The sequence below is a fragment of the Hemicordylus capensis genome, chromosome 14 (genome assembly GCF_027244095.1).
Source record: "Hemicordylus capensis ecotype Gifberg chromosome 14, rHemCap1.1.pri, whole genome shotgun sequence".
NCBI classification, from domain to species: Eukaryota; Metazoa; Chordata; class Lepidosauria; order Squamata; family Cordylidae; genus Hemicordylus; species Hemicordylus capensis.
This window is the reverse complement of record NC_069670.1, coordinates 4,440,815-4,579,628: the sequence shown is the minus strand read 5'-3', so window position 1 is coordinate 4,579,628 and position 138,814 is coordinate 4,440,815. Positions and strand designations below refer to the sequence as shown.

Below are 138,814 nucleotides of genomic sequence, written 5' to 3'. Positions count from 1 at the left end.
GCATGGTTTATTATATAATACCCCCAGCCCCATCATTCATCCTTAATTCGGGTGCTCCCCCCCCCCCGAATAACCCCACTCCGTCTGCCTGAGTGCCCTGTCTTTCTTCATGCCCCCACACGCCCCCGGAGCCAACCCCACCTCCCATCTGTGGGTCTCTGAATCCCTGATGTGCCTGGGGGTGGCACGGGGGGGTCTCTTAGAGGCAGTCCAGACCGATCTGGCCTGTAGGACTCTGAATTCCCAATGTGGGGTCCAATCTCCTCTCTGGGATGTCCCCAAATTAATTACCTGGGGGGGCGCCCCCCCCAAACCCAGCAGCTCCTGCAAATGTCCGGGATCGTGTTTATCTGTTGCAAAATGTTGTATTACCGGGGGGGGGAGATATGGGGCATTTCCCCCAAATGAGTTGTTCCTGTCCCCTAAAACGCACAGATCCCACCCACTCATCCCGGCTGCCCTGCTTTCCAGGGTCTTTTCTTAATGTATATGTCGGGCACAACGCTGGCATATACAACCCCCAACAATGCAACTTCACTCGACTGTTTCTAGACTGTGGGTGATTCACAGAGCACCCAAAGGACCCTGTTAGACATTTCCCAGCAGCGTCAGCACCCAGCGCCGCCCCCCCTCCCCCCACAAAAGGCACCCTACTAGATTATCTAAATTATTTTTTATTTATTGTTAAATGTATATACTTTTCATTAAAAACAATCCCAAGGCGGAATTAGGAAGAACTGACCCTCTCCCTCAAAACCCAGGACATTTACTCCTCTTCCTCCACTCCCCAAGTTTCCTGCTTCACATTTCCCTAAACCTCTGTCACTCCCCCTTGCAAGTTCTCTCTAAACATGCCCCATACCTTAAGGCGTGAATGCCCCACCTTCATACCCCCTGCCCCACAAATGCGGCCTCTTGGACACCCCAGCGTAGCGGGATTCACCCCCTCTTTCCGCTTTGGCCTTATTCCTTCCGGCCCAGATGCCACAGAAGGAGAGCTGGCCTTGTGGTAGTAAGCATGACTTGTCCCTTTTGCTAAGCAGGGTCCACCCTGGTTTGCATTTGGATGGGAGACTAGATGTGTGAGCACTGGAAGATCTTCCCCTCAGGGGATGGAGCCGCTCTGGGAAGAGCAGAAGGTTCCAAGTTCCCTCCCTGGCAGCATCGCCAAGATAGGGCTGAGAGAGATTCCTGTCTGCAGCCTTGGAGAAGCCGCTGCCAGTCTGTGAAGACAATACTGAGCTAGATAGACCAAGGGTCTGACTCAGTATATGGCAGCTTCCTATGTTCATATGAGGAGAGCTGGAAGTCACCCCTGGAAACCCTGCCCTTTAATCCTGGGGATTTTTATTTTATTTTATTTTATTTTATTTTATTTTATTTTATTAATTGGTATACCGCTCACGACCGAAGCCTCTAGGCAGCTTACAGCACAAAACAAACCAAGAATAAAACAAAACCAAGAATTCAACAGTTAAAACCTATACAAATCAGATTCAAAAGCTCCATAAAAACACACCAACTCACTAAAAAGCTTGGCTGAAGAGATGTGAAGGTGCAGTTTGTCCTCACAACAACCCTGTGAGGTAGGTTAGGCTGAGAGAGATGTGATTGGCCCAGAGCCACTCCGTGAGTTTCATGGCTGAATGGAGATTTGAACTCGGGTCTCCCCGGTCCTCATCCAATACTCTTAACCACTGCACCACTCTGATCTCTGATGTGTCTTTCGTTGTTTCCTCAAAGCCAAACATTAGACCCAATGAAAAGGGGAAAGCACTCTGCATGTGCTCAGAGGCACTCTCTTCTTTATAATTCCACAGCCCTCCCACAGGCCCTTATGTATCCATGCTTCTTGAATCAGACACTGGGATCCTTAGATTTGGGGACATACAAATCTGCTTGCCAGCTTTCTTCCCCAACATGCCCGGTTTTTATGTTCTTATTTGCCATGCCGACATCGCTTTTAAACATGCAGAATGCTTATTGATTGTACTAAGCCCCATCCCTAAAAACGCAGCCCGCCACAACCTCCGCCTGGGAATAAATGTATATTCTCCCAATTCCAGTGGTTTATGTAGCATTCTCAGGGGTGAATGCTGTGGGTTCGAGGGGGCTTTGGCATGCAAGGCCTGATGCTGACGTATCAGAAGCCAAAATGTCAACCTTGCACACTCAAAATGTTGCCTTGGAATGTATGTTTGGAGATGTGTGAAATAAATTTCGACCCAGCTAGAACTCCAGGACTTTCTTGACCTCAACTAGATCTAATCCTTAGAGAGGAGAGCTGGTCTTGTGATAACAAGCATGACTTGTCCCCTTTGCTAAGCAGGGTCTTCCCTGGTTTGCATTTGGATGGGAGACCACCTGTGTGAGCACCGCAAGATCTTCCCCTTAGGGGATGGAGCCGCTCTGGGAAGAGCATCTAGGTCCAAGTTCTCTCCCTGGCAGCATCTCCAAGATAGGGCTGAGAGAGACTCCTGCCTGCAACCTTGGAGAAGCTGCTGCCAGTCTGTGAAGACAATCCTTAGCTTGATAGACCAATGGTCAGATTCAGTATATGGCCGCTTCCTATGTATTATTTGAGTGGTGCAGGCAGGAGCTAGATGTGGGAAGGTTTTGGGGGAGGCCTGACTCAGACCAGGGACTTCTTAACCACTTATCCAGCACTGGCATTGTGGAGGAAAAGGGGGTCTTGGGTAATATGTTACAGTGTGGTAGTTCTTAGCCTGCTGTTGACTTTGGCGTCCTGAAGTCTGTTGCTGCTAGGAACATAGGAAGCTGCTTTCGACTGAGTCAGGCTATTGGTCCATCTAGCTCAGTATTGTCCGCACAGGCTGGCAGCGGCTTCTCCAACGTTGCAGGCAGGAGTCTCTCCCAGCCCTATCTTGGAGATGCTGCCAGGGAGGGAACTTGGAACCTTCTGCTCTTCCCAGAGTGGCTCCATCCCCAAAGCGGAATCTCTCCCACTGCTCACACATGTCGTCTCCCATTCCAATGCAAACCGGGGTGTACCCTGCTTAGCAAAGGGGACAAGTCATGCTGGCGACCACCAGACCAGACTCCAAGGGTGACAGCGTTTGGGGTTCTGCGGCACCCTAACGATGTCTCGCATTTCTGGCCCGTCGATGTGCCGCGAGCCGATGATCAGTTTGTGGGGCTGACCGAGGGTTGCTCAACTGGGCCCCTCCAGCTCTCTTTGGACTACAACGCCCATAATCCCCCGCCACCGCCGTCAGGAGCCAGGGAGTCTGGGAACTGTAGGCCAGCATCTGCAGGAGGGCCGAGGTTGAGCCACCTGTCACTTCAGGTGGAGTGGGCGCCTCGCATAGCTGCCTGAACCTGGGCCTTATCCTGTTTGATCCTGGGGCATATGAAGGAATCGTTCAGCCCAGCCAAGCCTTACTTGCGCCAGTGAGCAACTGGTTCCCCACATGTCGCGAGATGGGGCAGGAGAGCTGGTAATCTGGTAATCCGACACACACGAGAGCTGGTAATCCGACACGCACGGGATGCCGTGTTGGATTACCGTGTCGGAGAGGAGAGCTGGTCTTGTGGCAGCAAGCATGACTTGTCCCCTTAGCTAAGCAGGGTCTGCCCAGGTTTGCATTTGAATGGGAGACTATGTGTGTGAGCACTGGAAGAGATTCCGCTTTAGGGGATGGAGCCGCTCTGGGAAGAGCAGAAGGTTCCCAGTTCCCTCCCTGGCAGCATCTCCAAGATCGGGCTGAGAGAGAGTCCTGCCTGCAACCTTGGAGAAGCCGCTGCCAGTCTGGGTTGACAAGACTGAGCTAGATGGACCAAGTGGTCTGACTCAGTATATGGCAGCTTCCTATGACTGAGGCATAGTTGAAGAATTTAGGTGAGCCATGGCAGCCTCCTCCAGTATGAGACACCAGGATGAAGAGGCGAGTGTTGCCATGGTAACAGGGAGGCATTAAATATCTGAAATGCTGCCGTAGTAACAAGGCCGAGGTGGTTTAGGGTTATCGCTATGGAGACTTTGGGGCTTTTAAGGGTCAGGACCATCGCCTTAGCAACCGGGAGATGCTCGAGGTGTTTGCTGTAGAGATCCTAGGAGGCAAGAGCATCACCGTGGCGACGACAGAAACCAGAGAGATCAGGGGGTGTCACCGTGACAACTGCTGGGAAGCCATCCAGCAGGCGTTGCTATGCCAATACCTGAATGGGATGCAAAACGTTTTTGTGATGCCAAGGAGCCTCTGAGCATGTGCAGAGTGCCTTTCCCTCGCCACTCTGATCTGCCACAACTGTATCGCTAGAGAGGGGTGTGTGCCTCAGGATCTGTGATCAGAAGCACCCACTGCCTGGAGCTTTTCCAGGCAGCAGGTTTTCTGCAAGGCTTTCCTGCAAGTTTGAAGTGGCCCCCCAAAAAACCCGACTCGAGAAGTGGATTTTTAAAACTCCGGATACAATTCGGGCGATGCTCTTAACACGTGACGAAAAACCCGAATCGTGTGTGAAGTGCTCCCTGATAGCTCGGGCAGGGACTTTGGGGTAAACCCTGCCGATCTGGTGTCTTTGCAGGATGGTGCTGGAAGGCAGTCCTGAAGTAGTGACCGCCCAGTCTCTAGATCTCCGGCGGGCCTGCCCCAAAGATGGCCGCATCTACCCTTCTCCGGGGGACAGTCTCCTGTTGACCAAGGAACCGGTGAAGTATGGGGAGCTGATCGTGCTCGGGTAAGTGCAATGGCTTCTCTCTGCCCACACCCGTCTGGATGCAGGGAACTTGAAGCAATGGCAAAGAAGGCAGGGAAGGGGAGACCTGAGCATGTGCAGAGTGTTTCAAGCACCAGCATGCACCTCCGAGTTGTGTGGGCTTTCGGGGCTGAACCCTGCCCCACCCAGCCCCTCTTTTTTTGAGATTCCCCAAGGTGAATCTGCACAATTGGCGATGCCTTGAGCCACACGCGGCTAACTGACTCAGTGGCCCGTCAGGGAACAGCACGCCTCCTCCTTTGCCGCCCAGCTGCTTGGGGCGAGGCAGCCACATTTTGAACAACGGGGGCGAGTGTCGCGGACCTGGCAGGCTGCCACCATTCATGGTTGGGGCGGGCTGTGTTGGCGGGGTGTCGTTCCAGACCTAAAATCCAGACATGATGTTGTGCCGAGGTCCAGATGTCTCTACACTCAGACATGTTTTTGTGCGAACGACCCTGCCTGTGTTCCTTTTACAAGCGGGATAGGAAGAGATAGGTTTGCTGCTGTACCTGCAGTCCACAGCACACTTGAATAACTGTACCTGCATACAGATTGTATGTTGAACATAAGGAGGTCATTAACACAGTCATGTAGGAGGGAAACCTGGGTAGCTTTTTCTCCCACCTTGCTTCCACACAGCCACTTCTACCCTAGTTTCCCTCCTACCTCGCTTCCACACAAACACTTCTACCCAGGTTTCCCTCCTACCTCGCTTCCACACAAACACTTCTACCCAGGTTTCCCTCCTACCTCGCTTCCACACAATCACTTCTACCCAGGTTTCCCTCCTACCTTGCTTCTGCACAATCACTTCTACCCAGGTTTCCCTCCTACCTTGCTTCCGCACAATCACTTCTACCCAGGTTTCCCTCCTACCCCGCTTCCACACAATCACTTCTACCCAGGTTTCCCTCCTACCTTGCTCCCACCCATTCACTTCTACCCAGGTTTCCCTCCTACCTTGCTTCTGCACAATCACTTCTACCCAGGTTTCCCTCCTACCTTGCTTCTGCACAATCACTTCTACCCAGGTTTCCCTCCTACCCCGCTTCCACACAATCACTTCTACCCAGGTTTCCCTCCTACCTTGCTCCCACCCAATCACTTCTACCCAGGTTTCCCTCCTACCTTGCTTCTGCACAATCACTTCTACCCAGGTTTCCCTCCTACCTTGCTTCTGCACAATCACTTCTACCCAGGTTTCCCTCCTACCCCGCTTCCACACAATCACTTCTACCCGAGTTTCCCTCCTACCTTGCTCCCACCCAATCACTTCTATCAAGGTTTCCCTCCTACCTTGCTTCTGCACAATCACTTCTACCCGAGTTTCCCTCCTACCTTGCTCCCACCCAATCACTTCTATCAAGGTTTCCCTCCTACCTTGCTTCTGCACAATCACTTCTACCCAGGTTTCCCTCCTACCTTGCTTCTGCACAATCACTTCTACCCAGGTTTCCCTCCTACCTTGCTTCTGCACAATCACTTCTACCCAGGTTTCCCTCCTACCCCGCTTCCACACAATCACTTCTACCCAAGTTTCCCTCCTACCTTGCTCCCACCCAATCACTTCTATCAAGGTTTCCCTCCTACCTTGCTTCTGCACAATCACTTCTACCCAGGTTTCCCTCCTACCTTGCTTCTGCACAATCACTTCTACCCAGGTTTCCCTCCTACCTTGCTTCTGCACAATCACTTCTACCCAGCTTTCCCGCCTACCCTGCTTCCACACAATCACTTCTACCCTGGTTCCCCTCCTACCTCGCTTCCTCACAACCGAAAATTGAGGCCACCCACTGCTCCCAAACTCGGGTAGTGTTCTGATTGTGTGAACAACCTCTTTTATGTTCAACACTCAAACGTCGCCCTTGCCGTCTTGACCATTTGCTAAGTTCTGAATGGCGCTGTGTTATGCCGATCCAATACCAACATGCCATCTCGGTCTCTCCCGACACAGGTACAATGGCTCCTTGCCCAACGGCGACAAAGGGCGACGCCGTAGCCGCCTGGCCCTGTTCAAGAGGCCCAAAGCCAACGGGGTCAAGCCAGATGTCATCCACCATATCTCGACACCTCTGGTCTCCAAGGTGAGCAGCTCCCAGGCGGAAACGGCTCTTCTTGGCCGACCAGGATGGCCCCTGTGTCCATCACACCAGGCTGGGATCTGCTGGATTCAGATAGGGAACCGCTTTTTATTGTCACAGTGGAGCTAGTGATGGCCACGGAATAGGCCGCTTTGGCATCTCTCTTTCTCCCTTCCGGCCCCAGCCTGCCCACTTCTCTCTTCTCACTCCTGCCATGGCTTTAACGGAGAGCCTTTGTTTAATCTGAGTCGCACGTGCTGGTCGTAAGTCTGGTTTTGCTGAGCAGGCGGGTCACTCACCCGGCTGGGGTCCCTGGCGAATGACCAGGCTGTGTGGTTCCACCTGGACGTTTTTCACACCTGCTTTTCATTCGCATCTCCTCTGGAATGGAGGTGTGCGTTCACGTATCGGCCAAATGGACCCCGAAGTCCCTGCAAGCTATCAGGAACATCGGAAGCTGCCATATACTGAGTCAGACCCTTGGTCTATCTAGCTCAGGATTGTCTTCACAGACTGGTAGTGGCTTCTCCAAGGTTGCAGGCAGGAATCTCTCTCAGCTCGATCTTGGAGATGCTGCCAGGGAGGGAACTGGGAACCTTCTGCTCTTCCCAGAGTGGCTCCATCCCCTAAGGGGAATATCTTACAGTGCTCACACATCAAGTCTCCCATTCATATGCACCCAGGGCAGACCCTGCTTAGCTAAGGGGACAAGTCATGCTTGCTACCACAAGACCAGCTCTCCTCAGGTAGGGATGTGTGAGCCAGCTCAACCTCGAACCGGCTCGGTTCGAGGACTCCACCTCGAACCGAACTGGGCCCGGCTTGAGGTCAAGCCGAAACCTGCCCCAGGCCGGCTTGGGCCCTGTTCAGAGATGCCAGACATGTTAGAATTTGGTTAAAAAAAAAAAAAAAAAAGTCTTGAACCGAACTGGGCAAACCTGTTTTGTGCACATCCCTACTATCAGGGAGCATTTCACACACAATTTGGGTTTTTCATTGCACATTAGAGTGTAGCCCGATTTGTATCCATTTTTAAAAATCCACTTTTTGCGCCGGGTTTTTGGGGGCAACCTTGAACTCGCATTTAAGCCTCCCAGAAAATCCACGGTAAAGCCTGCTGTCTGGGAAAGCTCTTGGCAAATGACCAGCCTGTCTGGCTTCAGTCAAAGCAAGGGCGAGGGGAGGAGAGAGTGAAAGAGAGATGCCTGCCCCCACCACCTCCCCTACGAGTCCCAGCAGCACGGGTTCAGCCCAGGAAAATAGGAAGTAATCATAAAGAAGCATTCCTGAGTATATGCAAAGTGCCTTTCCCTTTTGAGGAAGGCTCCCTCGGCAATCTGTGCTAACGTGCTGTTTTGGGAGCAGCCTTTCGAGGCCAGAGGGTGTCCTTTCCCAGGCAGATTCAAACTCCAGTGCTTTTTTTCAAGAGAGAGCAATGACTGATCTGAGAGATGGTAGTTACTTTGGGCTCCTTAATAGCCCAATTGACTGCTCTGATGGTGGTTAGTGTCTCCGGGAAGTTTTTACACCTGGCTTTTAGCTCGCCTCGCCTCCGGAATGGAGGAGATATCGGCCAGATTTATTTTTTACATATCGGCCAGATTGACCCTGAAGTCCCTGCAAGCTATCGGATAATTCACACAGGATTCGGGTTTTTCATTGTGTATTAGAGCATAGGCCGGTTTATATCGAGGGTAAAAAAAAAATCCATTTTTTTGCATCTTTTTTGGGAGGGCAACTTCAGCCTCGCAGAAAACCCATGGTAAAACCTGCTGTCTGTGAAAGCTCCTGGCGGGGTGGTTTCAGGATGAGAAGAAATCCGGAAGAATCTGGCCCTTCTCCTCTCCCATCAGGCCTTGCTCTGATGTGTACCAGAGCAGGGGGATATAGATCTGCAGCAGAATTGGGCCTTTCCAAGACAGCAGGCTTTACTATGGGATTAGGGGAGGGGTGTGTGAAATACTGCAAGTTATGGGGCATGGCGGAGATTTCAAATTTGCCCCCAAACCCGACACAAAAAGTGGATTTTTTTGCACCCTAGACACAAATTGGGCTGAGCTCCGATGAGCAATGAAAAACCCGAATCGTGTATAGGGTGATGCCCGATAGCTCGGACTTCAACGTAAATCGGGACTATGTGTGAAAGCACAGCTGCCCTTCCAAAGCAACATTGCAGGTGGCAGGGCTTGTGTTACACTAGGGTTGCCATGTCCCCCAGAATTTAGGGTCGCTCCTGGATTTTGGTTGCTAAATTCCACCTGGCTGCTAAATGCCACCCGGATTGACACGGATTTCAAATGCGCCACTTGGATTTCCTGGATTTTACTCTGGATCCGATCACATGGGAGGGCAGAGAAGGCAGGGAAAGTAAACAAATCTGTCAGATAAAGAAAGAAAACCACGGGGCTCTGTGGTCACCAGGAGCTGACACTGACTCGAGGGCACAATCTTTCCTTTCTTTCCAACAACAGCTGAAGAGCTGAAGTTGTTCAGTCTTGGTATATACAAACAAGACAAAATGTTGCATCCGCCACAACGCTGATCCCCTTTCAGGATGCTAAAAGCTCTTCGGGGGACTGGCAGGCCAATTCTCTTTCGACAGTGCTGTGTTCCTTTTTCTATCTATCTATCTATCTATCTATCTATCTATCTATCTATCTATCTATCTATCTATCTTACAACTACAACTACAAATATTTATATACCACTTTTCAACCAAAGTTTCCAAAGCGGTTTACATAGAGAAATAAATAAAATAAAATGGTTCCCCTGTCCCCAAAGGGCTTGCAATCTAAAAAGAAGCATACGATAGTCACCAGCAACAGCCACTGGAGGGATGCTGTGCTGGGGACGGATAGGGCCAGTTGCTCTCCCCCTGATAAAAGGTGCCTCTTTGCCCATATATCTTGTCTGAGCTTAGTTTCGCTTAGCTTCTTTCTATACCCCCTGATATAGACATCTCTAGGCAGTGTACAACGTTAAACCAGAACAAATGTAAAACCAACATAAAACAGCTAAAATTCATAAAGCAGATAAGAACAACCTCAGTAAATAAAAACAATGCAATTTAAATTTCAGTTAAAAGCCTGGGGAAACAGGAACGTCTTGAGGGTCATGCTAAAAGCAAGCGGAGAAAGAGATGCTCTTATTTCAACAGGGAGCGCGTTCCAAAGGCCTTGAGCAGCCACAACAACAAATATTTATATACCGCTCTTCAACCAAAGTTTCCAAAGCAACTTACGTAGAGAAATAACAAAGAGAGAAATAACAAACAAATAAGATGGATCCTTGTCCCCGAAGGGCTCACAGTCTGAAAAAAGAAACTGTAAGATAGACACCAGCATCAGGCACTGGAGGTCCTGTGCTGGGGGTGGAAAGGGCCAGTTACTCTCCCCCTGCAAAATAAAGAGCATCACCATGTTACAAAGGTGCCTCTTTGCCCAATTAGCAGGGCCAAGAGAAGGCCCGGCCCTGTGTTGCCACCAAATGAGCCAGTGTGGCAACTGTAACCGGACCTCTCCAGATGATCTTAATAGGCGACAGGGTTCATGACGGAGAAGGCGCTCTTTTAAGTGATTGATTGATTGATTAAATGCCCTCAAGTCAGTATTTAATACTGACTCTTAGTGACCACATAGATAGATTCTCTGCAGGATGATCGGTCTTCCAGTTGGCCTTGAAGGTCTCTCAGTGGTGCATTCATGGCTGTCGTCATCGAGTCCATCCACCTGGCTGCTGGTGGTCCTCTTCTTCTCTTTCCTTCCACTTTCCCCAGCATGATGGACTTCTCAGGGGAGCTGGGTCTTCGCATCATGTGTCCCAAGTAGGATAGTTTGAGCCTGGACATTTGGGCCTCGAGTGGAAATTCTGGATGGATTTGTTCGATGATCCATTGGTTTGCTTGCTGTCCATGGTCTCCTCAAAAGTCTTCTCCAGCACCCAAGTTCAAAAGCGTCAATGCTTTTTCTGTCTGGCTTCCTCCAAGTCCAGCTCTCTTAAGTAACTTGGGCTTTATAGGCAATAGCCAGCGCTTTATATTCCGTTCGCTCGTTCACTCTGTTGGCTCTTTTCCTCTCCCCCAACAGGCGCTGAGTAACAGGGGCCAGCACAGCATCTCCTACACACTTTCCCGAAGCCACTCGGTGATCGTGGAGTACACGCACGACAGCGAAACCGACATGTTCCAGGTACCCACCAAACCTGCAGCCAGGACTGTGGTTGCCATATTTTTTTCCTGGCAGGGCTCCTTGGCCTTGAACTGAAATTCAGCAGTTGAAGGGTGTGACGAAACAGTTGTTACTCTGTGCTTTTACCCTCAGTAGAGAGATTGCGCTGATCCCAATCTAGGAGCACGCCGCTCCTGCGAGGTAGGCTGCCACCAGTTGAAGACGGATCTAAAGCCCACTGACCAGGCTTAGACTCAGCTTCAAGAAGGAGAGCTGGTCTTGTGGTAGCAAGCATGACTTGTCCCCTTTGCTAAGCAGGGTTTGCCCTGGTTGCATTTGAATGGGAGACTTGATGTGTGAGCACTGTAAGGTATTCCTCTTAGGGGATGGGGCCACTCTGGGAAGAGCATCTAGGTTCCCAGTTCCCTCCCTGGCAGCATCTCCAAGATAGGCCTGAGAGAGACTCCTGCCTGCAACCTTGGAGAAGCTGCTGCCAGTCTGGGAAGACAATACTGAGCTAGATAGACCAATGGTCTGACTCAGTATATGGCAGCTTCCTCTGTCCTTCACGGACCAGTACCCAACACCTTGTGGACCGACACCGGCCTGCGGACCAGCGGTTGAGAAACCCTCCTTTGGAGGAAGCCGTGACACACTGGTCAAACCGGTTTCAAACGGGCTTCAGTGTAGAGTGCAGTTGTCCCTGCATAGATTCCATCTAGATGAAATCGGGGCAAATCTGGGGTGGGGAGCGAAGTAATCTGGGTGAGATGCTTAAAATCCCCCGGAATTCCAGGGGGATGGCCACTCTACTTGCCTTTGAGATCAGGGCTTAGGGCGCGCATACGCGTGAAAGATGGGTGCGGATGCGCGCGAAGGACTTTGTCCCCCGGCCCCCACCAAGGTCCCTTCATCTGTGGGTGGCTTCACATGTAACATGGCAAATTCAGAGTCAGTCCTAGGTGATGGTTGACCTGAGCGTCTGCCCTCCAGCCCTGGCCAAGTAGTGTTGAGGCCTGGCTTTCACTCGAGCCGCACAGCCTGCTCATGCCCGAGGTCTAAGGACCATCCCCCACGCATAACCAGCGAATTATTATTATTATTATTATTATTATTATTATTATTAATTACATTTATATCCCGCTCTTCCTCCAAGGAGCTCAAAGCGGTGTACTACATACTTAAGTTTCTCCTCACAACAACCCTGTGAGGTAGGTTAGGCTGAGAGAGAAGTGAGTGGCCCAGAGACACCCAGCAAGTCTCATGGCTGGATGGGGATTGGAACCCGGGTCTCCCCGGTCCTAGTCCAGCACTCTAACCACTACACCACGCTGGCCCACCACCACCACTGGCCCACCACTGGCCCACACTGGTTTGGTGGGTCCAGTGGCAGAGAGTTCCCAGCCTGCTATGGGGGCAAAAAAGCTCTCAACACTTTAGAGGTGGAAAGAGGCTGCCATTAATTTGGAAATTCAGTCTGAATTTTGGGGAGGGACTACAATGTTGTCTCCACATTGTCCCAATGTTGTTCCCAGCCACCATATTATCGACGACATTTGGGGTCCCAGGTTTGACAAGCCCTGCATTCAGGGTTCTCTTTTGACAAAAGAAAACGGGATTTCCCGGAGAGTGAGAGATGAATGGAAAAGAACGGACGGATTCCGGAATCGGAGAAACGCCAGCCCGCCTCTGACGGTTTCCTGCCCCATCTCCTCTCTTCCCAGATCGGCCGCTCCACCGAGAGTATGATTGACTTTGTGGTGACGGACACGGCTCCCGGAGCGAACCCAGGCATCGACGGCCAGTCCGCCCAGAGCACCATCTCCCGCTTTGCCTGCCGCGTCATCTGTGAGCGCAACCCCCCGTACACGGCGCGGATTTACGCCGCCGGCTTTGACGCCTCTCGCAACATTTTCCTTGGAGTGAGTGAGTCACCAGAGCGACCGTGTGTGTGTGTGTCTTGGGACGAGTCAGCGCGTGTGTGACCGGCTGGCGGGGACGGGACCGCCGCTTCCAAGCAGCTGCGGGACCAGCGGAAAGTGGGAGGAGAGTCGGTCCGGTGGTAGCCAGCAGGACTTGTCCCCTTAGCTAAGCAGGGTCTGACCTGGTTTGCATTTGGATGGAAGACTCCATGTATGAGCACTGTAAGATATAAGATGGAGCCGCTCTGGGAAGAGCAGAAGGTCCCAAGTTCCCTCCCTGACAGCATCTCCAAGATCGGGCTGAGAGAGATTCCTGCCTGCAACCTTGGAGAAGCTGCTGCCAGTCTCTGCAGACAATATTGAGCTAGAGAGACCAAGGGTCTGACTCAGTATATGGCAGCTTCCTATGTTCCTATGTAAGTGTCTAGGTCCATTTTCTCCAGTATGGAGATGAGGTAGTGCAGAATGGTCCCTTTCTGTTTGGTCCACTGCCTTGAGTTGCCATGAGGCAACACCGACTCGACAGCACACTTGACCTTGACCTCTGGACAGGAAGTCGAAGCGACTGTCGAGTCAGTGTTGACTCGTGGCAACCACAGAGCCCTGTGGTTGCCTTTGGTAGAATACAGGAGGGGTTGACCATTGCCTCCTCCCGCGCAGTATGAGATCATGCCTTTCAGCATCTTCCTGTATCGCTGCTGCCCGATAGAGGTGTTTCCATACCAGCAGGGATTCGAACCGGCAGTCTCTGGCTTGCTAGTCAAGTCATTTCCCCGCAGCGCCATTAAGTCCAGAGCAGTGTTCCCTCTAAGGTGTGTGCATGTGTGTCCCCTCACAGATATATTTTTTTTAGTCCGCTCAGTTAGTTTTAGCTCAGGTTGAATCAGGAAGGCCCCACTCTGAATGCCAGTGTTCACACACTGCCTTGATACTGCTGCCCAGAACAAAACTCATTCTGCACACAGATGAAAAAAATTAGAAAGTACACTGGTCCAGAGGTACACCTAGGTAATTTTGGAGCCCGTGTGGGCAGGCAGAGGAAGCCCGGTCGCACCTGGCCCAGCCACACCTGGCCCTCGGCACCCCCTGCCACAGGAGATCGGGCAGGTGGAGCAGGCCCAGCCGGCAGGAGCAGGGAACATTGAAAATATACAGTCCCTTGCGCATGGTCTGAAGTTGTCCAGTGCAGGAAGGATTGTACTACGTGCTTTTCTGCACATTTGGAATTGCACATCTTTACCACCACCGCAGTACACCCACCCACAGCTGTTTCTATTTTCTCTCTCTCTTTGCATGTGGAATTCTCTGCCACAAGATGTGGCGACAGCCAACACCCTGGTTGGCTTTAAGAGGGGTTTGGAGAACTTCATGGAGGGAGAGGTCTATCAATGGCTACTAGTCGGAGGGCTTTAGGCTACCTCCAGTCTCAAAGGCAGGAGGCTTCTGAATACCACTTGCTGGGGAGTAACAGCAGGAGAGAGGGCATGCTTTCAACTCCTGCCTGTGGCTTCCAGCGGCATCTGGTGGGCCACTGTGGGAAACAGGATGCTGGACTAGATGGGCATTCTTGGGCCTGATCCAGCAGGGCTCTTCTCACATTCTTATGACTAGAAGTACGTGTAGGGTAGTTTCATAATATTTTAACATTGAAATATTGTTTAAAATTTTTTAAATTGTTGTAATGTTTTAAACTTTTTGTTTTTCTTTTAACGAATGTTTTACTATCTGTTTTTATTTTGTTATAAACCGCCCAGAGACGTACGTTTTGGGCTGTATAAAAATATGTTACATACATACATACATACATACATACATACATACATACATACATAATAAATACTCTCAGGAAACTGAGGGCCAAGAAACTTAGGACCGACAAAAGGAAGTAATTTTCCATTCACTGCAGAATCAACCTCTGGAATTCTCTGCCACAAGACGTGGAGACAGCCGACAGCCTGGATGGCTTGAAGAGGGGTTTCAATCAATTCATGGAGGGTGGGTCTATCGGTGGCTACTAGTCAAGTGGCTATGGGCCACCTCCAGCCTCAGAGGCACGATGCCTCTCAATACCAGCTGCAAGGGAGCAACAGCAGGAGAGAGGGCATGCCTTCATCTCTTGCCGATGGGCTTCCCAGAGGCATCTGGTGGGCCACTGTGTGGAACCGGATGCTGGACTCGATAGATGGATCTTGGGCTGTTCTGATGTTCTTATGGAGGCAGCTGTCCTCGAAGGGCAGAGGGCAACCCTTGCCCGCCGATGCCCCCTGCCCAAGCCGTGCTGTGATGCCCGTTTCTCATTTCATTGGCAGGAGAGGGCGGCCAAGTGGCGCACTCCGGACGGCCTGATGGACGGGCTGACGACCAACGGGGTGCTGGTGATGCACCCCAACGGCGGCTTCAGTGAGGACTCCACCCCGGGGGTGTGGCGGGAGATCTCCGTCTGCGGGAACGTCTATGCCCTACGTAACAGTCGCTCCGCACAGCAGCGAGGAAAGCTGGTAAGGGGGCAGAGGGCAGCCAGGGAGGGCCCCCGTGTGGGTCAAAGGGAGTTTGCCCCCCCCAGTTCCTTCCGCTGCAGAAATCTGCATTGCATTCCAGAATACAAAATCCATCTTTGGACTCTGGATTATTTGGGGGCCCAGCTGAAATCCTTGGCCAACTTCAACAGATCTGCCTACCTTTGCCCCCCTCAGAACCGAGCTTTTCAAAGATGTTTCTCTCCTGCGGTGCTCATGACCAAATAACTTTATTTTTATTATTATTATTATTATTTATTTTTACATTTCTGTACTGCCTTTCGTTAAAAGAAAACCCCAAGGTGGTTTACAAAAATTAAAACATACAATCATAAAAACATAGTTGGGGAGAAATGCGTCTTTTTAAATGAATCGTAAATCATTTAATAATGTCTGCCCCTGCTAACTGGGCAAAGAGGCACCTTTTTAACGTGGTGATTCTCTTTATGGAGCAGGGGGAGAGCAACTGGCCCTATCCGTCCCCAGAATAGGATCTCTCCAGTGACTGTTGCTGGTGTCTGTCTTATGTTTCTTTTTAGATTGCGAGCCCTTTGGGGACAGGGACCCATTTTGTTTATCTTATTTATTTGTTATTTCTCTGTGTAATACCGCCCTGAGCCATTTTTGGAAGGGCGGTATAGAAATTGAATTATTTTTTATTATTATTATTATTATTATTATTATTATTATTATTATTATTATTAACTAAAATAATCTGCAAGGGAGGCATGGCCCAGTGGCTGAAAGGTCATGTCATCTTTGGGGTGTGCGTTTATTATTTCTCTGTGTCGATGGCCCCGAGCCATTTTTGGGAGGGCGGTATAGAAATTGAATGAATGAATGAATATTAATTTGTTTATTTATTTATTTAACATTTCTGTGCCGCTCATCCCCCAGAGTGGTGTACATGATTCTGTTTCTCCTCGCCACAGCCCTGTGAGGTAGGTCAGGCTGAGGAGAGACGTGACAGTCCCAGAGTCACCCAGTCCGTTTCACGGCCGAATGGGGATTTGGTCTCCCCGGCCCTCGTCCAACGCTCCAACCACTACACCCCACTGCCTCGGAAGAAGTGGTTCAGTTGGGAGAAATGGAGCGAAGCTTTCGGCCGCCCGCCCCTGCACGTCCCAGGTTGGGCGTGCCGCTGCCTGGCCCAGCTCTGCCCTAAGCGAGCCGAGCAGCCATAAAGAGCCCAAGCTGGGATGCTGCTAGCCAGCCCTCCGCACGGTTTATGTCGGCAATATGGCCGCGGAGTAGGTTCGGCCTCTTCTTCTGACCGACCCCAGGGCCGGTGCCCGACTATTTTGTGCCCTCGGCGGACACATTGACACTCTACACTCAGCGCCCCTCTGAGGTCGGCGCCCTAGGCAGCTGCCTCCTTGGCCTAATGGTACCACCGGCCCCGACTGACCCCCCCCCCGTCCTTCCCGCCCCCCTACAGGTGGAGTCGGAGTCCAACGTGCTCCAGGACGGCTCCCTGATCGACCTGTGCGGCGCCACCCTGCTCTGGCGGACTTCGGAGGGCCTCCTGCGCACCCCGACCCTGCAGCAGCTGGAGACCCTCCGCCAGGAGATCAACGCCGCCCGGCCGCAGTGCCCGGTGGGCTTCAGCACGCTGGCCTTCCCCAGCCTGGTGCCGCGGGGCGTGGTGGAGAAGAAGCAGCCCTGGGTCTACGTCAACTGCGGCCACGTCCACGGCTTCCACAACTGGGGCTTCCGCAAGGAGAAGGGGGGCCTGGAGCGGGAGTGCCCCATGTGCCGGCGCTCGGGGCCCTACGTGCCCCTCTGGCTGGGCTGCGAGGCGGGCCTCTACCTAGATGCCGGGCGCCCCACCCACGCCTTCTGCCCCTGCGGCCACGTCTGCTCTGCCAAGACTGTGCAGTACTGGGCCCAGATCCCTCTGCCCCACGGCACCCACGCCTTCCACGCGGCCTGCCCCTTCTGCGGCACCTGGCTGACCGGCCAGCAGGGGTTTGTCCGTCTCATCTTCCAGGGGCCTCTCGACTGAGCTGGGGCGGGGTGGGCGGGTGGAGGCCGGGGCGGGGCGGGGCAGGAGATGAACAATAAACCGCAACATCGGAGAACAGTTTCGCCCGTCGGAGGGCTGTGTCTGTGTGTGTGTGTTTGTGTGTCCGTGCGCGTGCGCCGAGATAGACCGAAAACGTCCTTGGCTGTGACCGGCGGGGGGAACCCTCCTCTTTGGGGTGTTGTGGATGCTGTAATACGACAACATCTGGGGCTTTTTAGTTTGGAAAAGAGGCAACGACGGGCCGGGCTGGTGCCAGACTATTTTGTGTGCCCTAGGCTAAGTACTTGCACACCCCCCCCCCAAATTTCAACTTCATTTTTCAGAAACAGATGTTCTGTAGACAAAAAATGAAAAGCACCAAACTTGAAAGGGCTACGTTTATTTTAAATTGCAAGAATAGGTCATACATCCATTTTTTATTATCTTTCTCAGATCCAAAAGAAAATATTTTGGCACACAACTCGTTTTGATTGATTTGATACACTCTGTGCCCCTAAACATAGGAAACTGCCATATACTGAGTCAGACCATTGGTCTGTCTAGCTCAGTATTGTCTTCACAGACTGGCAGCGGCTTCTCCAAGGTTGCAGGCAGGAGTCTCTCTCCGCCCTGTCTTGGAGATGCTGCCAGGGAGGGAACTGGGAACCTAGATGCTCTTCCCAGAGTGGCCCCATCCCCTAAGGGGAATATCTTCCAGTGCTTACACATCAAGTCTCCCATTCAAATGCAAACCAGGGTGGACCCTGCTTAGCTAAGGGGACAAGTCATACTGGCTACCACAAGACTAACTCTCACGGTGGCTCGTGATAACGGAAAGGTGCGTGTTTTCATGTCACCACCACCGACATTTTCTCCAAATGTTGGAACTGAACATAATTTGGTGGTGTCATAGCAATTCTGTTGCATGCAGACAGTGCCAGATTGTAACCCATGTTCCCTGTAATGGAGATTCCCAGATGCTGTTGACTACAACTCCCATCATCCCCTGCTGCAATGGAGTTTGCCTGGGGTTAATGGGAGCTGGACGAATACATGAATTTTATTTATTTACTTATTTATTCATTTATTTATTTGACATATTTTTATACCGCCCAAAACTTACGTCTCCGGGCGGTTTACCAAGATTAAAAAGTGAAACAATTTAAAAAAAAACACCAGAAAATTTAAAAGCAAGAAATTTAAAAACACAGTTTAAAATCTTAAAACAATATTCTAAAAATGTCACTAAAACAATCAAAACAAGATCAGTTAAAAGTTAAAAGCTAAATATTTATATACCGCTTTTCAACAAAAAGGTTCCCAAAGCAGTTTACATGGATATCCATCCATAAATAGGGAAAATGGCTCCCTGCCCCCAAAGGGCTCACAATCTAAAAAAGAAACATAAGACCAATTCCAGCAAGAGCCACTGGAAGGATGCTGTGTTGCTGGGGACGGAGAGGGCCAATTGCTCAATAAAGAGAATCACCACTTTTTAAAGGTGCCTCTTTGCTCCGTCAGCACGGGACAAGAACACTCAACATCTGGGAATCCCTGTTAGAGCGAACTCTGATCCTGAGCTATGTTTAGGGTGCCCCCTCAGCTGGTACTGGGCACCATTGGGGCTTACTGGGCTTGACTGCTGGCCTACATAGGATCCCGTATCCAAAGAGGGTCACCATTTTATTTTGCTCCTTCTGGGCCTTCGTATTCAGCAGGTGCAACTTTCTCGCCATGAAAATGGAATCACTTCCATGGGCCGGGCTGCTGGGCAACACGTTGTTCTAGTAAGAATGAATCGGTCTACTCATTCGGTCCGAATCGGTCTACTCATTCGGTCCGAATCGGTCTACTTATTCGGTCCGAATCGGCTCGGCGGTTCACGAGTGAGGCCACTTTCACCTCAAAGGTCTATGCATCCGCCATCTTGCATTGGGCAGATGATGTCACCACAAGCTATGTGTTGGAGGTGTCCCTATGTATCCCTACGGGTGTACCAAATTTGGTCTGAATGCACCACAAATGTTCAGGTGTCTGCCATCTTGCATCAGGGTGGGTGACATCCCTACAAACTATGCCCTTGAGCTGTCCCTAGGTGACTCTACAGCTGTAGCAAATTTGGTTCGAATCGGTCAGGCGGTCCACAAGTTAGCCCGCATTGCTGCCTCAAACATTGATGCATCCGCCATCTTGAATCGAAGTGGATGACATCATCACAAACCACGCCATTGAGGTGTCCCGACCGCCGTAGCAAATTTGGTTCAAATTGGTCCAGGCATTGTAAAATCGATAGCGTGGGACGGATACACGGACGGACACACACACAGAATGCCCGGTGATCTAAGCTTACTGGGAAGTAGGCTAAAAAAAGTGATAAAACTCTACACTTCTGGTTCTCCTTTAGCTGGTGGCCCTGTAGGAAAAGGTAACTTGGGCATGGAAGACCAGCAGAAATTCCAAGAGAGTGGAGTCCTCCGTTGCTGTTCTAATCAATTTGTTTACAAGCACATTGGGGCACAGGAGCAAGCACACAGGTCGGTGAGGTTATCCAGTCCTATGCCAGCCACCTTTTTGGAACAAACCACTACTTTCAGTCCTCACGCTATCCATTTTACCAGCCCAAACAAGCTCGATTCAGACATGATGCTGTATACATGTACAGATGTCCGTACACTGGTGCGTTTGTGTGAACAACTGTAACGGGTGTTCATTTTAAAAATGAACCTGGATCCAGGCCCTTGGTACAGATAGGAAATGCACTTCTGGACCCGTGTTCAACATAACATGTGAATGACTGCACCTGCATACATGATACACTCAATGTATGAGTGTTGAACATAATGTGTGAATGGGTCAGTCGTTTGAGCCACCCTGCTTTGCAGGTTTGGGGAGCAGCCAATATTCATTTATTTATACATTTTTATACAGGAGACCTGGTCTTGTGGTCACAAGCACGACTTGTCCCCTTTGCTAAGCAGGGTCCACCCTGGTTTGCATATGAATGGGAGACGACATGTGTGAGCCTGTGAGATATTCCCCACAGCTGCAAAGGCTTTTGCTTGGGGGATTCTGGGAGTTGTAGTCAACCACATCTGGGGATCAGCGGGGACACTGATCAGAAGAACTGACAGCTGTAGGATCAAATTCCAAAGCCTTGGGGTGGCCAGGGAATTTATTTATGCATTTATTTATTTTTACATTTATATCCCGCTCATGGTTATTTTTATCCTCACAACAACCCTGTGAGGTAGGCTAGGCTGAGAGATAAATGACTGGCCCAGAGTCACCCAGTCAGTTTCATGGCTGAATGGGGATTCGAACTCGGGTCTGAGTCCAACACCCTAACCACTAGGCTATGGAATCCCAGTTGGGTGCAATAATAATATATATATATATTTAAAGCCAAGACCAGCCACTTCAGCGATCAAATCGGAGGCGCAGCAGTCTGCAAAAAAGGAAAAGAAACTCACCGAGAGAGAGAGAGACTCAGGGAAAGAACCAAGGGGCGGGCTTCGGTGTCCCGGCAACGCGGACGTCAGTCTCCCCAAGGAGAGCACGGGATTGGCTGAAGGAAGCATGGGGGCGTGTCTGTCTGGATGAAGCTCTGAATGGGGGAGAAGGGGGCGTGGCAGGAAGTCGCCCGTGAGCGCGAGAGAGCAAGGAGCAGGTGAGGAGGGGCGGGCTGGTTGGCTGGGCAAGGGGAGGGCAAGGTGGGGCAGGCGGTGATTGGGGGCTGGCTGGCCCCGCTTCAGGGATGGGGCGCGTGCCTTGCAGGCTGGGGAGGTCAGCCTTTGGGGAGGGCCAGCAGGAGAGGCTGCATGGCATGCCCCCCCCACCCATGTGATCCAGTTTCCCTTCGCCATAAGACCGGAGTTGCAGTGCACCAGAATCCCTTCCCTAACGGAGGGGCGGCTGCCATTGGCCTGGGCTGTGCCTGTGTCTGTCTGTGTATAGGAACAGAGGGAGCGGCCGCATACTGAGTCAGACCCTTGGTCCAGCTAGCTCAGGATTGCCAACCCAGACTGGCAGCGGCTCCTCCAAAGTAGCAGGCAGGCGTCTCTCTCTCTCAACCCTATCTTGCAGGTGCTGCCAGGGAGGGGACCTGGAACCTTCTACATGCAAGCATCCGGGTGCTCTTCCCAGAGCGGCCCCGTCTCCTAAGGGGAATATGCTACAGTCAGGGGCGGAGCTAAGGGTGAGGGGTCCTGTGTTCATCCCTCTCTCTGGCAGCCCCCCAGAGTGAGGGAGATAATGAAGAAAATAGAGAGAGATGGAGCTGGAGGGCCCTCAGGAGCTGGGGGCCCATGTCCGTTGAACCCTTTCACTCAATGCACCCTGGCTACAGTGCTGCTCACACATACTCTCCCATTCCAATGGAAACCAGGGCAGACCCTGCTTAGCAAAGGGGACCATCTGCTAACCCCTGCTAACTGGGCAAAGAGCCACCGTTGAATGTCTTTATTGAGCAGGAGGAGAGCAACTGGCCCTCTCCACCCCCAGCACAGCATCCCTCCAGTGACTGTTGCTGGTGTCGATCTGATGTTTCTTTTAGATTGTGAGCCCTTTGGGGACAGGGAGCCATCTTATTTATTTATTATTTCTCTGTGTAAATCGCCCTGAGCCATTTTTGGAAGGGTGGTATAGAAATTGAATTAATAATAATAATAATAATAATAATAATAATAATAATCATCTGTCTCCCATGATCCCTCCCTGGCTTGAAGGTACTCTAGAGCAGAGATGCTCAGCGTTGGGTCCCTAGATGTTATTGGACTTCAACTCCCATAATCCCCAGCCCCAGTGGCCTTTGGTTGGGGATTATGGGAGTTGGAGTCAAATAACATCTGGGGACCCGACATTGAGAATCCCTGCTCGAGAGGGCTTCTCGTCCACCTCGCACCCCTCTGCTTTCTCGGGGCTTGACCCCTGCGAGAGCAACTTCAGGCTCAAGGTTTTGCATGGGGATCGGGGAAGAGAGGAGGGAACAGGGCCTGCAGGCAGCCCGTGGAGATGGAGACCTGGTTTCCATTCCTGTTTTCACAGCACAGCATGGCCGGCTTCCTGCCACCCCCAGGCTTTGGGGCAAAGAGGAAGGGTGGTGTGGTGTGGCAGACTCTCAGGCGTGTTTACCTGCCTATTCTTGGGGGGCAGGGAGGCAGAGAGAGAGAGAGGAAGTGAAAGAGCCAGCGTGGTGTAGTGGTTAGAGTGCTGGACTAGGACCGGGGAGACCCGAGTTCAAATCCCCATTCAGCCATGATACTAGCTGGGTGACTCTGGGCCAGTCACTACTCTCTCAGCCTAGCCTACTTCACAGGGTTGTTGTGAAAGAGAAACTCAAGTATGTAGTCCACCGCTCTGGGCTCCTTGGAGGAAGAGCGGGATATAAATATAATAATAATAATAACAATAATAAAAAGTACCTTGGCCTGGTGCATCCTTTTTCTGCCCCTGGGAATGCCGTGCGGGCTGGACCTTGCCAAGTTTCTTGAAATGCAACCCTTGGGGGCTGGAACTCAAGAGCAGGACTTGACGGGGCAGTGGGACGAGCTTGGTGGGGGCGCCTCTTAAGCAGTGGTCCGTCTAACAGGGATTCCTCAACGTTGTGGACTACAACTCCCAGAATTCCCGGGTGCCATGGCTTTTGCCTGGGGATTCTGGGAAAGAATCCCCTGGGATTCCCTGTTAGATGGAACACTGCTCTTAAGTACTGCGGATGGTCTGTGGTGAGTCAGGGAACAGCCAGGATTGAACCCGTTATGTGGGTAAGAATGAGCAGGAGGGAAGTAGGAAAAGCCTTGGCCCAGAGGAGGAGAGCTGGTCTTGTGGCAGCAAGCATGACTTGTCCCCTTAGCTAAGCAGGGTCCGCCCTGGTGGCGTATGGAAGGGAGACTAGAAGTGTGAGCACTGGAAGATCTTCCCCTTAAGGGATGGAGCCGCTCTGGGGAGAGCATCTAGGTTTCATTGTGGTCGCACGGTAGCCTCTGTTGTTAGTACATAGGAAGCTGCCATATACTGAGTCAGACCCTTGGTCCATCTGGCTTAGTATTGTCTACCTGGACTGGCAGCGACTTCTCCAAGGTTACAGGCTGGAGTCTCTCTCAGCCCTATCTTGGAGATGCTGCCAAGGAGGGAACATGGGACCTTCTGCATGCAAACCGGCAGATGCTCTTCCCTGATCGGCCCCATCCCCTCAGGGGAATATCTTGCAGTGTTCACACATGTAGTTTCCCATTCAAATGCAGACCAGGGCAGACCCTGCTTAGCAAAGGGGACTATTTGCGCTTACTACCACAAGACCTGCTCTCCTCCCATTAGACCAGCTCTCCAGTACCTTTAGGGTTTTTTTTAATTAAGCGCCAATCTAACATTCTACAGTTTTGCACAGAAGGGTTAGTGACCAGTGTCCATTTCTTCCCAGTTTGGCGCGATGGTGGATTCCCAGTATGTCCTGCCCAATGACATTGGGATCGCGACTCTGGACTGCACCGAAGCCTTCAAGCTGCTGTCGCCGGAAGAGCGGCTCTACGCCCACTACCTCTCACGGGCCTGCTGGTACGGGGGGCTCGTGGTGCTTCTTCAGACCTCCCCCGAGGCACCCGCAATCTACACGCTGCTTTCCCGTATCTTCCGGGCCCAGGACCCCACCCAGTTATGGGAGCTGGCACACTCGCTGGGCCTCTCCGATGAGGAATATCAGGTATCGGGAAAACTGTGTGTGTCTCTTGGCCCAGGGTGCCAGCATTTAATAATAATAAACAAATAAATAATATTAATTAATTAATTATTATTAATAATTAGGGATGAAGAAATGTTGGCTGAGTTGATCAACCAGACAAAATATTTTGCCTGTCAAGCTATGTTGGAGAATTTCTCATCAGGACATTTTTCACTCGTCAGGCATCATTTTTCACTCGCCACTGACTAGTAGACTAGTGCATTTCTGCAGCCCTAATAATAATAATGCAGGAGACCCATGTTCATTGCAGACCTAACATCCGTGGTCTCGTGTATCCATGGTTGGGTAATTGGCCACCGTCCTCGTTATATGTAGAGGAAAACAGCCCCCCAAAGGGATAATTTCTGTGTATCTGCGGGTTGGGAGTGGGCAGAAATGACCCCTGAGGTCATTTCTGCCTGCCATTTTGTGTAAGGGAGCCGTTTTCTGGCTCGTTTCTGTTAAAAAAGGGAAAAAAACAAATTTTTTTTTTTGCTGGAAAAACTGCAAATTGCAGCATTTGGGGGGCACTGCTGGACAGCTGGGGGCAGACTGATCATGGTAAGGCACTTTCCCCTGCAATATTAGGGCAACTTAACCAGTTTGGGGCACTTTTTAGAAACCTCAGGGAACCTATCCCCTGCGATCCCCGAGACACAATTACTCAATATTTGCGGTTTCCCTGCAAATACTGCAGTTATCATCATCACCACCACCACCGTCACTTAAAAACAACTTTCTCGGCTAGCCGCCCCACAACAAATTGTTCTCATTGGAGGGGTACAGCCGACGGTTGTGGCGAAGGGTCTGGCCGCCCCGACCCCCTGTCCGCGCCTTCAGTACGGCGCTTGTCTCTTGCAGGCCTTCCTGGTTTACTCTGCCGCCATCTACGCCAACATGGGCAACTACAAATCCTTCGGCGACACCAAATTTGTGCCCAACCTCCCCAAGGTGAGTCCGGCGTGGAAGGGGCCGGATACCCGGCGCGGAATGGGGTCGTCGGCTTGTCGGTTGGAGGCCCCTCCACCCCACTTTTAATGGCATGTTGACGACTCTTTGGCCCTTCTTCCCCCCCAGGAGAAACTGAAGCAGCTCGTGTGGGGCAGCCAGGCCTTTGTGGCCCACCCGAAAGAGATGGAAGCCCTGTGGGACAGCTGTGGCGAGCGCATGTTCTCTCTAGAGTCCACCCAGAAGCATTTGGGACTCCGGGGCGAGGTATCTCCCCGTTGTCGCCCGTCCGCACCGAGAACCCGATTCGGGGAGAAGGAGTGAATTGCGGGCAGGGGGCTTGACTGCTGGCCCGAGGCCGGGCCCACCGTCGGGTACCTCTGAGCGTTCTCTCTCTCTCTCTCTCTCTCTCTCTCTCTCTCTCTCTTTTTTCTAGGGTGTCTCCACGTACTTCTCTGCAAACTGCTCCATGGAAGACGCCAAGCTGGCTCAAGACTTTCTGGACTCTGAGGTGCCCCAGCAAACCCCCTACTCTGGGGCGGCCTGTGTAAAAGACATGCCGGCGTGGCGGGACTGGGGCTCCAGAGGGGTTTGGAGGCTCGACGGGGTCGGCCGTGAAGGGCGGGGAATCTCTGCGCCTCTGGATCTTTATATCAGGCCTGCACAACTTTGGCCCTCCCCTAGCTGCTTTTGGACTACAACTCCCATAATCCCCAGCCACAGTGGCCAATCTCTAGGATTATGGGAGCTGTAGGCCAACATCTGCAGGAGGGCCGAAGTTGAGCAGGCCTGATTTATATATTACTTTTTTTAACAAAACCTCTCAAGGTGGTTTCAACAGAAAACAGAACAATACGTAAATAAAATGGCTCCGTGCGTCCCCAAAGGGCTCGCAGCTGGAAAAGAACCGCAAGGGAGACGCCAGTGGCCACCACTGGAGGGGTGTTGTGCTGAGGCTGAATAGGACCAGTTGCTCCCCACACGCTTCTGAGGCTTTTCCGACAACAGGTTTTACTGCGAGTTCGGGGCATAACCGATACTCCGACGCAAAAAGAGGCTTAAAAAAAAACAAAAAACCTCGGACATAAACCAGGCTAGGTTCCGATCAGTGTTCTCTAATTTTTAAATATATGTGTGCGGACTGAATTTTGTTCTGGGCAGCAGTATTAAGGCAGTGTGTGCGTACATGCATTCAGAGTGGGGGCCTTCCTGATTTAACCCAAGCAGGATCAAAAAATTAACTGAGCGGACATCAAAAGGCGTGTGACTGCGTGCATACACGCCCGCCTTAGAGGGAACGCTGGCTCCGATACGGAGGGGGAAACCCGAATCGTGTGTGAAGCGCTCTCTGAAATATCGCACGGGCTGCAGGGTAAATCCGGCCGATATGTGAACGCACATCCACCCTCCCAACGTATAGTTGCGATAAAGTCAACCCCTGAAAAAGCTCCTGCTAAATGGAAGAGAATTGCCACTTTAAAAAGATTCCCTTCTGCTCACTTAGCAGGGCTCCTACGAGGAGCCTGTTGGAGCTGGTGCTTCCGCTTAACTAGAGGTGTTTGCATCGACTTGGACCTTGCTCTTGCAGCCAAGTCTGTGGGGAAAACCTGTTGAAGCTATTCTGTGGGAGGCCCTCTGCCCATGCTCAGGAGCATTTTTCCTTATGGCAACATCTTCCACGATTCCTGTAAAAAGGTGTTCGCATCGACCTGGACCTTGCTCTTGCAGCCAAGTCTGTGGGGAAAACCCGTTGAGGCTATTCTGTGGGAGGCCCTCTGCCCATGCTCAGGAGCATTTTTCCTTATGGCAACATCTTCCACGGCTCCTGTAAAAACAAGTGTGATGTGTGGCTCGTGGATTCGGACTGGGGAGACCCAAGTTTTGAGTTCTTGCTTGGCCGTGAAACGCACTGGGCTTCCTTGGGTTCGCCTCCTCAGGCCACTTGAATATTTAGAAATGTGTGAACTCAATATACTCCCAGTATACAAATACGATACGACAAATATTTATGTACCACTTTTCAACTAATGTTCCCAATGCGGTTTACGCAGAGAAACATAAATAAATAGGGCTCCCCTGTCCCCAAAGGGCTCACAATCTTAAAAAAAGAAAAGAAACGTAAGATAGACACCAGCAACAGCCACTGGAGGGCTGCTGTGCTGGGGACGGATAGGGCCAGTTGCTCTCCCCCGCTCAAGAGAACCTCCACTTTAAACAGGTGCCTCTTTTCTCAGTTAGCTGTGGGTGTATAGCCTGCCTCAGAAAGCTGCTGTGAGGGTCCAGGAGCATTTCCAGACCGCTGGCATTACTGTGAGGCTTTTCTGCAAGTTTGAATTTGCCCCCTGCAAATGAGCCCCCAAAAGTGGATTTATTTTTTTTAACCCTGAAGATCAATCCAGCTACGTTCTAATTTGCAATTAAAATCCTGTATCAGGGAATGCTCCCCAATCGCTCGCAGGAACTTTTGGGGTAAATGTGGCCCATATGTGAGCACGCACCCTCCCTTCTGGAAGAGAAGCAAGCTAAAAGCCCCACCTGGAAATGTTCCAGGTGTATGGAAGATTTTGAGTGGGAGAGTGGGGAGGGAGATGGGGTGGCGTGCTTTTTTGGAAACGAGTGGGGAGAAATCCTCTCGCCCCCCTTAACGGCTGTCCTTCAATCTCTCTCCAGAACATCAGCGCTTACAATACGAGGCTTTTCAAGACGGAAGTGGACGGCGAAGCGGTCTACGAGGTGCGCCTGGCATCGGTGCTTTCGGATGGTGAGAGGCTTTTTGGGAACAGTTCGGATGCTGCCACCTCCTCCATGGCCCACCCTCTCGCCCCCTCACCCCACGCCAGAGGGACATGTCCTCGGCATGACCCCCATAGAGTCAAAGAAGTGATCATGTTACTTAGATGATATATTCCTAAGTGGATGAAGTGCCAGGAGCATTCAAAATACATTCTACTGTATAAATTTATTATATTGGGGGAGGCATGCATTGTAACTCAGTGGTTAGACTGTCAGCTTTGCACGCACCAGGTCCCAGGTTAAATCCCTGGCTGTATCTCCAAGTAGGGCTAGAAAGCAGCTTCCTGGATTCTAGGGGATTGCGAGCCGACTCGAGGTCGAGCCGACTCGAGGTCAAGCCGACTCGAGGTCAAGCTGGCTCGCCCTCGAATCGGACTGGCTTCAGAGCTCGCCCTCGAGCTGGACCGGGCCTGAACTGGTTTGACCTCGAGCCGGACCGGGCCCTAGTATGCACAGAACCAGACCAGACTTGGTTTGGTTCGAGTCCGGTTCTACTCGAACCGAGTCAGGTTTTCCGGTTTTGTGCATATTCCTTTTATTACTAAGTTTTATTTTTATTTATTTGACATTTTATATCCTGCTCTTCCTCCAAGGAGCCCAGAGCGATGCACTATGTACTTAAGTTTCTCCTCACAACAACCCTGTGAAGTAGGTTAGGCTGAGAGAGAAATGACTGGCCCAGGGTCTCCCAGCAAGTCTCGTGGCTGGTGTCGTGGTTATTAAAGTGTTGGACTAGGACCAGGAAGGTCCCGAGTTCAAATCTCGGTTCAGCCATGAAGCATGACTCTGGACCAAGCATTTATCTTACAGACTAACCCAACCCACATGGTGCCAAATGCAGTTTCAGGACGCGAGAAGGCTGGAGAAGGGGCCATATATCTGTGCCAGAGCCATGCAGAAGGTCCCAGGTTCAATCCCAGGCAACATCTCCAGCTAAGGCCGGGAAAGGTTCCTGCATGAAACATTGGAGAGCTGCGCCCAGTCAGTGTAGACAGTCCAGATTTAGGATGGACCAAGGGTCTGACTCTGTATGGAGCAGCTTCATACACTCTCCTGATAGCAGCCTCCACAAGCATGCCACCCCTTGGGGTGGGGGCCTTCTGCTGCTCTTGGCTGATCCTCTCCACCTTCACTCTCCCTGTTTGCCTCTTTTCTGCACAGATGTCGAGCTGGACGCTGAGATGTCAGCCAAGATGAAGTGTTTTGAGTTCCGCGGATGCAAGTTCACGGTGACACGAGGCGATTACTGCTTGCTTCTGAAGAGGGTGGTGGATAACTTGCAGAAGGCCAAGGTGAGGGCAGGGAGGTTAGGGCACCGTCCCTGGGTGCTCTTGGTGTGGCTGCCCATCACCTAAACCAGGCCTGCTCAACTTAGGCCCCCCCAGCTGTTTTTGGACTACAACTCCCATAAGCCCCAGCCACAGGGGCCAATAGCCAGGGATTATGGGAGTTGTAGGCCAACATCTGCAGGAGGGCCGAAGTTGAGCAGGCCTGACCTAAACCAACCCTGCTCTCTGCACCAAGGAACCCACATGGAAGTTCTTTGGGCAAGATCTTGAACGACATGAGACTCCATGGCCTCCATGAATCCACCCCTGCTAGATCAGGCCCAAGGCAGAGAACTCCAAAGATCAATTCTGTGCTGGGTTAAAAAAAAGCTGGCCTTGTGGTAGCAAGCATAACTTGTCCCCTTAGCTAAGCAGGGTCTGCCTTGGTTGCAAATGAATGGGAGACTACCTGCATGAGCACTGTAGGATATTCCCTTTTGGGGATGGAGCCTCTTTGGGAAGAGCAGAAGGTTCCAAGTCCCCTCCCTGGCAGCATCTCCAAGATACGGCTGAGAGAGATTCCTGCCTCTAACCTTGGAGAAGCTGCTGCCAGTCTGTGGAGACAATTCTGAGCTAGATAGACCAAGGGTCTGGCTCAGTATATGGCAGCTTCCTATGTTCAGGGTGGGCGAGCTGGTTTTGTGGTAGCGTTCATTAATTCTCCCCTTTGCTAAGCGGGGTCCACCCTGGTTTGCATTTGGATGGGAGACTCCATGTGTGAACACTGTAAGATAATCCCCTTAGGGGATGGGACCGTTCTGAAAAGAACACCTTCATGCTTGCATGCAGAAGGTTCTGAGTTCCCTCCCTGGCAGCATCTCCAGATAGGGCTGAGAGAGACCATAGAGAAGCTGCTGCCAGCCTGTGCAGACGATACTGAGCTAGATGGACCGAGGGTCTGACTCAGTATATGGCAGCTTCCTCTGTTCCTTGGAGTTGAGGTTATGGGGGGGGGAACCGTAGAGGTTCGGTGGAGGGATGATGGCCTGACCCTCTGGTTCCCCCCGCCAGCAACACGCAGCCAACGCCACGCAGGCAGAAATGCTGAAGCACTACATCGCCAGCTTCACGCAGGGCTCCATCAAGGCCCACAAGGAGGGCTCCCGCTGCTGGATTCGCGACAAGGGACCCATCGTGGAGAGGTGAGCCTTGGGGGTCGGGTTGGCATCTGCGGGACAAACTATGACTCCAGATCTGTGGCTCCCAACCAGGGTTGGAACTACCACTCCCAACACCCCCAGCTTATGGCTGGGGGATGCTGGGAGTTGTAGTTCAGCAACATCTGGGGGAACCACTGCTCCAGAGTGAGAGCGTGGGGCCCCCCAAATCCGCGTTAGTTTGTCCTGGGTGGTGTGGTCACCACATCACCGGGCGCGAGCGTGCCCTCTGCTTTAGAGACGGAGGGGGCAGTGGGGAAAGAAATATGTGGGGTGGGGATATGTTAAGTTTTGTCTTGGAATGTTTCTGCTAATGCAGATGGGCATAAATAGACCTGTTTCCTGTTCTTACATTCTTGTGAGTTCAGTGGCTGTGCCCTCAAGAACCCACGTCTTAAAACATACTGCGTGTGTCACAGTGTGTGCGTGGAGGCCTGCTCAGCTTAGGCCCTCCGGCAGCTCTATGGCCTACAACTCCCACAATCCCTGGCTATTGTGGCTGGGGATTATGGGAGTTGTAGTCCAGAAACAGCTGCGGGGGCCAAAGTTGAGCAGGCCTGCTGTATGGGGGTGATGCTTAAATTGCAGAGAGGGCGCACCTCCAAAGGCCTGTAGGTTCAGGCTCCAAAATTACCTAGGTGCACCTCTGGTCCTGGTCCTTCCTGAGTATTGTAGATAACTTTTTATTTAAAACTAGGCACAGAGTATCTACGCTTCTAGTTTACCCCACCCTTGCAGTTTTCTCCCTCCGCCTGCCACCATTTTGTTTCCTGCCTGTCTGCCAGTGCCGCCACTTTCCTTTCCTGCCGGCAGCTTGCTCGCAAACTCTTGCAAGAGCTGCCACACATGGGACTAGCGATGGGTACACCTTAGGGATATATATACAGTATATACGCACACACACACCACCTCACAAGAATGAATGAATATATATATATATATATATATATATATATATATATATATATATATATATTCTTGTGAGGTGGGGTGTGGGGGTTGAGGGGTTGTAGTGGAGGGAGGGGGGGAGGGCGTGCCCATCCCAAGGTGAACCAAGCTAAAGAGCCATATTTATATATTTTTATTTCATTAAAAACTACTTTGGAAACTCTTGTGGAGCAGCATTCTATAAATAATAATAATCAAGACTGCTCTTTGCTTTTATGATTTAAAAGAAAAAAGAAAAAGGTTTATTTGACCTTTTCTGAAAGAAATATCATTCATAAATGTAATAACAGAAAATAAAATGATACGCACGGAATACATACACGATATGTACACAAAATAAAATTAGATGTACACTATTCTTGCAAGAACCCCTTTCCAAAACATAATATGACTACTTGGTGAATATTGGCTAAAGCCTTCAGAGTCAGGCGTTGTTGTTGTGTTTGTTTGTTATACACACACACACACACACACACACACACACACACACACACACATATATATATATATATGGTGAGCTTTGGGAAAATTCCAGAAGAGATTTGTGACTGTTGTGTTAATTTGTCCATTTATGCTAATCATGATTTTTTTAAAAAAAAACACAAATGTTCACAGCTACATCGGCTTCATTGAAAGCTATCGCGATCCCTATGGCTCTCGAGGGGAGTTTGAAGGTACTGCTTTGCCTTTGCGTTGGGGTATTTGGGTGGTCCGCTCTGGATCTCGGTGTGTGTAGGGGGAGAGGGAGGTCCCCGGAGGGAGAGATGTTGAAACTTCAGAGGATGGATTAGTCTTCCCAGAGGAGAACTATGGTGCCCCATTCTACCCTGTGGCTAAGTCCTTTGGAGGCATAGCTCTGGGTGCCCCACCTTCTGCGGGGGGCTGGCTCACAGGGGTAGGGCCACCTTGGTGGTGGCTCCTTGTTTGCGTGGCTAGCTGCTTCCTCACCACGGTTCAGCCCTTGAATTCAGGGGGACCCTTGCTTCCAAGGCACACATCTTAGGATCAAGCTACACACACGCACGCACATAGAGGTCTGAAGTGAACAAGAAGGAGATTGGGGGGGGTGCTTGTGGGTCTGGTTGCCCAGAGGTTCCCGTGTCTCCCTTTCAGGTTTTGTGGCTGTGGTGAATAAGGCCATGAGTGCGAAGTTTGCGCGGCTGGTGGCGGCAGCGGAGCGCCTCCTGGAGCAGCTGCCTTGGCCGCGGGCCTTCGAGAAGGACGCTTTCCTCAAGCCCGACTTCACCTCGCTGGATGTGTTGACCTTCTCCGGGAGCGGGATTCCTGCGGGCATCAACATCCCAAATTGTAAGGCTCGGGTCGGTAGCTGCGCTGGCCACAGGGCAGTGGGCCAAGACCCCCCCCCTCCTCTGCTGGCCTCTCACGTAACTACCAAGTCTCCGTTTGGGTTGGATGTTACTCATTCATACGCTGCCTTTTCCTCTGGGGTGGTGATTGGGAGGTGGGGGGGACAATTGGTAGGCTGTGGGCCAGAGAAAGCCTTTTGCTGATTCCTGCAGGTTCCTTAACTGAGAGTTAGGGATGTGGACGAACCCAGTTGCCCTGTTTCAGTTTGAATCGGAACCAGCTCGGTTTTGCCCCCTCCGAACCGGCCCCCAGTTCGAACTCGAATCGGGCCGGTTCGGATTGTTTTCAAAGGCCGACCACTAAAGGGGAATCCAGTGAGGATTCTCCTTTACTGATAAAGGGGCAGGGGTGGGTTCCCTAAGCGTAGAGGGGAGTAAAAACTACTTACGGGTCATTCGTGGAGGATGGGCGTGCATTTACATATCGGCCAGATTTACCATGAAGTCCGTGTGATATTTCAGAGAGCACTTTACACACAATTCAGGTTCCCCCCCCACTCCATGTTGGAACCTAGCCCAATTTATGTCCAGGGTAAAAAAAGAAGAGAGAGCCAGTGTGGTGTAGTGGTTAGAGTGCTGGACTAGGACCGGGGAGACCCGAGTGCAAATCCCCATTCAGCCATAATACTAGCTGGGTGACTCTGGGCCAGTCACTTCTCTCTCAGCCTCGCCTACTTCATAGGGTTGTTGTGAGGAGAAACTTAAGTATGTTGTACACCGCTCTGGGCTCCTTGGAGTAATAATAATAAAGTAAAAAATAAATCAATCTTCGTTTAGCATCGGAGTATCCGTTACGCCCCAAACTCACAGTCAAGCCCGCTTTCTGAAAAAGCTCCAGGGAAAGGTACCTAAAATTCTCATAGTGTACAGGCACAGGGAAAAAAAACATGCACAGCAGGGATATACGGTAACATTTTGTTGGGTTCATACTGGTTTATTATGTTTGGCTCTCTCCCTTGTAGCTTCCAGGTACCGACAAAGCAAGAACTTGCTTAGCTTAAACAACATGGCGGCATCATCCTGGGTACAGGGACTGTTTGCTAGGACTATTTTTAACCATATATGGTACTCCTGGGTCTTCGGAGTTCTGTAGCTGCTTCTGGGTTCTGTGTCAGAGGGGCAGGAAAGTTTCCAAGTTCCCTCCCTGGCAGTGTCTCCAAGATAAGGCAGAGAGAGATTCCTGCCTGCAACCTTGGAGAAGCTGCTGCCAGTCTGGGTAGACAATACTGAGCTAGAGGGACCAAGGGTCTGACTCAGTATGTGGCAGCTTCCTGTGTCCCTAATTTCTCTCTTCTCCTGGCTCATCTAGTCTCCCAGGCCTAGTCAGCAGATTTTGTTCTATTCCCTCCGCAGACGACGACATTCGCCAAACGGACGGCTTCAAGAACGTTTCGTTGGGCAACGTGTTGGCTGTGGCTTATTCCACCCAAAAAGACAAGTTGACGTTTCTTGCAGAGGAGGACAAGGTGGGAAAGATGAGAGCCAGGGTCTTGTGGGTTCCTTGACTGAAATAATTTGACATTTAGGAATCACCCATTTCTGTTTAATATTAATTTATTATAATGATACAGTTCTTAAATAGCATTCAGTGGACGGGGCAAGTATATAACTGAGCACTATAGATAATACAGGGGTTCTCAGCCTTGGGTCCCCAGATGCTGAACTACGACTCCCATCACTGAAAGTCCATTGTGGCTAAGGGTGATGGGAGTTGTAGTCCATGCTTAGATCTGAGAACCCTTGCCATAATAAATTGTCGAAGGAGAAAACAACTTTACAATCCATATTAAAGAGAGAAAGGGGCAGAATGTTTGTGGACTCGGAGAACACTTAACAGACAATCAATATGGAACTCTGTGGTCTCCATAGTTAAATTTTAGGGTTTATTTTTAGGTTAAAATTTAACTCTAAAGTTAAATTCTAATAGGTTAGCTTTTGGGCACCATTCACTGATATTACCCCAAGATGGTTAGATCTCATATTATTTTTTCCTTTTTTTTTTTGCATTTTAAATTTTTATTAGATTTTACAATAACTTTTACATTCAGTTAGTTAGATCTCATATTCTTGTTAGCCTTTTAAAAATCATGTTTTGTTGTCGATTTTCTGTAGTTCTGTTTAAACTATCCTGCCACTGGTATGTATGACAAATATATACCGTGATCGAACCTCCGAACCGGCCCGGTTCGAGGCGAACTGGTTTGGCTCCCAACTATTCATGTACACCCCACTTGAGTATGTCTCTCTCCCAAGAGTAGAATTCTTTGTCTTAAGTTCAAGTAGGTCAGAAGAAAAACGTCAGGATTGAGAGCCAGATTAGTAGTGATATATAATATTCTCTATCATATAGAATATCACTAAACAGCATATATATATCATCTATATCTGAATTCTGAGAATTCTTATGAAAACACTGGAACTGAAACCCAGCATTGATTCAGATGATTAGTTTTTAATTGATTATAATTATTATTTATTCGATTTTTATACCACCCTTCTGAAATGGCTCAGGGCAGTTTACAATAAAAACAGAAACCATTAAAACTGATAACCATAAAAACCAATATAAGCTTGCATATAATAAAAAGGTTGCTTCAGAAGAAAAAGGATCTATTCCTTTCTTCCCAGTGAATGCCTGTACATTTTCCCTAATGGGGCGAAGGGGAGAAGAGGTGGTCTTGTGGCAGCAGACATGAATTGTCCCCTTTGCTAAGCAGGGTCCACCCTGGCTTGCATTTGGATGGGAGATTCAATATGTGAGCACTGTAAGCTATTCCCTTTAGGGGATGGAGCCACTCTGGGAAGAGCATCAGAAGGTTCCAAGTTCCCTCCCTGGCATCATCTCCAAGATTGGGCTAAGAGAGACTCCTGCCTGCGATGTTGGAGAAGCCGCTGCCAGCCTGTGTAGACGATCCTGAGCTAGATGGACCAAGGGTCTGACTCAGTAGAAGGCAGCTCTCCTATGTTCTCTAAGACACTGCAACTAAGACCATGATCTGTGGGTGTCTTTTGTAGGATTTGTACATCAAGTGGAAGGGTCCCTCCTTTGAGGTCCAAGTCGGACTTCACGAACTTCTGGGCCATGGCAGTGGAAAGCTCTTCGTCCAGGTGGGTGTGACTTGAGGATGGGTGCTCCTGTGTCTTGCTTTGGGGGCAGGGTTAGCAGGCCGAGGGCATTTTGACAAGTGCTCTGGCGAATGTGCCCTATGCACGGATGCGCGCACATCCATGCTCCTAAACGACGACTGCTTATATTCCACTGTAAAGAGTAAAGTGATGCATATTGGAGCCAACAACAACCCAACTTCATATACACTGATGGGGTTTGAGCTGTCGGTGATTGACCAGGAGAGGGATCTTGGCTTTGTGTTTTGCTGGTCAGATGACCGTAACAATGAAGATTTGATTTGATTTGAGATCTTGGGGTCGTGGTGGACAGCTTATTGAAATGCCGCCTACTCCTGCCTGTGGCTTCCAGCGGCATCTGGTGGGCCACTGTGTGAAACAGGATGCTGGACTACATGGGCCTTCTTGGGCCTGATCCACCAGCAGGGCTGTTCTTATATTTTTATGTTCTTATGTTCTTAAAGTGTCGACTCAATGTGCTGCAGCGGTGAACATGGCCAACTCCATGCTAGGGATCATTAGGAAGGGGGTTGAGAATAAAAAGGCTAATATTATAATATTTTATCCGAATCTATGGTACTGCCAGATTGGGAGAGTACTGTGTACATTTTTGGTCACTGTGTCACAAAAAGGATATTGTAGAACTGGAAAAGGTGGAGAAGCGGGCGGTGATTACGGGCCTTGGGGCACATGAGGCAAAGCTATAGCTTTGGAAAAGAGTTGACTATGGGGAGACATGATGGAGGTTTATAAAACGATGCATGGTTTGGAGAATGTGGATAGGGAGACCGATTCCCTCTCTCACACCACCAGAACCAGCGGTCATCCCATGAATCTTCTCCTATGAGGGAGGAGAATCTTCTCCCATGAGGGAGGAAAGCTGGTCTTGTGGTAGCAAGCATGGCTTGCCCCCTTAGCTAAGCAGGGTCTGCCCTGGTTGCATATGAATGGGAGACTAGAAGTGTGGGCACTGGAAGAGATTCCCCTTTTAGGGGACGGAGCCGCTCTGGGAAGAGCAGAAGGTTCCCAGTTCCCTCCCTGGCAGCATCTCCAAGATAGGGCTGAGAGAGACTCCTGCCTGCAACCTTGGAGAAGCCGCTGCCAGTCTGTGAAGACAATACTGCGCTAGATGGACCAATGGTCTGACTCAGTATATGGCAGCTTCCTCTGTTCCTAAGTGATTGCCAGGAAAGTTAGGACCGAGAAAAGGAAGTCCTTTTTCACCTGGTGCATAACTAATCTATGGTCTTACATGCCCCAAATCCAGGCATGTAGAAAACCAAGCCAGATCCCTTCTGATCTGCTGCTTTTGTGTGGGTGGGTTTCCCCCCGCTTTCCGGGAGGAGAGTTCAGTTCTGTGTGCCCTCGTTGGCAGGATAGGCAGCCTGTCGGGAATGTGGCCTCTGTGCCACCCTAGGGTCAGCCGGAGTTTTTAACTGCATCCTCTTTCTTTTGAACCCACAGGACGACTCCGGGGCCTTCAATTTTGACCGGAATGTTGTGATCAACCCGGAGACAGGGGAACAGGTGAGGTCTCTCCGGGGAGTTAGAAGATGCTATTCCCTTCCTCAGCACCACCCAAGCTTGGTCCTCCTGCAGACATTGGCCTACTGCTCTCATCATCCCTGACTATTGGCTTCTATGGCTGGGGATGCTGGGATCTGTAGTCCAAAGCCGCTGGAGAGCGGAAGTTGTGCAGCCCGGCCCTTCCTTATGGGACACTTTCTCCTCTCGCCCAGGTACCCCCATCATTTAATCCAATGCTGCTCAACTTCGGCCCTCCTGCAGATGTTGGCCTACAGTTCCCATAACCACTGGCTGTTGGCCACTGTGGCTAGGGATGATGGGAGTTGTAGTCCACAAACAGCTGGCGGGGGGCCTCAACTGAGCCGGCCTGGCCTAATCCCATAGCTGTGTCTGTGTTTATGCAGCCGCTACCTCTCAAGTGTAGAATCCTGTGCCCTAGCTAGATTTAAATCTCGGTTGAATCATGTATCCAACCTCGATTTAAAATCAGAATTTGCATTTGTTTTTTTCTCATACTGAGAGTTTTAAAATGGCTCTGTATTGTGTTTTGTGTTTTCCTTTTCCCCGTTTTTGTGTTTCGGAGCCCCCCAAATGGCTCTGTTTTTTTAAAATGAAAGGAAAAAACCCGGCAAGTTTTGGCCGATTAGGAGGCATTCAGGGGGCGCAGCGCAACCCAGGGGGAGCAGCTAAGATGGGAGACGGCTTCCCCTCGTACCCCCTCCCGCATCCAATTTTTTTTAGACATTTCCTCCCAACCGGAACCAACCCCCTCCCCAATTCCCCATTGCCCTGCCTCGATATTCGCGATTCCCGTTTCTGCGGTTGTACCATGGAACGGAACCCCCCGTGAATATTGAGGTCCTTTTGTATGTTTAACCCACCAACCCGGACGCCTTCACCCCATCTCCCTCTCACTGTGTGCGGCCGGGATGGACCAGATTGCCAAAGCAAAATGTGGAATCTGCAGGCCGGTGGGTTCCACAGCACTCCGACGGCCCACTCACCGCAGTCTTGCTTGGCCCCCCAGCACAGCGCAGGCCTGTGACCACACCGCCCAGGACAGCCTAAAGTGGGGGCCCCAGAAAGGGTTAGGGGGCCCTGTACTTTGGCCCCGAAGTCCAGGTTAAGAGTGCCTCTGGCTGTGGGATGAAAATGCAGGCGCAGGGGTCACCCTGGCCCCCAGATATCAGCCTCTTGGCGTGCCGGACCCAGCTGGCCTGTTGGGGGCAGCAGGGAGCCCCGTTCCCGAATCGCTTCCTCTGCCCACAGATTCGGAGTTGGTACCGTGGGGGCGAGACCTGGGACAGCAAGTTCTCCAGCATTGCGTCGACGTATGAGGAATGCCGGGCGGAGTGTGTGGGTCTTTACCTCTGCCTGAACAAGGAGGTGTTGGGGTGAGTGCCTGAGGGCATCGCGGTATGGGGGCCGTGGGGTGGGGTGGGGGAGAGGGGGCAATCATTTATTTATTTATTTATTTATTTATTTGTAAGTAAGTAAAACTTTATTTCGGCCGTAGACCAGCAATACAACAATATTAAAATAATGATGATGATGATAATAATAATAAGATGATAATATAAAATCAGACTACATTTATATGCATTTGGCATATTATACAGTGGTCCCTCGACTTACGTAAATAATCCATTCCGAACGCACGTTCGGAGGTCGAAATTTTCATAAGTCGAGGAGCGCACCACGGAAGTCTCAAAACACTCGTAATTCGAGGAAGCCGCATCTAAACATTCGTAGGTCGAGTAAGCTGATTCTAAACCGGCAACTACTTCCGGTCTTTTTTGTCGCTTGTAACTCAAAAAAAAGTAAGTTGAGTAGTTCGTAGGTCGAGGGATTACTGTATAACCAATATTTGGCCACAATATTATTTATTTATTTATTTTGCGTTTCTATCCCGCTCTTCCTCCGAGGAGCCCAGAGCGGTGTACTGCATACTTAGGTTTCCCCTCACAACAACCCTGCGAAGGAGGTTAGGCAAATTAACCGGTTTTAAAAATGCAAGAGGGTGGTTCTGGGTATTTAGAGAGGCATGAAGGGCTGGGGAAAGGGAAGGGGAAATATTCCAGGATGACTGCACGCTCTGCAAATGCAGCAACAGCTCTGCTTTTTCCGTCCCACCGTCCTTCCCTTCCCTTCATTCCAGGATCTTTGAGCTCAAAGGTGACGACGCCGAAGACGTGATCTACATCAACTGGCTGAACATGGTCCGTGCCGGGCTGCTGGCGCTGGAGTTCTACACGCCGGAGTCTCGGACGTGGCGCCAGGTGAGGCGTGTGTGTGTCACTCTGTCGACTGCTTTGTTGGATTGTGGGTCGACCTGCACTTTCAGTGGGGCTTGACCTGAACAGCCCTTCAAACACACTGATCGCCCTCGCTGTTTTCAGCGACCTCTGCGGTGTTCCCCTCTAACAGGGATTCCCAGATGTTGTGGATGACAACTCCCAGAATCCCCAGCTGCAAGGTGGGTGAAGGCACCAAGATCTCCTCCGGGCTCCCTCCTAACATCCTCTTGTCTGTCTCCCTCCCTCCCTCCCTCCCCTCCAGGCTCACATGCAGGCCCGCTTCGTCATCCTGAGAGTTCTCCTGGAGGCTGGCGGCGGGCTCGTATCGCTGCATCACACCACGGGAGCCGATGGCAAACCCGATGCGATCGTCTCGCTGGACCGCAGCAAGATCCTTTCCGTGGGGAAGCCGGCTCTGGAGCGCTTCCTCTGCAAGCTGCAGGTAAGGTGGCGGCCAGAACTTGGGGTGAGGGCGGGAGGGATGAGCCCAAGTCTCTCTCTAACGGGGCTACGCAGCTTTGCAACTCCAGCTGTTTTGGATGTGCAGCTCCCATCATCCTCAGCGCCAGTGGCCCGTCGCTGGGCATTCTGGGAGTTGTAGTCTGGCACGCAGGGCAGGGCCTTCTCTGTTGCTGCCCCCAGACTCTGGAATGCTCTCCCAGTGGCTGTTTGCTACTCAGTTCCAACGCAGCTTTTAGAAAGCATGTTAAATCATGGCATTTTACCCGGGCTTCTATGTGATTGTCTCTGCTGCTCCCCTTTTGTACTTTGTATTGCTTTTTATGCTTGCGTTTTACACTTTGTTAATCAGATTTGTTTTGTATTTTTAGTTTGATATTTTAATTGTGTGGTTTTTTTACAATCTTATTTTTCAGTTTTGCTGTAAAGCGCCTTGGGATTGTTTTAATGAAAGGCAGTATATAAATTTAACAATCAATCAATCTATCTATCTGCAGTTGGGCCGAAGTTGGGCATCCCTGCCTTAGAGAGCGCTGAAAGTGCAAAGCAGAGGAAGCCGAGGGCCCCAGTGACAGACTGATATCCCGCTTTTCAGCAAAAAGTTTCCCAAAGCAGTTGGCAGAGATATAAATAAATGATTAAAACTAGGGACCTAGGGAGCTGCCACATACCGAGTCAGGCCCTAGGTCCATCTAGCTCAGTATTTTCTACACAGACTGGCAGCCAACTCCTGGGTCTGCCAGCCGCCGCCATTTTCTTCCCCCTTCCCATCCCCGTCGCTATCCTATCCAGCCGCTCTCCGAACTCTCACGAGAGCTGCCACACATGGGATCAGCCACGGGTATGCTTTAGCGAATTATATATAGAGCCAGCGTGGTGTAGTGGCTAGAGTGCTGGACTAGGACCGGGGAGACCCGAGTTCAAATCCCCATTCAGCCATGACACTAGCTGGGTGACTCTGGGCCAGTCACGTCTCTCTCAGCCTAACCTACTTAACAGGGTTGTTGTGAGGAGAAACTTAAGTATGTAGTACACCGCTCTGGGCTCCTTGGAGGAAGAGCGGGATATAAAATGTAAAATAAAAATAAATAAAGAAGATGGCTCCCTGTCCCCAAAGGGCTCACAGTCTAAAAAAAGGAACATAAGAGAGACGCCAGCAACGGCCACTACAGACCAAACCACTAGCCTTTCTTGACCCCGTCTCTGTAATGCATGCCAGGTCCTTCATCCATAATCAAGTCATGGATGATCTCAGACTTATTTTGGACCGACCTGGCCTTTAAGAGCAATAAGATGAGGTTCTGTGGGTGGTTGGCAGTGCTCTCCAAGGTCAAAGAGGTGGCTGGCCTGCTGGAAGGGGAATCGGTGATTAAATATCTGGATTCCCTTCCCCTATAATGGCCTACTGGCCTACGAGTACCCAGGGGCGTAGCTTTTGCAGAGGGGGGCCGTGTTTGCCTCTCTCTCCAGTGGCCCACTTAGAATGAGGGAGATAATGAAGAAAATAGGGAGGGGTGGTGTTGGGGGACCCTTAGGAGCTGCGAGGTCCGGGTTCGTTGAACCCATCTGCTCAATTATTGCTACACCCCTACCAGTGCAAGATCTCCGTCGATATGAAGGATTCAGTGACAGTTGCTGGCGTCTATCTTACATTTCTTTTAGATTGTGAGCCCTTTGGGGACAGGGAGCCATCTGATTTATTTGTTGTTTCTCTGTGTAAACTGCCTTGAGCCATTTTTGGAAGGGCGGTATAGAATTCAAATAAATATTTTATTTTATTTATTCATTTTATTTGTTAAATTTCTGTACCGCCTTGCACTTTAAAAATAAATAAATCCCAGGGCGGTTTCCAAACACCTAAAACAGTAGAAAGCTCTAGAAAATCACCCAATGCAAATAGGAAACTGGAATCTACAAATCTACAAATCTGATTAGAAGTCTTAAAGATCATGCACCATAATCTAGCCATAAAACCTACACGTAAAATGCAAAGCCCCAGCCACAAAAAGCAGCACTCAGTTTAAAAGATAAAAGATAAAAGCTGTCTGGGGAAAAAGCCAAGATTTCCGTTGCTTTCTAAAAACTGGGATGGAGGCGGAGGAGTGGAGAGCATTCCAAATTTCGGGGGGGGGGGGATGACCGAGCTTCTCTCATTGTCAGCACGCAGAGCAGAGCGTGTCACACGGGCAGAAACCCTTGGGAGCAGATGGCCCCCCAGGTATCTGGGGCCCAAACCGTTAAGGCCGACCTGCTCAACTTAGGCCCCCCCCAGTCGTTTTTGGACTGCAACCCCCATAACCCCCAGCCACAGTGGCCAATAGCCAGGGATTGTGGGAGTTGCAGGCCAACATCTGCGAGAGGGCCGAAGTCGATCAAAACCAGCACCTTGAATATATTGCACGAGGTATGTGCTATGAGAAGGATGTTCGCCTCCTGGGTCGGTGTGTGAGGGTCGGTGTACGGTTCGGAGAACCGGATGCCCCCACTGGAGGAGGAGTGGTGGTAATCTGAGCCAGATCTGGGATTCCTCGCCATCTGGGCCTGTCTGTCTTGAAGGTGCTGAAGTCCACGGCAGATGTCGTTGGAGGGCGTGCGCTCTACAAGGCCTACTCTACGGTAAACGACGAAGAGCCCGAACGTTTCCTCAGCCTCCGGCACACGGTACTCCTGCGGAAGGAAGCCCGTAAGATGTTTGTACAGGCCAACACCCGCCTGGAAGGTATATTATTATTGTTGTTGTTGTTTACACAGTCAGACAGGTGTTATTGACTGCTTTGTTTGATCCAGACATCGAGTCCTTCCCAAGGACCTGGGATGGCTGGATTTTATTGTCAATATAGTTGTTGTTATTATAGATATCACCATAGAATATAGGCTGTTTCTAGTAAAGTTGCTTTTTTTAATTGGCTGATGGTGATTTCTGTGGCCCCGATGGTGTTGAGGTGCTCTTCAAGGTCTTTTGGAATTGCACCCAGGGCGCCAATTACTCCTGGGATTATTTTGGTCTTCTTCTGCCACAGTCTTTCAATTTCTTTGTCTTTTGTTATTTTTTTCTATTTCTTTTTCTTCTATTCTGCTATCCCCTGGTATTGCTATGTCGATTATTTTAACTTGTTTCCCTTTCTTCTTGACTACAGTTATATCTGGTGTATTGTGTGGCAGATGTTTGTCTGTTTGTAGTCGGAAGTCCCATAATATTTTCACACCTTCATTTTCGGCAACTTTTTCAATTTTATGGTCCCACCAATGTTTGGCTACAGGTAGCTTGTATTTTTGGCAGATGTTCCAGTGTATCATCCCTGCTACCTTGTCATGCCTTTGTTTGTAGTCAGTCTGTGTGATCTTTTTACAACAGCTGATCAGGTGGTCCACGGTTTCATCTGCTTCTTTACAAAGGCGGCACTTGCTGTTTGTTGTGGATTTTTCGACTTTTGCTCTTATTGCATTTGTTCTTAGTGCCTGTTCTTGTGCAGCCAGTATTAAACCCTCTGTTTCTTTCTTCAAGTTGCTGTTTTTTTAAAAAATTATTATTATTATTATTTTATTTTATTTATTGCATTTATAAACCGCCCCATCCAGAGGCTCTGGGCAGTGTACAACCACTTTAAAAAGACTCACCCAATTCAAAACACACTGCTAAAAATTGAAAAACAATTGCAGATGCTTTTCCATTGGGCCTACGGCCCACTATCTTACAGATCAAACATCCAAGGCGGACCTTGCTTAGCAAGGGAGACTGGCCGTGCTGCTAACTTTCTCTTTCCCTCCCTCCAGGAGAGGACGTAATACTGGTGCAGTATGAAGGCAGCGCAGAAGGGCTCGTCCGGTCCTTCCGGGATCGCTTCCCTGAAGACGCCGAGGTCCTGGACCAGCAACTGATGGAGTTGGCCCGTGCGGACGCCCAGTACTGGCCTGCCTGCTAGCCCCTCTTGGACAGGGGCCCTCTTCCTCCACCTCACAACCTCCTCCTGTCAAAAAATGGGGTGCAGCGGCGGTGAACCCCCTGGTCCCCCTCTAAACACAGTCGGCCGTCTCCCCCTTCTTGCGAGCACCTGGGATGCCTCCCGCTGCATTGGGAATGGAATAAACCGAGGTGTTTGTTAATAAACCGAGCCAGAGTGTCCTGGCTTCCGTTTGTAGGAATATTCAGTAGGAAACTGCTTTCTACTGAGTCAGGTCCTTGGTGAGTCTAGCTCAGTGTTGTCTACACAGACTGGCAGCGGCTTCTCCAAGGTTGCAGGCAGGAGTCTCTCAGCCCTTTCTGGAGATGCTGCCAGGGAGGGAACTTGGAACCTTCTGCATGCAAGCAGGTAGGTGCTGTTCCTAGAGCGGCCCCATCCCCTGAGGGGAAACATAGGGAACTGCCGTATACTGAGTCAGACCATTGGTCTATCTAGCTCAGTATTGTCTTCACAGACTGGCAGCAGCTTCTCCAAGGTTGCAGGCAGGAATCTTTCTCAGCAATCTTGGAGAAGCCAGGGAGGGAACTGGGAACCTTCTGCTCTTCCCAGAGCAGATTCATCCCCTAAGAAGGGAATATCTTCCAGTGCTCACACTTCTAGTCGGCCATTCATATGCAACCAGGACAGACCCTGCTTAGCTAAGGGGACAAGTCATGCTTGCTACCACCAGACCAGCTCTCCTCTCCGACCTCTTAATGGTTTCACACCCTCTTGAACTCTCTCTTCAAAGTTCTTTTCAACTTTCCCTTACGGTACTTGTTGACTATCGGTCTTGTGCCAGTATTTAGCCTTAGATGGAGTTTACCACCCGCTTTGGGCTGCATTCCCAAGCAACCCAACTCCGAGAAGACCTGGTCCCAGCACGCTGGGGGCTGCTACCGGCTTCACACCGTCCATGGGCTGTGCCTCGATCAGAACGACTTGGGTCCCCGACAGGAGCGGTGCCGGGGAGAGGGTGTTCTGTATGCCACATTTCCCGCGCCCCACTGCGGGATGGAGATTTAGTGCTGGGCTCTTCCCTGTTCACTCGCTGTTACTGAGGGGATCCTGGTTAGTTTCTTTTCCTCCGTTGACTAAAATGCTTAAATTCAGTGGGTCGCCACATTTGATCTGAGGTCGCGGGAATATCTTACAGTTGCTCACATGTGTATTTATTTTATTTATTTTTTACATTTATATCCTGCTTTTCCCCCAAGGAGCCCAGAGCGTACATGATTATTTTTATCCTCACAAAATCCCTGGGTTATATTTATCTTCACAATAGCCCTGTGAGGTAGGTTAGGCTGAGATAAATGTGACGGGCCCAGAGTCACCTAGTGACTTTCATGGCTGAGGGGGGATTTGAATTCGGGCCTCCCCAGTCCTAATCCAACACTCTAACCACTACACCACACTGGCTCTCATCCAAATGCAGACCAGGGCAGATCCTGCTTAGCAAAGGGAACAATTTATGCTTGCCCACAAGACCTGCTTGTTCCATTGTATACGTACATGTCGGCCTACTCACTGGAATTTGAACAGGTTGCTCAGTCCAAATGTCACAGAAATATAGAAAGCTGCTTTCTACTGAGTCAGTTCCTTGGTCCATCTAGCTCAGTGTTGTCCACTCTACACAGACTGACAGCGGCTTCTCCAAGGTTGCAGGCAGGAGCCTCTCTCTCAGCCCTATCTGGAGATGCTTCCCAGGGTCCTTGGAACCTTCTGCATGCAAGCAGATAGGTGCTGTTCCTAGAGCAGCCCCATCCCCTGAGCTGAACATAGGGAACTGCCATATACTGAGTTAGATCATTGGTCTATCTAGCTCAGTATTGTCTTCACAGATTGGCAGCAGCTTCTCCGAGGTTGCAGGCAGGAATCTCTCTCAACCCTATCTTGGAGATGCTGCCAGGGAGGGAACTTGGAATCTAGATGCTCTTCCCAGAGTGGCTCCATCCCCTGAGGGGAATATCTTGCAGTGCTCACACTTCTAGTCTCCCATTCATATGCAACCAGGGCAGACCCTGCTTAGCTAAGGGGACAAGTCATGCTTGCTACCACAAGACCAGCTCTGCTCTCCGACCTCTTAATGGTCTCATGCCCTCATGAACTCTCTCTTCAAAGTTCTTTCAACTTTCTCTTATGGTACTTGTTGACTATCGGTCTTGTGCAGGTATTTAGCCTTAGATGGAGTTTACCACCCACTTTGGGCTGCATTCCCAAGCAACCTGACTCCCAGAAGACCCGGTCCCAGTGTGCTGGGGGCCACTACCAGCCTCACACCGTCCATGGGCTGTGCCTCGATCAGAAGGACTTGGGCCCCCCACAGGTGCGGCGCCGGGGAGAGGGTCTTCTGTACACCACATTTCCTGCGCCCCACTATGGGACAGGGATTTGGCTCTGGGCTCTTCCCTGTTCACTCGCTGTTACTGAGGGGATCCTGGTTAGTTTCTTTTCCTCCGTTGACTAATATGCTTAAATTCAGAGGGTCACCACATCTGATCTGAGGTCGCTGGAATATCTTACAGTTGCTCACACGTGTATTTATTTTATTTATTTTTTACATTTATATCCTGCTTTTCCCCCAAGGAGCCCAGAGCGTACATGATTATTTTTATCCTCACAAAATCCCTGGGTTATATTTATCTTCACAATAGCCCTGTGAGGTAGGTTAGGCTGAGATAAATGTGACGGGCCCAGAGTCACCTAGTGACTTTCATGGCTGAGGGGGGATTTGAATTCGGGCCTCCCCAGTCCTAATCCAACACTCTAACCACTACACCACACTGGCTCTCATCCAAATGCAGACCAGGGCAGATCCTGCTTAGCAAAGGGAACAATTTATGCTTGCCCACAAGACCTGCTTGTTCCATTGTATACGTACATGTCGGCCTACTCACTGGAATTTGAACAGGTTGCTCAGTCCAAATGTCACAGAAATATAGAAAGCTGCTTTCTACTGAGTCAGTTCCTTGGTCCATCTAGCTCAGTGTTGTCCACTCTACACAGACTGACAGCGGCTTCTCCAAGGTTGCAGGCAGGAGCCTCTCTCTCAGCCCTATCTGGAGATGCTTCCCAGGGTCCTTGGAACCTTCTGCATGCAAGCAGATAGGTGCTGTTCCTAGAGCAGCCCCATCCCCTGAGCTGAACATAGGGAACTGCCATATACTGAGTTAGATCATTGGTCTATCTAGCTCAGTATTGTCTTCACAGATTGGCAGCAGCTTCTCCGAGGTTGCAGGCAGGAATCTCTCTCAACCCTATCTTGGAGATGCTGCCAGGGAGGGAACTTGGAATCTAGATGCTCTTCCCAGAGTGGCTCCATCCCCTGAGGGGAATATCTTGCAGTGCTCACACTTCTAGTCTCCCATTCATATGCAACCAGGGCAGACCCTGCTTAGCTAAGGGGACAAGTCATGCTTGCTACCACAAGACCAGCTCTGCTCTCCGACCTCTTAATGGTCTCATGCCCTCATGAACTCTCTCTTCAAAGTTCTTTCAACTTTCTCTTATGGTACTTGTTGACTATCGGTCTTGTGCAGGTATTTAGCCTTAGATGGAGTTTACCACCCACTTTGGGCTGCATTCCCAAGCAACCTGACTCCCAGAAGACCCGGTCCCAGTGTGCTGGGGGCCACTACCAGCCTCACACCGTCCATGGGCTGTGCCTCGATCAGAAGGACTTGGGCCCCCCACAGGTGCGGCGCCGGGGAGAGGGTCTTCTGTACACCACATTTCCTGCGCCCCACTATGGGACAGGGATTTGGCTCTGGGCTCTTCCCTGTTCACTCGCTGTTACTGAGGGGATCCTGGTTAGTTTCTTTTCCTCCGTTGACTAATATGCTTAAATTCAGAGGGTCACCACATCTGATCTGAGGTCGCTGGAATATCTTACAGTTGCTCACACGTGTATTTATTTTATTTATTTTTTACATTTATATCCTGCTCTTCCCCCAAGGAGCCCAGAGCGTACATGGTTATGTTTATCCTCACAACAGCCCTGTGAGGTAGGTTGGGCTGAGATAAGTGTGACGGGCACAGAGTCACCTAGTGACTTTCATGGCTGAGGGGGGATTTGAAATCGGGCCTCCCCGGTCGTAGTCCAACACTCTAACCACTACACCACACTGGCTCTCATCCAAATGCATGTAGTTTCTCATCCAAATGCAGACCAGGGCAGATCCTGCTTAGCAAAGGGAACAATTCATGCTTGCCACCAGAAAACCCGCTTGTTCCATTGTATACGTACATGTCGGCCTACTCACTGGAATTTGAACAGGTTGCTCAGTCCAAATGTCACAGAAACATAGGAAGCTGCTTTCTACCAAGTCAGTCCCTTGGTCCATCTAGCTCAGTATTGTTTACACAGACTGGCAGCGGCTTCTCCAAGGTTGAAGGCAGGAATCTCTCTCTCAGCCCTAACTGGAGATGCTTCCAGGGTCCTTGGAACCTTCTGTATGCAAGCAGGTAGGTGCTGTTCCTAGAGCAGCCCCATCCCCTGAGGGGAACATAGGAAGCTGCCATGTACTGAGTCAGATCATTGGTCTGTCTAGCTCAGTATTGTCTTCACAGACTGGCAGCGGCTTCTCTAAGGTTGCAGGCAGGAATCTCTCTCAGTCCTATCTTGGAGATGCTGCCAGGGAGGGAACTTGGAACCTTCTGCTCTTCCCAGAGTGGCTCCATCCCCTGAAGGGAATATCTTCCAGTGCTCACACTTCTAGTCGGCCATTCATATGCAACCAGGGAAGACCCTGCTTAGCTATGGGGTCAAGTCATGTTTGCTACCACAAGACCAGCTCTCCTCTCCGACCTCAACAGTTTCACGCCCTCTTGAACTCTCTCTTCAAAGTTCTTTTCAACTTTCCCTTACGGTACTTGTTGACTATCAGTCTCGTGCCGGTATTTATCCTTTGATGGAGTTTACCACCCGCTTTGGGCTGCATTCCCAAGCAACCTGACTCTGAGAAGACCTGGTCCCAGCACGCTGGGGGCCACTACCAGCCTCACACTGTCCATGGGCTGTGCCTCGATCAGAAGGACTTGGGCCCCCCACAGGAGCGGCACCGGGGAGAGGGTCTTCTGTGCACCACATTTCCCGCGCCCCACTGCGGGACGGGGATTTGGCTCTGGGCCCTTCCCTGTTCACTCGCTATTACTGAGGGGATCCTGGTTAGTTTCTTTTCCTCCGTTGACTAAAATGCTTAAATTCAGTGGGTCGCCACATCTGATCTGAGGTCGCGGGAATATCTTACAGTTGCTCACACCTATATTTATTTTATTTATTTTTTACTTTTATATCCTGCTCTTCCCCCAAGGAGCCCAGAGCGTATATTAAGGGAACAATTCATGCTTGCAGTGAATTGTTCAGGCAGATGTAGACGAATGTGACCAATATTTATATCCTACTTTCAGCAAAAGTTCCCAAAGCAGTTTGCATAGCTATAAACAAACAAACGGAGCAGAGCAAATATTTATATACTGCCGTTTGACAGAAGTTCCCAAAGCGGTTTACATAGCAAAAATAATAGCAACTTAATAAAATGGCTCCCTGTGCTGGACTAGGACTGGGGAGGCCCGAGTTCAAATCCCCCTTCAGCCATAATACTAGCTGGGTGACTCTGGGCCAGTCACCTCTCTCAGCCTAACCTACTTCACAGGGTTGTTGTGAAAGAGAAAATCAAGGATGTACTACACTGCTTTGGGCTACTTGGAGGAAGAGCGGGATATAAATATAATAATAATAATAATAATTTTTAAAAAGAAACATAAGATAGACACCAGTAGCTGCCACTCCAGGGATGCTGTGCTGGGGATGGATATGGCCAGTTGCTCTCTCCCTGCTAAATACAAGAGAATCCTCACATTTAAAAAGGTACCTCTTTTCCTAGTTAGCTGTGGACTTGTGGTGTGTGTGTGTGTGTGTGTATGGGGGGGAAGAGAGAGAGTGAGGGGTCATGGGTGGGGTGGGGTGGGGTCGGGGGGATAGAAAGCCAAGGTTGATGGATAACAGGAAGTTTGATCCACAAACCAATTAAGCAGAAGTTTATTAATTTCCCACTCTTCCTCTGAGGAGCTCAGAGTTGTGTACATGCTTATTTTTATCCTGACAACAACCCTGTGGGGTAGGTTAGGCTGAAAGAGACATGAGTGACCCAGAGTCCCCCAGTGAGTTTCATGGTTGAGTGGGGATTCGAACTCTGGTCTTCCAGGTCCTAGTCCAGCACTATAACCACTACGCTATGTGTGTGCGCACTTCGACAGAGCCAGATCACAGAGGGTGCTTTAATTACTAAGCCCTTGAGGGGAATGAGAGGCACGGCATCCTGCCTCCTCTAGGAAGCCATTAGGAAAACTCGGAAGCGAGCTGTGTGTGAACCTGCACAAAAGAAAACTCGAAAGCAAAACAAAAGAAAGCAGCATTCGCTGCTTCCCTAATCCTGCGGTTCTCATCCAAGGTGGCTTCCCTCCTTGGGTACTCCGAGAGCTGGAAATCCTGCATCCAAAGGGCTCACAGTCTAAAAAAAGAAGCACAAGATAAGACGCCAGCAACAGCCACTGGAGGGATGCTGTGCTGGGGGCGGAGAGGGCCAGCTGCTCTCCCCCTGCGACATACAAAAGAATTGCCACTTTGAAAAGGTGCCTCTTTGCTCAGTTAAGACAGCAGGCTTTGCTGCGGGTCTTGTGCGAGGCTATGCTGCGAATTCAAAGTTGCCTCAAAACACAGATGCAAAATGTGGATTTTTTTTTATTTTAACCCCCGATATATAAACTGGGCTGCATTCTTAACATGCAATGAGAAACCCAATGCATGCACTCTTAACATGCAATGAGTGTATGAAGTGTTCCCCGACAGCTCGGGCAGGAACATCGAGGCAAATTTGGCCGACATGTGAACGCACACCGGCTCCATTCCCGAGGAGAGGCGAACTAAAAGCCAGGTGTGGAACTGCTTTTGCCGGAAGGACAGGTCGGGGAGGGGGGAACGTTTGTCTCCGGGCAGGGCGGCGCCTGTTTCCCAACTCGGAGGGGGACACATTTTCCTGGTGCACCCATTGACAGCTGTGGGGTTTCCATGGCAACGGATTCCGGCAGGCTTATGCGGAGATGGCGGCCTCCTCCTCCTCCACCTCTTCAGTTAGCAGCTCTGGTGAAAGGTAAAGACTGGGCGGTGGTAGCAAGCACATCCCTTTGGGGACGTTCAGTTGTGTGTGTGTGGGTGGGTGGATGGGTGGAGGGGGTTCTTCCCCTCGCCCTCGCCCTCGCCTTTGGCTAGGAAGCCAGGACTCCTGGGTCCCCAGGCTCTCGGGTTGCCAGCAGCATGCCACTGGACAGGGCGCAGTGTTCCCTTTAACAGGGATTCCCAGATGCAGTGGACTACAACTCCCAGAATTCCTCGCTGCGACCGGGCTTTTTCTTGGGGGATTCTGGGAGTTGTAGTCCACCACACCTGAGGATCCCTGTTAGAGGGGGACCCGAGAACCTAAGAACAGCCCTGCTGCTGGATCAGGCCCAAAGCCCATCTAGTCCAGCAGCTGAGTCCCAGTGGCAGGGGAGTCACAGCAGGAGAGAGGGCCGGCCCTCAACTCCCGCCTGTGGGCTTCCAGCGGCATCTGGTGGGCCACTGTGCGAAACAGGATGCTGGACTAGATGGGCCTCCTTGGGCCTGATCCAGCAGCAAGGCTGTTCTTAGGTTCTTAACTTAAAGGATGGTCCAAGTTACAACTTGGATTGCTTCTCCTCTGCATCCTGAAATAATCACGGTGAGCCACACTGGGCATGATGCGATTTTGCTTTCTAGAAAGAGAAGCGTGGTTTGCCAGTAAAAATAGGTTACACACATGAGCACAGTCTCGTAGTCAACGCTTGCATTATTTTAACAATCCTGAGATCTACCTATTTATCTATCAGCTTGTTAGCCATTTCAGTATATACAGAATGGTTAGTAGTCAGTGATTTATTTGTTTGTTTGTTTGTTTGATTGATTTTTATACCTCCCTTCCAAAATCGCTCAGGGCGGTTTGCCATTAAAACAAACCATTAAAACAGGAAAGAGCTAAAACAAAAATTAAAAAAACAAACAAACAATGTAACAATTAACAACTTAAAAACATTTTAAAACAACAATTAAATGCAGGTTAGATGCAGGTTATGTCCTTGAGCTAAAAGCCGGGGTTACTTTGGGTCTAAGATGGAGTTCCTTTTTAAGATGGAGTTTCTTTGGCACACCATATCTATCTAGCTGTTTTTAGTTTAGTTTTAGTTAGTACGTGCATTTATACACCACCGCGTACAAAAAAAGATCCCTGGGCGGCTCACAATATTAAACAAACAATTAAAATGTTAACATAATTAAAACGATTTAAAATCGCCTAATACCAAGTCAAACCATAAGTCCGTCTAGCTTAGTATTGTCTACACAAACTGGCAGCGGCTTTTCCAAGGTTTCAAGCAGGAGTCTCTCTCAGCCCTATCTTGGAGATGCTGCCAGGGAGGGAACTTGAGACCTAGATGTTCTTCCTAGAGCTGCCCCATCTCTTAATGGGAATATCTTCCAGTGCTCACACATGTGTCTCATTCAAATGCAAACCAATTGCATTAGGATAAGCAGAAAATCAGCCCTACCATTGCACTGGGGTGGGGTGTGTATGTGCTCTGGAAAAAGCTTCATTGGTTCTGCTCATCTTCATCTGGTTGTTGCGAAGGTTGAAAGCCATTTATCTAAGGCAAGGTTTCCCAGCCTGCAGTCCTCCAGATGTTGCTGAACTACAATTCCCATCATCCCAGCCACAATCAACCCCCTGCTAAGCGGGCAAAGAGGCACCTTTTAAAACTAGTGATTCTCTTTCTTCAGCAGGGGGAGAGCAACTGGCTGTATCCATCCCCCAGCACAGCATCCCTCCAGTGGCTGTTGCTGGGGTCTGTCTTATGTTTCTTTTTTAGCTTATGGGCCTTTGGGGACCGGGGACCATCTTATTGAGTTATTATTTCTCTATGCAACCTGCTTTGGAAGCTGAAAAGTAGTATATAACAACATTTGAAGTACCACCAGTTGGGAACCCCTGATCTAAGGAGATGATTTGTGCTGTTTGGTGGCAGGCGGGCTGGACATAGATAGTTAGTTAGTTAACTAACTAACTTAACTAACTAACACATTTGTATACTGTCCAAAATGCAAGTCTCTGGGTGAGGAATCGGAACTCCGGGGTTCTTCTGTCTCGGATGGTTGTGGGGGCTTGTGGGTTGGAGGAGAGTAGGGGGAAACGAGGACTAGGGTCTGACCCAAAGGTTCTTCTAAGGTCTCCAAGTATTTCCCTCTCTATCTTTATTTCCACCCTGTCCTCCAATGACTGACCCCCCGACCAGTACGCAAGCAAGTTCCAAATGGCTGGACGCCCACTACGACCCGGTGGCCAACCTGAACACCTTTTCCTCCTGCCTCGGTAAATTCCGAACTCTCTTTTCCAACCGAGAAGGGGGTCTCTTCCTGTTTGGAGTGGGGCGGGGGAAATGTCCCTTTCTGCTGACTGAGCGGGTGCAGCCCCCATGCACAACCGTGAGGGGCAGAGTGGGTGTTGCCGGTTGGGTTTGGGGTGGGGGTCCTGTTGAATCACTGAAATGCCTCCTTTCTCTTGTAGCCCTGGCTGACCTGCATGGTGATGGAGAATATAAGGTAAGGGGGCTGGTCACACCTGTGAACCCTTCTCCGGCCTGGTACCTGTCCTTGCCATTTTAATCACTCCTGCTCCACCTAGTGGCGCAGCGGGGAAATGACTTGCGGAGCGAGCAAGGTTTGAATCCCTGCTGGTATGTTTCCCAGACTATGGGAAACTCCTGTATCGGGCAGCAGTGATCTAGGAAGATGCTGAAAGGCATCATCTCCTACTGTGTGGGAGGAGGCCATGGTAAACCCCTCCTGTATTCCAACAAAGAAAACCATGGCTCTGTGGGCACCAGGAGTCGAAATCGACTCGAGGGCACAACTTTACCTTGTGAATCTGTGACTCATAGGCTTCACGGTCATCAGGGATGCTGATGCAGTTTCCTACTCTGAGCAGGAGGAGTGCTGGTCTTGTGGTAGCAAGCACGAATTGTCCCCTTTGCTAAGCAGGGTCTGCCCTGGTTTGGATTTCAATGGGAGACTATGTGTGTGAGCCCTGTAAGATATTCCCCTCAGGGGATGGGGCGGCTCTGCGAAGAGCATCTAGGTTCCAACTTCCCTCCCTTGCAGCATTTCCAAGAGGGGGCTGAGAGGGACTCCTGCCTGCAGCCTTGGAGAAGACACTACCAGTCTGTGTAGACACTACTGAGCTAGATGGACCAAGGGTCTGACTCGGTCGTATGCCACTTCCTTTGTTCAGGGAGGAGGGCTGGTCTTGTGGTAGCAAGCATGAATTGTCCTTTTTGCTAAGCAGGGTACACCCTGGCTCACATTTGAATGGTAGGCTAGGTGTGTGAGCCCTGTAAGATATTCCCGTCAGGGGATGGGGCCGCACTGGGAAGAGCAGAAAATTCCAAGTTCCCTCCCTAGCATCTCCAAGATAGGGCTGAGAGAGATTCCTGCCTGCAGCTTTGGAGAAGCCGCTGCCAGTCTATGCAGACAATACTGAGCAAGATGGACCAAGGGTCTGACTCGGTAGCAGGCAGCTTCCTAGGTTCCTATGACTAAAAGATGTCCAGGTTCCCTTCCAGTTCTCCAATTCTCTGATTCATATGCCTCTCCTTCCCACCTCGACCTTCCCAGATAGCCTAACTGGTCAGGACTCTTCATGCTGTGTGCATATTCATCCATGTATAACATGTTTGCCGTACAGTACAAGTTCCTAGTCCTCACTGTTGTGTATATATATATTTTTAGATTTACACCTTAAGGGCCTCAGGGTATTAAGAGATGGTGAATATGCACCCTTGGAAATAATTGAAAGAGTCTTCTCCTCCTCCTCCTCCTCTTCCTCCTTCTCCTCCTCCTCCTCCTCTTCCTCCTTCTCCTCCTCCTCTTCCTCCTCCTCCTCTTCCTCCTTCTCCTCCTTCTCCTTCTCCTCTTCCTCCTCCTTGTCCTCCTCCTCCTCTTCCTCCTCCTTGTCCTCCTCCTCCTCTTCCTCCTCCTCCTCCTCCTTCTCCTCCTTCTTCTCCTCCTTCTCCTCCTCCTCCTTCTCTCCTCCCTCTCCATTTCCTCCGTCTGGATCTCCTGCTGTTCCTCCTCCTCAGCTGGTGGTGGGCGACCTGGGCGCGACGGGGCACAACATGAAGCTGAAAGTCTACCAGGGCACAGGTCTGCTCAGCGAGAACGCCCTCCCGGACTTGCCGGCCAGCGTGGCCACCTTCCTGATGGAGCAGCACGAGCCACGCACCCCGGCTGTGGCCGTGGCCTCTGGGCCCTTCATTTACGTGTACAAGAACCTGCGCCCCTACTTCAAGTTTACCCTGCCGCCGCTGGAAATCAACCCCCTGGAGGAGGCTGTGTGGCAGCAGGCGAAAGAGGTGAGGAGACGGAGGAGAACGGAGGGATGGAGAAACTCAGGGTGCTGCCTTAGAGCCACCCATGATGGGAGGAGAGTGGTGGAGGAGACCGTCAGATCAGGGCTCCTCAACTTCAGCCCTGCGGCAGAATTTGGCCTACAATTCCCATAATCCCTGGCTATTTGGCCACTGTGGCTTGGGTTGACGACAACTCCCAGAATCCCCAAGCAAAAGCCATTGCAGCTGGGGATTCTGGGAGTTGTAGTCAACAACATCTGGGGATCCCCTGTTAGAGGGAACACTGCTAGGGATTGTGGGAGTTGTGGTCCCAAAACAGCTGGTGGTGGGGGGGCTAATTTGTGCAGGCCTGCCTTAGACCAAGACGTGATGGGAGGAGAGCTGGTCCTGTGGTAGCAGGCCTGAATTCTTCCCTTGGCTGAGCAGGGTCTGCCCTGGTTTGTTTGTTTATTTTAGATTTATTTTTACATTTATATCCCGCTCTTTCTCCAAGGAGCCCTGAATAATGAACAAGGGTTATGCTTATCCTCACAACAATCTTGTGAGATAGCTTATGCTGAGAGAGAAGTGACTGGCCCAGAGTCACCCAGTGAGTTTCATGGCTGAATGGGGATTCGAACTCGGGTCGCCCCGGTCCTGGTCCAACACCCTAACCACTACACCGCTCTGGCTCTCATTCGAATGGTTTGCATTTGAATGGGAGATGCCATGTGTGAGGCCTGTAAGACAGGGGTTCCCAACCAGTGGTGCTCCAGATGTTGCTGAACTACGACTCCCATCATCCTCATCTACAGTTTATTGTAGCTAGGTATGATGGGAGTTGTAGTTCAGCTGCAACTGAACTACAAGACCACAGGTTAGGGACCCGCGCTGTCAGATATTCCCCTTAAGCAATGGGGCTGCTCTGGGAATCCTGCATTAGGAAAGCTGGTCTTGTAGTAGCAGACATGACTTGCCCCCTGTGCTAAGCAGGGTCCACCCTGGTTTGCATTTGGATGGGAGACTCCATGTGTGAGAACTGCAAGATATTCCCCTCAGGGGATGGGGCCGCTCTGGGAAGAGCATCTTGGCTCCAAGTTCCCTCCCTGGCAGCATCTCCAAGATGGGGCTGAGAGACACTCCAGCCTGCAACCTTGGAGAAGCCGCTGCCAGTCTGTGTAGACAGTACTCATCTGGATGGACCAGAGGTCTGACTCAGTAGAAGGCAGCTTCCTACAGTCCTATGACTGAATCCCTGAGCAGATCAACTCTGCTTCTAGCTCTGCGTTGTTTGCATTGGTCTCCATCTCCACCTGTGAGGCGGGACAGATCTGAGTGGAGATCCCGCTTCCTGGGTTCTCCACCCAGCGCTGTGGTGTGTGCCTAGCTGCAGCTGATTCCTCTCTTTTCCTGTCTCCTTAGGATACGGCCGACCCCTTGGCACTGAAAGAAATGCTGGAAGAGATCAGGTGAGGAGCTCGGCGGCTGGGCTGAAAGCTTTCGGAGAAGCAGGCAGGCCTCTCTCCCAAGGATACACCACCCAGGCCCACTGAATTAACCTAGAATGGCTACCACACCATTTTTGACCATTATCTTATGCATGTGGTGGGAAAAGTCCTTCCATTTCAGCCTCCTTTCCAGGAGGCTGATGAGATCACCCGGCATTCCGTGTGTGTTTCTATATGTCCATCACTCCCATCAGCTTCGCAATGCCTGGACCAGTATGAATCAAATCGGGTACAGTTGTAGGGACACATAGGGACACCGATGTCGTTTGTGACGATGTCATCCATCCCGATCAAAGATGGCGGACGTGTAAACGTTTGAGGTGCAAGTGGGCTAACTTTTGGATCGTCTAACCCAGGGGTTCTCAATGTTGGGTCCCCAGATGGTTTTGGACTTCAACTCCCATAATCCCCAGCTCCAGTGGTCTTTGGTTGGGGATTATTTGAGTTGAAGTCCAATAACATCTGGGGACCCAACGCTGAGAATCCCTGGCCTAACTGATTTGAACCAAATTAGGTACAGTTGTAGTGAGTGACACATAGGGATACCTCAATTGTGTCGTTCGTGATGATGTCATCCACCCCGATTCAAGGTGGCGGACGCGTAAACTTTAATAGATCTACCTTGTGGACCACCTAACCGATTTGAACCAAATTTAGTCCACTTGTAGGGATAGTGAGAGAAAAGTAGGCTGATTAGTTCTTACTAGTTTCTTTTTTCGTTTGGATTTCCAAATTGTGAGGCTGGTGGGTGATTCTTTGTGTATGCCCCACAATGCTCTTGGCTGAGACTCTAGCCTTTCTTAATAATCCCCTGTGTGTGCACTGGCTCGGGTTAGGGAAAGGAAGGCACTCTGCACATGTTCAGAAGCAGTCTGCACCCTGGCGTTGACCACAGTTCTGGGGCTGATCCCCGGCTCAGATTAAACTGTGGTGGCTAGCTTTAACATTGGGAATTGATGGATGGGCAGACGAGGGTGGAAATAGAAACTACTCAAAGTTGAGTGGAAGTTTTTCGCTTATATAGACCTGTAAAGGAGCAAACCGTGCTTCATAATTCTTACCTCATTCTCCTTCTGGGTCTCTGGGTAGTCTGATTAAGCAGATTTCAGAAATCAAGGCTAAGAGAGAACCAGCCTGTCCCGGGCTCACAAGGAAGTCCGTGTTGTGAACCCTGCGCTCTTAGGTTGGAGACAGGTCACTTTGCCACCCCGGACATGAATGCGAAACAGGTCTGACGGAAATCCAGGCTGTGTATTTCATGGCCGACTTGACTGACGCATCTTGCTTTCTTCCCTGACAGGGAGAAATCCACGATTCCTTTGTTGGTGAAGTCCTTGAAGTGAGTTCTTTGGTGTAGACCCTCGGATGCCCCGATTCGTGCTTGCTCGAGCACAGCCTGGAGGGTGGGGGTGGGGGGCAGTGTTATATATAACAGGGATTTTCAGACGTTGTTGACTACAATTCCCAGAATCCTTGTCCAGAGGCCATTGCAGCCGAGGATTCTGGGAGCTGCAGCCAACAAAATCCCTGTTACAGGGAACATTGGTGGGGAATGAAACTCTCTTCAGCCTTTCCCCTTGGGGAACAACTTCCTTTCTGTTGGGCAGGGGCCCTGCATGCCTCTCATCACGTCCTCCTCTATCTTCACAGGTTCCTGGCCCTATCCGACCCCACAGAGATGGACGCTTTTGTGAACCAGTATAAAACACAGCCTCTCAAGCGGCAGGTATTTTGCCCCCTTGTGCTTGTGATGGGAGGTTCCTCCACCCACAGGGGAAGGGATGATAAACAGTGGAGTCAAGACGCCAGCCAATTGACTGGTCTGACGTTCTCAGCTGAACAGTAGCTGACAGTTGGACCACCTCAAATGGTGCCAAATGCCCAGCCAGCTGAGAAAACGTGTGTCGCTGCAAGATCCTCCAGGCCAAGCCCCAAGGCCAACATCTGCTAACAAAGGCGAGAAGGAAGGCTCTGGGTCCGTAGGGAAGAGATCTGGACCAGCAAGCATGACTTGTCCCCTTAGCTAAGCAGGGTCCACCCTGGTTACATATGAATGGGAGACTTGATGTGTGAGCACGGTAAGGTCTTCTTTTCTGTTGTCAGTTATTTTGTTTTGACTCATGTTTTAACTTTTTCTGTTGCTCATTTTGCTTCGTTGTAAACCGCCCAGAGACGCAAGTTTTGAGCAGTATAGGGGAAATTATATTTAGTTTCTTGTAAGTATAATCTACGCAAAATAACTTGGCCCGGTCAATGATGGGTCTCATGTACTATTTCAGATAATACATAGATGCTCAGATTCAGACAGGTTTTGTTCTGAGGCGTTTAAGGGCGCAAACCTGGTCCGTTCAAGGGCTCTTCCAGGTTTGAAGTATAGAAGCCCAGATATGTCCTCCACTGACAGACTTGGACTGACATGCTTCTGATTTGGTACCTGTACCAGGTACCATTTCAATAAATGTTCCATCCTCCTAGGAGTGCCATGGAAACGCTATCCTAGTTCCTCACCCTGCTTCTGCTGGGTGCTAAGAGATGCCCTCACCCCACTCTCTTCCAGACGGTGATTACTTGTATGACAACCCTGAAGAAGAATATGGCCGACGAGGACACAATCAGCTGCCTGGTGATTGGGACCGAGAGTGCCGAAATCCTGGTCTTGGACCCCGAGGCCTTCACCATCCTGGCAAAGGTGAAGCCCCTGGGAAAGCGTTCTGCCCAACCCAGAAGTTGGCATATTCCAACCAGACTCTCTGAGCCAGAGAAGAATGACACGTACTGTGTATCTCGGATCCTTTTGCACCAAGTTAGAAACCAGAGGAGAGCTGGTCTCATGGTAGCAAGCATGACTTGTCCCCTTAGCTAAGCAGGGTCTGCCCTGGTTGCATATGAATGGGAGACTTGATGTGTGAGCACCGTAAGAGATTCCCCTCAGGGGATGGAGCCGTTCTAGGAAGAGCATCTTGGTTCCCAGTTCCCTCCCTGGCAGCATCTTCAAAATAGGGCTGAGAGAGAGACTCCTGCCTGCAACCTTGGAGAAGCCGCTGCCAGTCTGTGAAGACAATCCTGAGCTAGATGGACCAGTGGTCTGACTCAGTAGAAGGCAGATTCCTATGTAACCATTCATGCCAGTGGCGTAGCCAGCGGTAAGGCAGCCCGTGGCTGGCAGGCCCTGTACGTGACGTCCATGCGTGTGACATCACATGCAAAGGGTGTGTGGCCCGGGCCCTGGAGAGCCACGCAAGCTCTCCCAAGTTCATTTCCAGCCAGCATCTCCTGTCTGGCTGTGTTTATTTCCTTTTCTCAATTGGGCAATTGGGAGGGCTGGGGCGGGCCCTCTGGTGATCAGGCCACACCCCTTTTGCACATGCAATCACGCACACGGAGGGCACAGGCGGCCCTTTTCATTGGCGGCCCGGGTTCTTCGAACCCCCTACCCCAGGCCTCAGACCTACCAGCCATTGATAGACCTGTCTTTTGTTTTTCATGGCAGATGACGCTGCCGAGCGTGCCGGCGTTCCTGGACGTCACAGGGCAGTTTGATGTGGAATACCGGCTCTCCGTGGCCTGCCGCAGTGGCCGTATCTATGTCCTCCGCAGGTGTGTGTGTGTGTAGGGATGGCGGGTCAGGTGACACCAAGGGTGGCCCAAGGGATCGCAGTGCCCGAGGCGAGATACAGAATGCTGCCTGGACCCACGCTCCTGGGGGGGGGGTCTGCCCCCTTTCAGAATCAACCCTTGAAAGCTTTGGAAGTGCCTGGGGGATGCCAGACACCCAGGGGTCGAGGTGCACTCAGAATGACTGGGCAGGCACAGCGGAGGTCAGCCTCAGGATCAGCCAGGGGAGGAGGTGCGTTTGTCATCCGAGTCGTCCTCCTGGCTTGCTGCACTCAGCCGGTTTCCTCTCCTGGGGAACTCCTGGCTCCCCTCCTCAGAAGCAGCCCCTCCTCATTGTCTTGCAGTGCCCCAGTGCCGAGCGGCCAGAGCTTACACGAGGGCTGCTCAGCTTTGGTCCTCCTGCAGATGTTGGCCAATAGTTCCCATAATCCTTGGTGCATCTGGGAATCTCTCTTAACAGGGAACACTCCTGGGGACTCAGATCCGGGCCGGATTACGCCCTGCCAAGGCGCCCTAAGCGATGCCACCCTGAAAAGGCCCGATGGAAAATGTGGTGTTCTAGCAAAAAGGATAATGAAAGCAGAAAGAATAAAGTTTTATTTGTACTTGGCAAAGATGCCATGAAAAAACAAGCAAAAACATTTAGTCTACGTGCATGTTACTTGATGGGAGAGGGGGAGTGCCTGGATGCTCGTTGGATTTTCTGCCTTTCGGGCACCCAATAGTTTTCAGTCAGTCCCCATGCCGATGCATCGGTCTCTCGCATCGGTCTCTTGCATCGGCCTCTCCCCGTGTTGACCCATCGGCCTCTTGCTTCCCTGCAGGGACTCCAAGCACCCCAAATACTGCATTGAGCTGGGCTCTCATGCTGTGGGTGTGATCCTGGTCCAAAAGAACATCGTGACCGCCTGCTCTGATGAGACGCTGCGAGGCTACACCCAGAAGGTCGTGTGTGGGTGGGGTGGGTGAGGGGGTAGGAGGAAGGGCATCTGTGGCCGTGAGGAGGGGGTTGGATTCTCGGGCACGAGGCTGAGTCCCCGCCGTTTGCCTCACCAGAACGGCTAGATCTGTGCGAGGCAGAGGTCCGCCAGGGTTTCACTGGAGTCTGGGCTCCGTTCTGCAGCCTGGAATCCCGAGTGCATTCGAGTTAACGGAACAGGGCCCAAATGGAAGGGCATTGGGGTTGGGTGATCTTTTCTCTCGTTCCTCAAAGTGGCCGCAGGTGGCACTGTTGCTGTGCCTAATTCTAAAAAGGAACTTTCTGGCTCCTCGCCTCGGTCTCTCCCTGTGACAAGCAACTCATCAGTTTCTTACATCAGTCTGGGTCGATCCACCGGTCTCTCATATCAGTCCCTCCCCGTGTCCATCCGTCGGCCTCTTGCTTCCCTGCAGGGCCTCCAAACATCCCAAATGCTGCATTGAGCTCCTGCATTGAGTTTTACCGCACGGAGTGAAACCATCGTGGTAGGGGATGACTTTTAAGCAGCGGAGAATTCAGCTTGGGCTAGAGCAGGGTTTCTCAACGTGTGGGTCCCCAGGTGTTATTGGACTTCAACACCCATAATCCCCAGCCCCAGTGGCCTTTGGTTGGGAATTATGGGAGTTGAAGTCCAATGACATCTGGGGACCCACACGTTGAGAATCCCTGGGCTAGAGGCTTCTAAGCAGGGCTTGCTAACTGGGCCTCTTTCTCCTCTCCCCTCCTCTTCCTTCACATTATTATTATTAATTATTATTATTATTATTATTATTATTATTATTATTATTATTAGTTTTACATTTATATCCCGCTCTTCCTCCAAGGAGCCCAGAGCGGTGTACGACATACTTGAGTTTCTCTTTCACAACAACCCTGTGAAGTAGGCTAGGCTGAGAGAGGAGTGACTTGCCCAGAGTCACCCAGCAAGTCTCAGGGCTGAATGGGGATTTGAACTCGGGTCTGCTCGGTCCTAGTCCAGCACTCTAACCACTACACCACGCTGGCTCTCAATTTAACTTTAATCACTTTAAGAACTTCCCTTTTTTTTGAAAAGGGATCTGGTGTCAATCATGGGAGTAACCATACAATCTCTCCGCGGCAGGGAAAGAAACTCTGGACCGTCCCTCTGCCAGCTCCACCGCGGACTCTGAGTCTCATGGACCAGAAGTCCCGGGGCTTCCAGGCCGTGCTGGTGGCCCTGGCCAACCTAGAGGTGCATATGTACCGAGAGAAGAACCTCATCAACGTCATCCAGACACCGGTGAGACTTGATGGGGCGTGTGGGGCTGGATGGGGAGGGGGTGTTCCAGTGGGGTGGAGGGAGCGTGGCTTGCTGTCAGATGCCGCTCCGGTTAAACTCTGGCCAGATTGGGCCACAAAGCAGAGGCATTCCTTGGCTAGTAAGGAGCAGCAGCAGGAGGCTTGCCTGGATCAGAGGCACACCTGGCCGGGAAGCGACTCTGTGGGTCGCAGAGGGCGTCGCCCGTAGGCATCAAAAGGCTGGTTGGATTGACCTCCCGGGCAGTTTCCTCCTTGGATGGTGAGCACAGGCTGCATCCGTGGCTGGCATCGTCGAGACCAGGGATACGCATCGTCGAGACCAGGGATTCTCAACGTTGGGTCCCCGGATGCTATTGGACTTCAGCTCCCATAATCCCCAGTCCCAGTGGCCTTCAGTTGGGGTCAGTGTTCCCTCTAACAGGGATTCCTGGATGTGGCGGACTACAACTCCCAGAATCCCCAACTGCAATGGCTTTTGCTTGGGAATTCTGGGAGTTGTAGTCAGCCACATCTGGGGATCCCTGGTAGAGCAGAGATTCTCAACGTTGGGTCCCCAGATGTTATTGGACATCAGCTTCCATAATCCCCAACCAAAGGCCACTGGGGCTGGGGATTATGGGAGAGTAAGTCCAAAAACACCTGGAGACCCAGTGTTGAGAACCCCTGAGTTAGAGGGAACACTGGCTGGAGATTCTGGGAGTTGAAGTCCAGCAACATCTGGGGGCCCAATCCTTGCTCCAGGCTACCTCTAGAAGACCCATCCTGGGCTTCCGGCAGGCCCCAGCTCTGGAAGGGATGCTGGAGAGAGCCGTGGACTGGGACGGCATCGGAGGCTGCTCCGGGGAAAGGGAGGCATGTGGCAGAACCCAAGCAGGGAAGTGGAGAGAGTGCCGGAGAGGAAGGGCTGCTGCATGGAGGAGAGGCAGTGTGGGGGCAGGGGCAGGGCCCCCCCTGCAGGTTAGGATAGTGAAGGGTTTATTAACCTTGGGCCCCCAGATGTTGTTGGACTACAACTCCCATCATCCCCAGACATGGCCTTTGTGGCTGTGGATGATGGGAGTTGTAGTCCAGCAAGATCTGGGGGGCCCAAGGTTAAGGAACCCTGGGATAGTGAGTCGGGAAAGATGTCTGCTTCACCCGAGGCATCCTGAACCGGAGAGTAGGAGGAGGTGGAGATCTGCCCACCGGGGATAGGGTTGCCACGTCCCCTGGAATTTAGAGTAGCCCCTGGATTTTGGCTCCTTCCCCCCAGCTTCTACATTCCGCCCGGATTTTGCTCTGGATCCACTCAGATGGAAGGGCAGAGAAGGAGGGGAAAGTATACAAATATGTCTGAATAAATAAATAAAATGCAAATTAGTTGCCACAGAATGGGCATAATATGCAAATTAGGGCACCCGGCTTTGGGGAACTTGAATTTGGCAACCCTAACTGAGGAGGTCTTCCCTCTACCACAGACGGGCTCAGCTTTGGTCCCCGCCCGCCAGCTGTTTTTGGACTACAACTCCCATCATCCCCAGCCACAGCGGCCCGCCACCAGCGATTATGGGAATTGTAGGCCAACATCTGCAGCAGGACCAAAGTTCTAAGTAGAGCCCTGCTCGACCATCAGCCTGCCCTTTTCAAGGGGTTTGCAACTTCTTCCTCTCTCTCCTCCTGCCAGGACGTGGTCACCGGCATCTGCTTTGGCCGCTATGGGCGGGAGGAGAACACTCTCGTCATGACGACCCAAGGTAGGACCTTGTTGGGAGAGGGGCCTTGTTGGGTTGGAGCACCCGGCCCAGCCTTCCGTCTCCTGCCGCAGCCAGCCTGATGGCTCTGGGAAGAGCAGAAGGTTCCCAGTTTCCTCCCTGGCAGCATCTCCAAGATCGGGCTGAGAGAGATTCCTGCCTGCAACCTCGGAGAAGCCGCTGCCAGTCTGTGTAGACAATACTGAGCTAGATAGACCAAGGGTCTGACTCAGTATGTGGCAGCTTCCTATGTTCCTAAGTGCATAACAGACTGAGCCAGAAAAGCTTTAGCAAACTAGAATTTGGGGGGTTATCAGGGAGAAGGCAAAAGGTTCCCCCAATGCCTGCTCCTTCTCCAGCTCACCTTTCTGCTGCTGCCGGCACCATCCATTTCAAGGAGAGGAGAGCTGGTCTTGTGGCAGCAAGCATGACGTGTCCTCTTAGCTAAGCAGGGTCCACCCTGGTTGCATATGAATGGGAGACTAGAAGTGTGAGCACTGGAAGAGATTCCCCTTAGTGGATGGGGCCGCTCTGGGAAGAGCAGAAGGTTCCAGGTTCCCTCTGTGGGTTCTCCGAGACGAGAAGATGAAAGAGATTCCTGCCTGCAACCTTAATATATATTTGTTGTGGTGGGGTTTGTTGAAAGGTCCACACCAGCACCTTGATTAGGTAGTGTGTGGACCAGGGGTAAGCAGCCTTGGATCCCCAGGTGTTGTTGAACTGCAGCTCCCATCATGCACACAATTTGTTGTGGTGGGGGTTGATGGGGGTTGTAGTCCAACCACAGCTAGAGAGCCAAGTTGTCGACCGTACATGCCCTCCACGTGAGCACGTTTCCAGCCCTTGCGGATGTAACTGGGGTGGGTGGGGACGGATCCTGTTTGTGCATGGGCGCAGCGCCCGGAGGGGATGGCGTTTCCGTGCCCAGCAGCACTCCCTCCCCACTCGCTGCTTCTGTTCCCCGCCCGTCTTCCAGGTGGGGGTCTGAGCATCAAGATCTTAAAGCGCACGGCCGTCTTTGACGGGGGCGACACGTCAGCCGGCGCTCCCGTCGCCCAGAGTGTCAAACTCAACGTGCCCAAGAAGACCAAGCTGTACGTGGACCAGACGCTCCGGGAACGGGAGAGCGGAGTGGGTGAGTAGACAGGCCATTGGACGCTCCGCATAGGGTGCTCAGCGGCCCGGCACTGGGGCAGCCCTTCCCTCCACCCTCCCCTCAGCGGCAGAATTAGGCAAACGAGAGACAGACCCGCAATGATCAAACAAAAGGGTGGTTTATTTGAAGCAAGGGGACAAGGACCTGGATCTCAAAGGAGTAAGGGGGAAAGAGACGTCGCGGAGGCAGGGTCCCACATGGCTGCACTCTTGCCCCACTGCCTGGCAGTGGCGCTCTTTGGACTGGACTTCTGGGCGGAGTGCCCTCCAAATGCTGAGTGGCCTGCTAATTTAAGTGGTAGGATTGTCCGTGCAAAATTTGTGCGTTCTCTCACTCTCTCTCTCTCTCTCTCTCTGCAAGTCAGCGGGAAGTATCTTGTTCAGAATCTCTTCTACACACACACACACACACACACACACACACACACACACACACACACAGAGTTTCCAGCTTTCCCTGAGCATGTTCTGGTGTGAAAAATAGTGCATTGCCGCATTAGGCTTTGGAATGCGCTCCCTAGTGAAATAAGAGCCTCCCCATCTCTGACCATTTTAAAAAAGTCTTTAAAGACGCCTCTGTTCACCCAGGCTTTTAACTGAAATTGTTTTGATTGTTTTCGTGTGGTTTTTAGACGATTGTTTTCAAATTCTAAATTGTTGTGTTTTCAATTTCTTGTTTTGTTTTTTGTTTTCAACTAATGTTTTACTTTTGTTCTTATCTTGTTGTCAACCACCCAGAGACATAGGCTTTGGGCGGTATAAAAATATGTTAAATGAAATTTTTAAAAATCTTAAATACATAAAAAATACATTTAAAATATCTGGCAGCGGAGGGGTGGGGCCCGAAAGGCGTTTAGGTCCAGGGTCCAAAATTACCTAGGTGCACCTCTGCTGCCAGGACCGCATGTGGACTGAGTTGTAGACTCCCGAAAGGAGTCGTCCACTGAAGGTGGGCACAGGTCTCTCTCTCCCTCTCCCCAGGTTGGGTGGGGCCGGATTGGGAGCCCAGTTTCAGTCTGCAGAGGGCTTTGGGTGGTGGGGAGGGGTCGATGATTGCATCTCGCCTTCGCCCGCGCTTCCACCTGTCTCTCTCCCTCGCCCCCTTGCACAGCCATGCACCAGGTGTTCCAGAGAGACTTGAATCGCGTCCGCCTTGCGGCGGCACGGACCTACGTCCAGGCCTTGGAGCGTAGCCTGATGCCCGTCTCGGAGTCCCTGCAGGAACCGCTCAAGATGAACGCCACGGTGAGGGGGTGGTGGAAAGGGGTGGGGGGAGCTGCGGGCAGGTCCAGGCAGCCTTCCAGCCCTCGCAAATCCTGCCCGGGGTTAATTCTCCAATGGGGGCACCATGGGATCATGGGTTTGGTAATACTTTTCAACCCTGGGGTGTTGGAAACCAAGACTGGCTTGATAGTAATAGGAGCTTAGGAGGCAGCCATATACGGAGTCAGGCCCTTGGTCCGGCTAGCTCAGGATTGTCAACACAGACTGGCAGCGGCTTCTCCCAGGTTGCAGGCAGGAGTCTCTCTCAGCCCTATCTGGAAGATGCTGCCAGGGACCTCAGATGCTCTTCCCAGAGCAGCTCCATCCCCTAAGAAGAACAACTCCCACAGTTATTCTCCCGTTCCAGTGCAAACCAGGGCAGACCTCATCCAGCTGGTTCTCGCCATCGGGACTTGGGGAGGAGAAGCTCCCTCCAAGTCAGGGAGCTGCGCGCACCAGGGCAGTCCAAGGGAGGTGACGTCCCCGATGCTGCCTGTTGGGACCAGCCCCCTCTCCCAGCCGTGCCTTGCGTGCTTGTGCGAGCGGGGCAGGGCGGCGGACAGGTTGCCAGCCAGCCTCCTCTCCTGGTGCCTCTTGTGGAGCCTGCAAGTCAGACCGGCCCTCAATGGTGACGGGAGGGGACATCTCACCGGCCTGCTGGCGCCCTGATAATTTGCCATCTGAGGTGACTGCCTCACCTTGCCTCCTGAGAGGGCCGGCCCTGCCCCTTTCTCTCTCTCTCACGTGGTTTCCTCGCCCCCAGGTCCAGGGCATTGGCCCCACCTTCAAAGTCACCCTCCACCTCCAGAACACGTCAGCCACCCGGGCGATTACGGGCCTCCTCATCTGCTACCTGTATGACGAAAGCCTCTACGCCATCGAGCGTCCTTTCTGCAAGGTGACGTGATCTCCCAGCCTCCCCGACTCTCTCGCCCTGCCTGGTGCACACGCCCACCGTCTCCCTTGCATAGCGTCCGATTATTATAATATCACCATGTTATGCCTGTTTTAAACCCACCATATTGGTTACCAATATTTTTCCGGGCAAAATGCTGGTAAGTACCTTTAAAGCTGGCTTGGGACCGAGTTAAGAACATAAGAACAGCCCGGCTGGATCAGGCCCAAGGAGGCCCATCTAGTCCAGCATCCTGTTCCGCACAGTGGCCCACCAGATGCCTCTGAGAAGCCCACAGCCAAGGGGCGAGGGCAGGCCCTTTCTTCTGCTGTTGCTCCCCTGCAACTGGCACTCAGAGGCATCCTGCCTTGGAGGCTGGAGGTGGCCTAAAGCCCTCCGACTAGTAGCCGTTGATCAACCTCCATGAAGTGATCCAAACCCCTCTTCAAGCCATCCAGGTTGTTGGCTGTCACCACATCTTGTGGCAGAGAATTCCACAAGCTGATTATAGCAGTTACATTTAGCACTTACATTTATATAGCTGGACGATTATGCGTTGTGTGAAAAAAATACTTCCGTTTGCTGGTCCTAAATTTCCCAACAGTCAATTTCATGGGATGACCCCTGGTTCTAGTGTGATGTGAGAGGGAGAAGAATTTTACCTGGGCGAGTGCCTTTTTCTGCATGATCCCCACTGCACATTAAGGTCAGCAAGAGAGGTCCGTCTCCGGATGCTGCCAGCTCGTCTGGCGGTGACTGGGGCACGGGCCTTCACCATAGTCACTCCTGGGCTGTGGAATGCATTCCCTAAATGTCCATGGGTTAACATCTTTACCAGCCTTCAAAAGAGCCCTTAAAACACTTTTTTTCCAAAGTCAGGCTTTTCTTAATCTCTGAATGTTTTAAATGGCTTCAAAGTGTTTTTAGCCGTTCTCTTATTTTCTTTCTGTTGTGTTTCTTTTTGTGGAAGGCGAAAAAGGAGACGGAGTCTCACTGTGAAAACATTTATCAGCCCAACGTGTTTCCGCCGAGGTCTTCTTCAGAAGCCAACTAAAATAACGTGTTCCCCCCCCAGTTAAACCACTTCATAAAAACACATTACAGCTCAGACCCTTGGTCCATCTAGCTCAGTCTTGTCTACCCAGACTAGAGTTGCCATGCCCCCCGAAATTCTGGATTTCACCCAGATTTGAAGCATCACGCCCAGATTGCTTAGCCCACCCAGATTTGCCCAGATTTCAGATTTCTTTTCTTTTCTTTTTCTAAAGCTAAGCTTTAGCCCTGGTAGAAGCAGAGCCAAACATGCAGTCACTCTTCTGCTCAGAAATGATTCCCGAGCCAATTTACATAATATGCACACCAGGCACCCGGATTTAGAAAGCCGGCATATGGCCAAACGAGCACAGACCGGCAGCGGCTTCTCCAAGGTTGCCGGCAGGAGCGTCTCTCAGTCGGCCCTATCCTGGGAGGTGCCAGGGAGGGAACTTGGGACCGTCTGCTCAAAAGGCCCTTCCTGGGATCGGCTTCCGAGTAAAGATGCTCAGGATTGTGCTGTGAGTTCAAGATCAGTAAGGAATGAGGCCCATGGGCCCGTCCCGTGATCTACTGAAACCTTGAGCCGCTTCCCCACACCAGTTGTGGTCCCCCCCCCCTTGATCTCTGCTCCTTTCTGGGATTCCACCCTGAGCAGGATTTATTTCTTGTCCCCCTTCCTCTATGCCAGGCCTGCTCAACTTCAGCCCTCCTGCAGATGTTGGCCTACAATTCCCATAATCCTTGGCTATTGGCTACTGTGGCTAGGGATTATGGGAGTTGTAGTCCAAAAACATCTGGGGGGCCTAAGTTGAGTAGGCCTGCTCTATGCCTAACCTCAACCGTGCTACTCTTGCTAAAAATTGCCTCCCCCCTTCTTCTCCCTTCAGGCGCCTCTGTTGGTCCCAGGCATAGACTACCCGCTGGCCACCTTTGTGGAGTGTCTGAGTGACAAAGCCATCTCGGATGTCATCAAGGTGGGTGCCCGTGCCTCAGTTTCCCACCCCGGCTAGGCCCGCCCCTTGAGTTCCTGTGCCATGCCGGGCTACTGCAGTCGGCGTTGTCTCAGTCGTGGAGTTCTGCTTGAGGGGCTGTACGGGCCCCGCCTTCTCCTCCAAAGGCCACATTAGCTGCGTCTAGATCTCGGCTCTCCCATCCAGGGACTTTCTTCTCCATCCGACACTCCGAAACAGTGTTCGCTCTCATTTTTTTTCCACCTGCGTGAGGAACGCGTTTGGGCTCTGAGCAGATATCCGGGCAGCCTGTGCGCGCGTGCGTTCGGAATGGGGGCTTTCTGACTCAGCGGGAGCGGGGGCGACAATTAACGGTGTGGACATCAAACAACTTGTGAGCGCGCGCATGTGCGCACGCTGTAGAAGGAACACTGCTCTAAAATTGTGCCAGTGTTAGCGTTCTGTCCTTGGGTGGCTTGATCTCAAACAGCCCTGCCACTTGGGGGGAAAATATCCCCCAATTCCCCCCTGACATTCGTGCACATGTGCCTCCACCACCCAACCGTGCCCCCTCCATGTGCCCCCTCCACTTACCCTGTCCACTCGCCCGTGCCCCCTACACCCACCCATGTCCCCTCCACCCGCCTCCTCCACTCGCCCGTGTCCCCTCCCCTCGCCCCCTCCCCTTGCCCCCTCCACTCGCCCATGCCCCCTCCACTCGCCCGTGCCCCCTCCACTCGCCCTCGCCTCCTCCCCTCACCCCCTCCCCTCACCCGTGCCCCCTCCCCTCGCCCGTGCCCCCTCCACTCGCCCATGCCCCCTCCACCTGTCCCCTCCACTCTCCCGTGCCCCCTCCACTCGCCCGTGCCCCCTCCACTCGCCCGTGCCCCCTCCACCCGTCCCCTCCACTCGCCCATGCCCCCTCCACCTGCCCGTGCCCCCTCCACCTGCCCGTGCCCCCTCCACCCGCCTCCTCCACCCGCCCGTGCCCCCTCCACCCGCCCGTGCCCCCTCCCCTCGCCCGTGCCCCCTCCCCTCGCCCGTGCCCCCTCCACTCGCCCGTGCCCCCTCCACCCAACCAGTGTTTCCTTTGCATTGCAGGTGTTCGTTTTGCGAGAGGGGAGTAATGACCCGTTGCTCACGGCACACATCAGTATGCCCGTCAGCGAAGGCCAGGCGGCCGTGTGATCCGCCGTCAAGCAATCAGAGGACGCGTGAGCCATTGAGCTTTCTTCTTGAAGAAGACTTTCCCCCTTCCCCTATTACTGCTATTATTGCTATACTATTATTATTTATTGAGATATATATTTATATTTATATATTATGTAAATGATTAGCAGGGGTTCTCCAGTGTGGGTCCCCAGCGGTGTCCCCTCTGCCAGGGATCCCCCAGTCATCGTTGACTACAGCCCCCATAAACCCTCACCCTAGGCATTGCAGCAGGGGATGCTGGGAGTTGTAGTCAACAGCATCCGGGAATCCCTGTCAGAGGGGGGAGTGGTCCCCAGCTGTTGACTACAATTCCCAGCATCCCCAGCCAAAGGGCATTGCAGCAGGGGATGCTGGGAGTTGTAGTCAACAGCATCTAGGAATCCCTGGCAGAGGGGATAGTAGTTCCCAGTTGTTTTGGACTACAGCTCCCATAGTCCCCAGCTACAATGTCTTTGGTTCTTGCGGCTGAGGATTAGGGGAGTTGTCGCCCTACAAGAACTGGGACTCAAGTTGGAGAATCCTTGGTATAATGGCATCATAATATTCACAATCTTAATTGTAATCCCCTTCCTAATGGTCCCTAGCTTGGGATTTCTCCTGGGCCTGAGGACCCCCAGATGAGAACGCCTGGATTAAAGTTTTTCCTTCCTTTCCCCCTGTGTTCAGTTTTGATTATATTATTATTTATTTGTACTGGACGCTTAGTGCAGTATTGTACTGGACACTTAGAATAGCGTGTCCAGTTCTGGGCCCCGCGTTTTAAGGAGGGTATTGATGACGGGGAGGTTTATCTGGTTCAGAGGAGGGCAACGAAGTTGGTGCGGGGTCTGGAACCCAAGTCCTGTGAGGAACATACATAGGAAGTTGCCATTTACCGAGTCAAACCCTCGGTCCATCTAGGGGGGATGTGCACGAAAGCGGTTTGCCCAGTTTGGTTCGCGTCTGAACCGGACTCAAACAGAACCAGACATGTTTGGTTTTGTCCCCCGAACAGGCCCCCCTGGCTTGGTTCGAATTCAAACCAGTTGGGGGGGGTGGTTTCAGGGGTTTTTTTATTTAAAAAAAATTAAACTCCTCACTGCCTCAGCCCATTTTGGGGGCATTCCGGCCCTTTCTGGCATGGTGGCGGCCATTTTGGAGGCTGCCACGCCTGCTCCCGCGTGATTTGCACGGCCCGGGCATCTGTCTTCCACTATCTTTAGGGTAGGAAGAGGATGTGGTGGGTTCGTATTCTGTTGCTCTTGAGGGTAGGACTAGAGCTGATGGGTTGAAATGATAAGGATGCAGATCTCGGCTGATCCTTAGGAAGCATTTCCGAACAGGCAGGGCCTTCAGCAGTGGAGCCCTGTGCCATGGCGGGCTCTCCCTCTGAGGGCCACCTGTCAGGGATGCTGCAGAACATTCCTGCCTCAAGCCGGGGGTTGGACGAGATGACCTCGAAGGTCCCTTTCAGCTGATGAACCCTGCCACAGAATGCCTGTCTCAAGGCCTGAGCAGACTCCTTCACAGCCCTGCTGCCTTGTGTGATGACGACGATGACAACAACAGCAAATATTTATATACCACTTTCCAACAAGATGTTTACATAGAAATAAATGAATATAAATATAAATATATGGCCCTCTGTCCCCCAAAAGGGCTCCCAATCTAAAAGAGATACAGACCCCAGCAAGAGCCACCGGAGGGATGCTGTGCTGGGGATGGAGAGGGCCAGTTGCTCTCCCCCTGCTCAAGAAAGGGCTTTAAAAAAGGCACCTCTTTGCTCCATTAGCAGCCCCCTCACCCGCCCGTGTGTGTGTGTGTTTATTTATTCAATTTCTATACCGCCCTTCCAGAAATGGCTCAGGGCAGGTTGAGTTTCTTAATTTAAAAAGAGAGCGATTGGAGGAGGAATTAGGGGGAGGAATCAACTTGTGGAACTCTCTGCCACAGGCTGTGGTGACGGACAGCAACCTGGATGGCTTTAAAAGGGGCTTGGACAAATCCATGGAAGACAGGCCTATCAGTGGCTACTAGTCTGGTGGCTGTGGGCCACCTCCAGCCTCAGAGGCAGGATTCCTCTCAGTCCCAGATGCAGGGGAGCAATAGCAGGAGAGAGGGCCTGCCTTCACCTCTTGCCTGTGGGCTTCTCAGAGGCATCTGGTGAGCCACTGTGGGGAAACAGGATGCTGGACTCGATAGGCTTCCTTGGCCCCGATCCAGCAGGGCTGTTCTGATGTTCTTAGGAGCAGGAGGGCCTAACTGGAACACCCCGTCTCCTGGTATACCTTTCTTTTAATTCCAGGTGTGTAGATGGATGGACAAGGGGACGTAATGCCTGTTGTCCGCTCTCCAAGACATGAGATTTTTGACTTCATGGGTTCTGGGGCTCAACCTTCAGACCTGGCACACGCTGGGGCAGAGAGACCGGTCACAGCCTCCGTCCAGCATGCTGCTTCTGTCCCCCCCACCCATCTATCTTCCCTCAAAGAGGCTGTGTCTTCTTTTCCATCCCTCCCCTCACTTTCTCTCTTCCCACCAATGAGGTGGAACATCATCTTCGTTGGCACGACGCCCATCATTTTGAAGCCCTCGGCGGTCTCTTCTGTTTCCTGGAGCGGGGACCTCAGCTGTTTCCCTCTCGTCTAGGCGGATGGTCTGCCTCTGCCATCCGACACCTTCCAACTCGGCGGAAAGTTTGATTTGCACCTTCTGAGCGCAGAGGTGTGAAGGAGCCAGTCCACGCCGAGTTTCCCCTCTGAGGTGCCTCTTGCGAACATCTTTCTGGCTGTGGTTTCTCTGTGGGGGGTTTGTGACCACATCCCGCCTGTGTACAATCAGCAGCCCTAAATCACTTTGACTTGAACAACTTTTGACTTGAATTCTCCCGAGTGAGGGCCTGCTCAGCAGCAGTACCTGAGGCAAGACACGAAATGCTGCCGTGCCCCACACCCCTGGTGGGGCCAGCCCCCTTGCAAGGCCAACCCTTGCAAGCTTTGAGAGCGCCTTGTGTTTCTGAACACTTTGCCAAGGGTGTGAGGAGACGCCTTTCTTGCTCATTCAGGTTGGCCACAGCGGTGGGGCAAACATCTTGCTCTCCCCCGAATGGTGCCCCAATCAGCTGTCACTTGAGGAATATAGGAAGCTGCCATATACTGAGTCAGACCCTTGGTCCATCTAGCTCAGTATTGTATACACAGACTGGCAGCAGCTTCTCTGAGGTTGCAGGCAGGAGTCTCTCTCAGCCCAATCTTGGAGATGCTGCCAGGCAGGGAACTTAGAACCTTCTGCTCTTCCCAGAGCGGCTCCATCCCTTAAAGGGAATATCTTCTAGTGCTCACACATCAAGTCTCCCATTCATATGCAACCAGGCCTGACCCTGCTTAGCTAAGGGGACAACTCATACTTGCTTCCATCAGCTCTCCACCACATAGGAAGCTGCCATATACTGAGTCAGACCATTGGTCTATCTAGCTCAGTATTGTATTCACAGACTGGCAGCGGCTTTTCCAAGGTTGCAGGCAGGAATATCTCTCAGCCTTACCTTGGAGATGCTGTCAGGGAGGCAACTTGGAACCTAGATGCTCTTTCCAGAGTGGCCCCATCCCCTAAGGGGGAATATCTTACAGTGCTCACACAAGTCTCCCTTTCATATGCAACCAGGGTGGACCCTGCTTAGCTAAGGGGACAAGTCATGCTTGCTACCACCAGACCAGCTCTCCTCTCCTTTATGAGGCAACCTGGCTCACCTTGCCTCATAAAACTGCCGCCCCAGGCCTACAACATTTCTGCCTGTCATGCAGTTATTAGAGGCACAGGAGTCCCGCTGGGGGGGCGGGGAGGTGGCAACTTCAGCAACCCGAGAGAGTCAGTAGAAAAGAAAACAAATTAGCACAGTGGGAACCGTTGAAACGAGAAAACCAGAAACGCCTTGTAAGGGCTGAGGTGTGAAACATCAGTGGAAGGTCTGATCAGAATAGAAACTTGATTTCCCGAAGCAGAAAAAGCAGCACAGCTTCTGCCATTCCAAATTTGGGGGTGGTTGGTTTATTTATTTCATTATTATTATTATTATTATTATTATTATTATTATTATTATTATTATCATTAATTTATTATATTTATAAACCACCCCATCCAGAGGCTCTGGGCAGTGTACATTCGTGTGATTTGTGTGATTACCTCCTGTTGTCTCTCTTTGGGGCATCAGAATGAACACCACCAATTTTGTTAATTGGCCGTCTTTTCTTTATCAGATATCTAAAAGGACTAGTCACCAGGGATAGCAGCACCATCATATCAACAAGAAGGCACGCTGGGGGTGTGCACGAAACACATTTTGCATTCCGTTCCGAGCGCAGAATGGAACGCAAAATGTGCGAAACGTTCGGTTGCAACAAGCGGGCAAGCTGGTTGTTCCAAGGGAATGACCCTTACTTCCGCCAGACCATTCTGGCCGCCATTTTGGGTTTTAAAAATGGCACTCAGACCGGGGTCAGAATGTTCTACCTCTGCATGGGTCATTCCATTCCGAGCTTGGAACCGGACCCCTTTTTAAAGCATTCAAAATATTCGCTTGCCGAGGCCCTCTGATCAGTAGCCCAAACTGAGGCTCTTCCCACAATTGCCCAAAAGCAGGCTAAAGGAGCCCAGCCCGCTTTGGGGCCATCATGTGCTGCAACGGGAACCACGCCGCTCCTGGCAGCTAGCCGCCATAAATCCTCCTCCGTTAAACCTTGTTTTTGTGCTTGTGTGTCACCACAGCGACACAGGAGTAGACCCCTTGGCCGGGAGGCTGCTGGGCTTGGGGGTCGCTCCAGGATGCCCCGCACACTTGCAAAGGGCATCCTGGAACTTATGGGGGCCGCGTGGCCCCCAATCCCCACAGCCGCCACCAGCTCCGTATCGGAGCCGGCAGCCGTGTCAGTGGCCAATCTGGCCGCCCAGCTACAAGCAACTGCTCGTCTGCGGGGAGAGTGGGCTAAGCTCGCTCTCCCCGCAGAACCCCGTCGGGCGCTTCACACGTGTCGTCCGAAGCGCCTCACTCATATGAAGTAACACTAGGAAGTCATTCACACAATCAAAGAATGTGTTCTACCTGTGTTTGGGAGCTGGGTGAGCTCCCAGTTTTTGGTTGTGTGGAAGCAAGGTAGGAGGTAATTCTGGGTCGAAGTGATTGTGTGGAAGCAAGCTAGGGGGAAAACCTGGGTAGCTTTTCCTGCTATTGTGCTTCCACACAATCACTTCTACTCAGGTTTTTCCTCCTACCTTGCTTCCACGCCACCAAAAATTGGGAGCACACACAGCTCCCAAACCCAGGTAGAACACATTCTTTGGTTGTGTGAATGACCTCTTTGTCTTATTATTCTAGCAACAATTCTTCTTTTGGGGGGATTTGCAGTTTTCAAAGGGCGGCTTTCGAGGCCGTGCCTGCTTCTTGGAATTAATCTGCCAGTCCTTCTAGCTGTAGCAACTGCTGCTGATGGGTTTTTACTAAATCCTGCTCTGAAATTGGATCTGAAATTTTGAATGTTCTAGTTCGGAAGGATTTTGGTTTTGGTTTTTAAAACTGTATTTTAAAATTGTGCTGACCAGCTTCCAGTACTGTATGCTAGATCTGGCATTTTAAAGAGATCTAAAACTGTGAGAGTGCTGTAAAAACTGTATTTACTTTGAATGCAAATTTAAATTAATACTGCTAAGGCCAGAGACATCTGGAAGTCAGAAACCCCAACCTATCTCAGCACATTTCCTATCTCTATCCTGTCATTTTGTATTTTTTAATGGGTTGCCCTTTTTGGCTGATAGGAAGTTTCTGGGAAATAGGCTAGAAGGCAACAGCTTGTGATTGCAGAAGTCATGTAGGAGAATTAATTAATTTCTTTATTACAGCCAGAGGCCAGCAGGGGGATGGGGATGCACACAAACGACAGTATCTAATCAATCGAGCTGAAATCAAAGCATTGACCACCACAATCTAGAGGCTAAGAAACAGAAGTTGGTAACATTCTAAGTAAGCTGGAACTTATAAACTGCTAAAAGAAATTATGCTACTTTTAGCCAACCAGATTTTAGCAGTCAGAATGAATCAGAATGACCCAGAAATTCTAATTAAAAAGTTGAAATCAGACTATAGTGTAAGATGGAATAAAATCTAGGCTATATATAGAAGCACATGCGTTATCGGTTCAATTTCTTCCGCTCCACAAGGACACCAACGGTTTGACGGTATCTGCCACCCAGGATTGTTGAAGTTAAATCTTGCTCTTGTGAAAGCCCAGTGAAATGTCAATATAATAAGGTAAGCAGCTATGACTCTCCCATCTGTCTCACTTGGTGTTCTGCAAAAAGTGGACATCCAGCTCAAATTAAACTGGAGGTCTAAATCTAAAAGGCGTTGCACAATTAATTCTAATTAATTGCACGCACACACACAGAATGCAAATTCCCGGAACGTTCTGTCAGAACAACCAGTTCAAACCAGTTCCGACGGAACGAGCTCGGAACCTTCCGAATGTTCCGAGTGCCATTTGGAAGAGTGTCTAAGGCGTTCTTTTGGCCTCTGCCTATGCACGGCAGCCATTTGTGTGGTCAGCACCACCACACAAATGTCTGCCACGCATGCTCAGAGTACCCTAGCCGCTCTTCCAAAATGGCGCTCGGAACACTTGGGACGTTCCGAGCTCGTTCCGTCGGAACCCACCGGCCCGACGGGTTGTTTTGACGGAACGTTCTGGGGAGGTGCGCGGGACGGAATGCAAATCCCATTCTGTGCACAGCCCTAGAGATGTGGTGTTCCTTTGCCCATCAACAGAGTACAGGTGGCTTTCTGACCCATGGAACCGCAGGGGTCTCTCTCCCCTTTCTCGCTCTCTCTCACACGCATACACAATTGTGCCATTTGTTGGGAATTCTCTCTGGGAATTCTCCCTTCTATTACAGCAGAGTGCACAGAGGCAAAACACAGTGGAGTCTGCCTAGGCATGCCTGTATCCTGAGAGCAAAATAACTTGGAGCCAGTTCATAGTTTCAAATCAATATAAGGAGTCTTTATTAGTGAACTCCATGCTAGATAGGAAAGTGGAGAGATAGGATCTCTATTCTAGCTAGCTAGCTGGATGCAGAGGGATGGTTTCTGCATCTCTGCACACATGGAGATGTGAGAGGAGTGTGTGTGTTGCAAGGGAGAAGAAAGGGAAGAGGAAGAGGGAAGTAAGTAAGTTCCTGAGAGTAGCAATCTACATATCAAAGGGATTGTGTCAGAGCAGTAGAGAAGGGATGACCAATGTCTTGACCCCTCTAGCCCTCTGACTCACTAGTCTGTCCCCCTCTGTCATTGAGACATGAGACAGCACAGAGTCCTTCACTTCCAACTCCACTAAAGGTGGCAAAAAACAGGTTTCTTTCCTCGGTTATTCTTGACGATGGCTGTCGCTGGATACATGGCAATGCCGCAGGTGTTGCTTCCACGATAAAAGCGGAAATACCCCTAGGTGAGAAGAGAGTGGGTTGAAAAGTACTGGTGAGGGTAGATCCAACGGAGTCAAATCCTCACAAAGACACACCCGCTGCCCCACATTCTTGTTTACTAGCTTCCCCTACTCAACCTCTTCCTCCTCCATGATGGGGACCATTATGGGGACCATACCTCTTCTCCCCAGTCCTTCCCCCAGCTGTTCTGGATGATCCAGTACTGCCCGTTCCAAGATCCACGCCGGGATTTGGCTGCACAGAAGCATAAACAAGAACCGAAGTCATGAGGCGGGAGAACCCGTCTCTCTCAGCCCTCTCTGGAGATGCTGCCAGAGAGAGAACTCAGAACCTTCTGCCTGCAAGCAGGCCGGTGCTCTTCCCAGAGCGGCCCCATCCCCTGTGGGGAATCCCTTCCAGCACTCACACGCCGTCTCCCATCCAAAATCAAACCAGGGTGGACTCTGCTTAGCAAAGGGGACAGCCCATGTCTACTGCCACCAGACCAGCTCTCCTCCCATCGGCAAACCTGCAGCATCAAGACAGGTTGGCTCTCTCCCATGAGAATGAGGACAGAGATCACCCTGTCCCTTCCTCGACCACCACCATCACCAAGGCAACTTTGGACCCAGCGGTGCTTGGCTGACCCTTCCATGAGGCTCGGTGGGGCGGTCATCTCAGGCAGCAGATTACTAGGGAGCTAGCAGGGTGGAAAGATGCCGGCTCTGCTTTTTAAAAGTGCCCACGCTCCAACCACACTCCGCCTGGCACACGGAGGCGTCGAGGGACCAGTTTCACCACCTGCCCCCTGAGTCCTCCACCACTCACCTTCTCCGTAGCCCACGATGAGCCCAACATGGTCCAGATACTTTGGGTCGCAGTCCTTCGCAGATCTCTGGATGATGCCTTTTTGGTAATTCTGGCAGAAAGAGAGAGGAAAGGCCCCGTCGGCCAAACTCAGCAAGGGACAGGACAGGGGCAGATCCTCCAGGCATCAGAATTGCTCCAATTCTAATAAGCTAACAATAAGCTTATTATTCTATAATTATTGTTGTTGTTGTTGTTTACACAGTCAGTCAGGTGTTATTGGCTGCTTTGTTTGATCCAGACATCGAGTCCTTCCCAAGGACCTGGGATGGCTGGATCTTATTATCAATATTGTTGCTGTTGTTATTATAGATATTGTCGCAGAATAGAGGCTGTTCCCAGTCAAGCTGCTTTTTGTAACTGGCGGATGGTGATTTCTGTGGCCCCGATGGTGTTGAGGTGCTCTTCAAGGTCTTTTGGAACGGCACCCAGGGCACCAGTTACCACCGGGATGATTTGGGTCTTCTTCTGCCACAGCCTTTCAATTTCAGTTTGTAGATCGTTGTATTTGGTGATTTTTTTTCTATTTCTTTCTCTTCTATTCTGCTACCCCCTGGTATTGCTATGTCGATTATTTTGACTTGTTTTTCTTTCTTCTCGACTACAGTTATATCTGGTGTATTGTGTGGCAGATGTTTGTCTGTTTGTAGTCTTCATTTTCTTCAACTTTTTCAATTGGATGGTCCCACCAATTTTTGGCTACAGGTAGCTTGTATTTTTGGCAGATGTTCCAGTGTATCATCCCTGCTACCTTGTCATGCCTTTGTTTGTAGTCAGTCTGTGCGATCTTTTTACAACAGCAATTGGCGCCCTGGGTGCCGTTCCAAAAGACCTTGAAGAGCACCTCAACACCATCGGGGCCGCAGAAATCACCATCAGCCAATTACAAAAAGCAGCTTTACTGGGAACAGCCTATATTCCGCGACGATATCTATAACAATTGACAATAAAATTCTGGCATCCCAGGTCCTTGGGAAGGACTCGATGTCTGGATAAAACAAACCAGTCAATGACACCTGTCTGACTGTGTAAACAAGAAATAATAATAATAATTTGATTTCTATACCATCCTTCCAAAAATGGCTCAGGGCAGTTTACACAGAGAAATTATATATTATCATTAATAATTATAGATAATAATAATAATAATTCTATAATATATTATAATAAGCCAGTCTGGGGTTCTAATGGGATTTTTTTTTTTTTTTTAAGAACTCACGGTCTCCGTGGGGGTGTGGGGTGTGAGTGTGTCTGGCAGTTCCCCCTCTGAGTATTGTCAACCCAGGCTGGTAGCAGCTCAGCTGGAGCCTTCCCCAGGCCTCCCCGGAGAATCTGCCTGGGATCGAACCTGAGAACCTTCTGCATGCAAAGCAGATGCTCTTCCACTGAGCTCGCCCCTACGACACCCCACATATTTCGATCTCCATCAGGCACCTACCTGAAGGGCAGCGCAGTTGAGAAGGACGGTCACAGGCCCCTGGGAAGCCACACGTTCAGCTATGTCTAAGGGACAGCCGTGGAAACACAACAGGATTAGTGTCGGGGTGGGGAGAGAAGAGAGAAGACACCAGCCCTCCTATGGGGAGCAGGCTGCTACCCCGGAATATGGCATGAATAACCAGGAGATGCACTTAAAGGCCAGAAATGTAAAGATGACGAAGAGTGCTATCAACTGCAGACCATTCGAGATATGATGAAGTTATAATGCACTTGACACAGAAGTTCATTACAGGGTCAAACAGGGCTCTACGTGCCCAAGCCCCTTCCTCACCCCAGTTCTGGATTGCACCAAGGGAAAAGGGCACCCCTAAGCACGTGCAGAGTGCCTTTGCCTCCATTACTGATCAGTTCCCAGAAGCAACTGCCGATGTCCCTGGAATTGTGGGGAGGGGGCAAAAAGGGTCTGAGTCCAGACATCTCATCTCTCCCAGATAAAGCCCTGGCTGTTGGTCTCCATCCTTACGGCATCGCCATGAGGTCACAACGCTCCCCTTCCCCTCGGAGGCCTCGCCCCCACCCCTCACGTTTTTCATCGCGGGGCAGCATTTCGTAGCCGTCAATCGGGGTCAGGTTCCGTTTACGCAGCTTGAGACACTTCTGCACTTTCCCCGTGTAGGGATACAGCTTTTCGCTTGATAAGCCGCCTGCAAAAGCAGAAACGGAATTCAGAAATGTGGGGACGGGGTTGGAAGACCCCCACTTTCTCACGGTCAATCCGTCAAAGGTCCTGCCTACTGGGGGGACACACCACTTTTTATTAATTATTATTATTAATTATTAATTTATTATTATATTATATTATATTATATTATATTATATTATATTATATTATATTATATTATATTATATTATAACATAACTCCTGCTAACTTGGCAAAGAGGCCCCTTTTAACGTGGTGATTCTATTGTATTTAGCAGGGGGAGAGCAACTGGCCCTATCCGCCCCCAGCACAGCATCCCTCCAGGGACTGTTGCTGGAATCGATCTTGTGTTTCTTTTTAGATTGTGAGCCCTTTGGGGACAGGGAGCCATCTTATTTCTTTCTTATTTCTCTATGTAAACAGCCCTGAGCCATTTTTGGAAGGGCGGTCTAGAAATCGAATAAATAATAATTAATTCTACCACAAGCATGAATTCTGTAACTCATCTGAATTAGTCTGTGATTGGTACGAATGTTCTTTGCACTCAAACGGCATTTGATCTGTCAACTCCATTTCAATTTTTTCTGCAAGTATTCTTTGATCATACTAGGCATGACTGTTTTCCGATGGCAAACAGAAACGACTGCTTCGACCTTTCACCCAGCATATCCTAGCGTATGCCGCTATGTTGAAGTGGCAGGGAGGTTTATGCCAAAGGTGGGATCTTGTAAGTAATGGGAAAGCATGTCTTTATTTTGCACAAACAAATCCACACACGCTTCAAAATATACAATGGGGATCTGGGATCGGGAGATGCAGGGACCGAAGCCGAGACCTTTCACATGTGCTCAGGCCTTGGGCTGAAGTGCAGCTCCCTTCCCCATGAGGAGGGCTACGTCTAGGGAAGAGCTGAGGGCTCTTCCCCACTGCTATCAGCCCGCCTGGTTCATTCTAGATCTTAGTAACACAGCTGCGGCACACAGGAGGATTAAAGGGAAAGGGAAAGTGGCTCTGTCGAGTCGACGTCGAGTCGGTGTCAAGTCGACGTCGACTCGGTGTCGAATCCTGGAGCCCACAGAGACCTGTGGTTGTCTTTGGTAGAATACAGAAGGGGTTGACCATTGTCTCCTCCTCCCGCGCAGTCTGAGATGATGCCTTTCAGCACCTTCCTAGATCGCTGCTACCCAATAACGGTGTTTACTGGGATTCGAACCTGCAACCTCTTGCTCGCTAGGCAAGTCATTTCCCCGCTGCGCCATTAGGAAGGATATGAAGGGGTTTACGCACTCCGGTTGACGACAGTCAGGAATCCGTCCCATGGATAGCCACCCTGGCAGCCTTGCTTATTGCATTCCCAGTAGGTGCAGTCCAGCATCTCTGGAATGAAAGAACACCTGGTCAGCCTTACCCAAACTTAGCAAGTGGCAGCTGTGGGTTAGTAGAAACCAGGTTCAGCCCCCTCCCCTCTCTCCGGGTGTCATGCCCCTACCTTCGGATAGTGAAGAGAAGGAGGACGTGGGCAACCCTCCAACAGAACAACAGGAGGAGAGCTCACCTGTCGGGCCACAGGAAGAAACAGGGGCAAGCCAAGTAGGGACTGCAGCTCCTGGGGGGGCTGTCAGAGGCTGCACAGGAGAAGCGGGGTGCAGAGCCAAGCCCAGAGCCAGAGAGCGTGCAAACAATAACACCTCAACAAAGGAGATATGAACGGAGACAACAGCAGCTGGAGACACTTAGATGGAGCAAGAGACTGCTTGACAAGCAAGATAAATGCTGAATCATTGGTAGCTGATGGGAGGAGGAACCCAGTTAGTCAAAGCACTATAAATCAAGGCCAGCAGGCAGTGAACGCTGCTGGAAGCAACGAGTCTCTTTTGTGCCTGCTGCAGCCGAGCCTCCGTCTCTCAGAGGAAAGCCCAGCTTCGTGTTTGGCCTCTAGAGACCCAGGCTTTTCCGGATTCTTCTCTGCTACCTGACTGAGTCCTACAACTGCCCTAGCTGCAACATCTCCCCGGGGAATGCCTTGCACTCTTTTTGCTCTGGACCCGTGCTATTTGGTGAGCGGACTGAGTTTTCGGGGGAGACTGTCTGAACCTGATACTTTGAGTAAAGTTTCTCTTGTGTTTTCTTTGCAGACCAGAGAGGACGCCGAGGGACTGCCAGTGGCCCTGACGGAGACCTTGACTTGGACACCAGACGGACAGGCTCTTGACACTGGGTCTCGGCAGGGCCCAGTCTCAGAACCAGCTCTTTCAGTGCCAGGATTCCTTCCACATGTTCAAAGGCTCCATGTGCAGTCTGGGGTAAGATGTTGCTATTGTTGGACTACAACACCCATCATCCTCTGTTTTTAGCCTACTTTCCAGTAGGCTTATGAGATCACCCAGCATTCTCTCTGTGTGTGTGTGTGTGTGTGTCCCCATGTGTCGTGTCCCCCCCCCCAACCTCCCACATCAACTTTGAAATGCCTGGACCAATTTGAACCAAATTATGTACAGTGGCAGTGAGTGACACACAGGGACACCTCAGTGGCGTAGTTTTTGATGATGTCATCCACACCGATTCAAGATGGTGGACGCACGCACTTTGGAGGCACAAGTGGGCTAACTTGTGAACTGCTTAACCGATTTGAACCAAATTTGGTACAGGTATAGGGACACATAGGGACACCTCAACAGCATAGATTGTGACAATGTCATCCAACCCAGTTCAAGATGGCAGACGCATAAACATTTGAGTGCACTAACTTGTGGACTCTCTAACCGCTTTGAACCAAATTTGATATAGTTGTAGTGAGTGACACACAGGGACACCTCAATGGTGTCGTTTTGGAATGATGTAATCCACCCTGATCCAAGATGGTGGATGCATGAAAATTTGAGGTGCAAGAGATCTAACTTGTGGACCTCGATTTGAACCAAATTTAGTCCAGTTGTAGAGAAAGTGAAAGGAAAGCAGGTGGATTAATTCTTACTAGAACAACTTCTTGTGAAATAGTTTTAGTTACTTTTACTCTGTTTTATACTGTGTTTTTAAATTGCGCACACTGTCTAGAGATGCACATAGCAGGCGGTATATAAATTTGGTTAATTAATTGGATAATTGGAAAAACAAATTCACAGCAACAATGACCATAGGCCAGGGATGATAGGAGTTGTAGTCCAGAAATAAGAAGTTACTCAGGATTGTCAAACTGAAGCTGAACACTGGTAAGAGGGCGCAGAGAAGAATCTTTGCGCCAAGTTCAACCTCATTTTTATTTTATTTATTTTTACATGTATATCCTGCTTTTCCTCCAAGGAGCTCAGAGTACATGGTTATGTTTATTCTCACAATGACCTTGTGAGGTAGGTTAGGCTGAGAGATACATGACTGGCTGGCCCAGAGTCACCCAGTGAGTTTCATGGTTGAATGGGGATTTAAACTCGGGTCTTCTTGGTCCTAGTCGAACACTCTAACCACGACACTATGCTGGCTCAGCACAGTAGCTGTGTGGCTGGACGCCTTTGGGGACAGGGAGCATGTAAACTGCTTTGAGACTTTTGTTGAAAAGCAGTAGATAAATATTTGTCGTGTTTGTATTTGTAAGCACTTGCTGGTAGACCAGAATGATTGGCTGAAATTTCATTAATGAGAGCCAAGGGCAGGGGAGTGTCCCTGATAGTCAGGAATCACTCCCCAGCCGTTGGAATGCAATACCAGAAACAGCTACAAACTACATTTTGAAGTTTGATTTTCGAAAGAATCTGACCGAGGAGGTGGGGAGGGAGGGAGGGAGGGAGTTTAATAAGGGGGCTTAAGACAGGAGATAGAATAGCAGTATCCCTTCTTGCCCCCCCCCAAAAAAAAACCAGCAAGAGGGAGGGTCTGATTACCTTCCCTCTGCACTGATGGCCAACAAACATACCCTGTGCTGAGAGGTTTCGTGGCGAACCTCGGTGGATGTTCCACAAGGCTTCGATATTGGCCACAGCTGCAAAAGCCCAGCACGACGCACATTTTTCACCCTGGGAAGGGAAGAGAAAAGAGATCTAAGATCCGAAATTCTTTCCCACATGGCTTTTACCTCACATTTTTCTCCTGGAGAGTGTACCTTTGCACATCGGCCAAATTAGCGCCAAAGTCTGTGTGATTTATTGTGGAGAGCACTTCGCAAAGGATTCTGGTTCCCCCTGAATTTGGGCTGCTCATTTTAGCTTTGCTCGAATTCAGTCGGGGTAAAAACAATCCTCTAACTGGTGTTTTTTTCCGGAATAAACCGAGGTTTCGAATATTCCTCGATGCTTCTCCCATGATGCGTGGAGGGGCCATTACCGAGAACTTGGCTTTTTTTCAAAGCGTGTGTGTGTGTGTTTCTATCTATCTATCTCAAATTTATTACGGTCCATGACCAACCAACCAACCAAACAAACAAAAACAAGGAATTATAATATAATTCCTTTATTTATATTTGTATTTGTATTTGTATTTATATTTATATTTATAAATATTTATATTTATTTATATTTCTGGGTGGACTAGAACTCAGGCAGGAGCCTTGTGGGGATGCATGGAGGGAACTTATTTATTTTCTTTATTTTTATTGTTAAATTTATACCCCACCTTTCATTAAGAAAAACTCAACTTGGAACTTTCTGCATGCAAGCAGGCAGGTGCTCTTCCCAGAGCGGCCCCATCCCCGAAGGGGAATCTCTTACAGGAAGCTGCCATATACTGAGTCAGACCCTTGCTCCACCTAGCCCAGTATTGTCTACACAGACTGGCAGCAGCTTCTCCAAGGTTGCAGGCAGGAGTCTCTCTCAGCCCTATCTTGGAGATGCTGCCAAGGAGGGAACTTGGAATTTAGATGCTGTTCCCAGAGTGACCCCATCCCCAATGGGGAATATCTTCCAGTGCTCACACCTGTAGTCTCCCATTCAAATGCAAACCAGGGTGGACCCTGCTTAGCAAAGGAGACAATTCATGCTTGCAACCACAAGACCAACTCTCCTCCCAGAGACCAGCAACATCCCTGCTCGATCCACCACTGCTTCTAGCCCAAGCAAAGAGACTTTGTGGTAGCAAGCATGACTTGTCCCCTCCGCTAAGCCGGGTCCACCCTGGTTGCATATGAATGGGAGACTTGATGTGTGAGCACTGCAAGATATTCCCCTCAGGGGATGGAGCCGCTCTGGGAAGAGCAGAAGGTTCCAAGGTCCCTCCCTGGCAGCATCTCCAAGATAGGGCCGGGAGAGATTCCTGCCTGCAACCTTGGAGAAGCCGCTGCCAGTCTGTGAAGACAATACTGAGCTAGATAGACCAAGGGTCTGACTCAGTATATGACAGTTTCCTATGTTCCTATGACCCTGTGGACTCTTCTCCTCTCTCCGCATAGGAATCTTGTTGCCCAGCATATCCACCTTTCTGCCCCTTTACCTGGTGTTTCACTTCTGGGATGGCTCCAGTTTTTCTCCAGTCACAGGACGGGGATATTTCGCCCTCCAAAGGTGCATCTGGCTGCCTCTGTGAGGGGGTCAGGTCGGGCGGAGAGGCATGACCGTTCCCACACCTCTCCTTAAACTCCGTTTCTGGGTGGTGGAGGTAAAGATGGACAATCTGCTCAGTCAGTCTGGGACAAGGAAAGGCACCAGATATCTCTCTATGGTCAGCGGCACCCTTGCAATCTGAATTCACCCCCCTCGCTTTTGGAACAGTCCAGATTCTGGACACAAATTCTGGAACTAAAACTCCAGACTCAGAGCTGCCTGGTTTATTCCAGTCCAGGTTCTGGACACAAATTCCAGATTCTGGACACAAATTCTGGAACTAAATTCTGGAATTCCAGTCTTAGAGCTGCCTGATTGATTCCTGTCCAGATTCTGGACACAAATTCCAGATTCTGGAAACAAATTCCAGGTTCTGGAACTAATTCTGGAACTAAAATTCCAAACTTAGAGCTGCCTGATTGATTTCTGTCCAGATTCTGGACACAAATTCCAGATTCTGGACACAAATTCTGGAACTAAAATTCCAAACTTAGAGCTGCCTGATTGATTCCAGTCCAGGTTCTGGACACAAATTCCGGATTCTGGACACAAATTCTGAAACTAAAATTCCAGTCTTAGAGCTGCCTGATTGATTCCAGTCCAGATCTTGGACACACATTCCAGATTCAATCAATCAGTAAAATGAGATCCAACTGCAATATTGTTGACGTTAGGAAGCTGTCATATACTGAGTCAGACCATCGGTCATTCTAACTCAGTATTGTCTACACAGACTGGCAGCGTCTTCTCCAATGTTGCACACAGGGGAATCTCTCAGCCCTCCTGGGAGATGCCAGGGAGGGAGCCTGGGACCTTCTGCATGCAAGCAGGCAGGTGCTTTTCCCAAAGCAGCCCCACCTCCTAAGGGGAATATCTTACAGTGCTCACACATGTAGTCTCCCATTCAAATGCAAACCAGGGTGGACCCTGCTTAGCAAAGGAGACAATTGACAGTATCTCTCCAAGGTTTCAGGCAGAGATCTTTCCCAACCTGGGACCTTCTTCATTGAAAGCGTGGATGATTGAACAGTTAAAGTTTACATGCATTTTAAGACCTGAAGAACAATGGATTTATCCAACCAACACATATACAAGCCCGAGCCCTAACCCTGATGAATTAAATTAGCAATTTACTTTTAATTTCACTTTTTCATTATGACACACAGCATCACATGAGTCATTTCTAACTCTTCAGGAAATGCCACAAAGCCAGGAAGCCGGAAGCCGCCTAAAATGCCAATTAATCCTAAACCCCACCAACGCTGAATGAACGTTGGGAAAACAAACATCTTTTTGTTTGCAGAGGTGTGACATCAATCAATGCATATCCGCAAATTCTTGACTGCAAATGGATCAGGTGTCCTCCAACCACATAGGAACGATAGGCAGCTGCCATATACTGAGTCAGACCATTGGTCTATCTAGTTCAGTATTGTCTACGCAGACTGGCAGCAGCTTCTCCAAGGTGGCAGCCAGGAATCTCTCTCAGCCCTATCTTGGAGATGCTGCCAGGGAGGGAACTTGGATCCTAGATGCTCTTCCCGGAGTGGCTCCATCCCCTGAGGGGAATATCTTACAGCACGCACACAGGTAGTCTCCCATCCAAATGCAAACCATGGTGGGCCCTACTTATCAAAGGGGACAAGTCATGCTTGCCACCACAAGACCAGCTCTCCTCATGGGAACCTAGGAAGCTGCCATTTACTGAGTCAGACCCTTGGTCCGTCTAGTTCAGTCTTGTCTTCACAGACTGGCAGCGGCTTCTCCAAGGTTGCAGGCAGGAGTCTCTCTCTCAGCCCTCTCTTGGAGATCCCACTTAAGGACATCGCAGATGGTATTCAAAAGGGAAAGGAAGAGCAGGCTAGGGGGGTGCAGTGGCTCTGCAGGCCACACAGCCAAATCTCCCCAGGTCTCCTCTCTTTACCTGTCAGGTCACTGAACTGAGTGATTCCGTACTGTGCCGTCCCCAGCTCCGAAGCCTGCTGCGCTTGGCTCCTTTCCAGGTTCTGAAGGAAGATTTTGAAACGGTGCTGCGTCTCTGGGGTGAGTAATCAAGGGACATTTTTTCAGCAGGCGTGCTCTGAAGAAGCCCACTTCCTTTCCTTCCGTCCTCCGCCAGCAAGCACGTCATTGCAATGTGATGAATCGGGGCCCTTGTTTTTTGTGGCGATGTCAGGCCCTCCCTCCCCGCCTCATCCTGTTCCACCCTGCCTGAAATGTGCACCTTCATAGGAACATAGGAAGCCACCACAAGGAACATAGAAGCCACCACAAGGAACATAGGAAGCCACCACAAGTCAGACCCTTGGTCCATCTAGCTCAGTATTGTCAACCCAGACTGGCAGCGGCTTCTCCAAGGTTGCAGGCAGGAATCTCTCTCAGCCCTATCTTGGAGAAGCTGCCAGGGAGCGAACTTGGAGCCCAGATGCTCTTCCCAGAGTGGCTCCATCCCCTAAGAGGAATCTCTTACAGTGCTCACACACGTAGTCTCCCATCCAAATGCAAACCAGGGTGGACCCTGCTTAGCAAGGAGGGCCATGCGTGCTCGCTACCTGCCAGGTGGTCTCCAAGGCGAAGTCCCCCACACTCAGGACAAAGAGAAGTCTTTCCCTATTCTGCCCACCTCAAAATGTAGAGAGAGCAATGAATCCTTTACCTTCTGGGCTCCGATACGTTTTGTTGAACCGAATCACAAAGTCCTGGAACATCTGTGCCTTTTGGCTCTGAGAAAAGAAGACGGAGGCAAAGAGAGGGTTAATCCCCTGAAGGGTAAACCCGAATAGGGAGGGGGGAAACCCGAATCACGTGGGGGGAACATGATTCCGATACGGAGGCGTCGGCTTCCATCATCCCTCCACTTCCTTAATTCTGCCTCCCCCCCACCCCGGCTTGCTTCCCATCCCCAGTGCTAACCTAAGTGTCTCATCTCCAAGGGCGGCCCTTCTCTGAGGCATGGTGAAGCATTTGCCCTTAGGCGGCGGATTACTAGGGGACCAGCAGGGCGGCAAAACGGCCCCACCCATCACCGCCGTTTTTTGGGACTGAGCTGACACCCTTGTGAGCTTTGCAAGCAGCACCAGCGTGTGCTCGGAACCCCCATTTTAGATGGTGAGCCCTTCGGGGACAGGGAGCCTGTCCCCGAATATACTATGTACACCTTCTGCTTCTGTCCTCGAAGAAGCCAAGATCACGCGTTACCTCTGCGTGGAGCAATCCTGGCTTGTCCTAGCCGAGTTTCAAAATCAAACCAGGATCTGAAGCTGCGACATGGCGTATGATCCCAGTTCCTGAGGCGGGGGGGGGGCTGCTAGCTACCTCCCCCCCACACCTGCCCTCCCCCATTGCCCTGCCAAAACTTGCAAGGTCGGTTTTTAAAGTTTTGAAAAGGGGCTGGCCCCCACCAGGGACATGGGGCAGGTGTCATTTTGAACCTCATTGCAGACACCGAATCCTCTGGGCCACCCCGGCCAATCTACGACCCCCCCCCCGCCAGGTTTTCTTCGGACTGCTGTGCCTTTTACGACGATGCAAACAGCAGACATTCACCCGGGACAGCCCTTTCCAGCACAGCTACACACTGATTTGGGTAAGTTTCTCCTAGAGGCTTTTCAGACAGCAGGTTTTACTGCGAGTTTGGGGCATAACGGGTACTCCGATGCCAAAAGAGGGTTTTTTTTAAAAAAAATGGGTTCGGTTCCGATACGGAGGGGGAAACCCGAATCACGTGGGGAAAATACGATTCCGATACGGAGGTTCCGATACGAAGGGGAAACCCGAATCGCTCTCTGAAATTTTGCACGGACTTCAGGGCAAATCTGGCCGATACGTGAAGACACACACACACACACCCTCCCAAAGTTGCGATGAAGTGGCCGTCTGAAAAAGCTCCTGTTGGATTTCTGTCTGTAAGGCAGCTATTGAGGGCACAGGGGGAAACGGTGCCAGGCACGACCCCTCTGCTCTCCTTAACCGTCTGAGCAACCCCTTCCCCACTTTAGGTCTCCTCACCATGCTGAGATCTGGAGGCAGGATGGAGCCCACTGGGAAGGCTGTGATCCAAAGTCCCCACAGCAGCAGGGAGGCAGGCAGGGCGGCTGGCCACATGGCGGGTGCACCTCCAGTGTGGGACCGCTGGCCCGTGGTGGGAAGTGAAAGTAGTCAGGAGGACTGCGAGCAAAAGAAGACGCCGGGGAGGCATCCGACGAGGGGGAAGCCACAGAGCCAGGAAGGGGAGGGGGGTGATATTTGGGGAAAGCCACACAGAACAGGCTGCTGAGCCACGGAAGCGGTGCGGTGAAGGCCGGGTGCTCTGAGCCCGTGCAGAGGGGCCTTGCTTACAGCACCAAAACCGCCCCCCCCCATCTCTGGTGTCTGCAGTTAGGGGAAGAAAATTCATTGCTCTCATAGGAACAGAGGAAGCTGCTTCCTACTGAGTCAGACCTTTGGTCCCTCTAGCTCAGGATTGTCTACCCAGACTGGCAGCGGCTTCTCCAAGGTGGCAGGCAGGAGTGCCTCTCGGCCTTGTCTTGGAGATGCTGCCAAGGAGGGAACGTGGAGACACCTGCTCTTCTGCTCCACCCCTTAAGGGGAATATCTTCCAGTGCTCACACATGTAGTCTCCCATTCAAATGCAAACCAGGGTGGACCCTGCCTAGCAAAGGGGACAATGTGTGCCTGCTGCCACAAGGCCAGCTTCCTAACCTCCTCTCCACCGTGACCTCTGCAAAACCTTCCCGGGCCCTGGATGTGTGCTGGATTTATTTGTTTCTTACTTATTTGTGGATCGTATGTCTATACAGCCTGATCTATGTGTCTCTAGGCCAGTGGTTTGCTGAACTACAACTCCCATCACCCCCCAGGTACAATTTATTGGGATCCTGGGAGTTGTAGTGCGGCAACATTTGGAGGAACCCTGGTCTAAGCTCTAAGCAATGGATTCTCAACCCGCCGCCCCGCCCCGCCGCTGCCCCCCACCCCAGTCTGGTCACAGCCCCCACATGCCCAGGTCCTGCCAGCCAACATTCCTCTGTCCCTCTGTGGTGGGTGACCTTGAGTGGTGTTTGGCTGCCCAGAGATGTGGGCTGCTGGAACAGACCCAGAAGTCACTCCAGACCATCTCATCTCTCGCTTCCACGTCCAATCCGTTAACGCCTGTGCCATCTTCGTGAGGACAGGGCTGCAGGGACAGGCAGGGACATAGTCTTGGTACATCCCCCCCCCCCGCCCTTCTGCGGCTGGCCACATGGTGGGTGCACCTCCAGTGTAGGACTGCTGGCCCGAGGTGGAAAGTGAAAGTAGTCAGGAGGGCTGCGAGCAAAAGAAGACGCCGGGGAGGCATCCGACGAGGGGGATGCAAGGAGGAAAAGCGGCGATGCAAAGAGGAAAGCTGGTCTTGTGGCAGCGAGCATGCATGGTCCCCTTTGCTAAGCAGGGTCTTCCCTGGTCTGCATTTGGATGGGAGACTGCAGGTGTGAGCACTGTAAGATATTCCCTTTAGGGGATGGGGCTGTTCTGGGAAGGGCAGCTGCCTGCTTGACCGCAGAAGGTTCCAAGTTCCCTGGCATTGCCAAACTAGGGCTGAGAGAAACTCCTGCCTGCAGCCTTGGAGAAGCTGCTGCCAATCTATGTTGACAAACCTGAGCAAGATGGATAAAGGGTTTGACTCAGTATAAGGCAGCTTCCTACATTCCCCCCCCCCTTTTTTTTAAGGGAAGAGAGCTGGTCTTGTAGTAGCAAGCATGAATGGTCCCCTTTGCTAAGCAGGGCCCACCCTGGTTTGCATTTGTATGGGAGGCTACATGTGTGAGCACTGTAAGATTTTCCCCTTCAGGGATGCGGCCACTCCGGGAACAGCACCTGCGTGCTTGCATGCAGGAGGTTCCAAATTCCCTCTCTGGCATCTCCAAGATAGGGCTAAGCTTGGAGAGGCCACTGCCAGTCTGTGTTGACAATATGGCGCTAGATGGCCCAAGGGTCTGACTCAGTAGACAGCAACATCCTATGTTCTTATGTTCCTAGGTTCCAACTTAATAAGAGCAGGGCTGCAAGGAGAGGGAGGGACAGGAAGGGACACAATCCTGGTACTCCCCCAACCCACCTGCTTCTGGGTCTCAGCGGGGATGCAAAGCCCTTGGGGTCCCAAGGGAAATCATGTGCCGCTCTTGCTATTGCATCAGTGAATATCAGATGACAACTGATTTTATTACCATCCTTCCTGACCTAGGGACATAGGAAGCTGCCATATACTGAGTCAGACCCATGGTCCATCTGGCTCAGTATTGTCTACACTGACTGGCAGCGGCTTCTCCAAGATTGCAGGCAGGAGTCTCTCTCCCAGCCCCACTTAGAGATGCTGCCAGGAACTGAACCCGGGACCACCGGCATGCAAATCCTATGACGGACGACGGTCAGGACATCTTAAACTGAAGGGCAGGGAATGCCCACTGAAACACCCTGGTTCTTTCTGAACGGCCATAGGAATGCGCTGCATTTCCGAAGGGCCCATGGAACCAAACGCCCCATGATCCCCAGCCATCCCCACTGGCCCTTGAGGCTGGAGGTGATGGGATTTGTAGCCCTACAGCTTCTAGGGCTCACGTTTGGCATTAGAATATCCCCAATCCCAATATTATAATATTGTGACTATTATAATAGTCACACTCACACTCACAAGTATCAATGAGCACAGGAACATAGGAACCCAAGGTTGGGAACCCCTAGGAACATAAGAAGCTGCCATATACTGAGTCAGACCCTTGGTCCGTCCCAACTCAGCACTGTCGGCACTGGCTGGCAGCAGCTCTCCGAGGTTTCAGGCCGGAATCTTTCCCAGCCCTACCTGGAGATGCTGCCAGGGATCGAACCTGGGACCTTTAGCACATGCAAAGCAGATGCATTATAATAGTGCAATCCCCTTCTGAATGGTTCCTAGCTCCTCGGCCTGGAAGAAAACCAGTACCATTCCGTACATTTTATGCTACAATTCGGCCGGATCCTGCCTGCACGGGTTTCCAGCCACCCCCTCTTTTTTCCACCTTTTGATCTCCCAAAGTACAAGGGTATTACAATATGCTGTTTCATGCAAGCGGGACATTCCAAGAAGGGGCCCGGATTATCTCTGAAGGGGGTCAGGAACCCGCGGCTCTCCCCGCCACCCATTCATGGCGGCAGCTGCCTGCCGGAGTCCGGCTAGCCACACATGCAGCCGCCCGCCCTACCCGGGTCTTTGATGCAAAGACCTTGGGAGCAGGTGCACAGCTCTGTTTGCCGGCTGCTAATCTCTCCGCGGATTCCAGCAACGCATCTGCTCTGCCCTCCGGCACAGACACCGGGCCCAGCCGACCTGGGGAACTATTTATAGCCCAGACAACAGATTTCTCTGTTGTCCAAGAATGTCTGGCCCCAGGCGGGTAGGGCAAGAAGTGAAGAGACGGGCTCATCTCCTTCCCCTCCCCAGCTCTGGACCCCCTCGAGGAAATGAGACCTGTTTTTAACCCTTTTCAATCGCAGTCGACAAGATCCACAACGACTTGGGGAAAGGATTCCTGAGAGGATGGGGTCCGTAGATCAGGGGTAGATCCCCTGCTTGGCACGCAGAAGGTCCCAGCTTCAATCCCCTGGCAACATCTCCGGGTAGGGCTGGGGGAAAACTCCACCCTGAAACCTCGGAGAGCTGCTGCCAGTCAGTGTTGACAATACTGAGCTAGATGGACCAAGGGTCTGACTCAGTAAAAGGCAGCTTCCTATGTCGTGGGGCGCCATAGGGCTGTCTCCTGGGCCTGGTACACTCCATCATCAGGAGAGCTGGTCTTGTGGTAGCAAGCCTGCCTGAATGGTCCCCTTTGCTAAGCAGGGCCTGCCCTGGTTTGCATTTGGATGGGAGACTCCATCTGTGAGCACTGTAAGATATTCTCCTGAGGGGATGGGGCCACTCTGGGAAGAGCACCTTCCTGCTTGCATGCAGGAAGTTCCAAGGTTCCTCCCTGGCAGCATCTCCAAGGTTGGGCTGAGAGAGACTCCTGCCTGTAACCTTCAAGAAGCCGCTACCAGTCTGTGAAGACAGTACTGAGCTAGATAGACCAATGGTCTGACTCAGTATATGGCAGCTTCCGATGTTCCTATACCAGAATGAACTCCGAAACAAAACATCTTCATGGGTCCAGTGAAAGAGCTTTTTGCCTTCAACGTTTCTGGGCAGAGTAACACTGTCTGTTTTTAATGTGCCTTGGATTCGATGGGCATGGCCCAACAATAAGAAATTCTCCTGCTTCTGTTCCTGTTCCAATAAATGGAGGCAGACATTGCACTGGGACATGAGACAAACTCTCCATTGAATTCTGTGCCTTGATTTTATCACTTTCAGGTGGTTGCTGAGACGGGTCTCCGTCCGAGGGCCGTCTGCCTCTGACCTAAAAGCCCTTTCCTTAGCCCTGATTCTGAGAACGACTACAATTCCTTAGTGCCAACTTTAATGCACTCTGCTTAAGCACAGAAGCTACGTGAGTCCTTATTGCTGATTTTAATGCCCTCTGCTTATGCTCGGAAGCACTGCTATTCCTTACTGCTGATTATAATGAGAACAAATGTGTATATGCCGCTTTTCAACAAACGTTTCCAAAGCAGTTTACATAGAGAAATAATAAATAAATAAGATGGTTCCCTGTCCCCAAAGGGCTCACAATCTAAAAAGAAATATAAGATAGACACCAGCAACAGCCACTGTGCTGGGGGTGGATAGGGCCAGCTACTCTCCCCCTGCTAAATAAAGAGAATCACCACGTTATAATGCACTCTGCTTATGCCCAAAAGCCCTCTCCCCTTTTAATCACTATGAGAATTCTAAACATACACACACAGATTAAAAAAAATAGTAACACAATATAAATCACCCAACAATCACAAAAGACAGAAAAAAATTACAAATTTCCATAAGAATCTAAACTTGATGGTGAAAAAAACCTCTCAGTGAATATAATTTCAACTATTTGCAAGACAAGGTGCATTGACTTTATAAGAAACACAAATATTTCCAAATCTAGGAACATACGGACATAGGAAGCTGCCATATACTGAGGCAGACCATTGGTCTATCTCTCTCAGCATTGTCTTCACAGACTGGCAGTGGCTTCTCCAAGGTTGTAGGCAGGAGTCTCTCTCAGTCCTATCTGGAGATGCTGCCAGGAAGTGAACCTGGAACCTTCTGCATGGAGACAATCTTCCCAAAGATCCCCTAAGGGGAAGATCTTATAGTTCTCACACATGTAGTCTCCCATCCAAATGTAAACCAGGGCAGACCCTGCTGAGCAAAAGGGACAAGTCATGCTTGCTACCACAAGACCAGCTCTTCTCCTATACCAATCTGAAAATACTGAGTGGGCAGAGATCTTCCATCGTTTCTTTGATTAAGTGACATTATAAAATTATGCCAAATCTCACAAAAAGAGGGAGAGAAGGAAGGGAAGAGAAAGAAAGAGTGGGGCAGGGGGGGAGAGAGGGAGGGAGAGAGAAGGAAAGAAAGAAAGAAAGAAAGAAAGAAAGAAAGAAAGAAAGAAAGAAAGAGGGAGGGAGGGGAAGGAAGGAAGGAAGGGGGAGAGGGAGAGGGAGAGAGAGAGAGAGAGAGAGAAAGAAAGAAAGAAAGAGAGGGAGAGAGAAAGAAAGAAGGAAAAAGAGAGAGAGATTAAGAAAGGGAGGGAGGGAGAGAAAGAAAGAAAGAGAAAGGAAGGAAGGAAGGGATAGAGAAAGAAGAAGGAAGGAAGGAAGAGGGAGGGAGGGAGAAAGAGAGAGAAAGGGAGGGAGGGAGGGACAAAGAAAGAAAGAAAGAAAGAAAGAAAGAAAGGGAGGGAGGGAGGGAGGGAGGGAGGAAGAAAAAAAGAGGGAGAGAAAGAAAGAAAAAGAACAAGAACAAGAACAAAAGAACAAGGTTTTGATTGCCCCATGCAAAGACACTTTGAACGAGTTCATTTCTATGCTGTGGCAATAAACCCAAGTTTTTTATATCATCCATTTAGGGACAAGACTGGTGGTGGCGAAAAACCGAACCTTTCACCATGAATCCCCTGCAAGCTGCTTTCGTGGCTTTGCCAAGGGGCAGATTGAGCCGCTTTCCCCAGGGCCTGCGAGGAAGACACACCGGCCGGCTGCCTGTGAAAAATGCCAAGGTCACCGCCGTGCCCGGGGGAGAGGCCGATAAAAGGGGGTTCTCACAGTCCTGGCACTCACATCCCTGGGCCGGCCCCCACGGCTTCGCCCGCCTTCCCAGCCAGCCCGCCAGCCCAGTTGCAAGACGCACCCCTGGTCGCCTCGGCCTGGCTCCCTTCGGCCCTGCCATGCTGCTCCTGCCGCTTCTGCTGAGCGGGCTTCTGGCCCGGGTCCCGCCGTGGGGTGGCTGTGCCCCACCGGAGGCCGACCCGGGCGACCAGCTGCCCCCCGACTCCTCGGTGATCACCCTCAACGACAGGTAAGCATTTGCCCCGATTCCCGGCCCTGCAGGGAAACGGCCTTGCGGTTGCCAAGCATAGATGGGCCCCCTTTTGCTAAGCAGGGTCTGCCCTGGTTTGTATTTGGATGGGAGACCACATGTGTGAGCACTATGAGATCTTCCCCTGAGGTGAGGAGGCCGCTCTGAGAAGAGCATCTGAGGTTCAAAGTTCCCTCCCTGGCAGCATCATCAAGATAGGGCTGAGAGAGACTCCTGCCTGCAGCTGTGGAGAAGCCGCTGCCAGCCTGGGTAGACAGAGCTAGAGGGACCAAAGGGGCTGACTGGGTATAAGGCAGCTTCCTACGCCCAGGGAGGAAAGCTGAGCTTGTGGTAGTGAGCATGAATTGTCTCTGTTGCTAAGCAGGGTCAGCCCTGGCTTGCATCTGGATGGTAGATTACATGAGTGAGCCCTGGGAGATCATCCCTTTAGGGGATGGGGCCACTCTGGGAAGAGCATCTGCAGGCTTGCATGCAGGAGGTCCCGCGAGTTCCCTGCCTGGCAGCATCTCCAAGACAGGGCTGAGAGAGACTCCTGCCTGAAACATTTGGATCAGCTGCTGCCAGTCTGTGTAGACAATCCTGAGCTAGATGGACCCAGGGTCTGACTCAGTATATGGCAGCTTCCTATGTTCCAATGTTCCTATGAAATGAGAAGAGAGGAGACTGGGGGGGATACGACAGCCATCTTCTGGTTGAGATCTGAAGGGCTGTCACATACAAGGAGCAGTCTTGTTTTCTCTGGCACCTGAGGATGAGAGCCAGCAGGCTGAAATGGCAAGGAAGCAGATTTTGGCTAGGCATTAGGACAGAATTTCCTGTCTGTAAGAGCAGTTAGACTGCGGAACAGTCTGCCTCATGCAGTGCTGGGCTCTGCTTCGCTGGAGGTTCCCAAACAGATAGCCACCTGCCAGGGATGGGGGTCAGTCTAGAAGACCTCGAAGGTCCCTTCCAGCTCCAACGTTCTATGATGCTCTGACAACAGTGTTCCAGAAGCCTCTCTGGAGCAGCAGTGCAGACCCCCTGAGTATTTGAGGAGCCCCCCCCATGTTACTGAACTCCCCCCAAACTTAATCACCCCTATTTCCCTCCCCCTGGCCCCAAAGTGTCTTTCCGCTCCCCCACAAAAAAAAATTCAGGGAGTAATTCCTCAAGCTTTGCTTCTGCCTGCATCCCTGGGCTTGAACAGAGTTCCTCTATAGAGTGTTACTAGTGGTGTGTATAGGAGGGAAGGTTTTTCTCTGCAAGGTATAAGTTGTCCCTCAAGGGAGAGAAAATGTGCATGAAAATCCTCCACCCCAAAAGGAACTTTCTTCCTTTGCATTTGAACAAGGGGAACATAGGAACATTTGAAGCTGCCATATACTGAGTCAGACCCTTGGTCCATCGAGCACAGTATTGTCAACCCAGACTGGCAGCGTCTTCTCCAAGGTTGCAGACAGGAATCTCTCTCTCAGCCCTCTCTTGGAGATGCTGCCAGGGAGGGAACTTGGAACCTTCTGCTAATCTCAGAGCGGCTCCATCCCCTAAGGGGAACCTCTTACAGTGCTCACACATGTGGTCTCTTTATCCCTGCTAATCAAGCAAAGAGACGCCTTTAAAAAGTGTTGATTCTCTTGTATTTAGCAGGGGGAGAGCTACTGACCCTATCCAACCCCAGCACAGCATCCCTCCAGTGGCTGTTGCTGGTGTCTCTCTTATGTTTCTTTGTCGATCGTGAGCCCTTTAGGGGACAGGGGACCATCTTATTTGTGTATTATTATTATTGTTGTTGTTGTTGTTGTTGTTGTAACTTTGAGAACTTTGGTTGAAGAGCAGTATATAAATATTTGTTGTTGTAGTAGTCGTCTCCCATTCAAATGCAAACCAGAGTGAACATAAGAACAGCCCTGCTGGATCAGGACCAAGGAAGCCAATCTAGTCCAGCATCCTGTTTCCCACAGTGGCCCACCAGATGCCTCTGAGAAGCCCACAGGCCAGAGGCGAGGGCAGGCCCTCTCTCCTGCTGTTGCTCCCCTGCAACTGGGATTGAGAGGCATCCTGCCTCTGAGGCTGGAGGTGGCCGATAGCCCTCAGACTAGTAGCCCTTGATAGACCTGTCCTCCATGAATCTGTCTAAGCAGCTTTTAAAGCCATCCAAGCTGGTGGACATCACCACATCCGGTGGCAGAGAATTCCATAGATGAATTCTGTGCTGTGCGGAAAAAGTACTTCCTCTGGTCGGTCCTGAATTTCCCAGCCTTCAGTTTCATGGGGTGACCCCTGGTTCTAGTGTTGTATGTTAGAGAAAGGAATTTCTCTTTCTCCACTTTCTCCACCCCATGCATGATTTTATAGACCTCTATCATGTCTCCCCGCAGTCATCTTTTTTCTAAACTAAATTGCCCCAGAGGCTGTAGCCTTGACTCATAAGGAAAGTGCTCCAGGCCCCTGATCATCTTGGTTGCCCTCTTCTGCACCTTTTCCAGTTCGACAATGTCCTCCTTAAGATACGGTGACCAAAACTGTCTGCAGTACTCCAGATGTGGCCACACCACCGATTTGTCTTTAATACGATTATATTAGCATTTTTTAAATTTTCAATCCCCTTCCTAATGATCCCTAGTATGGAAGAACAGGTTGAGCCTGCTTAGCAAAGGGGATAATTCATGCTCGCAATCACAAGACCAGCTCTCCTCCCTGAACATCGGAAGCTGCCATATACTGAGTCAGACCCTTGGTCTGTCTAGCTCAGTATTGTCTACACAGACTGGCAGCGGCTTCTCCAAGGCTGCAGGCAGAAATCTCTCTCCACCCTGTCTTGGAGATTCTGCCAGGGAGCGAACTTGGAACTGTTGTTCTGCATGCAAAGACAAATGTTTGGTCCTCCCACTGAGCTATCCTTGTGTCTCTTGCAAGAGACCCAAGGAAAGAAGAGGAGGCTGGTGGCCACCTTGTTCCCTGCCCCATGCACTTCCAAAGCTTGTGTGGGTCCGTGTTGAAAGGGGGCTGGCAGTATTTGACCCATTTGTCAAATACTGTGAGCAGTTTTGGGGGGGGGGAGCACCATGAAAATGGTGCAGGAAATCCCCATGGGATGGAACGTGGAACACCCTTCCGTCTTTGGGGTTTCTTAGCGTAGGAAACAAAGAAGGGGCCGAAAAGGGGGTATGGTTGAGGTTGACAAAATTCTGCCAGGTTTAGAGAGCATGACGTTTTTGACCCCCACCGTCAAAACTCGAACTCGGAGCCACCCGGTGATTGGAAGATAATTCGGAACAGACCGAAATACCAGTACCAGTACTAATACTAATACTAATACTAATACTAATACTAATACTAATATCATTTCTCTTTAGTTATCCTAGATCCTTGGAAAGGGCCTGTTAATTAAAGTACCAAATCCAGTCAATAACATCTGCTAGACTGTGTGTAAATAGCATTATCATTATCATCATCATCATCATCATCATCATCAATAATATCATTATCATCATTGTTGTTGTTTTTTATATACCACTTTTCAACTAAAGTCTGCAAAGCGGTTTACATAGAAAAATAAATAAATAAAACGCGAGATGGCGCCCTGTCCCTGAAAGGCTCACAATCTAAAAAAAGAAACATAAGGCAGACACCAGCAACAGCCACTGGAGGGATGCTGTGCTGGGGCTGGATAGGGTCGGTAGCTCTCCCCCTGCTAAATACAAGAGAAGCGCCACTTTAAAAGGGGGCTTCTTTGCTCATTTAGCGTGGAGAACTCCTTCCTTGTCCCAGAAGGCCCCCAGTCTAAAAAGAAACATAAGGGACACCCAGCAACAGCTGCTGGAGGGATTTTGTGCTGGGGATGGATAGGTCTGGTTGCTCTCCCCCTGCTAAATACAAGAGAATCGCCACTTTCAAAAGGGGCCTCTTTGCCCAGTTATCAGGGGTAATGCAATCTCTTATTATAAACAGTTGTGCGTGCAATTAATGTATGTTGTGAGTAGCCACAAGGCCAGGGAACTGGCACTGCAAAGTTTAAGAGGGGGCTGTGACCGAGGAAGGAAGTTCAGCTGGGGAGATGTTAAAAAGCAGACACCTCTGGAGAGGAAATGTAGCCTCGTCGCATGACAGGGGGTTGGAGTCAAGAACGGTAGATTCGCACCTTTGTGTTCAGGCAGCAGTAAAGCTTTTCACACCTGGCGTTTCACTCCTCCGGAATGGAAGGGGTGAGTTCACATATCGGCCAGATTTACCCCAAAGTCCCTGCAAACTACTGAGTAGCACTCCAAACACGATTCAGGTTTGTCATTGCATATCGGAGCTCACCCCGATTCATGTCCGGAATTTTAAAAAAAGATCCACTCTTTGCATCAGTGTCTTGGGGCAATCTCGAACTCACAGTAAAGCTAAGCCAACCTGTGGCAAACTCTGATCTCTGGGGAAGCTTCAAGGGAGGGATAAATTGACCTATTTGCAGTCTGAGACTGGATGAGGTGGGATCAATGATAACAACAACGACAAATATTTACATACCGCTTTTCAACAAATGTTTCCAAAGGGGTCGACATTGACAAATAACAAATAAATGAACAAATAGGATGGCTTCCTGTCCCCAAAGGGCTCACAATCTAAAAAGAAACACAAGACAGACGCCAGCAATAGTCACTGGAGGGATGCTGTGCTGGGGGCGGATAAGGCCGGTTGCTCTCCCCCTGCTAAATAAAGGGATCACATTAAAAAGGTGCCTCCTTGCCCAGTTAGCAGGGGTTATAAGACAGCTTCCTATGTTCATGCTTACTTTCCAGCCTCCCCAAGCCACCCTGGTCTGCATTTGTATGGGAAACTACATGTGTGCTCTGGAAGATATTCCCCTTAGGGGCTGCTCTGGGAAGAGCCCCCTGCCTGCTTGCGTGCAGAAGGTCCCAAGCTCCCTCCCTGGCAGCATCTCCAAGACAGGGATGAGAGAGAGACTCCTGCCTGCAACCTTGGAGAAGCTGCTGCCAGCCTGGGTCGACGATACTGAGCTAGACGGACTGAGGGTCTGACAGGATATGGCAGCTTCCTCTGGTTCTGGCCCCAACCACTCCCAAGCAGGGCTGCACAACCCTCTGGCCTTCCCAACTGCTGTTGGATGACTACTCCCATCACTCCTCACTCCTGTGGCTGGGGATGATAGGAGTTGTAGTCTCCAGCGGCCTTGGGCAGCCCTGCCCCTGAGATATAATGGCACCCTGGCGGAGGCTGTAAACAGGGGTGTGCCGTCCATGCGCCTTTCACTGTGTCTCTTTTCCCTCCTTCTGCAGCTGCCGGGAACAGGTCCTGTGGCAAGCGGGGTCCAGGATGCTCCAGGTGCTCCGTCTGGACCGACCCCCCCAGATTGAGCCGGAGGGGGCCGCCCAGGTGCGAGAGGCCTGGACCAAAGCAGCCGTGGCGTTCCCAGCCCTGTCCAGCAGAGGGCAGCATCTCAGTGAGTCTCCTTCACCCAGAAACCCGCCCCCCCCAACTCCTCCCCTGCCTTAGGACCAAAAAATAATAATTTAGGACTTTTATTTCATTGAATAAATATTTACTACATGGAAAGAAAAGGGGGGGGGGAAACCCCGAAGGATCGAAATTCATAGCTAGAAAGTACAAGTGACTGAGTCTCAAATACAAAATTCAAAGTCAGATACTCCAGTGGGATTTGAGTCAGATACTCAAATACAAAATTCAAAAATTCAGAGGAAACCCATACATAGGGAATGCAATTGCAAATAAATAATAATAATAATCTATATTTTATATCCCGCTCTTCCTCCAAGGAGCCCAGAGTGGTGTGCTACATACTTCGTTTTCTGCTCACAACAACCCTGTGAAGTAGGTGAGGCTGAGAGAGAAATGACTGGCCCAGAGTCACCCAGCAAGTCTCATGGCTGAAGGGGGATTTGAACTCGGGTCTCCCCGGTCCTAGTGCGGCACTCTAACCGCTACACCATACTGGCTCATGCTATACCCATTCTAAATGCACTGCATAGAATGCAACCTTGGAGAAGCTGCTGCCAGTCTGGGTAGACAACTCTGAGCTAGATGGGCCAAAGGTCTGTCTTGGTATATTGCAGCTTCCTATGTTCCTAGAATGTCACCTTAATCTGGGCACCCAATGGCTTCTCCAAAATAGGTCTGAGAGAGATTCCTGCCTGAAGCCTTGGAGAAGCCGCTGCCAGTCTGTGAAGACCATACTGAGTTAGATAGACCAGTGGTCTGACTCAGTATATGGCAGCTTCCTGTGTTCCTATCCTGGAGCCATCTGTGATTGACTGCATACCAAATCGTGAAGGGGCTGTTGACCCCGCAACAACTAGGACTGAGCGGAAGGGTTCACTTCCAAGGGTTTTTGCCCACCCAACAAGATCACCAGCGGCAGTCGGGGAGTGTCTTTGTACACGGGACAGGGCCTTCTCGGTTGTTGCCCCCAGACTTTGGAATGCTAGCAGAATGTAGCAGAATGTGAAGACCTTTTTATTTAGTCCAGTTTTTATCCCCTAGAGTCTGCCAGGTTTCTCGTCTTCCTTGCTTCTGTTTCTTTTTAATGGTTCCTGGGTGTTTTATGGTTTTCATGTTTAATTGATTGTTAAGGTTTTTGTATGGAACGGTGTATAAATGTGATCAATGAATGAATGAATGAATGTCTGGTCCGGCTCAGATGGGTTTTTCATCAGGACCGGGGTTTTCCGAGAGGTTCTCCTCTCTCTGGGCCAGAGTCTGCCTGAGTCCTGAACCGAGTTCTCCTTGTCCCCCAAACAGACATCTCCGCCAATCAGACACTGCTGATCCAACGAGGGAGCTGCATCCAGATCTCGCACCGCGTCACTCTGGAAGGTAAACTCTGCGGTTTCAGTGGGTCACCCCTCCACACCTTTTCACAGGCGCGCACACACCCCTCCACCAGCAGGCAGACACATCTGGCCAGTGGGATTCCAAGTGAGGCTGGGCCTCCCCGAAAGAGACCCATTTCTTCTCATGGAGCTATTTGTCCCATTTCTGTTCCCCTCTTCCTCCAAGGAGACCAGAGCATGCTTATGCTCAGGGGTGAAGAAATGTTGGCTCCCAGACAAAAACATTTGACTCGTCACGCTATGTCGAGTCAAATGTCATCAGGTCACCAGCCAAATGTCCTATGCCATTAGGACGTTTTTCACACGCCGGGCACCATTTTTCACTCGCCACAGACGAGCAGACTAGTGGATTTCTGCAGCCCTGGTTAAGCTCACAACCACGATGCCTGGGAGCTTAGGCTGAAAGAGAGGTGACTGGCCCAGAGTCGCCCTGGGGAGTTTCAGGGCTGAAAGCAGGATGCCGCTGAGTCCCAGTTGCAGGGGAGTCACAGCTGGAGGGAGGGCAGGCCCTCAAACTCCTGCCTGTGGCTTCCAGCGCCATCTGGTGGGCCACTGTGTGAAACAGGATGCTGGACTAGATGGGCCTTCTTGGGCCTGATCCAGCAGGGCATGTTCTTATGCAAGGAAGGAAGGAAGGAAGGAAGGAAGGAAGGAAGGAAGGAAGGAAGGAAGGAAAAGAAAGAAAGAAAGGGAAAAGGAAGGAAGAAGGGAGGGAGGGAGAAGGAAAGAAGGAAAGAAAGAGGGAGGGAGGGAGGGAGGGAGGGAGAAGGAAAGAAAGAAAGAAAGAAAGAAAGAAAGAAAGAAAGAAAGAAAGAAAGAAAGAAAGAAAGAAAGAAAGAGGGAGGGAGAAGGAAGGAGGGAGGGAGGGAGAAGGAAGGAAAGAAAGAAAGAAAGAAAGAGGGAGGGAGGGAGATCCAGTTCCAGCCAATGGCATCCCACCCTCCCCGCTCCTCGGTGCTCACTCCTTTCCCCCTCCCTCCCTCAGATCTCGGCTGGCAGAACTGGGTGCTGCACCCCAACTCCTTCGTCTTCACCGACTGCCTGGGGCGCCACTGCCACAAAGCCGGGGAGGGCTCCCCGCCACCTCTGTGGATGCAAGAGTGTGGACTCGGGCAGTCCAGCCAGCAACCAGATGCGGACTCAAAGCAGGTACGGGCAGGGGCGGCCCTTCCATGAGGCTGGGGGAGCCGGCCGCCTCAGCGTGGCAAGTGGGGCGGCCGCTGGAGCATCTCTTTGGGACTGAATTGACCCCTGCAAGCTGCTCCTCGCCCCCATTGCAAAGCTTGCAAGAGCATGAGGAGAGACAAGGCAGCTCCTGGCAACCTCCTCTCCTCCCTGCCCCCCATGCACAAGCACAGGAACATAGGCAGCTGCCGACTGAGTCAGACCCCTGGTCCATCGAACTCAGTATCGTCTGCCCAGGCTGGCAGCGGCTTCTCCAAGGTTGCCGGCAGGAGTCTCTCTCAGCCCTATCTTGGAGATGCTGCCAGGGAGGGAACTGGGAACCTCCTGCTCTTCCCAGAGCAGCTTCATCCCCTGAGGGGAAGATCTTGCAGTGCTCACATAAGTCTCCCATCCAAATGCAAACCAGGGCAGACCCTGCTTAGCAAAAGGGGCAATTCATGCTGGCAGCCACAAGCCCAGCTCTCCTCGCAGCCTGGCCCTGCCTGACTACCCCGCTGTGTCCAGCATGACTCAAGACAGGTGGTTATACAACAGGTGGTGACATCATAGCGTAGAAGCGATCTACCGGCGGGTTTCTTCAGCTTTCCTGCTCTTCTCTCACCAGGGATGCTGCTGTCAGACCCCCCGGGCTCACCTCTCCATCGCCTTCCTCAAAGAGGACGGCTCCTTGGTGCTAAAGGCGGTGCAGATGGGCCGCAGCTGCCAGTGCTCGCTCTGAGGCCTGTGCTGGCCCTGACCAGCAGCGGAAGAGCCCCCACCGTGAAAAGAATCTGCCAGAGGGGGCCTCCAGCCACCACAAGCTTCCTCCACAAGAGATGCCCCCCCCCCCGGGCCCTCACTGGTGTTGGCTGATGCCGAAAGCAGCAGGGTGGAAGAACTTCCCCCAGGGGTTGTGAACCGAGGGGGAGCGCCCGTTCTTCTCCAGCCCGCTGGCTGCCAAACCGCCCCTGAATGATCCCCACGAAGGCACGTCTACACTGCACATCTAAATCAGTTTGAAACGGAGCGGTCCTGGTTTTGAAAAGAAAAATATATTATTATTATTCCTTCCAAAAATGGCTCAGGGCGGTGTACGCAGAGAAATAACAAATAAATAAGATGGCTCCCTCTCCCCAAAGGGCTCACAATCTAAAAAGAAACATAAGACAGACACCAGCAACAGCCACTGGAGGGATGTTGTGCTGGGGGCGGAGAGGGCCAGTGACTCTCCCCCTGCTAAAGAAAAGAGAATCACCACATTAAAAGGTGCCTCTTTGCCAAGTTAAAAAATGCTGGAAAGTGTCGTCTTGAAAGGGAGACAGGCATTCTGGGTTGAAAACCTCAAGCCCCAGAGTGGGCAAATCGGCCCCCTGGCTGTTGCTGAGCGACAACTCTCACCAGCCCCAGCCGCAATGGTGTCCGGGGATGATGGAAGTTGTAGTCCAACAGGAGCTGGTGGGCAAAGCTTACCTACCCCTGGAAGCCACTTGAACTATGAGCGAGAAACGTTGCTTACTCACCATGGTCTGTGTTGACCCTGCTGCAATTAACAGGCACAGAGCAGGCAGCTTTTATCCCCTTGGTCAGTTGGCAACACTATATATGAATCATGGTTTTTTTTACCGAAGCCCCCAGTGACAGTCAAACATATATGAAACTAGTTTAAATCTGCAGTGGAGACGTAGCCAAGATGTGAGGTTCCTCCGTTTCCTCTCTTTCTGGTGGCCTGGGGGGTGGGCGGGTGGGGAGGGGCGCAGGGGGAGGGGAGGGTCAAAGGGCACATTTTGTATTTTACCAGTATAAAGAAATGCATTCCGCTCCACAATAAAAGCACACCAATTATTTTAATACAACTTGGCATCTCTGCTGGAGTTTGCATTCTTTCTGTCGTCGAAACTGAGGCAGGCGTTTCTGTTGCAGCAGGAGAAGGGGGAAAGACACTGGAAACATTTCCAGTTCACGTCGGAAGGCAGAGAACGACGAAATTTGGTTCTGGGTGTGGGTGGAGTGCTAATCCACCGGAAGCTGCCATATACTGAGTCAGACTATTGCTCCATCTGGATCAGGATTGCCTGCACAGGCTGGCAGTGGCTTCTCCCAGGTTGCAGGCAGGACTCTCTCTCAGCCCTAACTTGGGAGATGCTGCCAGGGAGGGAACTTGGGACCTTCTGCATGCAAGCCATCCAACTGCATTTGGATCAGAGACTTTGTGTGTGAACACTGTAAGATATTCTCCTTTGGGGATGGAGCGGCTCTGGGAAGAGCAGAAGGTCCCAAGCTCCCTCCTTGGCAGCCTCTCCAAGATAGGGCCGAGAGAGACTCCTGCCTGCAGCCTTGGAGAAGCCACTGCCAGTCTGTGAAGACAATACTGAGCTAGATGGACCAATGGTCTGACTCAGTATACGGCAGCTTCCTGTGTTCTCCATTTCTGTTGGGGCCAGAATGTGGGTATTCTGCAGGGTCCCAGTTAGGGAGTTAGCTGCCAGATGTTGGACTACAACGCCCATCATCCTATGAGAATGAGGAGTCACGGTCCAACCTCTGGGGGCCAACGTTGAAAACTCATGGCTGAGACCCTGAAGAATGCCATTCTTCTGTCCCCAACTGAAATGGGGAGAACAACGAACTTGGATCGCCCCCTCCCCGCCCCGGATCTTTCCAAATGGCGGCAACATCTCAGAATCAACCTTTTATTGTTGCCAAAAAGGTTCTTCCATGCGCTCAGCAAAGGAGGCTCCAATTCACGGGAGGCTTCAATTAATTAATTAAAAAGGAGCCTCACCAAATGCTCCACACCACGCCACCTGGGGGGGAAAGGCCCCATAGTCTGTCCGGGGGGGTGGGGAAGCAGAGCTTAGGTGCAGAGTCCGTTTCCCACGCCTTCCCCACCACCAGCTCCGTATCCCCGAGAGATCCAGTGAAGGTGCCGTGGGGAATCCACTGGAGAGAATCCAGCCAGCTCAGAATCCAGTGGAGAATCCAGTGGATCAAAGTTGGAGGGGGAAAATGGTACCATGGAGAGCGTCGTCCCTGTCCACGGACTGCAGGGCAGACCCCTATAAACGTGACGGACACCCCACCCACCCCCCACCCGCTGGTGCTTATTCACTCGATGAGTTTCTTGGCCTTGAAGAATCGGCGGAGGTAGAAAACCTGCCAGGTGGCCAGGCCCACCAGGCAGAGCATGGAGAAAATGCTGAAATAGAAGACCCGGGCGCTGGTGGATTCTGCAAAGAGAAAGCGCCAGGGTCAATAAGCAAGTCAGGGTCGGAGTCAACGGTACCCTCCCACCCGGAATCAAATTCGCCGCAGCCCCGGTGAGGGATGATTTCTCAGTGGGGAGGGTGTGGCACTCTGCACATGCACAGAAGTGCTCTCTATTTATTGATTGTATTTTTAAATGAAATCGGAGGGCGGTCTACCATTCAGACCAGACAACTGAAAGCTAAAAATCCCCGTAAAGACAAATTAAAATTGTCACCACTTAAAACATCAGCAACTAAAAGCCTGATATAAACAGATGGCTTATTGTGACAGGGCATGATGGGAGTTGTAGTTCAGCAACAGCTGAGGGGACGACAGGTTGAGAAACCCGGGCCAGAGTGGATGAGTGTTGAATGTAGTGTGTCAACAGGGCTCGGCTCTGTAGCTTGGTCTTTCATGGCTATGCTGTGTCTCCTTTATCCTTGACCACAGATGCTAGATCTCTGCCCCCACGGAGCTTGCAGTCATGCTGGCAACGGTGGGGAAATACAACAGAGAGAGGAACGGGGAAGGATTTGGGAGGCCTGTTGAAGGTTTTCCAACTCACCGTTGGTGTCCCGCATTTCCTCTTCTCGCTGCTTCATGAAAGCAAAGTCTTTGACGATGGATTCGGAGAGGTCCTCCAAGCGGCGAAGGTCTACCTCCAAAGGCTTGAGTTTCTCTGCCTTGGCGACCTGCAGAAAAAAGGCCCGGAGAGAAGTCTGAAGGGGACCACAAAGCCCAAGTACCATATTTACCCAAATAGAAAACGACTCTGAATTTAAGACACCACCCCCCCCCTCCAAAAAAAAATCAGAGGCTAAACTTAGGCGGTACCTGTATTTACCCAAAAGGAAGGGGATTCTGAATTTAAGACAGCCCCCGATTTCTAACATCTAAGAACACGGGAAGGGAAACCTGGCCTCGGATTTAGGGAAATACGGTAACGCTGGACCTCAGTGGTTGCGTCGTAGCTTAAAGATGCAGCCATTTCTGGGGTGGGCTACACTTTGGGATGTTTAGAAACAGCCTCCATGTGGGCTGTAGTGCAAGAAATGATTGTGCTGGAATTATTATTATTATTACTATTATTAATTATTAATTCAGTTTCTATACCGCCCTTCCAAAAATGGCTCAAGGCAGTTTACACAAAGAAATAACAAATAAATAAGATGGCTCCCTGACCCCAAAGAGTTCACAATATAAAAAGAAACATCAGGTTGACACCAGCAACAGTCACTGGAGGGATGCTGTGCTGGGGGTGGAGAGGGCCAGTTGCTCTCCCCCTGCTAAATACAAGAGAATCACCACGGTAAAAGGTGCCTCTTTGCCCAGTTAGCAATGGACTAACTGGGAATTAAAGGGAATTAAACATGTCTTTGAGCAGTATTCCCTCTAACAGGGTTTCCCACCGGTTGCTGAATACAACTCCCATCATCCCCAGCCAAAGGCCACGACATCTGGGGATTCTGGGAGTTGTAGCCCACAACATCTGGGAATCCCTGTTAGAGGGAACACAGCCCTTCTGGCCTGTCCTGGGAAACCTCGAATAGATCTACCTATTTGGAAGTATTTGGAATCGGACTTACATTTTCGTAATTGAGCGCCTCTATGCCATGCTTGATGCTGAGGGAGATTAGTTGGTCAGGGATCCGGAAATTCCCTGAGAGACCAGAAACGGGAGAAGAACCATGAAGTGTCAGCAAAAAACAAGTTGTCCTAGTCAGAACGAACCTGCCTACTTTCCTTCCACTACCCCCGCGACGGGAATAAATTGGGTCCGAATCGGTTTGACAGTCCATGCGTCCGCCATCTTGAATCGTGGTGGATGGCATCACAAACGATAACATTGGGGCACACACACACACCCTGTGTGTGGGGTGCCTGCTGTGGCCAATTTGGTTCATATGGGTTAGGCGGTTCACAAGTCAGCCCACTTGCGTCTCAGATGTTCACGCGTCCTCCATCTTGAATCGGGGCGGAGAACACAGTCACTAACCATGCCACCGAGGTGTCCCTGTGTGCCGCGTACCAAATTTGGTTCAAATCGGTTAGGCGATCCACAAGTCAACCCCCCTGTGCCTCAAAGGTTTCCGCGCCCGCCATCTTGAATCGGGGTGGACGACGGTCACCACAAGCGTGACACCAGTGGGGCACCCCCCCCGATGTGTCCCCACCGCTGTCGCAAAGGTGGTTCAAAGCCCACTCCTGCCCTCCCCAGACCTGTCTGGCCGTGGCTCTCGAAGCAGATTTCGTAGACTTCATAGTCTTCCGTGGTGAAAGCAAATTTCCCCTTCTTGGCATCCTCCTTGGAGTACAGGATGTGTCCCGCAGAGTCCGTGACCTGTGGGGTAGAGGGAGGCGGGGGGGGGAGTTGCCATGTCAGCTCTGTGCCAGGGAGAGGGAGAGAACCCCCCCACACACACACACCCCACCCTGGAAAATAAACTCCCAGCAGGTGGGGCCCCCACTTGCCTCCCTCCCGCGGCTCCCCCCACCACCCCCGGAGCCACCCTTGGGGGGGAAAGAGAGTGAGAGAGACCCTCACCCGCAAGTCGATCCGGACCCCCGGCGCGCCGGCTTCGGAGACCTGGTACTCGCCGGTGACCATGACGTCCCGGTGGAGCTCCTCTTTCAGGCACTTGCGGGTCTGCGGCGGCAGCTGGAAGGAGAGCGCGTGGCCGCCGCCCGCCGCCAGAGCCAGCACCAGGGCCAGGGGACCCAGGAGTCCGGGCACCCACATGGCTGCTGCGCTCGGGGGCTGGGTGGGCAGAGCTGGAGGAGGCGGACCCCGCGGCGACCCTCCCGCTGCTCCGCTTATGCCCTCCTCCTCCCCACCCGCAGCAAGGCCCCGATCCGGTTACACACGCCCCGCAGCAGCCGCTCCCGGGTATTGGCTGCCGGCGGGCCCCGATCCCCAGCGGTGGCTGCTTGCTCTGGGCCCGATCCCTGCCTGGCCAGCTCGCGGGCTCCTCTCCATCCGCTGCTTCTGCCCTCCCTACCTGATGCGCTCATATCCGACGTGGCGCTCTGCGGCGCGTTCACTCCGGAGGGGGCGGGGCCAGGCGGAGGGGAAGCCACGCCCCCACCCCGCCGGCGGGCAGCAGCAGCGCGCGAACCGAGCTGGGCGCCGTCGCCGCCTCCAGACCGGATCGATCCCCGGCCCCGCGCGCCATGCCCGTGGTCTTCACGACGACCACCCTGCCAGGTCGGCCTGCTCTGGAGATGTGCAGCCTGATTCAGGGGGGCACGCCTGACCTTGCGGGGTTGTTGGCCGGATCCTGTGTATGGTTCTTCTCCTTGGGAAAGAAGCCCGGCCGCTGGGTTCGGGAGGGGAGGCTCGTTCCCGAGAAAGAGTGCGCAGCGCTGTCGCCTTCATGACATGAATGCGGAGTAGTTAGCCCGGGACACCCACCCAGGATTTCTCAACCGGGTGTTGCTGCTGCAGATGCGGTTGGACTACAACTCCCATCATCCCTTTGTCCATATATGGTTGGACTACAACTTCCATCATCCCTTTGTCCATTGTGCCTGGGGGTGGTGATGGGAATTGTGTTCTCAAAGGTAGGACTACAACTCCCATCATCCCTTTGTCCATTGTGCCTGGGGGTGATGGGAGTTGTAGTTCAACCACGTGTTCTCAAAGGTAGGACTACAACTCTCATCATCCCTTTGTCCATTGTGCCTGGGGGTGGTGATGGGAATTGTAGTTCAACCACGTGTTCTCAAAGGCCCCCCATGTGGTTGGACTACAACTCCCACCATCCCTTTGTCCATTGTGCCTGGGGGTGATGGGAGTTGTAGTTCAACCACGTGTCCGCAAAGGTAGGACTACGGCTCCCATCGTCCCTTTCTCCGTTGTGCGTGGGGGTTGATGGGAGTTGTAGTCCTTCCAACCACATCTGGGGGTTCACTTTTGAGAACCCTTAGGCTAAGGAGTAAGCCTCACGGAATTAAAGGGAGCTTACTTCTGAGTAAGCCTGCCTGGAGTGCTGCGAAGAGCGGGGCTTTCTCTCTTCCGCCCCGGTGCTTGTTGGTCTTAAAAGTTTCGGATCTAACACGGATTAGTTACCACCAGCTTCTAACCCGACTCGCTAGTGCTAATTAAGGAGGGGCAAAAGGGTGGATTTGTCCCACCCCCCCCCCCCCGCACCGCCCCCCAACCCTTTTAATACACAATCTCTATGCGTGTGGGTGTTAATTATTCCGGGATCATCAGGAGGCGGCTGTCATCCTGCTGTCCGTGGCTGTACCGTAAGAGCTGGTCTTGTGTTCGCACGCATGAAAAGTCCTCTTTGCTAAGCAGGGTTTGCCCTGGTTTGCATTTGAATGGGTGACTACACTGTACAACCTTCCTCTGATGGGGCGGTCCAAGGTTCCCTCCCTGGCAGCTCCAGATAGGGCTGAGGCTCCTGCCTGTAGCCTCGGAGAAGCCGCTGCCAGCCTGTGTGGGCAATACTGAGCGAGATGGACTCAGTAGAAGGCAGAGTGCTTTCTATGAATACAAAAACACGCTGGGTGCAGAACTGACTCCGGATTAAGTTGGAGCGTGCCTGACCGTCCGTCTGGATAACCTCTAGTGGTGCACGTTGGCCACAGCAATGCGGGTACGTGTGAACCCGTGACGGGGGAGAATTCGCCGGCGGCTTAAAACTACGCTTCCCAGGGTTCCCTGGGAGACGCCCTGCTCGTGTAGTGTTGAGGTCAGCGCGACTTCCTGCCACGTGGCAAACGATGCGTCACCTTTTGAGTGCATCCAGCCGACCCTGAGAAAGCTAGATTGATCATGGGTCTCGGGGCTGCGGGTCTGGAACACGCGCGTCATGGCCGGAGCTGGATGGAAACACTTCTTTAGACTGAGGAAGGGATTTGATCACCCAGCACTGAGGAAAGAGCACTCTGCAGATGTTCAGAGGAACGCTAGCCTTGACTAGTCTTACTCCAGAGGAATGGCATGGCTGTGGCAGGAAAACCTCCCTGACAGGAACGTCTGAAACTGCCCTATTCTGAAGTCGGGTTTTGGCTGGCAGCAGCTGTCTTGGGCACAGAGAGACGCTTTTAACGATTAGGAATCGAAGCTAAGCACCTTTGTTTGAAACTGCTGTTGGACTAGATGGCCAAGCTATGGTTGGACTACAACCCCCATCATGCCCTGCCACTGGGGATAATGGGTGTTGTAGTCCAATGGGCAGCAACTGGAGAGCTTCAGCTGGCCCACCCCTGGACTAATCCAACCATCTGTGCCAGAAGTGCTCAAACCCGAGTCCCCCGCTGTGGGACTACAACTCCCATGGCCCCTGCCAAAATGCCCGGAAAAGATGGGGTGTGGGGTTGTGAGAGGGCACAGAATGTCTCCAGAGTGGGATGAGGGAGGAGAGCTGGTCTTGTGGTAGCAAGCATGAGTTTGCTAAGCAGGGTCTACCCTGGTTTGCATTTGAATGGGAGACTACGTGTGTGAGCACTGGGAGATGTTCCCCTCTGGGGATGGGGCCGCTCTGGGAAGAGCAGAACGTTCCAAGTTCCCTTCCTGGCCTCTCCGAAATAGGGTGGGAGAGACTCCTGCCTGCAACCTTGGAGAAGCCGCTGCCAGTCTGTGTGGACGATACTGAGCTCGCTGGCCCAAGGGTCTGACTCTATATGGCAGCTTCCTCTGTCCCTCGGGATTTCTGAAATGAGTTCTGAAGCAATGCTTTTGCCCCACCTGCTGTCATTCTCATGACCAAGCCCTTCGGAGGCAGCAGGGAAAGCAAGTCCAGGAATTTCAAGTTTGTCTTCTTTTGTATATCATATTGATGATTCGCCTTGGCAAGTTCAGCTGACGTACAGATTGACCTTTGTGCAAGATCTGATGTCAGGACAGATGCCAACATTTGGAGCATTGCAGAAGTTAGCCAAAAGTTGGGCACCTAAAAACTCTCACGGTGTTGCTGGTGTCTGCCTTATGTTTCTTGGTAGATTGTGAGCCCATTGGGGACAGTGGGCCATCTTATTTACGTATCATTTATTTTTCTATGCAAACTTGCTTTGAGAACGTTGGTCGAAGAGCAGTAAACAAATATTCGTAGTCGTATATAAATATTCAAAGTGGTAAATAAATATTGGTCGTAGGAGTCCCCCTGCTAACTGAGGATAGAGGCACCTTTCAAAAGTTGTGATTTCTCTTAGATTTTAGCAGGGGGAGAGCAACTGGCCGTATCCACCCCCCAGCACAGCACCCCTCCAGTGCTTAGCAAAGGGGATGATTCATGCTTGCTACCACAAGACCCGCTCTCCTCCCAACATTATAGCTGGGTCAAATTTCTGTGCATTGAACGATGACATGACAGGCAGACATTCAACCGGCGAAGCTTCCCTGCCTGGGGGGGTGGGGAGCTGGCGGCTTCTAGTTGGGAAGGGCTAAGGCCAGTCAGCAGAGTGACAATGGTACTGGTTGAGCTCGGACTTCGGGCATCAGGAAAGGGATTCCAAAGAGTGCCACTAAGCATGTGCAGAGCGCCCTGTGCTCAGAACTCCAAGCGGGTCTGCACGGCGCTCTTCTCAAGCATTGGACAACCTCCGGGAGCTGACTTGCAGAGTGGGCCTCAGCTCCTTTTAGCAGGATCAGTGCCTTGGACTTTGAGAAGGGCTTAGTGTGAGAGAGGGATTTGGAAGAAAGTCAAATGGGGGGGGGAGTTGGGGGGGGACTCAACAGGGATCAGGGAGCCCTCTCAGGAAAATGGGGCACGGTGACTCAGCCCCGCCCCCAACTTGCCCCATTTCCCCCAGTGCCAAGGGGTGGGCTTGGGGCAGAGGAAGGAGGGAAGGGATTGGCCGGTGCCAGTGCCGTGACTCACCTCCCCTGGAATGGAGTTCGGGTGCCAGATTGATGAGCCACTAAGTCGGGAGTGACTCACCAGCACAGCAGCCGCCTGGTAGCCAGGAGGCAGAAAACCGCCGTTTTCTTGGAGCTGAATTAGAGCCCCCCCCCCAACCCATTTTCCTGCTCCTCTAACAGCTGCAGATTCAGCACGTGCAACTTTCTCAGGCCATCCGACGCCATGCGGCAGAATGCAGCACCTGTTGGATGCCGGACTGTCAGGCTGCTGCTCAGCAGGCTGCTGCTCTGCCCGGAAATTGGGGGTGGGGGTGGGGGGGTGATCCCATGTTAAGCTAAACTAGGTAGAGGCAGAGAGGGATCTGCCCAAACGGCGCCCCACATCCCTGACCCACTCCACAAGTGAGCTTTGTGGCTGAAAAGGTCTGAGTCTCCCTCTCTCGGCAGGCAAAACACCAGCCTTCTTTGTTTGCTGTCCTGACCGGCTCCCAGCGTTTTATTTTGCTTTATTCCATGCCCAATGGCCACGTTTGCAATCGATTTCCCAGAAAGGGCTAATTTAATTAATTGATTGATTGATTAATTAATTTCAACGAGCAAAGGGAGGGAGGGCAGACTGGTCCAAAGATGGTTTAATATGGTCAAAGTGCCATGAGGCTGCAAAAGCAAGTTCCACAGGAAACCCGCTCTTTCGTTAGAATAATTAGAGCTGGAAGGGGCCCTCTTCTAGACCAGCCCCCTGCTCAGTGCGGGGCTCTGCTACAGGGCCTCGGACAGCTGGCCACCCAGCGAAGAAGATTCCGCCACGGCATGAGGCCGGCAGTTCCACTGTCCAACAGCTCTTCACGGTTCAGAAATGCTTTCTAAGGTCTAGCCTAATTCTACTTCCTTGTGACTCCGACTCCTGCTAACTGAGCAAAGAGGAACCTTTTTTTAAAAAGTGGCAATTCTCTTTCTTGAGCAGGGCGGGAGCAACTGACTGTATCCGTCCCCAGCACAGCATCCCTCCAGTGTCTGTTGCTGGCCTCTATCTTGTGTTTCTTTTTTAGATTGTGAGCCTTTTGGGGACAGGGAGCCGTTTTATTTTATCTATCTATCTATCTATCTATCTATCTATCTATCTATCTATCTATCTATCTATGTAAACCACTCTGGGAACTTTTTGTTGAAAAGTGATATATATAAATGGGGAATCTGAGACGAGCAAGGCCAGCATACAGCCTGCATCTCTCGTGAAAGCCATTCACACGACGTGGGAGGACATGAATACGATGGATATTTATATCCCACTTTCCCACCAAAGTGCCCAAAGCGGTTTACAATAGCTATAAATAAATAAATAAAATGGTTCCTCCTCACAACAACCCTGTGAAGGAGGTTCGGTTGAGAGAGAAGTGACTGGCCCAGAGTCACCCAGCAAAGTCTCAGGGCTGAATGGGGATTTGAACTCGGGGTCTCCCCGGTTCCTAGTCCAGCACTCTAACCGCTACACCACACTGCCTCTGATGTATTCAGATATTCAGAGATATTTGAAGATGCCTGTCATATTTAATAATTTTTAACACCGTTTTAAAATTTTAAAATTGTAGTGACAGCTTTCTCTGTTGTCATTTATTTTGTTTCATTGTCAACCACCCAGAGACGCAGGTTGTGGGTGGTATAAAAATATGTAAAATAAATAAAAATAAAAATAAAAATCTCCTCTTCTCTAGGGGTAAACACAGAATCATAGCATTTCACCACTGGAAGGGACCTCGGAGGTCATTATTTATTTATTTATTATCACATTTATATCCCGCTCTTCCTCCAAGGGGCTCAGAGTGGTGTAAAGTGTGCTGTGAAGATACATGACCGGCCCAGAGTCACCCAGCGGGTTTCATGGTTGAATGGGGGAATTTGAACTCAGGTCTTCCTGGCCCTAGTTCAGCATCTCTAACAGATGTCCAAGCTTGAAAGATGCCGGCGAGCTTTTCCAAAACAGCCCATCACTGCAAGAGGCAGGCAGTTCCACAGCCCAGCGGCTTGGGCCGTCTGAAAATCCTCCCTGACATGTAGCCTGAACCTACCCCTTCTGATTTCAGCCCGCTGGCTTCCGCCTTGCCCTCAGAAGCCACTGAGAACCAGCCTACAACTCTGGCCTTGTGGTCGCAAGCGTGACTTGTCCCCTTAGCTAAGCAGGGTCTGCCCTGGTTGAATTTGAATGGGAGACTAGAAGTGTGAGCACTGGAAGAGATTCACCTCAGGGGATGGAGCTGCTCTGGGAAGAGCACAAGGTTCCCAGTTCCTTCCCTGGCAGCATCTCCAAGATCGGGCTGAGCGAGATTCCTGCCCCTTGGGGAAAACCCAAACCACCTGCTCCTCATCTTTGTGCCGCTTGTGGGGCCAAGCCTCTGGGGCTCAGCAGGAATCGGGGTCAAGCCATGGGTATGCTGGCCTCTTCCCCAAGTCAACCCCCCCCCACCGCCCCTTTCCTCCATCGTGAATCATCAAAGGCCTATAGCGATGTCTCACATCCTGCCGGATCTCAAGGGAAGAGATTCTCTTTAACCCCTGAAGTGCTGAGGGGGCCCGTTCTCGGAGAAAAACGGCCACCCCAGGTGGAAGAACAGTGGCCCGGGGGGGGGGGGTGAGTGGTTCGTGGTGTATCTCTGTGCAGTGGAAGGAAGGCATCATAGGAGCATAGGAAGCTGCCATATACTGAGTCAGACCCTTGGTCCATCTAGCTCAGTATTGTCTTCACAGACTGGCAGCAGCTTCTCCAAGGTTGCAGGCAGGAGACTCTCCCTCAGCCCGATCCTGGAGATGCTGCCAGGGAGGGGACTTGGAACCTTCTGCTCTTCCCAGAGCGGCTCCATCCCCTGAGGGGAATCTCTCTTGCAGTGCTCACACATCAAGTCTCCCATTCAGATGCAACCAAGGCAGACCCTGCTTAGCTAAGGGGACAAGTCCTGCTTGCTGCCACAAGACCAGCTCTGGAGATGGTCATCTCCAGAATCGCAATACTTTTTACTTTTATTTTTTTACATTTTATATCCCGCTCTTCCTCCAAGGGGCCCAGAGCGGTGTACGACATACTTACATTTCTCCTCACAACAACCCTGTGAAGTAGGTGAGGCTGAGAGAGAAGTGACTGGCCCAGAGTCACCCAGCTAGTATGAGTGGGGATTTGAACTCGGGTCTCCCCGGTCCTAGTCCAGCACTCTAGCCACTACACCACGCTGGCTCTGTCCTGGCTGCTTTCAATTCTTTTTGTGCAGTTTTTTGTTTGGCTGCTTTCCTTCTCCTACTCCCCGCCCGCACACCCTCGGTGATCCCAGTCTGTAAAATGGGGGGAAGTAGCCCGCTTTACAACCCACACAGAGAGTCAGATTCCAAGCGTTAACATTCAAGTATGGACATGTTCCCAGGGCTAATGTCTAAAAGTGGGTGGTTCTGGGCTCCAGCTTTCTAGCCACCCCAAAGCACCTTTGCTCAAACCCCGAGAGCTGGCTGCAAGTTCTGTTCTTGGTTGATGAGGGCACGGCATTCTGCACATGCCCAAGGGCCCTCTGTTCCTCATTCACACATCATTCATTCATTCATTCATTCATTCATTCATCTCATTCATTCATTCATTCCCAGGAGTGAGAGGCCTGGTGTTCGAATCAGGCTTCAAGGACTGACCTTGATTCTCAGGATATTTGCACACTCCACCCCACACACACATTTACAGGATGCTGCTTTCTCTTTTGTGGTGTTTGCTTTTTTCCTTTTTCAGAGTCTTCGGTTTCCTTCTGAATCACTTTCCTTTCCTGAATCTTGGCGTCAGAGTAGAAGAACAGAAAATCCTGAAGCCTAAATCATCTCCTCACCGGGACTATATGTTCTTTTTCCCCACTGAGAACCTTTCAAAGCTGAAACGGCCATAAGCATTTTGTTAGCAAAGGCCAGGCAGGTTATCCTGAGTTCAAATCTTACCACTGTGGCTTTAGGCAAACTCCAGCCTCTAATCTGCCTTTGTGTGGGGACCCTAACCCTGACCGTGGGGACTGGATTACAAGGTGATCATCTGAGCGGTAAAGGGCTTTGAACTCGTCACATGCTATAGAAATAGTATTACCAATGGTGATATAATCGTATCAGGTGATATAATCACATTCGGTTATATTGGGTTATATAAACTGTTTTAAATTGTTCTCGCTGTTTGAAACTGTTTTCATTGTTCGGATTTTAGGGTTATATATGTTTGATTTTTGAATGATTATATTTTGCTTTTGGTTTGTAAACTGTTGGATTGCCATTGGATTGGGTTGGATAGATAGATAGATAGATAGATAGATAGATAGATAGATAGCAAGAATTAATTAATAATAATAATAATAATAATAATAATAATAATAATAATAATAAATATTTTACAGTATTTAAAAATCCATACATCACTGGTCATCCCTCTCAGAGTGACTGGCCTTAGAAGTTCTGATTTTCTGCTTCCCCCAGATGAGAAAAGGACCCAGGTGTCCTGGCCGTCCAATGCCTTCCTTCCAAGACAGCCTGCCCTCCCAGAGAAGTGTAGAGTCTTAATTCTCAAACCTCTGTTTCCCAGTCCACTAATTCCCCCCCCCCGCGTGCATCCCATCCCAGGAAAAGAATCATCTTGCCAGTTTGCTTGTTTGTTTTGAACTGCTCATTTAAAAAACAACAACAATAGAGTCGGAAGGGATCTCAAGATGTCTTCTAGACCAACCTCCAGCTCGATCCAGGAAGCTGCCTCCGGCCCTGGCAGTTGGCTGTCCAGCCTCTGTTTGAAAACCTCCAGCAAAGGCGAACCTCATTGCATGTGGCAGGCTGTTCCACTGTCCAACACAGTTAGAACATTCTTCCTAAGGTCTAACCTAAATCTGTTTCCTGGCCATTTCAACTCATTGGTTCTAGTGCAGCAAATAAGCATGTCTTCTTCTTCTGTGCAAGGGTCCTTCAGATATTTGAGGACAGATCTTAGATCCCCCCTTAAGTTTCTCTTCTCCCGACTAAACTTTCCAGACCCCGCTGACCGCTCTCCTCTTTAACAGGCAGGCAGGCAGGCAGGCAAGCAGCAGCCCCCCACCTTTCTCACATTTCTCCCCACTAGGGAGGAGAGCTGGTCTTGTGGTAGCAAGCATGACGTTTCCCCTTTGCTAAGCAGGATCCACCCTGGTTTGCATTTGAATGGGAGACAACATGTGAGCACTGTAAGATATTCCCCCTCAATGGAGGGGGCCGCTCTGGGAAGAGCATCTGTGGTTCCAAGTTCCCTCCCTGGCTTCTCCAAGATCGGGCTAAGAGAGAGATTCCTGCCTGCAACCTTGGAGAAGCCGCTGCCAGTCTCTGTAGAGACAATACTAAGCTAGATAGACCAAGGGTCAGTATATGGCCGCTTCCGATGTTCCTTAAACTGTTCTGAGCATGGTGCTACGTGGCGGGGAACGCTTCACCTGTTGAATTCCTGCATAGCAAGTTGTTCTTTCCCCCCCACTTTAATTGGGTGTGTTAGAATTGTTTTTATTCTACACTGTGTGTTATTTGTTGTATTGTGTTAGACTTTTATATTGCTTCTATTGTTTTATTAGCCACCCCAGCATTAATTAATTAATTAAGGCACAGGAGCTAGGCTCATTTTTAAAAGGTGGCAACCCTACCAAGCAACCCAGGTGCTCCGGAAGAAATCCTAACCTACCTCACAGGGTTGTTGTGAGCAGAAACATAACTAGGGACCCCGCTCTGGGCTCCTCGAAGGAATAGCGGAATATAAATGTAAAAATAAATAAAATAAATTTTAAAAAATCCCCCCCCCATCCAGTGAGTTCCCAGGGGTACCATTCTTTGAGCAGGAGCCTTTCATTAGATGGGAAAGGAACCCAGGAGGAAAGGAACCCTCGGCCGCATCTGCTCTCTGTTCTTTAATAAATATACCGATATTTTATTCGACATACCCCCCTCTCCGGCATTTAATACTCCCCCCCCGCGCTAGATTAGGAAAAGGGGGGGGGGCTTTTCTATCTAAATCTGTGGTCTGGCCTTGCTCCCAGTGGGGAAAGGCCGGGGATTTCCCTGGTTTCTGCCCACGGGGGTATGAGTCAACCCCGTTAAAAATGCGGCGAAAGAACGCCGTCCCAGACTGGATTGGACCGGTAAACTGAGCGGAGCACGTGCCTGGAGGAAGAATGCAGGATCCTGGCTGGCTCCCAGACTTTCAGTTTGCAATCTCCTCGCCTGCTGCCGCCTCCACCCTCCTCCACGCCTCAGCCCCGGAACCGATTTCCCAAGGCTGCAGTGCAATCAATTCATTAATTAACAAAAAAGGAAAAGGGGAAAAATTTTTTTTTTACTCAAGCGAGGAATTAATTAATTAAAATAAATATCTGATCTTTGCATTTAAATAAATAAATAAAAACCAGTTAGCGTTCATTAAAATTTAATATTAATTCAATTGATCTAATATGAATTACAATAGCAACAACAACAACAATCAAGTTCATCCGAGCATGTGCAGAGGGCCCCTCCCTCCTCAGGGTTTAGATACTTGGGATTCAAAAAGGAGGGCCTTCCGGGGCAGAAGGTAGCGTTTTTCCAGGCTTGAGCCCCGGCACCAGCCTTCTAATAGGATAGAGAAATAAATAACTAAATAAAATAATCGCCCGAATGTGAGCCAAGAAGTGCTTTCGGGGCACAATTGGGGTTTCTATCACGCACGTGAAACCCAGGACAAGGGGAAATCCTTCCCGAGGCACTCCGGCAACAAGGCCATTTAAGGGCATCTACGTCACGGCGCCGTGACTCACGCCTGGAATGTACCAAGCGCAATTTGTTCGAGGGGAGGAAGCGGCTCACTCAGCTCTCTGGATATGATTTAAGAGTTCTTTTCCTGTGAAACGGTGGGTGCGTGGAAGAATTATGACGATGCTTGATGGGGTTACTACAGCATTGATTTTTTTGGGGGGGCGGGGTTTGCCGCCCAGTGCAGTGGCGGCTTGATGTGGCTCCCCTTTCGCTAGGGCAAAGTAAAGTCGCCCATGTGAGTCGAGAGTATTCATTCATAAAAATCAAGGCTGGCTGAAAGCACGATTCAGAGAATCGTGGGAAAGGTGACTGTGGGGTTGAGCCCGGGCAGAGATGTACAAGGATTACGGGGCAGGAAGGCAACCCTCTCCCGGACCTCATCGGCCACGCTTCCTGGGCCTGGCGTCCCCCCTACGGCCGGGCTCCCAGCAGGTAAGGGGGTTCCCCCCCTCTCCCCCTCCCTTCTCTTTTCCCTTTCCCTTTCCTTCCTAAGATCTGCCTAGAAGCCCAAGTCTTTTGCCCTTGTGGATTTCCCGTGCGCTCTGTACATGCTCAGAAATGCTCTTGGCTTTTATCGACTCTAGTCTGTCTTCTAAGGTGAGCTACTACGCACGTGTCTTCTTTCACGTGCCTGTCTGGTGAAATTAGGTGCTGGAGTGCCAACTCTCTCGCTCGGTTAAAGTTCTGCTCCTTTTGCCGGGAAAATAATCCTGTATAGCTCCCGGCTTTGGTGATTCCAGAATGATTTTCCCACCAGGAAGGAAATGGTTTATTTCTAAACAGGTGCTTGCCTTCTGGACTCCATAATTCATCTCCAAATCTCCCCCCACCCACTATTCTGGGCAGATCATTGGGGTCCGAGAGAGGCAAAAATATGGGGAATTAGGTTTCCTTTTTTAAACTAGATGCCACCAGAATTTTAGTATATCTCTCTGTACAGCTGCTTCTCTGTGTCTGTATGTCCCATCTATAACTATGTTCTCTCTCTCTTTAAATATGTGATTTTACATCATCCTCTGTTCACTGATTTTGTAAACTATATTTCATCTCTTTAAATATCATTTAAGTTTTATTGATGTGTTACATTTCTATACCGCCCCATTAAAAAAAAAAGTCCCTGGGAGACAGAGGTCTATAAGCAAATATTAAGAAAACACTCTGCACATGCTGAGAGGGAGTGGGAATGGGTAAAATAGGGGGCAGAAGGTGACACAGTCTCTTGTGCTGGACCTAGTGGAAGCTTTGAATCTACAAAGGGCTTCTGTGAATGGGAAGGGACCTTTCCACCCTGCTAACTTGGCAAAGAGGCACCTTTTACCGTGGTGATTCTCTGTATTTAGCAGGGGGAGAGCAACTGGCCCTCTCCACCCCCCAGCACAGCACCCTTCCAGTGACTGTTGCTGGTGTCTATCTGATGTTAGTTTTTAGATTGTGAACCCTTTGGGGACAGGGAGCCATCTTATTTATTTATTATTTCTCTGTGTAAACTGCCCTGAGCCATTTTTTGAAGGGCGGTATAGAAATTGAATTATTATTATTATTATTATTATTAATAATAATAGTTTTAGTTATTATTTTATTATTATTAATAATGATGATGATAATTTCTTCATCGTCGTCATCATCACCACCCGTTTATCATGAATGTTAGTGAATCTCAGTGGTGCTTGGAGGAGCCTTTGGGGTGTGTGACGAACAGGATATTCAGAAGGGTGTGTTTATTATTTCTTTACTGCATTTCTAGCCTGCTCTCCCCCCCCACCCCAAGGAGTCCATGTACCTGGTTATGTTTATCCTCACAACAACCCTGCGAGGTGGATTAGCCTGAGAGGGGAAATAGCCGGCCCAGAGTCGTCCTGTGCATTCCATGACTGAACCGGGATTTGAACTCGGGTCCCCCCACTCGAAGGGGGGGGCGCCTGGTTCCCCAGTACTCTAACCACTACACAACACAGGCCTTGAGAAGGGAGAAGTCTCTGCTAGTTAGAGGAGTGGGGGGAGTGTTCTTTGGGGGCTAGGATGCCTGGGTTCTCTGGAGGGGGAAAGCTAGAGGGGGGAGCGGCTGGAATTGGGTGGATTGAGACTAGCCTGTAAGCCCCTCACTTTCCTGGTTCGGAGAAGATGCTGGAGTTTGAGGTAGTGCTCAGGTGAGTGGAAAAGTCAAGGTTCCTGGCCACCCTGGTTGACATCTTGACTAAACCGACAGAGAGGAAGCTGTGTGGACATTTAGTCATCCCCTAGGGTAACTCCTGAGTAGTAATGCTGAGGAATGCAGTCGGGACTGGAGGTCAGCCAGCAAGAGGAAGGCAGATGTGAGATCTGGCATGTGGCTGTTCGATCCCTGGGCTGGCGGGCAGCAGGGCCTCTGAGAAGGCAGTGTGGCTGGTGCTGGACTGCAACACCCATTGCCCCCTGTTGCTTGGCCACGGTGGCAGGGGGTGATGGGAGTTGTTGTCCAGCCTCAACTGGGGACCCACTGTTTGAGAAGTCCTGAGTTATTGGCTCCTCATGCCTGCCTTTTTCGTATGGTGGCTGAGAGAGAAAGAGTTGTCCTGTGGGGTGGATATAAGGTGGAATATCAGGAGAGAAGAAGGCAGAGGATCTCAGAGTTGTGTGTCCAGAGGGGGTTGGACTACAACTCCCATCATCTCATGCCACAACAGCCATTGTGGATGATGGTAGCTGCAGTCTAACCCCCTCTGGGGACCCCTGGTTGAGAATCCCTGCCTTAGGGGGGCTCTGTGCTTATGGTGGGCATGTGGTAGGTTGAGGTGTGTGTGGGGGAAATAAGGGTTCTGTGTACAGCATGATGTGGGTCAGTATAGACCTGTAAGGGCACTTGAGTTAGAAAGAGAGGGGAAAATACACGAGCCTTCTATATTGGACCGGCTCCCTGTTGGTGAGGAACCAACTGTGCCAACTTCCAGATCCCACAGAACTCTGCGCTGGGGAGAGAAGTTGCTGGTGGAAGGCAAGATGGGGATGGGCTGATATATGGGGGGACCTGATTACTTGGATATGCCTGCTGCTGGGCTCATGACCCCCAGCGGGGTCCAGTGGGTCAGCCCAGTGAGTCCAGCATCGGTTTCCAACCTAGCAACCATCAAGGCACGGAGTCTTGCCCTGTTGTTTGGATGCCAGATGCTGAGGTGTGACAGAAGTATACCTCTCCGGAACCTGGACGGCCGGCTTAGCAATCCTGGCTAACAGCTATTAAAATGAATGTCCGGTCCTTTATTAAAACCAGTCTAAGGCCATGGTGATCATCTTGTGGCAAGGAGTTCCACAAGCTAATGATGGGTTCTGAAAGAAGCTGGGTTCCTGCCACAATGGATGAGTAAATGGGAAGGGACCCAGGGGCATCACAGGTATCCTCCAGAATAGGTATAACTCTCTGCCTCTTATAGTAATCCCAGCAAGCCTGGGCAAAAAAGGGAAATATCTTCCCTCTCATGTAGGGATTAAATATCCGATTATCTCTCTTCCCCTCACACTTCTCTCTATAAAAATGTAAATCATAAATCATATATAAATGTCAGCAAATTTAAAGTATGCCAGTATGAATATCACAAAAATTCTACTGCAGGAAAGAAAGCACACTGGGGGAAAAAAGCAGATTCTAGCCAAATATCTTGTACTTTTATATTTATTTATTTCACTTATATTCCGCCCTTCCTCCGAGGAGCTCATAGTGGTGGACCTGCTTTTTTTTATCCTCACAACAACCCTGTGAGGTAGGTTGGGCTGAGAGAGAAGTGACTGGCCCAGAGTCACCCAGTGAGTTTCATGGTTGGGTGGGGATTCGAACTCGGGTCTTCCTGGTCCTAGTCCAGCACTCTAACCACTATGCTATGCTGGCTCTTGATCATCATTATATTTGACCATAATCTAATTTCTAAAATATTCTTAGGGGCGGTTGGAGGGGGAAGATTATAGCTGAATATGGCATATTTGGCTAGAATTTCTTTATCGGGGTTTTCCTTCAATAGGACGCCAGTGATTTAAACCCCTGTGACTTTTTTTACAGTTTTACCCCACCTCAGGTCAATATCGCAGCTGAGTGCTTGTGAGGAGGCTGAGAGAGACTCTTGTCTTGCCTGCAACCTTGGAGGCGCCGCTGCCAGCCTGGGTAGACAACCCTGAGCCAGAGGGACCAAGGGCCTGACTCAGTATGTGGCAGCTTCCGATGTCCCTGTGATCTGAAAGGCCACGCAGTCTGAGCGTGTAGGGGGATTTCCCTGCTAGGTGACCCCTTTTGGCAGCCCATACCTGGGTCATCATCCTGAGGCAGGATGGGAGGGGCCCCCGTGACTTTTCTGCTGTGTCATTTTGTGCTGTGTCATCGCAAGCTGACTCATCGGGCACAGTCATCCATTGGAGTCACCCACTGCGGCAGACAGAGAGAGAGGGGAGCCCCGCCCCTCTCCTGTTCTTTCCTGGGATCCAGTTTCAGGGGAGGGAAGCTGGGACTTTTCACAGCACCCCTTCCTGCCCGCTTGCGAAATGGCCCTGGGAACCAGCTGAAAGATTGCCTATGGCTCTACCTTGCCAACTGATTCTTCAGAAGTCCGCGATGATATGTGTGCACTCTTGGTACTCCTGATCCGTGTCGGTACACGTGTCGGGATCCGTGTCGGTACACGTGTCGGGATCCGTGTCGGTACACGTGTCGGGATCCGTGTCGGTACACGTGTCGGGATCCGTGTCGTATTGATGTGTGTGCTGAGCAAGCATCCAGCCTGCTTTACAGACGCCATCCTTGCCTCCCTCACAGAGAATCATCAGATGTCAGAATGGGAAGGGACCTTCAAGGTCATCTAGTCCAACCCCCGCCAGTAACTGATCAGGCCTCCCTGAAAGCATACGGTTTTTGCTCGGAAACTTCCAGAGAAGGAGATCCCACCCCACAGCACTGCCCAACGGCTCTTACAGTTAGGGAATCCCTCCTAATATCTGGCCTAGATCTGCTTCCTTGCCATCTCAACCTATCGGTTCTAGTTCTGCCCTCGGGAGCGACGGAGAACAAATCTGCTCCTCTGTGACAGCCTTAGGAAGCTGTCAGAATCGCATCTCACGGGAGGCTGCCATATACTGAGTCAGACCCTTTGTCCATCTCGCTTAGTATTGTCAACACAGACTGGCAGCAGCTTTTCCAAGGTTGCAAGAGTCTCTCTCAGCCCTGTCTTGGAGATGCCGGGGAGGGAACTTGGGACCTTTTGCACGCAAGCAGGCATGTGTTCTTCCCCTAATAGCTTACAGGGATCCCATGTAGTCTCCCATTCAAATGCAAACCAGGGCAGACCCTGCTTAGCAAACGGGACATCTGCTACCACAAGACCAGCCCTTCAGGGCTATCATGTCTCCACTGCCTCTTTTCTTCTGTAGGCTAAACATAAAGGAATAGAAAGACTGTGTCGAATCAGGGTCGACTCCATACCCAACTCCATTAACCCATTTCTCAGAGACCCCATCTCAGTTGTCCTGCCCTGAGCCTGTTGAACAACATCCTGAGACACCTAATCTTGACTCGTGCTTTAAGTGAGGTTTTGACCCTTCCTGACTCAACCTTTTGCCCATGGTGCTGTCCTGGCGATTGTGGTAGCAAGCGTGAATGGTCTCTTTTGCTAAGCAGGGTCCACCTTGGTTTGCGTTTGGATGGGAGACTACATGTAGGAACATAGGACGCTGCCATCTACTGAGTTGGACCCTGGTAGGGCTGTGCATGGGTTGAATTTTCAGATTCAATTTGGATTCAAAGAGAAACCGGCCAATTCAATTTGAATTGATTGGACCTATTTTGGTGCCCTTTTTTTGGACCAATCAGCGGTGCCTGGGTGGTTTTTAAAAGGTGCCAAAATGCCCCTAAACTGTCTTTGAATCGATCTGAATTTGAATCATTTTGAATCCGAATTGAATTAGCCTTTTTAGGGGTGATTCGATTTGGATCCAAAAAGTTTGAATCGGCCAGATTCGAGTCGAATCTATTCCGATTTTAATTGATTCGCACATCCCTAGACCCTTGGTCCATCTCGCTCAGGATCGTCTACCCAGACTGGCAGCGGCTTCTCCAAGGTTGCAGGCAGGAGTCTCTCTCAGCCCGGTCTTGGAGATGCTGCCAGGGAGGGAACTGGGAACCTTCTGCTCTTCTGGATTGCCCCCATCCCCTAAAGGGGAAGATCTTACAGGGCTCACACATGGCCTCTCCCATTCAAATGCAAACCAGGGCAGACCCTGCTTAGCAAAGGGCCCCAAGATCCGCTCCCCTTGGGCATCAGGGGCCACATTTGAACAGTGGGAAATGCCCCACCTACACCGGGCCAGATCCGGCGGGCGATTTTTTTTTAATGCTGACCTGTGTGCCCCTCCCAGCAGGCCGAGTGAAGTGACGCCAACACCCCACGCAGACGGCCAGGGTGTGCCTCCCCAAAGGTGTGCCAGGATGCCCCAGGGCAAGGCAGTGGCTACGGGGAAGAAGTAGGTCAAGGGGTGTGTGGCAAGGGCAGGGAGTGCAGAAGGCAGGGCTGTCTTCTGTCTGTCTGGTTCCGTGTCGGTTTTCACGATACGGGGTTTTCACGAGCCGGGGAGCATTGAGGGAGGCAGCTCAGGTGGCTCTTCTCGCTCCCCGGCAGGCTGGCCACTCATCAGGTAGAGCTGCGCGGTTCCATGTCGCTCTACCTGATGGATGGCCGGCCTGCAGTCTGGGTGGCTCTCGTTGACGCCGGGGCGGGGGAAAAAAAGGGAAACAGAGGCAGCTGCTCAGCCTCCTCGGACGCCCCCCTGCACGTTAGGATGAGCTGGACATTAGGATGACCTCACACAACCTCATCCCTGCATTTTGGGACGAGCTGCTTCTGGCCCTAAGCCTTTGGATTTTGCGCCCCCCCATCTGAAAAATGTGGAGCCTCGGCGTTCACCCGAGCCCTGAGTGCGAATGATCGCCGCGGTGGCTTGGGAATCCAGTGGGAGAGAGTCCCCCAGTCTGTGATGGAAGTAATTCATAATTGTGGGGGCAATTGAGAGGACAAGATGTCGCTGTGAGCTTGCGTATATCTAGCCCGTGAAAATGACTTTTTGGGGAATGAATCCTGGGGCAGGTAGTTCATTTTCAAGAGAAGGGGCGCAGCTGATGGGACGTGCTGTTTATTGGGGGCTGAGGTGCAACAAGCAAAGAATTCTCTGTATTTGTGGGTGCAGAATGGGCAGGCTTTTGGGGGAGCAGGGGCAGGATTACCTCTTACACTACTGTGCAGTACTTTGAGGGGGTAGAATACAAGAGGGAGGGAGAGAGAAGAGTTGGCAGAGCTAGATTCTGGCACCGCTTAGGCGCCCCCCAAGAACTGGTGCCCTAGACGAACCCCTAGATCTCATTTTCCTCTTGTTATTTATTCGTTTTTGCGTTATGTGTTTTAATTGGAGCATTTTTACCGTTGGCTTGTGGCAAGCCGAACAATTTGTTATGGCTTGGCTAGCAAAGTGTATTGTTATTACTGTTGTTCCTTCCAGACAGGGCTGGGAAAGCATCCCGCCTGCAACCTCGGAGAAGCCGCTGCCAGTCTGGGTAGACAATCCTGAGAGAGGTGGACCGAGGGCCTGACTCCGTAGGCAGCAGCTTCCTCTGTTGCGAACCCTTGTTCCTAACTTTCTGTCTTCTTCCTCCCAGAAGTACCCCTCGGATCCCGGGGCTGGAAGCAGCAGCACCACCAGCACCAGCGGCTTCGTCCCCAACCTTAATACCATCACCACCAGCCACGATCTCCAGTGGATGGTCCAGCCCACAATCATGGGTGCTTCTCCAGGGATGCCCCCCTACCCACGGCCCTACCGGTGCCCGCACTATCCTGCCAGCATCCGGCCGGGGGTGATCCGCACCCTCAGCCCCACCTTAATACCCCGGAGGCGTCACTCTGAACATGTGAGTATATGTGGAGAGAAGATGCAGGTGGGGAAAGCTGGTGGATGGGGATGGTTGGAGGCTCTTGGAAGCCAGGGAGCCAGGAGTCATGAACCAGGAGCCAGGAGGCTCCTGGAACCAGGAACAGGATGGTTGGAGGCTCTTGGAACCAGGAAGCAAGGAGCCAGGAGCCAGGAGGCTCTTGGAACCAGGAACAGGATGGTTGGAGGCTCTTGGAACTAGGAAGCCAGGAGTCATGAACCAGGAGCCAGGAGGCTCTTGGAACCAGGAACAGGATGGTTGGAGGCTCTTGGAAGCCAGGAGCCAGGGAGCCAGGAGTCATGAACTAGGAGCCAGGAGGCACTTGGAACCAGGAACAAGATGGTTGGAGGCTCTTGGAACTAGGAAGCCAGGAGTCATGAACCAGGAGGCTCTTGGAACCAGGAACAGGATGGTTGGAGGCTCTTGGAAGCCAGGAGCCAGGGAGCCAGGAGTCATGAACCAGGAGCCAGGAGGCACTTGGAACTAGGAACAGGATGGTTGGAGGCTCTTGGAACCAGGAACAGGATGGTTGGAGGCTCTTGGAACCAGGTCAGCTCCTGGACCTAAGAAAAAGCCTGTCTGATCGATACGGAAATGTGTGGCCTGTATCGGCTTCATTCACAGCTATTTGACAGTGGAATAGTTTGCTTCCTACCATAGAAGACTCTTCTTAAGGGAGGAGGGCTGGTCTTGTGGTAGCAAGCATGAATTGTCCCCTTTGCTAAGCAGGGTCTGCCCTGGTTTGAATTTGGATGGGAGACTACATGTGAACACTGTAAAATATTCCCATTAGAGGATAGGGCCGCTCTGGGAAGAGCACCTGCCTGCTTTCATGTAGAAGGTCCAAAGTCCCCTCCCTGGCAGCATCTCCAAGAGAGGGCTGAGAGAGACTCCTGCCTGCAACCTTGGAGAAGCCGCTGCCAGTCTGGGTAGACAATACTGAGCTAGACGGACCAAGGGTCTGACTCATTAGAAGGCAGCTCCCTATGAGGCTTTTGGACAGCCAGGATGGCTGCCGTCTGCAGCAAGTTCATGCACTGTGCAAGGAAGTGGACTAGATTAGAAGATCTCCAAGGTCCCTTCCAACGGTAAAAATCTTATTATTCTGAGCCATGGAGGTTGCAACTGGAGTCCGGAACCTGGTTTCCTAGGATTAGGGCACTGGAGTCATGACAATACCGCCCTCTAGTGTTCACCAGCAACATTGACAGTGCTCAGATTCAGAACAGTTTTGCGGCTTCAGCAGACCGGCCAATCAAGTAAGAATGCTGGTGGTTTGTGGCAGCCAGCGCGAATTGTCCCCTTTGCTAAGCCCGGTCAGCCTTGGTTTGCATTTGAATGGGAGACGACATGTGTGAGCACTGCAAAATATTAGGGCAGGTCTGCTCAAACGTCGACCCTCCTTCAGATGTAGGCCTACAACTCCCATCATCCCTGGCTATTGGCCACTGTGGGTGGGGATCATGGGAGTTGTAGTCCAAAGACAGCTGGGGGGGCCAAGGCTGAGCCGGCCTGTACTAGGACATGTGGCCACTCTGGGAAAAGCACCTGCTTGCTTGCATGCAGATACCAGGTTCCCTCCCTGGCAACCTCTTCAAGAGAGGGCTGAGGGAGACTTCTGCCTGCAACCTTGGAGAAGCCGCTGCCAGTCTGGGTAGACAATCCTGAGTTAGGTGGGCCAAGGGTCTGACTCGGCAGAAAGCAGCATCCTAGAAGGCAGATGGTTCCCTGCTGAGCAACCCTTACAATTGGAAAATCCTTCCTGTTCTCTAGCCTATGCTTAGAGTAGCATAGCGGTTAGAGCGTTGGACCAGGACCAGGAAGATCCGAGTTCAAATCCCCCATTCAACCGTGAAACTCACTGGGTGACTCTGGGCCAGTCATGTCTCCCTCAGCCTAACCTACCTCACAGGGTGGTTGTGAGGATAAAAATAAGCAGGTCCACCACTCTGAGCTCCTCGGAGGAAGAGTGGGATAGAAATGTGTATGTAAAAATAAATCTGCTGCCTTGGAATAGCCATTCATTGGGCCTAGTCTGTCAAGAGCAACGGGAGGGTGGGGGAATAGCCCATTAGCTATTAGAATAGATCTATTGTTCTAGTTCCTTAGCCTTCTTCACCAGGCCAGAGATACTCCGGCTCCGTTAATCCATTCCTCGTGGGATTTCGTTTCCACACCCTTCGTCATCTCGGCTGACCTTCTCTGAACCCTTTCCAGTGTATCAGTGGAAATGCCAAAATGCCAGGGGGCCCCTAACTGGACACAGGATTCCAAGTGGAACACAGGAAGCTGCCATATACGGAGTCAGACCCTTGGTCCATCGAGCTCGGTCTTGTCTTCCCAGACTGGCAGCGGCTTCTCCGAGGTTGCAGGCAGGAGTCTCTCTCAGCCCTACCTTGGAGATGCTGCCAGGGAGGGGACTTGGAACCAAGATGCTCTTCCCAGAGCGGCTCCATCCCCTAAGGGGAATCTCTTCCAGTGCTCACACTTCTAGTCTCCCATTCAAATGCAACCAGGGCGGACCCTGCTTAGCTAAGGGGACGAGTCATGCTTGCTGCCACAAAACCAGCTCTCTGGGACACACACTCATCTCTCTGTCTCTCTCTCTCTGTCTCCAGCTGACACCCGAAGAGGAGGAGAGACGCCGCTTGAGGCGGGAGAGGAATAAACTGGCAGCTGCCAAGTGTCGCAACCGCCGGAAAGAACTAACAGACACCTTGCAAATGGTGAGTAATCCTCCAGATCCCACAGGTCTCTTTAGCGGCTCCAAAGCGTGCAGAATGCCTCGTAGTGGTGGTGCTGGGGGGAGCTAAGGGGTTGTGGGTGGGTGTGATACTTCAGAGAGTCACATCAGAGCCAAAGCTAGCTCCCTGCCCACAGGAGCTTACAATCACAAAGTTGGATGCAAGGGGGAGAACGGGGAGAGGGAGGAACCTGTGGAAATGCAGTTACACCAGCCTAGATTCTCAGCTGTGGGTAGGCTGAAGGGCTGAACCATGCCACCACAGTGTACACGGAGACAGTGTGGTGGAGTGGTTAGAGCAGGCCTGCTCAACTTTGCCCCCCCAGCTGTTTTTGGACTACAACTCCCATAATCCCCAGCCACAGTGGCCAATAGCCAAGCATTATGGGAGTTGTAGGCCAACATCTGCTGGAGGGCCAACCTAGGTTAGAGTGTTGGACTAGGACTAGGGAGACCCGAGTTCAAATCCCCATTCAGCCATGAGACTTGCTGGGTGACTCTGGGCCAGTCACGTCTCTCTCAGCCTAACCTACCTCACACGGTTGTTGTGAGGCTAAACATGACCATGTGCACATAACTCTGGGCTCCTTGGAGGAAGAGCTGGATAGAAATGTAAGTAAATAAACCAGGCAAAATTGAGTTTAAGGAAAGATTTGAAGTGAGAGGCTGAAACCCTAGTCAGAGATCACGCTGTACTTGCTTTTCTGTACTTATATTTGTTTTAAAATTTGAATCTGGGCACCGGATATTCATATACCGCTCTTCCGCCAAAGTTCCCCCAAAGTGGTTTACGTAGAAAAATGCATAATACATTACAAAGATGGTCCCCTGTCCCCAAAAGGCTCCCAAATCGAAAAAGAAACCTAAAGCAGAGACCAGCAACAGACCCTGGAGGGATGGTGTGCTGGGGACGGAGAGGGCCAGTTGCTCCCCTCCTGCTAAAGATCAGAGACTCGCCACTTTAAAAAGTGTCTCTTTGCTCAGGTAGTTAGTTCAACACTTGTACAGTTTTTGTGTAGAGAGCTGTACACGGGTGCGGCGAGTCACACAGGAAGTGTACTGCTGTACAACACCCCATCTGCATTTGAAAGGATCTAGACCCTGGTTTGCTTGGAAAAGGAACACACCCAGGGTCATTCACACAAACCGTATTTACCTGAATAGAAGACGGCCTTGGATTTAAGACGACCCCTTTAAAAACAAAGATTAAATCAGGTTATACCTGTATTCACTCGAAAGGAACAGAACCCTGAATTGAAGACAACCTCCCAATGAACTTGGAAAAAAATCCGAGTCGGATTCGGGTACATACAGTACAAGTGCACAGAAATCTGAATGCGGGTTAGCCCTATTCCGACATCCTGCGAATACAGCAGATATTTATATCCTGCTTTTCAACAAAACCACCTTAAGTGGCGCAGAAGGGAAATGCTTGACTTACAAGCAGAAGGCTGCCGGTTCGAATCCCTGCGGGTATGTTTCCCAGACTATGGGAAACGCCTATATCAGGCAGCCGCGATAGAGGAAGATGCTGAAAGGCATCATCTCATACTGCGTGGGAGGAGGCAATGGTCAACCCCTCCTGTATTCTACCAAAAGAAAACCACAGGGCTCGGTGGACACCAGGAGTCAAAATCGACTCAATTGCACACTTCACCTTTCCCTTTCAACAAAAGTCCCCGAACCGGTTTATAGATACAAATAAATAAATAAAATGGCTCCCTGTCCCCAAAGGGTTCACAGTCTAAAACAGAAACATAAGACAGACACCACCACCAGCCACTGGAGGGATGCTGTGCTGGGAATGGATAAGGCCAGTTGCTCTGCCCCTGCTAAAGACAAGAGCATCACCGCTTTGAAAAGCTGCCTAACTTGGCTCAGTTGGCAGAGCACAATCTTATGTTGTACAAGTGTATAGATGTCTGTACGCTTGTAGCTAGAGCAGAGGAGGCTGGTGATCGCCTCTCTCCTGGTGGTGCTCATTCATTGTGTGAATGAGTGTTCCTACATTAATTTTTTAATTATTATTTTTACATTTATATCCTGCTCTTCTTCCAAGGAGCCCAGAGCGGTGTACTACATACTTGAGTTTCTCTTTCACAACAACCCTGTGAAGTCGGTTAGGCTGAGAGAGAAGTGACTGGCCCAGAGTCACCCAGCTAGTTTCATGGCTGAAGGGGGATTTGAACTCGGGTCTGCCAGGTCCTAGTCCGGCACTCTAACCACTACACCACATTGCCCAAGACAAGTTTGGGTTTTCCTTCATGGGAGGTTTTCCAACAGAGGGACTGCAAAGGAAATGGGTGGAGTCTGAAGGGAGCAGGCCGGGTGTGGGGGGGGGGGACATTCCAACTTCAGAGTAACGCTGGACATAGGAAGGGCCCAGACAGCTTTGACTCCCAAGATGTTGGACTACAACTCCCATCAATCTGATGTTGTTTGGTGCCTTTCTTAATCAATTGGGGGGCCTGAATTTTTTTAAAAAGGTGCCAAATGGCTCTCGAATCGAATCCGAACCGAATTCCGAATCCGAATCGCCCTTTCAAGGGGTGCTTCGATTCGAATCGCCCAGCTTCTGGCCGACTCCGATTCGAATCCGAATCGACGTGCACATCCCAAACAGGCTCCAGAGAGGCCTCCGCGGGGCACCCCTTCCGACCATCTCCCTTGTCCGCCTCGTTCCCTTTTTCAAAGCGGCGTTTTCCCTTTCTGCCTCCCCCCCCCCCGCCCCGCACAGGAGACGGACCAGCTAGAGACCGAGCAGTCCGGGCTGCGGAAGGAGATTGCGGAGCTGCAGAAGCAGAAGGAGCGCTTGGAGCTGGTCCTGGAGGCCCACCGCCCCATCTGCAAAGTCCCCGGGGAGTCCTCGGGGGAAGAGGAAGAGGGCCGAAGCCAGCCAGCGGCCCCGGACAGGCCCCCCACGAAGCAGGAGTCCCCGCCGGGTCCCAGCAGCGCCCCACGGCGTGCCGCCCCTGTGCCCCCTAGCATCGTCCTGCCCCCCAGTGCGGTCCTGGAGCCCGAGGCCCTGCACACCCCCACCCTGATAGCTACTCCCTCTCTCACCCCTTTCACCCCCAGCCTGATCTTCACCTACCCCACCCCGGGAGACCCCGATGTGCCCTCCGGCTCCGGCTTCCCCCAGGAGGCCTGCTCCTCGGCCCACCGACGCAGCAGCAGCGGGGACCACTCCTCCGATTCTCTCAACTCGCCCACCTTACTGGCCCTCTGAACAGTGCCCGCTGCGTCCGGCCGAGCGAGGGTGCTCTAGAACCTTGCACGTCCACCGGGTTCTAAGGCAGCTTCCCTTCGGCCCTGGACCACATTGGCAGTTCTAGAGTCCTCCGGACCCGTCTGCCTCCCTGGTGCCCCCCAATGCTGGTCGCAGAACAGACCGGCTTCTTGCTCGGGTTTGTGCCAAACCGAATCCCGGAGCCAAGCTGCTAGTCCTCAAGACTCGCCAGGCGGCCCTTCCGTTTGCTAAAGAATTTGCTTCCAGAGGCCCAGAATTCTGACCAACGCATTCTCTTCATAGGTTAATATTTACACCTTCACTCCCCCATTTTTTTTTTTAAGAAGGCACTCCATTCATGTGTAAGCATGTGCATGTGCGAGCACGCACAAGTTTTAAAAGATCTGCTCGGTTAGTTTTATTTTTTCAGGAGAGGAGAGCTGGTCTTGTGGTCGCAAGCATGACTTGTCCCCTTAGCTAAGCAGGGTCTGCCCTGGTTTGCATTTGGATGGGAGACTCCATGTGTGAGCACTGTAAGATATTCCCTTTAGGGGATGGGGGCCGCTCTGGGAAGAGCATCTAGGTTCCAAATTCCCTTCCTGGCAGCATCTCCAAGATAGGGCTGAGAGAGACGCCTGCCTGCAACCTTGGAGAAGCCGCTGCCAGTCTGGGTAGACAATACTGAGCTAGATGGACCAAGGGTCTGACTCAGCATATGGCAGTTTCCTATGAATGGGAGGACCCCTCTCTGCACACACTGCCTTGATACTGCCGCCCAGAACAAAACTCATCCTGCACCCAGATGAACAAAATTAGAGGGACCACTTCTTCACTCCCCCCCCACGCACCCCATTTCACCAGCCACCTTTCCCAGGCTCCTAGAACCTCTGCTCTAACCCTAGACATCATGACTTTGAACAAATTGGGACTCGCAGGCTGTTTCCAATGCCCAAGACGACCTACAACCTCCTGGATGAGGTGGGAAATCTGTTCCTCTGTCGGCTCTCCCAGGCGTGGAGATGGTTGAATGTAGAAAGATATTTTTTATCATAAATTTTATTCTTGTTTTCCATTTTTTGTTGTCTTATTCCTTGAGGAAATATTATATTAAAGTGACCGCCGGAGACAGCTTGGGGTGTGTGCCTGGAATTTGAAGAGGCGAGTAGGTCCCCTTTGCTAAGCAGGGTCTAACCTGGTTTGCATTTGAATGGGAGACCACACGTGTGAGCACTGTAAGATATTCCCCATAGGGGATGGGGCCGCTCTGGAAAAAGCACCTGCCCGCTTGCATGCAGAAGATGCCAGAAGGTTCCCTTCCCTGGCAGCATCTCCAAGACAGGGCCGAGAGAGATTCCTGCCTGCAGCCTTGGAGAAGCTGCTGCCAGTCTGGGTAGACAATACTGAACTAGATGGACCAAGGGTCTGACTCAGTATATGGCAGCTTCCGATGTTCCTAAGAGGGTGAAGCATCTATTTTGATGTAGGATGTGGGTCTGCAGTCAATCAAGCTCAAGGGCCTTAAAACAAAACAAAAAAGGAACAAAATGAAATTCTCACAAAATTGTACTGTGAAATCTCGAACATGGGACAGCCTCGAAGTGTGTGGTTTGGTCAGCTTGATTTAGCGTAAAAGACAGGTGATAAATAGTCTTTCAGAGAAACTAAAACGCATTTGATGGAAGGCAATTTTCTTAAAAATAAAAAAGCTAGGGAGCCTACTGTAATCTGTGAGTATAAATGAATATGGATACAACGGATATTGATATACTGCTTTTCAACCCAAGTTCCCAAAGTGGTACAAATAAATAACATGGCTTCCTACCCCCAAAGGACTCACAATCTAAAAAAGAAATATAAGATAGACGCCAGCAGCCGCCACTGGAGGGATGCTGTGCTGGGGATGGATAGGGCCAGTTGCTCTCCCCCTGCTAAACACAAGAGCATCACCACTTTAAAAAGGTGCCTCTTTGCTCAGTTAGCAGGGGGCTATCTGCTAAATGAACTCCAATGCATTCTTCCTGCACTGGCGGCAGTTTCCCCAGTCCAGGATGAATGGATTGTTCACCTTTTAAGTTGCATTGTGGGTTTCCTTCAAAACAATCTTCTAGTCCTCATGGGCAATGAGGGAGGGAGAAAGAGAGGCATCTGGGAAGTTAAAAATGTGGCCTACCTCTCCGAGGCTGGAGACTTGAGCCGGCCTCTAGGTCCACAGACAGAGCCCCATTTCCAAAACCTAGCCCTGCTATCTGGATTCTGAGCATGTGCAAAGTGTCTCTTGTTACTTCACCATTTGGCTTGAGCGGGGGCATGCCTCATCTCATAATAGAGCAGTATCCATATGGCCACAGCAATGACAGAAGAGTAGGGAATCCTTGCTGCCACTCCTGAGTGCAGGACTAGAACTCGTGGCTTGGTTCGGGCCGTTAGGAGGAATTTCTTGATTTTAAGAGCTGCCAGAGAGTGGGTGGGCTTTCTCGGGGCTGTTCAGATACAGCCCGGACCCCCATCC

At 51.1% G+C, this 138,814-nt stretch overlaps 7 protein-coding genes across 11 annotated transcripts in view; 5 read left to right on the top strand and 2 right to left on the bottom strand.

Annotated features, from left to right (window-relative positions):
- The window catches only part of PELI3 (pellino E3 ubiquitin protein ligase family member 3), an 18,226-nt gene extending 812 nt beyond the window's left edge, over positions 1–17,414 (top strand). Inside the window, exons 1-7 of one of the 2 annotated variants that reach the window (XM_053279039.1) lie at positions 3,445–3,466; positions 4,546–4,698; positions 6,674–6,803; positions 10,886–10,987; positions 12,691–12,888; positions 15,198–15,386; positions 16,843–17,414. In XM_053279039.1, coding sequence (XP_053135014.1) covers positions 4,547–4,698; positions 6,674–6,803; positions 10,886–10,987; positions 12,691–12,888; positions 15,198–15,386; positions 16,843–17,409 — 1,338 coding nt within the window. In that variant the 5' untranslated portion in view covers positions 3,445–3,466; position 4,546 and the 3' untranslated portion in view covers positions 17,410–17,414. Of the gene's footprint in view, positions 1–3,444; positions 3,467–4,545; positions 4,699–6,673; positions 6,804–10,885; positions 10,988–12,690; positions 12,889–15,197; positions 15,387–16,842 lie in introns of those variants that run through there. The other variant, XM_053279040.1, reaches the window with a different exon arrangement.
- Positions 17,415–20,962: 3,548 nt separating this feature from the next.
- DPP3 (dipeptidyl peptidase 3) lies at positions 20,963–44,186 on the top strand. Of its 2 annotated transcripts, none has more exons than XM_053278939.1 (18): positions 20,963–21,076; positions 23,828–24,106; positions 24,986–25,075; positions 25,202–25,339; positions 25,509–25,583; positions 27,743–27,833; positions 29,027–29,157; positions 30,205–30,335; positions 31,914–31,972; positions 32,412–32,606; positions 34,019–34,131; positions 35,681–35,773; positions 37,256–37,318; positions 38,588–38,712; positions 39,477–39,597; positions 39,878–40,057; positions 42,631–42,793; positions 43,849–44,186. In XM_053278939.1, the coding sequence occupies exons 2-18, from the start codon at positions 23,837–23,839 to the stop codon at positions 43,995–43,997; spliced, it is 2,187 nt and encodes a 728-aa protein (XP_053134914.1). In that variant the 5' UTR covers positions 20,963–21,076; positions 23,828–23,836; the 3' UTR covers positions 43,998–44,186. The 2 variants fall into 2 exon arrangements, with proteins under 2 accessions (XP_053134914.1, XP_053134913.1); XM_053278938.1 differs by lacking the exon at positions 20,963–21,076 and adding an exon at positions 21,450–21,604.
- Positions 44,187–50,998: 6,812 nt separating this feature from the next.
- Positions 50,999–71,742, top strand: BBS1 (Bardet-Biedl syndrome 1). Of its 2 annotated transcripts, XM_053278946.1 has the most exons (17): positions 50,999–51,166; positions 53,376–53,452; positions 53,648–53,682; positions 55,218–55,490; positions 56,889–56,935; positions 58,275–58,313; positions 58,625–58,700; positions 59,532–59,663; positions 60,465–60,571; positions 61,414–61,534; positions 62,671–62,829; positions 64,513–64,582; positions 65,556–65,714; positions 66,846–66,979; positions 67,761–67,895; positions 69,815–69,901; positions 70,979–71,742. In XM_053278946.1, the coding sequence occupies exons 1-17, from the start codon at positions 51,117–51,119 to the stop codon at positions 71,063–71,065; spliced, it is 1,788 nt and encodes a 595-aa protein (XP_053134921.1). In that variant the 5' UTR covers positions 50,999–51,116; the 3' UTR covers positions 71,066–71,742. The 2 variants fall into 2 exon arrangements, with proteins under 2 accessions (XP_053134921.1, XP_053134922.1); XM_053278947.1 differs by lacking the exons at positions 53,376–53,452; positions 53,648–53,682 and having other exon boundaries at positions 51,099–51,166.
- Positions 71,743–78,095: 6,353 nt separating this feature from the next.
- CTSW (cathepsin W) lies at positions 78,096–91,204 on the bottom strand. Its single transcript, XM_053278318.1, has 11 exons — positions 91,080–91,204; positions 89,728–89,794; positions 88,996–89,109; positions 86,962–87,113; positions 85,454–85,553; positions 82,834–82,923; positions 81,430–81,549; positions 80,844–80,908; positions 79,367–79,457; positions 78,717–78,793; positions 78,096–78,557 (listed from the first exon to the last, which is right to left on the bottom strand). Exons 1-11 carry the CDS (start codon positions 91,173–91,175, stop codon positions 78,447–78,449), a joined length of 1,083 nt encoding a protein of 360 aa, XP_053134293.1. The 5' UTR covers positions 91,176–91,204; the 3' UTR covers positions 78,096–78,446.
- On the top strand, positions 90,556–107,273 carry LOC128337384 (uncharacterized). Its single transcript, XM_053278319.1, has 6 exons — positions 90,556–90,657; positions 97,079–97,527; positions 102,810–102,973; positions 104,290–104,364; positions 105,367–105,530; positions 106,171–107,273. Exons 2-6 carry the CDS (start codon positions 97,118–97,120, stop codon positions 106,282–106,284), a joined length of 927 nt encoding a protein of 308 aa, XP_053134294.1. The 5' UTR covers positions 90,556–90,657; positions 97,079–97,117; the 3' UTR covers positions 106,285–107,273.
- A 97-nt stretch (positions 107,274–107,370) lies between these two features.
- Positions 107,371–112,233, bottom strand: LOC128337385 (transmembrane emp24 domain-containing protein 10-like). The gene is made up of 5 exons (XM_053278320.1): positions 111,337–112,233; positions 111,012–111,132; positions 110,378–110,451; positions 109,357–109,483; positions 107,371–108,772 (listed from the first exon to the last, which is right to left on the bottom strand). Exons 1-5 carry the CDS (start codon positions 111,529–111,531, stop codon positions 108,651–108,653), a joined length of 639 nt encoding a protein of 212 aa, XP_053134295.1. The 5' UTR covers positions 111,532–112,233; the 3' UTR covers positions 107,371–108,650.
- Positions 112,234–122,696: 10,463 nt separating this feature from the next.
- FOSL1 (FOS like 1, AP-1 transcription factor subunit) lies at positions 122,697–137,377 on the top strand. 2 transcript variants are annotated; one of them, XM_053277229.1, is made up of 4 exons: positions 122,697–122,832; positions 130,064–130,312; positions 132,952–133,059; positions 135,814–137,377. In XM_053277229.1, the coding sequence occupies exons 1-4, from the start codon at positions 122,734–122,736 to the stop codon at positions 136,303–136,305; spliced, it is 948 nt and encodes a 315-aa protein (XP_053133204.1). In that variant the 5' UTR covers positions 122,697–122,733; the 3' UTR covers positions 136,306–137,377. The 2 variants fall into 2 exon arrangements, with proteins under 2 accessions (XP_053133204.1, XP_053133203.1); XM_053277228.1 differs by having other exon boundaries at positions 122,698–122,832; positions 130,061–130,312.
- The last annotated feature ends 1,437 nt before the right edge of the window (positions 137,378–138,814 follow it).

Bases quoted from the DNA above. Each gene is read 5' to 3' on its own strand.
- DPP3 (XM_053278938.1), top strand. From the start codon at position 21,578: ATGCTACAGTCAGGGGCGGAGCTAAGG. The intron at 31,973-32,411 runs GTACTGCTTTGC...TCTCCCTTTCAG, and splicing joins CTCTCGAGGGGAGTTTGAAG to GTTTTGTGGCTGTGGTGAAT. The intron at 34,132-35,680 runs GTGGGAAAGATG...TGTCTTTTGTAG, and splicing joins TTCTTGCAGAGGAGGACAAG to GATTTGTACATCAAGTGGAA.
- BBS1 (XM_053278946.1), top strand. From the start codon at position 51,117: ATGGCGGCCTCCTCCTCCTCCACCTCTTCAGTTAGCAGCTCTGGTGAA. The intron at 55,491-56,888 runs GTGAGGAGACGG...CTGTCTCCTTAG, and splicing joins TGTGGCAGCAGGCGAAAGAG to GATACGGCCGACCCCTTGGC. The intron at 65,715-66,845 runs GTGAGTAGACAG...CCCCTTGCACAG, and splicing joins GGAACGGGAGAGCGGAGTGG to CCATGCACCAGGTGTTCCAG.
- CTSW (XM_053278318.1), bottom strand. From the start codon at position 91,175: ATGTGGCCAGCCGCCCTGCCTGCCTCCCTGCTGCTGTGGGGACTTTGG. The intron at 82,924-85,453 runs GTATGTTTGTTG...CTTTCATTCCAG, and splicing joins ACGAAACCTCTCAGCACAGG to AGATGCTGGACTGCACCTAC. The intron at 80,909-81,429 runs GTGAGGGGTGGG...GCTGTCCCTTAG, and splicing joins GCTGCCCCGCGATGAAAAAC to ACATAGCTGAACGTGTGGCT.
- LOC128337384 (XM_053278319.1), top strand. From the start codon at position 97,118: ATGAATCCCCTGCAAGCTGCTTTCGTGGCTTTGCCAAGGGGCAGATTG. The intron at 102,974-104,289 runs GTGAGTCTCCTT...TCCCCCAAACAG, and splicing joins CAGCAGAGGGCAGCATCTCA to ACATCTCCGCCAATCAGACA. The intron at 105,531-106,170 runs GTACGGGCAGGG...TTCTCTCACCAG, and splicing joins CAGATGCGGACTCAAAGCAG to GGATGCTGCTGTCAGACCCC.
- LOC128337385 (XM_053278320.1), bottom strand. From the start codon at position 111,531: ATGTGGGTGCCCGGACTCCTGGGTCCCCTGGCCCTGGTGCTGGCTCTG. The intron at 111,133-111,336 runs GTGAGGGTCTCT...TCTACCCCACAG, and splicing joins GGGTCCGGATCGACTTGCGG to GTCACGGACTCTGCGGGACA. The intron at 109,484-110,377 runs GTAAGTCCGATT...TTTTTTCTGCAG, and splicing joins AGGCGCTCAATTACGAAAAT to GTCGCCAAGGCAGAGAAACT.
- FOSL1 (XM_053277228.1), top strand. From the start codon at position 122,734: ATGTACAAGGATTACGGGGCAGGAAGGCAACCCTCTCCCGGACCTCAT. The intron at 122,833-130,060 runs GTAAGGGGGTTC...TCTTCCTCCCAG, and splicing joins TACGGCCGGGCTCCCAGCAG to AAGTACCCCTCGGATCCCGG. The intron at 130,313-132,951 runs GTGAGTATATGT...CTCTGTCTCCAG, and splicing joins GGAGGCGTCACTCTGAACAT to CTGACACCCGAAGAGGAGGA.